A 139,892-nucleotide genomic window follows, 5' to 3' on the forward strand; every position below is an offset into this window, starting at 1 on the left:
AGATATAAACACATAGTTCTTAGGAGACTGTCAGGTCTTAGCCAGATAATATATTTATAAGCTCTTTCCAAAGTACACAGTGCTATAAACAATGTCCTCACATGTTTGGGAAGGTCTTGAACTACTTAGTCCAACCCCAAATCCAACATGACCCAAAACCTATATAACCCAACCCCAAGAGTGAAGAGGAAGGCAGAGCTAAAGAGTCAAAGACAGTGAAATCCCAAGCAGTAAGACTGGAATCTCAGACTAGGGGCTGGGAAAAACAGGTTTAGCCCCCAGTTTCTTCATGCTGTGACCCGAAGTCTCAACTCTTTAATTACACAATTTAGAGTGAGAAGAAGTCTTGAAGTTTATTTATTCCTGCCACCTCAGTTTTTGTTTTGTTATGTGTGGGTTAATATTTTATTTCTTCCTTGTTGCTGGTTATGTTGTTGTACTGCCTCATTTTATAGAGCTAGAAATTAAGCCCCAGAAGGTCTAGCAACCTCTCCCAGTTCTCAGTCCAGTGTTCACACTACACACACCTTTTTATAAAATGAGCCTTCAGTTCTCAGCATCTGTGATCTGCTAAAATTGTGGTTCAAAGAAACTAAGTGAATTTCCCAGAGTTACAGATCTTGGTAGCTGTAGACTAGAAAGAGAAGTCTGATCTCATACTGCTTGATCCAGAGGCAGTGCTCTTGTTCCCACTGGGATACGAATGGGAAATTGAAATTCTAGTCCCCACATCCCAGTAGAGCCCCTGCCTACAGGATGTTTACACTTTACAGGGACTCTTTGGCTAAAAGCCGTGCCTTTTGAGTAAGTCGTTTCTGTTGGGAGAATCCACTTGCATATAATGCCTTAATTTCCATTTCCCTTTCAGCCCTTCCTTAGCCCCATTACCTAGCAAACAACGCAGAGGCAAAGCTTACGTGGTAGTGCTTTCTTGAGAGGGACAAGCTCAGGGCAGCAATTTAGGAGACGCAAGAGACGTGAGTTTGATCCCGGGATTGGGAAGATCCCCTGGAGTAAAAAAGTGGCAACCCACTCCAGTATACTTGTCTGGAAAATTCCATGGTCAAAGGAACCTGGCAGGCTACAGGCCATGAGGTTGCAAAAGGTAGGACACTTTGCAAGGGACTGAGCACAAACACACACAGAGATGTATATACCAATATATACACACAAATATGTACTTAGTTGTATAACAAATCACCCCCAAACTTAGCAGCTTGAAACAACAACAGAAATTTGTTATCTCTCACAGTTTCCATGGGTCAGGAGTTCAGTGGCATTTTATGTGGGTGGTTCTGGCTCAGGTGAAAGTCTCAGGGGGTTAAAGTCAAGATGCTGGCCTGAAAGCCTGACTGAGGCTGGAGGATCCATTTCCCTCTAGGTTATCACCACTGATGTGACGTGGCTTTAGGGACTCCCAGTCCATGTATGTCTCTGTTTCACATTCCAAATTCTACCAGGAGGTAAAATACAAGCTGGACCAGGTCTCCTACTCTGGGCTAATCACCTACCTTGGGGAAGACTTCGAGAACACAGATCTGGTTGCCGGGTCACAGGGTTACGATTAGGGGGCTAGCTCTCAGACAAGGAGCAATTGTGGGTTCAGTACCACCTGCAGCACTCTTTACCATGCACAGCACCCATCATAAGCCATATGCACTAGCACTCCGTCTCAGCAGAGCTCTGGCTTGCAGAAAGCCAACCCAAACCCTTGCCCGTGCTTATGATCCTCCTTATGTCACCCTGTTCTTATGTCCTGCAATGTCTTGACCAGAAAGAAAACAATCTTTTCTGTAGCCAGATATGATGACATCAAAAACCCAGAGAAGGATGATAAACATCCTTCTCTTACTTTTTACTTAATACAGCCCTTGGGAATTCCCTGGAGGTCCAGTGGCTAGGACTCTGCACTCTCACTGCCAAGGGCCCAGGTTTGATCCCTGGTTGGGGAACTAAGATCCCATAAGCCAAAAAGGAAAACAAACAAAAAATACTGCCCTTCAGTGCAGACTGAATAAGCCTTAGGTTGAAGTCCCAAGTCCCTCCTTTCCCTGACTCCCTCCCTCTTCTTTTTCTACTTCTCTGCTCCCACCTACCCCACCCCACTCCCATCCTCACCCATGGGCTTCAGGCTTAGATTCTACTCTGACAGAGTCCCTTGTGGTCAATGTCTTAGAAACTGCATTTTCTTGGTGGCAGATGGAACTTCCTTATAATACTTCAAGTCTAGATAACTTTAGGTCTTACAGATTCTCCAGTGTAAAATGTCTACAAGACAAACAGGGCTTTATCCTGCTAATTCAAATCAACTCCCAGAATGCATTTTTTATTGAGGTATAGTTGACTGACAATAATATATTAGTTTCAGGTGACAGCATAGGGATTCACAATTTTCAGAGGTTATACTCCATTTACAGTTACAAAATATTGGCTGTATTCCCTGTGCTATGCAATATATCCTTGTAGCTTGTTCATTTTAAATATAATAGTTTGTACCTCTGAATCCTCTGCACCCATCTTGCCCTTCTTTCCTTTCCTCTCCCCATTGCTAACCACTAGTTTGTTTTCTGTATCCAAGAATTCACTTTTATTCTGAGACCCTCTCCCCAAGAAAGGATCTACAACATGTATCGTTCTTTTTATCCCCTCTTCAAGCCTGGCTGTGAAACATGATACAGACTCAGTGCTGGGAAGAGTGACTAATGGCCATATTTGTCACTCCATGCAGCAGCCTCTAAATTCTAAGTATGAGCCTAGATGGATACTGTCACTCATGTGCCCTGGCGGAGGCTGAGTGAGAAACACTAACCAGTACTGGAGAGGAGGCGGGCAGGGAGTGTGGGGTGGGGATCTCTTAGTCAGCGACCCTGGTCCTATCCTAGAAGGAAGAATTTCTAGAATATGACAAAAGAAGTTATACCCAAATTAGTGGGTGATAACTTCAAGATGAATAATATCTCAGCTATATTTGAACTCCTGTTAAACATAGAAAATTATGCTACAAGAAGTAGCATTTATTCTGAGCTTTTTTCTCTGCCAAGTGAGGCCATTTAAGGATATTTTAAAATGTTAAGACTGCCAAAGTAGAATTGCCCTATTGGTGGCAAGGAGAACAGATGAGAAAGTGACATACCAAGGCAGGTCCCTGACTCCAGCCTGATTTGAGTGTAGCACAGAAAGTCACCTTGAGTGAGGGAAGGTGAAGGCATGGGCCGGGGGACCACACAGTCAGATGTGGGTACTGTCCCGGGCCAAGTTTTGAGTGGGGAGTTTATGGGTGCTTGTTACATTATGAAAATTAACTAAATAAAAACAACTTTTAAAGGAGGATGAGGGATGGGGCGGAAGAGTCACTAAGCCTTTAGCAACTCATGTTCCGTGTTTTTTTTTTAAGTTCAGAAAATATTAGATTGATAAAAGAGTAAACATCTCTATAATCCTATTGTGTGGTTGGTGTGAAAATTATAAACATTTCTCCCATCACACCTCCAAATTCTGAAGGGGACCTCAGAGGGGTTGGGGCATATACATTTTCTGACTTAGAAAATGGCAATATAATAGATCTTCCACTTCATCACCTCCCTCAATCCACTTGGTAAAAATATCCCTTTAAATAGCTTCAAAAGTGTTTCCTCACAAATAACTGCCATGATGTGAGTCTCAGTGATGAGCCAAGGGAGGTGAATGGACCCAGATCCTGGAACTCTCACCACCTTGCTATTTAGGAATGACTAGGGAAGACTGGAACCCCAGTTATTAAATGAATACATGAATGTAAAGCAGGGTGCTTTCACTCCACTCAAGCAAAAAGTGATGGGCATTTGATGAGTGATGAGGAAACTGTGGGGCCAAGCATCACCTGCAGCCCTCTGGCAAGTCACCTGGTCAAACACGCATTGCGTCTCAGGTGTGCCAGGCCCAGGCTGGGTGCTGACAGGGCTGCAAACGTGCATAAGGGGCAGTGCCTGCCCTCAAGGAGTTTGGACTTTCATCCGGGAGGTAGGTGTCTACACAGATAGCTGTTTTATACAAAACCACAGAATCTGACCAGCAATTAAAAAAACAGCAGAGGGGGGTGGGGGGAGAATGATAAGTGCACAGTGAGAAGGGGAAGGTCTAGTTTGGAAATTCGAGTCACCTTGTGCTGAAGCTTAGAGGAAAGGCAGGAGAGCCTCACTGAAGAAGTCCATGAGTGAAGGGCTTGGAGAAAGGAGATAGGGATGCCACATCCATGAGGGCTTAGGAAGGGTGGGTGAGAAGCAGCCAGGACAAGAAGCATGGGGAAAGGCAGTCTCTGAATCTGAGTCACACTCCTGGGCTTTCCAGAAGGCCCGAGGGCCCCTGAGAAGGAGACTCTCTCTCTCTTCAGTTGCTAAGTCGTGTCCGACTCTTGCGACCCCATCGACTGTAACCTGCCAGGCTCCTCTGTCCATGGGATTCTCCAGGCAAAAATACTGAACTGGGTTGCCATTTCCATCTCCAGGTGATCTTCCCGACTCAGGAATCGAACCCAGGTCTCCTGCATTGCAGGAAGATTCTTTACCGACTGAGGTACGAGGGAAGCCCTAAGAGTGAGACTCAGTTCAGTACAGTTCAGTTGCTCAGTTGTGTCAGACTCTTTGTGAACCCATGGACTGCAGCATGCCAGGACGCCCTGTCCATTGCCAATTCCCGGAGTTTATGCAAACTCATGTCCATTGAGTCAGTGATGCCATCCAACCATCTCATCCTCTGTCGTCCCCTTCTCCTCCTTCCTTTGATCTTTCCCAACATCAGGGTCTTTTCAAATGAATCAGTTCTTCACATCAGGTGGCCAAGTATTAGAGTTTCAGCTTCAGCATCTGTCCTTCCAATGAATATTCAGGATTGATTTCCTTTAGGATGGACTGGTTGGATCTTCTTGCAGTCCAAGGGACTCTTTAGAGTCTTCTTCAACACCATAGTTCAAAAGCATCAATTCTTTATAGTCCAACTCTCACATTCATGTATGACTACTGGAAAAACCATAGCTTTGACCAGAAAGACCTTTGGTGGCAAAGTAATGTCTCTGTTTTTTAATATGCTGTCTAGGTTGGTCATAACTTTTCTTCCAAGGAGTAAGCGTCTTTTAATTTCATGGCTGCAGTCACCATCTGCAGTGATTTTGGAGCCCAAGGAAATAAAGTCTCTCACTGTTTCCACTGTTTCCCCATCTATTTGCTATGAAGTGATGGGACCAGATGCCATGATCTTAGTTTTCTGAATGTTGAGTTTTAAGCCAACTTGTTCACTCTCCTATTTCAATTTCATCAAGAGGCTCTTTAGCTCTTCGCTTTCTGCCATAAGGGTGGTATCATCTGCATATCTGAAGTTATTGATATTCTCCCAGCAATCTTGATTCTAGCTTGTGCTTCAAGCCCAGCATTTCACATGATGTACTCTGCATATAAGTTAAATAAGCACGGTGACAGTATACAGCCTTGACGTACTCCTTTCCCTATTTGGAACTAGTCTGTTGTTCCATGTCCAGTTCTAACTGTTGCTTCCTGACCTGCATACAGATTTCTCAAGAGGCAGGTCAAGTGGTCTGGTATTCCCATCTCTTGAAGAATTTTCCAGAGTTTGTTGTGGTCCACACAATCAAACGCTTTGGCATAGTCAGTAAAGCAGAAGTAGATATTTTTCTGGACTAGAGTGAGACTAACAAGGCCAAACTGAACGACAGTTCGGGCATAGATCCTGGGAAAGATGAAGGGCTATATCTCCCCTGAGGCCCCCCACCTGGGAGGGGGCAGCTGTGTTGACTCTGAGAAATGAGTTGACAAGTACTAGCATATAGTTGGGCTTCCCAGGTGGTGCTAGTGGTAAAGAACTCGCCTGCCAATGCAGGGGACTTAAGAGATGAGGGTTTGATCTCTGGGTTGAGAAGATCCTCTGGAGGAGGGCATGGCAACCCACTGCAGTATTCTTGGAGAATACCTTAGACAGAGGAGGTTGCACAGAATTGGACATGACTGAAGCGACTGAGTATGCACGCACACACAGCATATAGTTAGCCCTCACCAGTGTTGGCTAGGATAAGTCTCTAGGCATTCAGCCTCAGTGCCCCTAACCTGGCCACCATCTCTCATCCTCACTGATTTTTTAAAAAATCCATTCCATTTAATCCAGGGCCAATTCATTCAATTGGTCAAAACCTGTAGTGAGCCCCACAGGTTGGGACCCTGTCTCCCTACCAGTCCACTACCGCTTCTTGGTTCTTCACCTGAGATGAGGCACGAAAGCACACCTCCGGCACAGACCCCACCCTGGTGGGGGGCGGGCAGCCGTTGGAAAGCCGGTGCCCTCGGTCACGGGGGGCCCTGTAGGAAAGCAGATGCAGGCAGGAGCCTCGTCTCCCCGTTTAACCCCACCACCCGACCCACCGTTCTTTAATTTTCTAAAATAAGGAGACAAACTAAGTATTTTCAATCACATTGTCAATATTTCCTTCTTCCCACCCGCCTTCCTACCTCCTCCAGCCCCTTCTACAAAGCCAACACCCAAATGAAGAGAGATGATACTCCTGCTGCTCGGGAGAAAGGTGAGCTTCTCATAACACAGGAGAAAGGGCGCTCTGGAAGGCAACGGAACTACAGGCAGCTGGTGAGGTTGGAGGCAGAGGTGCCGGCAGCAGGCAGCCCGCAGCTCATCCAGGGAGCTGCCAGGGAAGTGTGTCCAGGGTAGGCTGACCCAGCCTCTCGGGAAAGGAGCACCTCAAAACTCAGCAGCGTAACTGAAGCCTGCCATGCTCCTCCCACCCCTCCACCTCACCCAGCTCCTGCTCTCCTTGGCCCTGCTTTGGAGGCTTCGCTTCTGGCACCCAACCGCTGGGCGAATGCTGCTCACATGTGTTGGCTAAACAGCCCTGGGGGAAACATGGGTCCTACACAGTGACGGGGGCTTGGGGTTCAACAACAGGAATCCATTGTGGTGGAAATGATAGCAACCCAGTGGAGGGAAGGACGAAAGAGTCGAAGGAGATGGCACAGAAGCGCTGCCCAGGAATCGAATCAACTCAGACTCTCCCATTGGGAAATGACAGTGTGTGCTTCTGACAATGACTGAATCTTCTTTTAATCACCACCATTAAAACCAAACAACTGTAAGGGCAATAGCAGATTAAATACAAGAAAGTAAGGAATCCACGTACTGGCAGCATGCTTCTATGAGGCTACACTGGCCTCCTGGGTTCTCACGACAACTTCAGCCTGAGTCCAGGGTCTCTTTCTACCTTCACGTGCATGGGGGAAACAGCCTCCACAAGAAGCGGCTCAGGAGGACCCTGTTGTCTCCTTACCAGGAGGATGGCCCAGTGGTGATGGCCACAAAGACACGGAAAGGCCTGGACAAGGCAGCAAAGTCCAAGGAAATTTGCCTTGACAGAAGTCTGAAATTAGCACGGAGAAGAAATGAGAGAGACAGCGAGAGATTAGCCAAAAAGATGAGACCCTCAAAGCCATGTGGCAGCTTTACTAGCAGCAGCCGTGAGGCTCACAGGGCCTTTGAAGAGGGATTCCTTCCATCTAGGGCCAGAACCCACCCTAAACTGGCCTTTAGTTACTTTTTTTCTTATTTTAACAGAGATATATTTGGTTTAATGCTTTTAGTCGCAGTGCTTTTGAACATGTTTTGTTGTCTTAACGTGGACCATTTTAATTGTTCTTTTTCTATTCTTATTCTTATTTTATCGCTTCTTTTTATGAGTCTTCTAGTTCTACCTTCTCTCTGTTATTTTCCTCTACCTTCACACCTTAGGTATTAAACTTTATTCTCTAGAAAAATATTTGCTTCTATATTTAGCCTTTCTATTTAAAAAGTAATCTTGTAAAAATCTCCCCTTTTCTTGTATATTTATTTAAATGTTACTTGTTTAGTTATTTACAGACAATACTTTCTGTAGAATTTAATTTTAGCCCAACTTTTTATTCTTAAGGTTTAAATAGAAAAGCAACCTTGTTATTAACTGTATCAATTATGTTTCAGAACAGGAATGCGGCAGATTGTACTTCCTAAAAATGGCCACAATATTTCCATCCCACACCTCTTCTAGAACTTTGCCACTCTTCCATCAAGAGGTGGTGTCTAAGTTCCCTCCCCTTGACCCTGAGTAGGTTGAACCCGAGTGGGACTTTGTGACTGTCTCAACTACTAGAGTAAGGCAGAAGTGACGCTCCAGGACTTCTGAAGGTAAGTGATAAAGATGATCACACACACACACACACAAACACACACTCATTCTTGAAGCCCAACCACTATGCTGTGAGTAGAGATCCGTGGGGATCAGAAGAAGCCACTTGGCTGCCAGCCAGGACCAATTTGTTCTCTATAGAAGTGAGCCCTCCTCAGCAGAAGGGCTTCGGAACCCAATCTAGCATTCCTGCCTGGAGAATCCCATCCATGGACAGAGCAGCTTGGCGGGCTACAGTCCATAGGGTCCCACAGAGTCAGACACAACTGAAGTGACTTAGTGCTTAAAAAATGGATAGTCAGCCTTCGGTAGAGCCACTCGAGAGAGCTTTCCTTGCCAAATCCTGCCCAAATCACATTGCAAAGTAACCAACTGTTGCTGTTTTAAAAACACTAAGTTTTGAGTGGTTTGTCAGGTAGCATCAAGATAACTGAAACAAGGAAATAGAAATTACTTCATGTATTTTATTTATTTATTTTTACTTCAGGTATTTTAAAGAGGAAGAGGTTTATTAGAGGATATTGGGGACTTAAAAATCTTTGAAAGGACTGAAACGACTCTCAGAATGTAACATTATTGAGCTCAAAAACACACTACAGTAGATGTAATCCAAAGAATAGAAGTCCCTCCTGGCCAACACAGTCACCTTTCCACATCGAAGCAGCCAGGGAGTGGAGCACTCTGGTTTGGCAGCAGAAAAAAAAAAAAAAAATCAGAAGAGGCAGAAAGATGACTTCTGTCACACATCTTCCAGATCTCACACAACGCAGCTACCTGGTATTACTTAATTTTCTTTCAAAATTCCAGCTGAAAAGGAGTCTGAGGACTGTGATGTTCAACTTCCCTGCCTCCACAATACAAGGAGGTCCTTAGAATCTAGGTGACATAGGGATGCAGCAAATCAACCAGAAGCAGTCACATCTGCCTTCTGCCCAGTTGATAACATCAACTTTTATCTTTTCAAACTGCTTTCATTTCATTTTCTTTTCCTTCTCTTCTCCATCTATTCTACCTCGTTTTTCATGATCTGTTCTGTCTATGGAATGAATGGATGTAATAACGATCGCACTGAGGAGACAGCACATTAGAAGCAGGGGAGGTCAAAACTTTCTGCACCCAGCTGCACCCACAGCACCCAGCTGGCCTCTCCTAAGAGACATCCAGCTCTGCCTGTCTTATGCCCTCCCCTCAGTTCCACTCTCCAAACGTTAGTGCTGTTAACAGTCTGAGGTATATTCACCCATTTTAAAAACTCACAAAAATGTAATGAACTCAAAATATATACCGTTTCGCAATTAGTTACAAGGCACCGGATTGTGACGATGTACCGAAACACCTTTCTAACAGCGCATATCTCATCTTTAATAGTTTCCAGGTTTTTAATGGTGTGAACCACTGTCATCGTTTAGTCAGTCTTCTCTGAATGGATGTGCAGCTTGTTTCCAATGTTTTTCTATCACAGTCAATGCTGGAAGGAATCTTCATGCATTTATATGTTATGGGAAGTTTTGTCTGGAATAGATTTCTGTAAGTGTAGCTGTTGAGTCAAAGGGAATTCTTATTGTTTTTATTTTTAAAGCTATTTTACATGTTTAAAAATTCACACAAAGAGTTATATAAAGTAAAATGCAGAAATCCCTCCACAACACTTGCCCAGAGTTAAACACTCTCAATAGGTTGACATGTGCCCTTTAAGGTCTTCTTGTAGGAATATGCAGACACACACCAGAAACACATACACATAAACTGTTCTTCAAAAATGAGATCATTTTATGTATATATTGACCTATGTTGCTTTTAAATGTAACAATATTGTAAAAACTTAAATGTATAATAATGGGGCTTCCCTGGTGGCTCAGCGGTAAAAGAATGTATAAGAATAAGCATTATCATAAATAATTTTGTTTTATACACCTCATTCTTTTTTTAATGCCAAAGCTGAATATTATTAACTTTTTAATCTTTTGCCTATCTGAAGGGTAAAAGCCTTCCTTTCTTACATCTCGTTGTTTAATTTGCGGTTATCTTATTAATGATGAGGTTGAACATCTTTTTTCTCTTTATCATTTATACTGTTCCTTCTTCAGGTTGCCTGTCATATCCTCTGGCTAGTTTTCTACTGGATTGTCTTTTTAAATTTATCTATAAGTATTAAGCCATGGCTATTAAATAGACTTTTTTTTTCTTCAAGACTGTCATTTGTTTTAAATTTTATAAGGCTATTGTCAAGCAACATTTAAAATTTTCACATAGACAAACTTGCCAATTTTTTCTAATATGGCTTCCGAGTTTTATTTCATGCTTGCAAAGACCTTCCTCATGCCAAGTTTATAAAAATATTCTTTCACACAGTTTTCTTTTGTTAATGTATAGTTTTAGGTTTGTTATATTTTTTAATACATCTGTAGTTTACTTTTTAAAATCTTATAAAGTATGTGTTCTATTGTTTCCTCTATAGGTCCACCCTGTTCTCTCAATGCCATTTACCCAATAATCTAATTTTTGCCTTTACACTGACATTTTTCTAGTTTTACTTATTCGTTTCTGCTTGTGCTGCCTCTCCACGGCCGCGTGTGGGCTTTCTCCAGTTGCCTTGAACAGTGACTGCTCTTCGCTGTGGCGCTCTGGCTTCTCTCAGGGAGCACAGACTCTAGGCACACAGGCTTCAGGAGCCGCAGCAGCCAGGCTCAGTAGTTGCTCCCCCTTCCCCGCACGTGGGATCTTCTGGGACCAGGGATTCAACCTGTGTCCCCTGCACTGGCAGGCGGATTCTTATCCGCTGTGCCACAAGGGAAGTCCAGTTTCTTGATTATTCCACTGATTTATCTGGGTATCCCTTGCTCAAACACTACATTATCTTAATATGTTTTGATACTTAATAGAGTTTTAGTCATAATTCAATAAAAAACTCTCTTGATTATTTTCTCATATTCTTCCAAACATACTTCAGAATTAATTTGTTAAATTGCACCCCAATTCCTAAAATATTCCACACCTTATTGACATTATTTTTTTAATTCAGGGATACATTTCTCTACTACTTACAATAATTCAATAATTCTATACTATTTACTCTAGATTTATACTTTGTTCTGATATTTAGCAGCATTATCTACCCATCCTTATTCTTGCAAAATGCATCTTAAGTTCTCTTAGTTCTTTGCATTTTCATAAATGCCTCATAATCATAATCATTTGCCAATAGTAGTTTAATAATATTAATATGTAGTTTGCTTCCACTATCAATGAATTTGGGGAAGTCCGTTACCTTAACATTGCTTCATTTTCAATAAATGATAGACTGCCCTACTTAATTTAAACTTTGTAATATCTTTCAGTAAAATGTTATCAATTTCTTTATATTTTACTTTTTTGTCATATTTATACTATGGTACTTCATATTTTTGTCTTTGGAAAATGATAGAATTTTTAAAATTCTTTTTTGTTTTCTTATCCTGTTGTATTTCATTTCTTAACTCATTTTTGATGTATAGAAAAATAGATTTTTATATGTTGACTTTGTATCAAGAAACTTTTGTAAAGTCTCATTTCTCATAATTCATCTGTTTATTGCCTTGGATTTTTCTGTACACAATCATGTCATCTTTGCATTTTTTATTGGAATTGCATTAAATTTACAGATTAATTTGGGGAGAAGTGACTGTGGCAGCTATAAAGGTGTCCCCCTCAAGTTTTGCTTCAAGATCGGACTTGCTGACTAATGTTTTGACATGTTCCCAGGTTAAGTGAATTTCCCCACTCATTATTTACAGGGGCAAGGCACAATCACATACTTAAATGTATTTGCTTATGCTCAAATAAGAAAAGTCAAATTTTCATATTCTGAATAGAGTATAATAGACAATTCTAAGTTCTTGATTATAATTTTCATCTTTTAGCACCACATTTATGATGAGATCAGAATAGTCTTACTGAAAGAACTCGTTTTAAGTCTCAAAAGATCTTATTTTTAAAATTTGAGGGATGCTTACATGGTATAAAATGTGAGATTCTGCTTATTGAGTTCACTGAAAATAAAAGGAAATAATTAATTGTTTAAAAAATAAAAGAACAAACTTGCTGTTCGGTACAGATATAATGGAGCCCCCAGACATTAAGATTCACCTCAGCTTCCAAGCCAAGGCCATGCTTTTCCAAGGAAGGCTCCCCCCAATGACAGCACAGAGCGGGTATCAGGGAACTGGCCACACCTTCCCAGAGCAAGATTCTCACAGTGGGTGTTCTTCGCTCTGGAACTCATCACCAAGTTGACTGAAACCCTGTCAGGTATGCATTGCAAACTGAGGCTCTCGGCTTCTCTTTTCTGTCTCACTTATGTTACTTCCCAGTGAACCCCATGGACTCCTGACTATCTCCACGTCTGCTTCATAGAGAACCCACTGACACTGACAGTTTGACACATTTATAATATTTTGTCTTTCCATCTGAGAAAACATATGCCCCCACTTATCCTATTTTTTAATGTCCTTCAGGGAAATTTTATAGTTTTCCTCATATTCATCTTACACATGCTTGAGTTTATTACTAGATTTTTACAAAATTTCTTTTTTTGCTGAAGTAAATGAGATCTTTTATTCATAGCTTTTATTTGTATATTTTAATGCTATATAGTAGAGCATAAGAGTTTATAACTGTTACATCTTTCCACTGTCATTCATTTCTAAATCATTTAACTTTTGGATTCCTCAAAACAAACAAACATAAAAGAAAACAACAACCAAAAAAACCTTTTTCTATCAGTAGGAGAATGGATAAACAAACTGTGGTATGTGGTATGTTCAAACAAAGGCATACTAGTCAGTAATTAACAAAAAAAAAATGAATAAACTATTGATACATGCAAAACATGTAGTAGATAACTCTGACATTGTGTTGAGCAAAAGAAGTCAGACACAAAACAGTATGCACTGAATTATTCCATATATATGAAGTTCAAGAACAGGCAAAAACTGATCTATAGGGATAGAATTGAAGAAGTAGTTACCCCGACTGGAGAGGAGCACAGGGAATTTTCTGGGGGATATAAATGTTCTGTGTCTTGATTTGGGCATCAAGTCATCAAACTATACACTTAAGAGTTGCTCTTTTTTTTTTTCCATTTATTTTTATTAGTTGGAGGCTAATTACTTTACATCATTACAGTAGTTTTTGTCATACATTGAAATGAATTAGCCATGGATTTACATGTATTCCCCATCCCAGTCCCCCCTCCCACCTCCCTCTCCACCCGATCTCTCTGGGTCTTCCCAGTGCACCAGGCCCGAGCACTTGTCTCATGCACCCAACCTGGGCTGGTGATCTGTTTCACCCTAGATAATATACATGTTTCAATGCTGTTCTCTTGAAACATCCCACCCTCGCCTTCTCCCAGAGTCCACAAGTCTGTTCTGCTCTTTTACGGTACATAAATTGGGACTTGTAAATTATAGCTCCACAAATAAAATATGGTTTGTTTGGTTGGAGGACCCTGATTTTCTTGTTGATTTTCCACCTAAATAAATGACTACCTCACCATCAGATCCAGCACCCAAAAGTCAACCCTAATTCCTTCCTCTCCCTTCTGCCCCATGTGTAACTAAGCACTCACATATGTCCATAATAGACTAGCTCCTAAACGACTGCTGACTCTGAAAGTTTCTCCTTTCCTATTGCCACCAGAGTTCAGGTCTCATGTACTTCTCTCACCTGAATTACTGCAGCAATCTCCTTCCTAACTGACCTCCCCTCCAGATCACCTTCCATACAGGAGGCAGATTGATTTTTCTAAAATAAAACCTGCATCTCCTACACAGATTAACCCTCTCCAAAGGCATCTATGGCCCTGAGGATAGAATCCAGATGCTAAACATGCTTTAAAAGGTCCTCTATGATCCCGAGGCTGCCCATCCCTCCAGACTAACCCCTCTTCCCCATTTCCCAGTCTCTGTTACACCCTACCATCCAGCCATCGTGGCCTTCCTTCAGTTCCCTGACACCTTCTCTCTCCACTTCTCTTTCTCAACTCAGGCCTTTTCACATGCTATCCTTTTGCCTAGAATGTTCTCCCCACTCAACCTTTCCTTTTTTCTTTGATAACTTTTTACTGAAATTTCTGGTTTCAATTAGAATGTCACTCCCTTGAGGAGTCCTCCCCCAAAATTTCTTGGCTAGATAACTATCTCCTGCCTCATTCTATGATACCAAATCACCCTCTTCTTCCCCCAGTTTCACATGCTTCACACATTTCTAATAATTTGTTGAAGTGTTGATAAGCTAAGTCCTCAATAAATATTTAGATGAAGGAATAAGTGAGTGAAGGAGAGCAAGGATTGGAAGAAAATAGATAGTCATAAAATTCAGGTTATGGTTTTCAGAGTGTACTACAAAGCTACAGTCATCAAAACAGTTATGATAATGGCACAAAAACAGACACATTGATCAATAAAATAGGATAGCAAGTCCAGAAATAAACTCATGCGCTTATGTGAGACAAGTGCTTGGGCCTGGTGCACTGGGAAGACCCAGAGGGATCGGGTGGAGAGGGAGGTGGGAGGGGGGATCAGGATGGGGAATACATGTAAATCCATGGCTGATTCATGTCAATGTATGACAAAAACCACTACAATATTGTAAAGTAATTAGCCTCCAACTAATAAATGGAAAAAAAATAAACTCATGCACTTATAGTCAATTAATCTATGACAAAGGAGGAAAGACTATACAACAGAGAAAAGACAGTGTCTTCAATAAGTGGTGTGCCGGGAAAACTGGACAGCTACATGTAAAGTAATAAAGTTAGAACAATCTCTAACAACATACACAAAAGTAAACTCAAGATGGATCACAGACCTAAATGTAAAATCAGATATTATAAAACTTCTATAGAAACCCACAGGCAGAACACTTTTTGATGTAATTCACAGCAATTTGGGGAGGGGCGGAATCTGTCTCCTATGGTAATGGAAATAAAAATAAATAAACAAAAAAATAGGACCCAATTAAACTTAAAAGCTTTTACACAGCAAAGGAAATCATAAACAAAACAAAAAGATAACTTATGGATTGGGAGAAAATATTAAGATATTTGCAAACAATGCGACGGCCAAGGGATAAAGTTCCAAAATACACAAACAGCTCATATAGCTTAATATCAAAAGAACAAACAAAACAATCAAAAAATGCACAGAAAAGGGACTTCTGTGGCTGTCCAGTGGTTAAGACTCTGTGCTTCCACTGTAGGGGGCACAGGTTCAATCCCATGTGTCACACAGCATGGCCAAAAAAACAAAAAGAAATGGGCAGAAGACCTAAACAGACATTTCTCCAAAGAAGACATACAGATGGCCAATAGGCATCTGTATGAAAAGATTCTCAATATCATCAATTATTAGAGAAATGCAAATTAAAACTACAATGAAGCATCACCTCACATCGATCAGAATAGCCATCATTTAAAAGTCCACAAATAATAAATGCTGGAAAGAGTGTGGAGGAAAGGGAGCCTTCCTACACTGTTGATGGGAATGTAAATTGATGCAGCTACCTATGGAGAACAGTATAGAGGTTCTTTAAACACTAAAAATAGTTACCATCTGATCCACCAATCCCACTCCTGGGCATGTATGGAGAAAAATCTAATTTGAAAAGATACACACACCCCAATGTTTATAGCAGCACTATTTACAACAGCCAAGACTGGAAGCAACCTACATGTCCACTGACAGATGAATTGATAAAGAATATGTGGTACACACATACCATGGAATATTATTCAGCCATAAAAATGAATGAAATTATGCTGTTTGTAGCAACATGGATGAACCGACAGATTTTCATACTCTAGTGAAGTGAGTCAGACAGAAAAAGATAAATATCATATGATATCACTTACATGTGGAATCTAAAAGTGATACAAATGAACTTATTTACAAAACAGAAACAGACTCACAGACATAAAAACAAACTAATAGTAACCAAGGGGACTGTAAGGGAGATAAATTCAGAGTTTGGGATTAACATATATATATACTATAATACATAAAACACATAAGAAACAAGGACCCACTTACAGCAAAGGGAATTATATTCAATATCTTATAATAACCTCTAGTGTAAAAGAATCTGAAAAAGAATATATGTGTGTATGTGAATCACTTTGCTGTATGCCTAAAACTATTCATAATACAATATTGTAAGTTAACTATACTTCAACTTTTTAAATTTTTTTCAAAATAAAAAGCCATGTGGAGCAGAAAAATAGGTTAGCTATGCAAGCCCTATTCAAATTCCTTACCCACAAGAATAATGTGATATAATAAAATAGATGATGTTTTATACTGAAAATAAAATTTAGGTCATGGTGACTAGTCTCACCCCCATATAAAGAGGTGCCCAGAAAACTGGGAGCACATTTAGGGGTGGCAGGGGTTATCCACTGTTTCTTAAGTGGATATACTGCTTCTCACATCATCTCTCATTGCTACAGTACTTGTGTTTCAGCTGCCTAATTTGTTCAAATTAGGCAGCTCTCAGTCCTCAGACTGTAGGTAGAGCAAATAACATGCTACCATTTCACAGGTGAGGAAATGCAAGCACAGGAAGACTGGGAATTTGTTCAGGGTCACAGAACAAGCTAACGGCAGAGCTGGGTTGGAATCAGTTCCCCTGATTCCGGGCTGGAGGTCACTACTCCATTATGGGATTCCCTATGAGCCTGCAGGCCGTGTGGGCCTAGTCTGGCCTTTATGGGGAGTGGTATTTAGAAGTTCTGTTGGTGTTCCTTCCGTTCCCTAACTCCCTGTTTGAGAAGCCCACAGTACACGATTGATAAAGCCGGTTCTGTTCTCAGCCCCTGCTTGCTGCTACCTGGGCAGGGGCCCCCAGGGCACCCCCCGTCATGCCCTGACTGAGGAAGGGTCCCTGCTGGAGTCTTCACATGGTACACTACCTGCATCTGTGGGACTCACTGGTTGCCAAGCCAAGTATGGCTCCAGATTATTCTAGGAAACAAATACACTGGTTTTCTGGATTTCAAGAATTACTAATTAGGGATTTTTATTTTGGGCAGCACTCCTTGGAGCTGGCAGACAGATGGAATCGGTGACTTGCTCCAGGAGCACTGGAGAACCTGCAGAGCCCACTGCTTCCCAGCTTCTGCCCTCGATGCCTGGGGTGGAGGCCTCTTGGAGGTTCTTGGCTCCCACTGGCTTCCCTTCTCCGGGACTGGCTCTTAAGACCCAAGTGCAAGCCTCGAGTGGTCTCATCAGATGTACTACCCTGATCCTTAGCCGGTTCATTATCTTAGGTAGGACAGCAGAAGTCTTTCCTAGGGTTTCCTACTGGGAATTGAGAATGAGAACCCATTAATCACAGAAGGTGGGCATGGAGAATACAGAATCTGCTAGTTGCCAAGTTTTCAGTCATAAGTGAGAGAAAAGAGGAGGAGCTGAAACTATCTGAAAAACTCTTTGCCACTGGTTCTACCAGCTCGTAACATCAGCTGTGTCTCTACTCCCTTGTAGGGTCATTGTTGGACACTCCCTTGGATTCTATGAATTGACAAATTCCTTTTTTGGTCTAAACTAATTCAGGTTGCATTTCTATCACTTGCAAGCAGAAACCCAGCTTAGTGGTGGACAGGGTTTAGGGACACAGAGGACTCCGGCCCAGTTGTAGATAAACTGCCTGAGTACTTTGGATTTCAGTGCATTGACCAGTCTACTTCAAACCAGTTTAAGGGACAATATTACAGGATGGAGGAGTAGAGGTGATCCAAAAAAAAAAAAAAGAAAGAAAAAAATGAGATGAGCACAGGTATGAGGAAGCAGGAGGAGGCCAGGGAGACGAGAGGTATGCTGGGGAGGTTTACCAGGTTTCTTTCTGATTCCATTTCTGTTCCAGAGTTCTAGGCCTCCCACTCTACTCTTGGCCTCTTTTTCACCTTCTCAGTTCATGACTTGAAAACCCATGCTCTAAACACCATTACCTAATCAAATAAAAGCACATATCAAGATCCAAGTCCACTATTGCTCACAAATGGAGAAACAGGCTTAGAGACAATTGATTCCAAATTGCAGGGTGGGTAGCAGCATTGAGATGTCATTCTGTCCATCCCCCTGACTCTGACCCTCCTAGAACTCACCCTAGTCATACCTCCTCTGTGATCAGCTCTGTACAATGCTGATTTTGCCCAAGGAGGAGTGTAGAATGGAAGATAAGAGAAAGAATAACCCCCCTTTCTCCTGTGAGAGAAGTTTAGAAGCTGCTTCAGGAGAATCTAAGAAGCTTGTCCTGAGTGGTTTCCAGCCACCTTGTTCTCTTCTCTACCTCCACCACGACTCAAACTAGAAAAAAAAAATAAGGAGAATGCAAAATCCCCTAGACCCCACACCAGTTCATGCAAGAACAAAATCCCCTAGGCCCCACACCAGTTCATGCAAGAACAAAATCCCCTAGGCCCCACACCAGTTCATGCAAGAACAAAATCCCCTAGACCCCACACCAGTTCATGCAAGAACAAAATCCCCTAGACCCCACACCAGTTCATGCAAGAACAAAATCCCCTAGACCCCACACCAGTTCATGCAAGAACAAAATCCCCTAGGCCCCACACCAGTTCATGCAAGAACAAAATCCCCTAGACCCCACACCAGTTCATGCAAGAACAAAATCCTCTAGACCCCACAGCAGTTCATGCAAGAACAGCCTCCTCTCCAGTGCCCACTGCAGGAATGTAAGGAGCACAAGAAAGGCTCCCACTCAGAAGTCTCTGGATGAGGCATTAGGTCCCTAGATCACAGAAGAGGAAATAATAAGGTCCTATGATAAGTTTCTTGTCCTTACTAATAATTTTACAATGTAAATTAAAGTATCATGGGAATACTTTTTCCAGAAATGCATACTGGTTGGCTCTCATACGCTGCTCTCTGGCCCCAAATTGGAACACTCATTTTAGAGGAAGGTTTGACAACATACACTGTAATTTTAAATATTCTACCTTTGACCTAGGGATTCTACTTTTTGGAATCTATTCTATGATTACACTGTAGGTTAGTCTTAACCTTGTAAACTTGAGTACGTTTCTTAACCTCCTCATGCTGTGATTTCCCCATTTATGAAGCAGAGATAGTTAATAGTACTTAACAACTCATCATGAGGATTTACATGTATTTGTGAGTACATGTAAAGCTCTCAATACCCAGTTAATAGTGCCCATAGTAAGTGGTACGCAAATGTTGCCTAGCATATTATAATGTTATTACCCACCAGTACACCAAGTACATATAAAGGGCTGTGCATTGCCAGATTCTTTATAAGAGTGAAAAAAGAAAACTACCAAGCTAAAAAATTAGATGTATTGACATGATGGAATACTCTGGAGCAATTATTAATTGCTATAGGTTATAAGGTTATATAAATATAAGGATATATTTATATACATATACACATATATATGGTTATAACCTACAAGACTTTAAGTTAGTCTGTACCATGATTAGGGAAAAGAAAAACTGTTCAATGTACAATGTCATACAAGAGTATGTATAGTACGATACCATTGGTATAAATAATGACAAGTATAACAATGCTACAGCTGAATAGATGGAAGATAAGTGACTATGCACGGAGAAAACCTAAAGGAATCAACCTGAAACTTTTTAATTTTATATATTTGGGTATAGAATTGTATGTATCATTTTTCACGTTATAAATTTTAATGTTTGTCTTTTTCCAATGAGCTTATGTTATTTTTGTGGTCATAAAAGAAAAAAAAAAAAAACCAGTAATATTGAGAATCCAAACCATAAACCAACAACTGAACATGGTCCGGGAAGAGGAGGGGTACAAAGAAGGACCCTGCTGGTGGGTCACTTGCCTCAGGGACAGATACTGGGCTCCTTCTGGCCTAGTGGCCAGTGAAGCATAGGCGCACTGCAGGGTCTTGGGGAGGGGCGCTATGCACTGCAGAAATCGCAGTTGGAAACAAACTTCATCTCTACTGCAGCCGCAATGGCCTTACTCTGTGTTAGTCGGGTATCTGGATCTTGCCTCTGCCCCTGCTTTTAAATAAACCCTCTAGGGAGAATAATGAGAGGCAGTGGAAGGGGAGATAGGAGAGAAGAAGAAAGGAAAGGGAGAGGGGCTAGAGGAGAGAAGAGAAGAGAAACGCTGTGTGCCTGCATCTCCATGGCTCAGGAAGTGGGACGTGGAGCTGCTCCTCGGCATTCTGTGCCAGGAGTCGCCATGGAGACTGAGCGCTGGCCTCTTCATGATTAATACTCTGAGGCAGCTGTCTTCTTGGAGTCTTTTAAAATATACACTATTATTTAAACACAATGATATTTAGAGCAGAAAGATCAAGGTGGGGAGTGGGGGAGGAGAGTGTAGCATTACCAGAATGATGGCAGGGTCTGGGCCCTTCCCAGAAGAGAGAAAAGGGAGGCTTACTTCTCTCGATCCCTCTCCCTCCACCCTCCCTCGATCCAGAGCTTCCAATCTCACCCCTGAAACATCAGCATCCGCATCTGAAGGGCCCGTGCAGCGCCTGGCATAGGGCTGTATTCAATGAACATTTGATGAATGGATTTGTTCATTCATTAATTCGTTCAGTAATTGTCTATTCAATGCTTGTCTAGAAAGCAAACTCTCCTTCCATCACCTTTTCCCACAAAAGCCAGAAATCTCCTCTCGCTTTGCCTACAGTCACAGATAATCAACACCACCGCCACCTTTCACACTGGCTCCCAAGAGCCTTGCATGCTGTGCTCCTCAGCATGTATCTGAGATGACCCACCGTGTTCCTAATGGCAGTCACTCCAGAGAATTCTTGCACGGATGGATACCAGCCAAATGGAGTTTGTACATTTGAAAAGCTAGAGGAGGATTCTCCACATACAGCCATTTTAATCTTTGTAAAATGAATTATCTTTTCCTAAATTATCTGACAGAGTAGGCTAGTCTGGGCTTGACTGTCAGTCCCACCACGGAATAGAAGTGTGGCCTTGAGGGAGTTGTTTAACAGTTTTAAGTGTGTTTCCTCATCTGAAGTGGGTCTTCAATTCATTATTCCATGGAGCTTTTATTCAGGGACTGAACCCCAGCCAAAAGTGAAAGTGCCAAATGCTAACCACTAGGCCACCAGGGAATTCCTTATGATCTATTTTCAAGCTCTTAATATTTGGGAGTAAGATGGGCTGAGCTGTGAAGGGCTACAGAATGCTCATTCCTCCTTTATATTCCCTCCTCCTCCTCAAAGAGCCAAATGTAGATGCAACTGCCCTCCAGAGGTCCCATGTGTGAGAGTATGGGGATGTGCATGCACCGAACGTGAGGATGCAGGGGTGGGAATGTGGGCCAGCCCACACCCAGAACACAAGCTGTGTCCCCTGTCTCCTCTCCTAATCACTCTGCCTTCCCAGCTCTGCCTCCAGGCCTGGCCTCTAACACAAGGAAGTTGGCCCTTTGTCTTAACACAGACTTAGCCCAACGGCCCTTGGCAAAGAGCAGCAATGGCCTGGGAACTTGCCAAAGGAGTAGGGGAATTATCCATGACTAAGAGGGAGGAGGAATGCTGTGGCAGAGGGAAGAACAGCAGAGGGACGGAGAACCTGGGGCTGGCCAATCTGGCCCGACGGGGCCACCTGGGGAGCCTTGGCCACCGGCCTAGTCAAACTTGCCCACTCCTCCTCCCTCCCAGGCAGCAAGGTGCCAGCAAGGACTGGAGACGTGTGCCCTGTGAGTCTGCTACGGGCTCACCTGGCTTTGGCAATGCGTTTGGATTAGGATTCAAATCAGGGTCTGAAACAGAGTATAAAAGAAATGGTGGCCTGTGTGCCTAATCCTTACAGACAAGCGCTGAGTTTCTGCATTTCCTACATGGAAACACATGTGCTGCTAACACGGACCTATGTCTATGGCATTTGTTAGGTCATTCTGGACGTACGTGAATTCCAGGCACAAGAAAATGAATGCAAGCGTGTCAGCATGTGTTTTTTGGGTGATTATATGATGCCATATTCTGTGAACACACTTTAGCACTGTTGTGGAATGGGGATGGAGATACATCTCACAGTCCTTGTAGAATAAAAACCAAAATCTATCTTCTGATCCATGGTAGGCACTTAAGGAATGAATACTGAATGAACAAACATTGAGAAGTTAAATGAATGAATGTTTGCATAATGAACATAGGGTAAACACATGAGCATTTGGTGGGTTTTGGGCATTCCTGGCAGTCTCCCTTGAAAAAGGAGGCTGGGCAAGGGGGGCTTGGAGATACACTGCCAGTCATGCTATAGCCCATCACCCTAAATGACTTCGTTTCCATTCCGAAGGAAGACGGGATCCCAACCTGCCCTCTGTACCATCTGGCACCCAGAGTCTCAAGAATTGATGCTCTTTGTAATGAAAAACATACTTAATTTACTTACTTTCCTAATTTGGTCCAGAAAGGAGTTAAGTGAACTATAACACAAAATAAAATGAAAAATTTTGAAAGATGAGAAAATAAAACAAAGTGAGAACTATAGAAGAAGAGAGATGGGATCAGGAGGGCAGGCAGGCTTCTTTGCTGGAGCTGACTAGACTTCTGTAGCCAAGAGCCACAGCCTCCTTAATACTAGGAAATATATTTTTTAAGTTTTGTAGAAGAAGCCCAATTATTCCAGGAACTGATTCCAGGCATGTATAGCCTATAAATTCTCTGTGTGCTCCTGGGAACAACATCCTTAGAGTAACAGTCATTTATACCAAGGCAGAAAAAAAAAAGACTACTATAAAGGCATCTCAAACCTTGTGGGTGAGGGAAGAGGGAGCAGGAATTGGCCCTACTTCTCTGGAGGACAACTGCCAGTTGTATCAGAATTTTACGTACTCTTATTAGCAGATGGTGATTGCAACCATGAAATTAAAAGACACTTACTCCTTGGGAGGAAAGTTATGACCAACCTGGATAGCATATTTAAAAGCAGAGACATTTCTTTGCCAACAAAGGTCCATCTAGTCAAGGCTATGGTTTTTCCAGTAGTCATGTATGGATGTGAGAGTTGGACTATAAAGAAAGCTAAGCGCCGAAGACTTCATGCTTTTGAACTGTGGTGTTGGAGAAGACTCTTGAGAGTCCCTTGGACTGCAAGAAGATCCAACCAGTCCATCCTAAAGGAGATCAGTCCTGGGTGTTCATTGGAAGGACTAATGTTGATGCTGAAACTCCAACACTTTGGCCACCTCATGTGAAGAGTTGACTCATCGGAAAAGACCCTACTGCTGGGAAGGATTGGGGGCAGGAGGAGAAGGGGACGACGGAGGATGAGATGGCTGGATGGCATCACTGACTCGATGGACATGGGTTTGTGTAGACTCCGGGAGTTGGTGATGGACAGGGAGGCCTGGCGTGCTGTGATTCATGCGTTCACAAAGAGTCAGACATGACTGAGCGACTGAACTGAACTAGATCTAGAATTATACTCATTGCAATTTATCTCACAGCTATATTCACATTTATACACTCAAGGACTACAACAACAATGGCAAGCAAAGGACTGGAAACTTTCGATATGTTAATGGATAAGGGACAAATTGATGTCCCTTGCTGTGGAGTACTATACAGCCTTACAAAAGAAGGATCAAGCTCTTTATGTTTGGACATGAGTCAATCTCTCAGCTGTTATAAGTTGGGGAAAATTCTACTGCAAGACAGTGTGTATGCTTGCATATGCATAATATTTTCTGAAAAAAAAAAGTGGGTAAAGAGAGACCTTTACCTTTCAATCTTGAATATACAATTTTGTGCTAATTGACGTTTTCTCTCAAGACATAGCTCTTTTAAATTTAAATGTTATTTTTCTTAGCACAAACTAACCAAAAACAACAAAACTATTAAGAAAATGAAAAACACATAGACGTGAGCAAATACTGAATTACGGCAATAATCTCTACGGTTTATTGAGTGTCCCTGCGCCTAGAATTTCATATGCTCTAATCCAATGACTCTTCATAGCAAATTTATGAAGTGTATATGTGTATCTCCATTTCACAGCTGAGGAAACTGACGTTTGGGGAGATGTAACGACACAGCTAGTAGTTGACAGAGGATTCGAACCCAAATTATGGAATCCCTAAGTCCACGCGGTGTTTTTTAGCCGTCTTTCCGCATCTGCCTCCAGAAGAGAAGAGCACTTTCTAGACGTCCGGAGCCACGCGGCGCAGCGCCCCAGCCAGGGGCACCCGCGGTCCCGGCGCGCACGGGGCTCCACGTTTGGGGAGTGCGCGCGCACGCAGCGGCGCGGGCCCGGCGACGGCTGAGGCAACCACGTCACAGCCCGAGTTTTCCTTTTCGGGAGTCCCCGGCACACATCCTGTGTCCATGTTTGGGCATTTACGTCACGGCGGCAGGGCCGGGGCCTCCCGAAATGGCAGTGGCCCGGGGAGTCGGAAGCCCTGAGCCAGCGCCGCCGCTGCTATATAAGTGGGGGGGCCGCGGGTTGGGGGAGCCCGGTTGCGCTTTGGAGAGCCGAGGAACTGCCACCTCCCAGCGCGAGGGCGCCTCAGCCACCCCTTCCCAACCCTTTCCCAGAGGTGAGAGCCAGGAGTCCGAGCTTCTAGGTCTGTCAGCTGCCGGCGCCCTGACTGTCGGCTCCCCGCCATCCGCGCGCCCCCAAGCCCAGCGGGCGAGGCCCCGGGAGCCCCGCCGCCGCCGCAGCCGAGCCATGCTCCACCTTAGCGAGTTTTCCGGCCCCGACGCGCTCCTAGTAAAGTCTACCGAGGGCTGCTGCTCTGAACCCAGTACCGACCTGACCCGGCTGCCTGCCAGGGACCCATCCGCAGCCGCCGGCTATCCGGGAGGTAAGGAGCGAGGCCAGGGGTGCTCAGACGGCGGCGCACCGCTGGGACGCAAGGTGCCTGAGAACAGGCAGGGATGGGGACGCTCGAGCGGTAGGGGTAGGGGCGGAAGGAGATTCGGGGTCTTGTGGTGCGCACCCCCAGTCCCACCCACACCGGGCCTCCAGCGCCTCCGCAGGAACCTGTGCGTGTATCCAGGCGTCCTTTTGCTTTTGCACGTGTGTTTTGTGTGTGCATGTTTGTATGTATGTCTTGGGGCGTATGCCGGCTCCTGCTGAATCGGAATGTGCAAAAGGCACTTTGCGTGTGTCAGCGAGCACCCAGGGCTTCTTGGGTAGGGGCTGCGGGCTGTCCGAGGCTCCGGCTTTGATGTGCGCGGAGCTGATTCCTGCTCCCTCCTCAGCAGGTGATTTCTTGAGCTGGGCCTTGAGCAGCTGTGGCGCCGGGGAGTACTTAACCGACTCCTGCCTCCTGGAGGGGCCTGCGCCCACGCCTCCCCCTGGCCTCGGCTACAGTGGTAGCTTCTTCATCCAGGCAGTACCCGAACACCCGCACGATCCAGAAGCACTCTTCAACCTCATGTCGGGCATCCTAGGCCTGACACCTTTCTCCGGCTCTGAGGCGGCAGCATCCCGGTCTCCTCTGGACGCCTCTTTTTCCGCAGGCTCCGACGCCTTGCTGCCAGGTCCGCCAGACCTTTTCTCCCCCGATCTGGGCGCTGCCGCTTTCCCAGAGGCGTTCTGGGAGGCCTCGCCCTCGGCGGGCGCCCCCTCACAGTGCCTGTATGAGCCTCATCTCTCCCCACCCGACGTCAAGCCAAGCCTCCGGGCTCCTCCGGCTTCCCCTGCGCTGGACACTGCCTCGACCTTCAAAGGTCCGTACTCTCCATGGGAGCTGCTCTCAGCTGGGGCTCCAGGGAGCTGTGGGTCACAGGGAGGCTACCAGGCCGCCCCAGAGGCCCGTTTCCCCTCGATGGGGGCCAAGATTGAAGACCTGCTGTCCATCAGCTGCCCCGCGGAGCTGCCGAGTGGCCCTGCCAGCAGACTCTACACCATGGGAACCTACGATGCTTTCCCACTCGCCCCGGGTGACTTAGGAGAAGGAGCCGAGAGTCTCCCGGGGCTCCTGACCCCTCCTAGCGGGGAGGGAGGTAGTAGCGGCGAAGGCGGAGAGTTTCTAGATGGTACGCAGCCTGAGCTTTCCCCGCTGAGCCTTCGCAGCGCCGCGGCGGACTTCCCGAAACCTCTGGTGGCGGACATCCCCGCGAGCAGCGCGGTGCCTGAACCTCCTGGACCGCCGCCGGCCCCATTCCCCCCAGCCAAGGCGCGGCGCAAGGGCCGCCGGGGCGGCAAGTGCAGCGCACGCTGCTTCTGCCCTCGGCCGCATGCAAAGGCATTTGCTTGCCCGGTGGAGAGCTGTGTGCGCAGTTTCGCGCGCTCCGACGAGCTCAACCGCCACCTGCGCATCCACACTGGCCACAAGCCCTTCCAGTGCCGCATCTGCCTCCGCAACTTCAGCCGCAGCGACCACCTTACCACACACGTGCGCACGCACACGGGAGAGAAGCCCTTTGCCTGCGACGTGTGCGGCCGCCGCTTCGCGCGCAGCGATGAGAAGAAACGGCACAGCAAGGTGCACCTCAAGCAGAAGGCGCGCGCCGAGGAGCGGCTCAAGGGCCTTGGCTTTTATTCGTTGGGCCTCTCCTTCGCAGCCCTGTGAGGGTGAAATGGGTTTGTAGATTGGGGCGCCGCAATCTGGCACGCAAGAGAAAACCTGCCCCCACCCTCCGCCCTCCTCCCCACTCCTCTGCCCACTTTTTTTCGGCACGCCCTAGGGCGGGCCTCTGGTCCGGCTTCTAGTTCCCTTGAAGCGCCCGCCGCACACACCCTGTTCAGCACCAGCTCCACGGACAGCTCCCGTGGTCTGGCCGCTGTCTTTTGAGTCGGCCGCGCTTTGGAGGGAAGTTCTCTTGGGCCACCCCACTGAGTAGGCGCTTACTTGGAACTTAAAACACTCTTTGTAACTGGCGCACGCCCCACGCCCCCTCGAAGACCCCCCAGAGACAGGCTGGGGTAGCGCCGAGCTGGTCTCGCGCAGGATTTTGTACAGCAATGTCCTTTTCAGCGGCCATTTGTTGTAACGTTTTGCTTTGGGGTTATTTCCTTTTTGTTGTTAATTTTTGTAAAGCAGACGCTACTCTCAAGCAGTTGACAGAACTGTTTATTTTTGCAATTAAAATTATTGTGCTAAAAGCTTACTGAATCTGCCATCCAAGCTCCTGACCACCGCCCCCACCCCCCCCACCCTCCCGCCCCATAAGGATGTGTGCCAGAAAAGAAAGGAGATGTCATGCTCATGGAGTCATTACACACCTACTATCAGGCACTATGGCATGTGATAGGCGTTCAATAAATATGTACTGCATTAACGAATGAATTTAATCACAGCCGACCTAACGGTTCAAGGTGTTTCTGGAACTTGAGAGTCGTTGAGAGGCTTAGGCTTTAAACATTGTGCGTATATTATCCTCCTTAGTCCTTGCAATCTTGAGTGCAGCATAAGGAAGCAAAGAATGTAACTTGCTGGGTAACCCAGACAGGGTCAAACTCAGATCTGTCTGGTTCCAAAGCCAATGCTTTTTTCCCAGCTCCAGCATGGCGGCACCTCAGCTTAAAATCACTGTTTGGAAAGGCATCTTAGCAAGAGGTGAAATAGATTTGGCAACTAGAGGGAGCTCCAGGCAGTAGCTACAGCAGCAAAAGACTGCAGTATTTCAGTGCTGTTTGTGAACGCCCAGAGTATTGGTTATCACAGCCAGTACGTTTGCATCTGTATAAGAATGACATGCTGTCAGGGCCAGAAGGGACTCAGCATTCAGCTAGACCGTTGATGCGAAGAGCCAAGCCCAGTAAGGAGAGGATGTTTGTCAGAGGCTCACAGTCACATTAGTTGCTTTTCCCATAGCAGTCCATTTACCACCTAGTCATGCAATGACCACAGCCCCTTCTCCGCAACTCTCCTTCCTGGTGAACATCTATGGCTTTGGGGGAAAGAGGCGGCAGAAGCGGGGAGTGGAGCTAGGAGGATGGTGAGGAAAGTATGATGCTGTGATGGGGAAGGTGGGTAATGGGTGAATCTTGGCCCTCCCTTTACTCCCTAAGTTCCCAACTCAAAAGCTTTTACTTTTCCTGGCCATCTTGGGTAGATGCTGGAGTATTAAAAGCCTGCTGTGCACCATCTCTCCTCCCCGATAGCTCCTCTCTGCTAAGGAAAGGATAGAGCCTGTCTTGAGCACTTCATTCTTTTCTCAGCTGAGCTATTCCTGAATCTCAGTCCTACAGCCCTGAGATGCCAGATCAACCCAGCTTTTGATCCTTTGGCCACTTCATTCCTTCACAGATGTGCTCACCCTCCACCCCCACGCCCCCCACTCTGGTTGACAAGAGACAAAATTATCAAGTCAGTGAATTCTACCCATTTTTCTCCCAAAGTGCTAAGTACTTTCATGGGGTTGAGTACCTTGTATCTAATAAACCAGTCTGTGGTAAAGGATTCACTGCTCCCTCCTCTAGGAGGGGTTTCCCTGGCTTGGACAGTAAAGAATCTACCTGCAATACAGGAGACCCAAGGTTCAGTCCCTGGGTCAGGAAGATCCCCTGGAGGAGGGAATGGCTACCCACTCCAGTATTCTTGCCTGGAGAAGTCTATGGACAGAGAAGCCTGGCAGGTTCAACAGAGTTGGACACGACTGAGCAACTAACAGTTCTAGGAGAGTCAGCACTTTCATAGAGCAGCGTATACAGAGCAATGTTTAACCCTTAGTGAGCCTCAAATGGTGGAGCATCAGGCACTGTAATAGGGAAGTGGTAGATCCATGGAGACATAAGATGATGATGACTCTCATTATCTTACTATTTAAGTGACCACACCTTTCACTTTATAGGCATAGACCACCTGACTATACTTCCCATGCAGAGTAGGGTAAGAAAGCATAAAGACCCAGATTTCAAGCAACTGGTTTCAAACTACACAACCTGAACAAGTAAGAAGAGCAGAAGGTGAGTGGTGTCTAACCACCCCACCCCCGCCCCCTTCAGCAGCATTCCATCAAGTACTGTCAGCTCTATTGTGTACCACCTTGTCCTCACACCCACCTAGGCTTAAAATCACTGATAAGAAAAATGCACCCCAAAGAAGTGGCTTAGTAGTGGTGCTCGTACCAGGGCCCAGCCTGGGTTCTAGAACTCCCAGCTAAGAAGGCCCTGCTATTTATTCCCAAGAGAAATTGCTCCGTTTACTGGAACTTCCCGTAGGGATTTTTGAGGGAAAAGAATGTTAGGCCAGAGATGGAAAGAATTAAGTGAAACACTCAGAAAATTGTCCCAAACCAGGACCCAAACATAATCGGGGACAAATAGCTCATTTTCCTTATTCGCTCCTATTTTTAATTTAGTCCTCAAAAACATGGGTGTTTTCCCAAACTTAGTTCTGAGACCCTCATTCCCCATTCCAACACTCTCCTTGGAGAGCACATTAATTCCTAGGCTTTCAGCTATCACCGCTACACAGATGACTTCTAAGCCAGCCAGCCCTCATCTCTACTCCAGCTGAAGCCCATGACTCTGAATAATGAACATCTCCATTTGGGGATGTTATATGGGGATGCTCCCCACCATTTCAAACACAGTCTGTCTAAAACCAAATCATCCTTTTGTATACCCAGTTTATGCTAATGGAGACCACCATTTGTATGGTTCTCAAAATCACCTAAATAACTACAATTCTGTGGGATTCATTTTTTACCCCTCTCTCCCCCACATCCAGGCTGTCAACTCAGACTTCCTGGATCTTACTGAAGTTCAAAAGGTCTTACACACTCTTAATTCATGGTACATTGCTTGCTTTTATGTACTGTAATTTTTAGCTTGTGAGATCATCTTAAGTGGGGATTTACCTGGTCAGTAATGTTTGGTAGCCTGGGTTGAGAGTATGTTTCTCCTGAGCAGTTTTGTGCTTGCTTCTGCCAGGCATTCCAGGACTATCAACTGATGAAGGCCAATCGTTGTGTTAATTTCTTGGCTTAGGATTCTTATACTGTGCAGGTGTTGTGAGTTCAAACTCTAACTCAAGTACAGCTTCTCAGAGGCAACTTCCCTTCTCCACCCAGGGCTCAGGTCGGGACAGACAAGCAATATGGGAAGGTCTTCCTTCTCCATACCTCCACAGCACATCTTGTGCTCTCATCTGTTTCTCTCAGCTCCCTTTTTTTGGTCCAAGTAGATTTTCTTCCCTTTCTTGCAAGGTCAGTTGAGCATTTCAGATGTCTGTTATGTTTTGTGAATCAGTCCATGCATACTTTAGCAGGAGGGACTTTGGTTTACTCCACAATAGTGCTGAAAACTAAAGCCAGAAGATACAGATTCCTCTATTATAATATTTCCCCCATTTATCCTCTTTGTGCCTATTGCCAACACCTGAGTCCATGCCACCCCCTCCACGTATACAAACACCTTGGCTATGACAATCACATAATAATTGGAAGGATCTAACAAAAACATCCTGACTGACCCCTCATTGTACAGAGTAGGAAATTGAGGTCGAGAAGTTTGGGGATTTTCTTAAGAGCACACAGACAATAAGAGACTGAAGTGGACCTTGCATCTGGGCTTTCCAGGTCTAAGACCAGTGCGTTTCCATGTATCCATTTGTTTCACAAGTATTACTGAGTGCCTACCGTGTGTTGGGCCTGTGGTTACCAATTTTTTTCCTTTCCAGTGCACCTGAAGAATTTGACACATATACACATCAGTAACAAAGCCTCACTCAAATCCTGGCTCTCATCTTGGAAAGACAGGGAAGAGTAGTAAGCATCTTGATGATGTGGGACATGGGAGAGAGTTTGACAAAGCAACTGAGAGTGCTGTTTCCTCCCTCTTCACCCCAGCCTCTGGCCTTGTTTAAAACAAGCTTGTACTATACCAAACCACTTCTGTGGTCCCTCTGTCCCCATTTTCTCTCCTTCCATTTCACAATGCACAGCACTGTAATTTCCCTAAACTGTTTTTCATAGTGTTTTATTTCAAACTGCCCACAGCTTGCACCTTCCTACAAAAAATACACTGCAGTTAAAGCCCTCCATATCTGATCCAAACTTATTGTCCACCCTCTTCCGTCATCTCCCCTCCACCCACGTGAATCCTCCCACCAAATCCTCCAACTGCTAAGCTTCGTCAAGGGCAGAGACCTTGTCTGATCCACACGTGTGGCCACTATATCGCTAGGCCTTCTGCCCAGTACACCTTGGGTGCCTGATTATTGTGCTGATTGACTGGCCAAAAACAAAAAGGCCTAAAGGCCTAAAAGGAGAAGGGGAAAAGAGAAGGGGCCGAGGAAGGAAGGAAGGTGGTTGGAGAGCATGAAACTGGGAAGGATCAGGAGGGGGATGGGAAGAAGCAAGACTGAGGCCCTGAGCCAAGCCCAGGGGCCCCATGAGTAGGACATACTTCTGGCTGGTTTGTGCCTGTCCAGTTCTTCCGAGCCCATGATTCTCTGCCTCAGCTTTGGGTCCCCAGATGTGTCTGTTGTTATTCAGCTCTCTCTCTCCCTTTTGGTTTTCCTGGCCCACATGGAGTGGGATTCAGTTTAACATTTTTAGAACTGTGGTTCCCATAACAACCAAGCAGGAACTGTTGTCCATAAAATGTAGCCTGGGCACACATGCACATATACATGTGCACATGTGTGTACATGCACACCTGAATACACACTTATACAAGTACATGTATGCCTACTTACATCCACATGTGCATTTACTCATATACACATTCATATGTACAAACACCCCCCAATGTACACACGCATACATTCACATATTCATGCACTCACTAACACACATGCATACATGTGCATATGCACAGATATACACTTGTATGCATATGCATGTATATACACATTCACAAAAACACATGCACATACACATGCATGCCCTAAATTGGTTTTAAAGATTCAGAAGAAGCACAGGGTGAGAACAAACATCACTAGAACAAAAAAATACAGGAATATTTTTGGCAGTCTACAAAAGCAGGTGAATTTAGAGAATCTTCATTTTGGCAGCAGGAGGTTCAATGGGCTTAATACAGCCAAGGGGTGTCAGGGGGGCACTATATTCAAGCACAGACCTTAGAACTTAGTGACTTGAGTTCAGATCTTGACTATTCCCTCTTTTGAGCTCTGAACTCTAGCTTCCCAATCTGTAAAGTGGGTACAAGAATAATACCTACTCAATAGGTCTGACATTTGAGTAATATATACAAAAATGATGTGTAATGCCCAGCATTTGGGTGGGCTTCCCTGGTAGCTCAGTAGTAAAGAACCCACCTGCAAAGCAGAAAATGCAGGAGACTCACATTCATTATTGCGTTGGGAAGATCCCCTGGAGGAGGACATGGCAACCCACTCTAGTATTCTTGCTTGGAGAATCCCATGGACAGAAGCGCCTGGCAGGCCACAGTCCTTAGGGTCACAAAGAGTCAGACACGACTGAAGTGATCGAGCATGCAGCATTTGGTTAATAGCTGTTATAACAAGTCTTAAGAGAAGTGATTTCTTATTTGCTCAATCTAAGAAGACTTTCTCAAGGAGGAAAGAAATTCAGGAGCTAGGGGAAGGAAAAGAAGATGTGGGGGAGGAGGGGAGTTTGAACTGACTGGTCTGGGTCCTTGTTAAATTTGCCTTTCTTGAGAAGCTACCCGACAGCTCTACAAATTACCCTGTTGCTGTTTAGTTGGTTCTTTGGTGTCCAGCTCTTTGTGACCCCATGGACTATAGCCTGCCAGGCTCCTCTGTCCATGGGATTTCCCAGAACATTGGAAATCTGAATGGGTTTCCTGTATTACAGTATATAAAAATACTGGAATGGGTTGTCACTTCCTTCTCCAGGGGACCTTCCTCACCCAGGGACTGAACCTGCATCTACTGCATTGCCGACAGATTCTTTGCCACTGGGCCATCAGGAAAGCCCACAAACTATCCTTCCAGATACTAAATACCCAATGACCCTGCCTTAGCAGGAATAGGATGGGGTGAAGGAGAGTCCCCATCAGCATCATTTACTGGAGAATCCTGGGGCTATGCTGGATTTCTGTTCTGCTGCTGCCAGATAACCCCTCATGGTCTTGGCCTTCAACTTTGCCCAAGCCAGTTTCTTTGCCTGTGTGCAAGCACTACCCCTAGTCTGAAATGCCTTTTTCTTTTTCTCATCCAAAGCTCAGTTCATCTCATCCCTGGGCTTAGTAGCCCAAACACCCTATCCGATTTTACCCACTGCATTCCTATAAACTTCTTCCAAGCTTGGACAGTCAGATTGTTCCTGCTTCATCAGCTGGATGGGCCTCAAGTCAAGGGTGGGCCCTCTAGGTGCTCAAGTTCCATAGAGCCAGACTTCTCCCTAACCAAGTTTGAGATGGGAGTGAGTGGGAAGGAACCAGCGGTCTCCTGTCCCTTTCTTCCTCCTCCAGGTCCCGACTAGGATTTGTGACGGGGGACATGTGATCCTAGACGGCACCCTCAAGGGCAAGATTGGGTCCCGGGACCTGGTGGAGTCTGGCCGAAGAACTCCTAGTTCCTCTGGGTCGCTGGGGATGCCCAGAGGGGATGGGCCAGGCAGTCTCCTCGAAGGCTGTGACCCGAAGTCGCTGAGTGCACACCCCAGGCGCGCATCCCTGGCGGCTGCGTAGGGCCGGTGGCGCAGATCTCAGTAGCGCAGCGCGCCGGCCCTCTTCCAGACCCACAGAATTCCGCACCCCAGGGTTTGCCCCGGGTGGGAGCAGGCCCAAACCGGACTGGTAGGGTTAGGGCGGAGAGGTTCGAATTAAAGGTGGGCAGCAGAAGTCACAACCGGAGGTGCCTGGGGCAGGGGGAGTGCACTGGGCGGTGCCGCGCGCGACCAGGGAAGACAGGGACCCAAGAGGAGCTCGGCCGGAGAGGCCCCAACACCCCCAGGGCGGCGCCGCGGACCCCTCCCCCACCGAAGCCACCTTCAGCGGAAAACGTGGGGTCCCGGCGCAGCCGCTTCTGGCGGCATCTGCCGCTCCCCAGCTCGCAGGAGAGCCCGCCCCGGAGGAGGGGCCGGCTCTGCCCCACCTCCTCGCCGCCTCCCTACCCCTTCCTTTCCTTTCCTCCGGCCGCGCGCCCCCTCCTCCCTCCTCCATCCTTCCCCCACCCTGTTTGTGTGCCCCTCCCGCTGCGACTGGCTGGGAGGCTTGGCCGCCCCCGCCCCGATAGGGAGGCGGGGGCGCCAGCCGCGGCGTCCACCCGAGGCTGCGGAGGGGAGCTAGATCCGAGGCCCCGAGGCGGCCCTGCATCTGGCCCGGGCACGCGGGGGCTGCCTGTGCACCCCCAGCCGAGGGCCGCGGGGCCTGGCCTCGTCGCGGGGTGGAGGAGGTAAGGGCGAGTCGCGGGCGCGCTGCGGGACCGCTCCTAGAGAGAAGGCAGGGAGGACCCCAGTCGCTGCCTCCTCCCCTTGCTTCTCCCCCACAGCCCTCTGGAGGCCCCGGAGGCTCCCGGACCGCGGGGGATTGGAGCAGGCCAGAGGCAAAGAAGGGGTTAATATAAGGACTTAAAATCAGAACGATTCGAGACCAGGCTTCCCATCCCCCCTCTCGCCATTCGTTCCTCGAGCCAGGTTGGGGGGCGGGGCGGGCTCCAAACCCCACTGGGACTCTGGACCTTGGAGAGCGGGGACCCGAGGGAGGGAGGAGAAAGAGCGCCCTCAAACCCCAGCCCTTTCCACCTGCTTCTGCAAAGGGGTGGGGGAGGGGGTTGGTGTTGAGGCCTGGCTGGGCACCTGTGCGGGTGTCTGAGGGTGGGAGGGTTTGTGTGCACGTGTGATGGTCTAGAGGTGTGCATGCGTGTGCACGCATGTTTCCTCACATCCTAGTGCTTCTGCTGGTGACTGTGCCCACAGTGATCTGGATATGTGTGCCCCACTGCATTGCTTGCATGTCAGTGTGTGCCACTGTGCCTGTAAGCGCTTGCCACCCTCTGCCTGTGACCAGGAGTGGGGCCTGCTCTCTCCTTAGTTGAGTCTGCAGTGAGGGACCCAGGTGGTTTTCTGGGTATGGGATCCGGTGCTGGAGCCATGTGTGTGTGACCTTGGGAGGTGTGCATGCTTGCAGGAGCCTGAGAGTGAGGGGGAGCTTAGAACGGAAAAGGCAGTGTCAGAGCTACCGAGAAGCAGAGGACTGGATGCAGTGACCCCCGTGGGTCTTTTCCAGGTGACAGTGACTACTGTGAGAGGGACAGATGTTGGGCCACAGCCCCAGGTGGAGACAGCCAGAGCCCCTGTGTTCTTGGGGGATTCAGGGGGCAGTCCTTTATTCTCCAGCCACAGGGACACCTCCAGTTGCCTCCCCCTCCTCCACCTGCTGGCAGATGGCTCCTGGAAGCACTGAGCTTGGGGTATCATGTCTTTGGCCTGTAATGCCATCTACTAATATCCAAGTCTTCCTTCCTCATTTCTGTAATTTCCACCTTCTCTGCTTTCCTGCATGTGGATTTTATATGGGAAGAGGGAGAAAGAGCTTTTGGGTCTAGAAAGCAACATAGGAGGAAGAAAAGATGCCAGGGGCTTGGTGGAGAGTTGGGGGCAAAGGGGGATGACCATCAAAACCAAACTCTTTGAAATTCTCAATTTTACCTGATTTGAATTTAACAGAGAAAGAGACAGACAGAGGGAGTTTGGCGACATCCACATACTTCTAGATTTAGGGGACATTTGTTCTTGGAATAATTGTAGTGGGAACGGGGATCATGGCTGTGGAAAGGTAACTGCCATCTTGCCTTTGAATTCTGTGGACTTTCCTATCTCTCTGGTGGCCCACCACACCCTTTTTCATTCATTCGACATAAACATATTGAGTGCTATTATGGGCCAACCTATAAATATTATAGTGTTGGTATGACATGCCACTCCCAACCAGAGGGAACACAGTATTGAAACTAAGAGCGTGGTTTTGAAGTCAGTCAAACAGTGTTGGGTTCAATTCCTAGCTTGTCACTGTTTCAGTTATTCTCTGGTGTGTAACAAACCTCCCTGGTATACAGGGGCTTAAAATAATACTGATTTATGATTTATTATGGTCTGTGGGCTGGCTGTGACTATGGGTTCACCTGGCTCTTCTCAGGTGCATACAGTTGAGAGACTGGCTGGAAAGGTGGCCTTGCATCCTACAGTGCCTCTCTACACACAGCATCTAATCACCCAGTAGTCAAGCCCAAGTTTTCTACATGACAGCTGGGTCCCCAGGGGAAGTTATTCCAAGAGGATAAACTCTAAGCAACTGCTTATCAAACCTTGCTTGCATCAGGCTTGATTAACGTCCCACCAGCCAAAGTCACATAGCCTAGCTCTGAGTCAGTGTGGGAGAGGACCACGTAAGGGCAAGGATGCTGGGAGGCATGGCTCATTGGGGGCCACCTAAGCAGCAGTTTGTAACAGTCACTTACTAGTCTTGGACACGTGGTCTGGATGTTCTGAGCCTCAATTTCCTCATCTTAAAATGATGATGCTGTGTTCTTGGCAGGACCATCTTGAGCACTAAATGAGGACCATGTTATCTCACCAGAATAATTAGTAGGTAAATGTTCACTGTTTTGATTGTTAGACTGCAAGCACTTTGACAGCGTTACTGTCTCAGTCATCTTGCCTTGAGTCCTCAGTGCCTGGCATGGGCCTTCTACTTGACATCTTTTTGTTGGGTGGATAAAATAGAATGAAGCAGACAATCCTAAACCTTGGAGCTCTGCTAGAGCCACGGTGTCGAGAAGACACATCAAGGTCTGACCTCCCAGCGGTGACTTGCAGAGCCAGGGAAGAATATGTTACACAAGCGGATTCCTGGGTTGATTTAAATTGTAACCAGATTCACCCATTCCATGACGAAGAGTGGTGGAAATCACTTTGGTTATGTAAATCAATCTGTTCATCCTCCATTATTCATTGTGATTCCTCCAGGAATATACTCATGTCTGCTCTGTTTGTGGAAGGTGTGAGGATGAGTCAGTTGTCTTACCCCTGCCCTCCAATGTATGTGAAGAATAGGATCAGCTGTGTGAACAAGTCCATGACCATCCAGTAAGTGATGTTACCAGGTGTTCACACCTGTTACCATGTGTAAAGAGCTATGGTAAGCAGCGACTCATGTTATGATGTGACTTGAACTGGAGGAGTGGGTGGAAGGCTTCATGGAAAGAGTAGCATCTGAGCTGAGCCTTCAGAATTCACCAGTTTGTGGAGGGGGTCCCGGAAAGAGGGACCAGCAGGAGCCAAGACACAAGCATATAACATCACATGGTGCTTCTCAGTGAAGCTCAGCCCCACAGGGCTCACCGAGCATCAGCTGGGGCTGGCAAGCTGAGTGGTGGTCAGATTCCAGCCTGCTCTGAGGGCCGGCAAGGCAGGGTAGGCTTTACCTCTCAGAAGATGGCCTGCCTTCAGAGATGTCTTTATTAGAAGAAGAATGACATGACTGCATCTCTTCTTGAGAAACCATGAGAATTCAAAGCTGGAGGAGTTAGAGACTCCAGTTAGAAACGGTATCAGCATCCAGACAGAGGGGGATAGGAGATCTGGGGCCTTGGCTAAAGGAAGAGCAACAGATAGAGGCAAATATTTAGAAGATAGTTTTGACAAAGGTCAGCAACTGACGAGATCTGAGGGGGACTCTTGAGAATTCAAGGAGGCATTGGGGTTGCACACAGGGTGCTGAGTAGACAATGAGCATGTTGGTCAAGATGGGAAAGAGGAGGAAGAAGCAGGTTTCAGGGTGAGTACTGTGGTATGAGTTCACTATTAGCCATATTAAGCACTCAGCTGCCTACACTAAAATATCATCCATTTCATCCTCTCTGCTTTCTGCTGCTTCTTAGAAGCAGTTTGAAAAAAATAAAAAAAAGAATTGCTATAAATTACAGGTCTGAGGCATGGATAACTCCAGGCTAGCGGAAGTGATGGTATAGATTAAAATTAGGTTATCTCTAAGGAGCATTTAAATGTGTTCAGGTGTTTTTGTCTTTAGTACAGTCTGTCATTCTCCCATGCAGCCTCCTCCCCTTCACAGCCGGGCTTTCTGCATCCACTGTCTACTCACATCCTCACCTCGCCCCCTCCTCAACCCACAGCAGCCAGGCTCACCCAAGTGGCCCTCTCTGAAGTCACCAGTGGACCTTTCCCACCTCTGCTCTGACCTGACTGGTCAACTCCTGTTGTTTCCAGTTTTCTGTACTCCTTCCGTCCATGACATCCTCTCCTCGCTAAGGTTCCCTGCCAGAATTCCCACTTCTGCTGTTGGTTCTTAGGAACTTCTTGGCTCTTCTCCGTCCTCTGCCTCTCTGAGGATCCACCTTTTCCTCTCTGCTCTCCTCTCTCTGTACCCTCTCCCTGGTCCTGTTCATCCACTTTTGTTTTTAAGCTTCAATTGCCAAAACTATATTTTCAGCTCTATATTGAAAACTATGTATCAGATATTTCTAAGGCCCACTGGAACCGCAAACTCATGAAATCTATAACCAAACTCACTCTCTGCCCCGCAAACCTGCCCTCACTCATTTTCCCTCTTTACTGAACCTCATCCCCATCGACGTAGATCCTCAAACCCCAAACCTGAGCCTGACCCTGGACTCCCGCCTTTCATACCCACCACAGCCATTCTGTCATCAAGCCTTCTAAACTGCTCCCAATCGACAATTGGGAGGGACAACTGAGAAGGCTGATCCAGCCTTCTCCCAATCGACACCGCTGCTGCCTTGGCTAACGGTTTCCATGTTGTGTTCCTACGGCCTTCTTCCTGACCCTGGCCCCCTGTAGGCCATTCTCGCAACTGCATCTAATTAAGTCTTGGCCTTCCCGTGGGCTTCCCAGCTGGCCCAGCGGTAAAGAATCTGCCTGCCGGTAGAAGAGATGCTGGAGACACAGCTTCAATCCCTGGGTCGGGGGGGATCCCCTGGAGGAGGAAATGGCAACCCACTCCAGTATTCTTGCCTGGAAAATCCCACAGACAGAAGAGAGAGTAGGAGGCTACAGTCCGTGGGATCGCAGAGTTGGACGCAACTGAGCGTGCACGCATGCCTTCCCTTTATTCCATAAACATTTCTGGAGCGCTAGTGGGCACTGTTGTTGGGAAAATAGCAGTGATCGAGAAAGATAATGTCTCTACTCTTATGGAGCTTACATTTTCCTCCCAGGGGTTCCCCAACCCCCAAGTTCCTCAAGCTTAGTGTAGAGGGTCTTCTACTTCTTCTGTGCCGGTCTCCTACATAGCCTTTATCTCATGACTGCACCGTCCAATGCTTTAGTCTGTCCCCGATCACAGGCTGCTTGAAGGCAAGGATTGGACCTTGTAGGTTTGTGTGTCCTCAACATCCCCAGAGTAGCACTTGGTATGGTTCATAGTAGGTACTCAGTAAATGGATGTTGAATAAATTCATGTTGGAATGGTGTTTAGGAGAGAATTCTAGGTTAGAAATACAGATTTATATGAGTATTAAGACTTTTGATTGCAAGTGACAGAAATCTAACCCAACCCAAATTATTTTAAGCAAAAAAGGATATGTACTAATGCATATAACTGGAAAAAAGAGGGGTGAGTGGGTCTTGGGCATAACTGTACACAGGTTCTCAAAAATGGGTGAGGACTCTAACTCTTGACTCGACTTCCCTCTGAGTGTTGCCACATTTTTCTCCCCACCATACATGAGTTTTCTCCTTGTGATGGGTGGAAGTTGCACAAGGCCACAGACAGCTTCATCATCCTTAGCATGTGATCCCAGAAAGACTTTAGTCTTTCATATAAGACTAAAGGAGGTCTCTTTAGTCTCTCATATAAATTCCCAGAGAAGGGTTCAGTGGGCTCAGCCTGAGGAATCATTATGAACAAGATCAGGTACTATGATTGGTCAGGCCTGGGACCACCTTACTAGGGTTGGCAGCCCTGTCAGAACCCCAACATGGAGTAGGAAGGGGAAACTCATCGAAAAGAAGATGAGATGTTGCTATTAACAGAAGATGAAGAAGACTTGCTAAGCAGATAAAAATAATAATGTTCACTGCAGGAACTCTCAGTGACCACGTGGTAGTGGAAGCCATGAAAATGCAAGATTATCAGTGTTTCTGGCAGAGTCAACATGTGAAAATGTGACAGTAGACAAGAGCCAAAGAAGACACACATTTTGAGATGGTTGGTCTTATTTGAGGAGATGAAACTCACACACTGGAAAGCCATTTTTAAAATTTAAAAAAAGCTAATACCTCTGATTGAGACTTCTACCCAAAGAGAACCTTGGGCTGGTCTTAAAAGTAGACTTGAAATAGACATTTGAGATGGGGGAAGGAGATAACAGGTCCTGAGAATGGTGAAGAGACAGGGCCAGGCTGAAAAAGGAGGCAAGTCTTAGGTCTGCCGGGGTTGCTGGTTTGGGGAGACAAAAAGTGAAGTGACTTAGTCGTGTCCCACTCTTCGCGACCCCATGGATGGTAGCCTACCAGGCTCCTCCGTCCATGGGATTCTCCAGGCAAGAATACTGGAGTGGGTTACCATTTCCTTCTCCAGGGGATCTTCCCGACCCAGGGATCGAACCCGGCTCTCCCGCATTGGAGGCAGACGCTTTAACCTCTGAGCCACCAGGGAAGGCCAAAGTGAAGTGAAGTGAAGTCACTCAGTCGTGTCTGGCTCTTCGCGACCCCGTGAACTGTAGCCTACCAGGCTCCTCCGTCCCTGGGATTCTCCAGGCGAGAATACTAAGGAAAATCTCTAATGGTTCTGTCCAGGTGATCACAGTATTGATTGTGATGGAATTTGAATGGACCACATTTCTGTTTTGCTCTTTTCTCCCCTCCTCTCTCCATCATCTTAATTGTATTCAGGCAAAGCTTCATGCTTATGATGAGGAGGTAGGTAAATCTAGGCAGAAATATTCCTAAGAATGATTTTTAGTCATTTCTCAGCTCTAGGAGACGGAGGGAAACTGTGGGGTGGGCGGGCCTCAGGTGAAGACCATGGCTTCCAGAGACCCCATTCTTCCTCTAGCTTGCATCTCCACACTCAGACCTGTGCCCCCAGGATTACACTTTCCCCTGATCTTCAAGAAGCCTAGCTAGCAAGGTGCTGTGTAGGCGAGATTTCCCCCACAGGAAGGACCAGCTCTTAGCTGGGACAGACAGGCAAACACGGGTGCTCAGACACTGGACTGAATGTGCATGAAGAATAACCCTGTTCCTGAGCAGCTGTGTGTGTGTGTGAACCACATTCTCCTTATAATATATCCCTCATCACTTTGCCAACTTCTGCAGTTTTACCTATAACCATTAGTCTAGTCAGGTTTTTTAAATTTCTTCCCGAGTCAATTTTGATCATTTATATTTTCCTAGAAAAGCAGTTAATGCAGATTTTCATAAATTTGGGCCAGGAGTTGTACCTGGTAGCATTTCAGTAATTTAAAAAAATCTTCTCTGTATCAGTGGTTATATTCTTCTTTTTGCCATAGCACTTATTTCCTTTTGCTTTCTCTGTGAATAGATTTGCCAGAGGAATGTTTACCTTCTTGGTTTTTTTCAGAGAACCATCTTTTGGATTACCTCTCAAGGCTACTTTTTTGAGTTTTAATAGACATAAAAAGACGGTAATATTGTGATAATAAGTGACTAATACTTAGTTTTTAAAAGAAATGTTAAGTTGTCTTATACATATTAAGGTACTTTTAGATGAAATAATACAATAACTTGGATTTGCTCAAAAGTATCCAGTGGTGGAGGTGGAGGAGGTGTGAAGTCAGAGAACAGTGTACAGATGAACAAAACTGGCCATGAGCTGATAATTTCTGAAGCTAGATGATGAGTACATAAGAGTTATCATCATATTCTCTTTATTTTGGGATATGTGTGAAAATGTCCATAACAAAAAGTTTTTTAGTCCCTGTCTCACTATGCATATCAAAAATTTCTAGATGGATGAAAACGCCTTTGTATGAAAGGAAACCACAGATCCTGAAGTATTTGCATGTACCAGTCATTGTGTTTATAGTATTATGGTTGTTTGTTTAAAGCCCTTAATTTTAAAAATGTTCTGGACTTAAAAAAAAGACCAGGGGCTTCCCTGGTGGCTTAGATGGTAAAGAATCTGCCTGCAATGCAGGAGACCCGGCTTTGATTCCTGGGTCAGGAAGATCCCCTGGAGAAGGGAATGGCTATCCACAAAAGATTCTTGCCTGGAGAATTCCATGGACAGAGGAGCGTGGCAGGCTACAGTCCATGGGGTTGCAACGAGTCGGACATGACTGAGTGACTGAAAAAAAAAAGGGAGACCACAAATTACTAAAAGAAAAACATAATATAACTTTTTATATAATCCCTAGGTAAGGATGGACTTCCTAAGAATGACAACAAAATGAGAAATCCTAAAGATTTTACTGATGCAAACTTTAAAGCTTTAGCATGTCAATAAAGATTATAAACAAAAGTAAAAGCCAATCAACACAAGAAAAAATATTTGCAGTATATAAATGACAAAAGATCAATATTATAAAAAGCCTTTACAAATCAATAAGCAAAGATGAACCTTTAGTACAAAAATGAGCAAAGTAATACTTAGTCAAGTCACCAAAGAGATATAAATGACTGATAAATTGTGGGAAAAATGTCCAGCCATTAGTAACCCAAAAAATGCAAGTGAGATAGCCAGGTCATTTTTCAAATTGGCAAGACTACATCGAAGCCAAAGCATGAAGCTGTGGAATTTGGCTGCAGTTGACAGACGACGGGCACCATTGAAAGATCATGAATAGGAGTTATCTCATATCGGAGTTATCTCATATCAGAGGCATCTGGTGGTACCTTATATAGGATGCTAGAGAGCTGTGAGACCAAAGACTGGACCTCAGGCACTTCCAGAGGTGGGGGGAGCATGAAGCAGAAGAGAACAGTTGTGTTGAAAGCATTCAAAGGAAAAATCAGCCAGTCCTGATGGTTAGCAGGGAGCAGAATTGAGATGGCCAGGGCTGCGGGTGGCACTGTTGAGGGAAAGAAACAAGGATGCTGGGGAGTGTGTCAGGGGAAGTCCAAGGTTAGTCTTTTGACACTGTAGGTCATTGTGTTATTCTAGAGCCTCATTCCTGGCAACCAATTCAGATTATTTGATCTACAAAAAAATTTTTGCTGCCTCACGCAATTGACAAGTCCTGGGTTAAAGTTTTCAGCACATCTGGCTCTATAGCTCAGGGGAGTCATAAGGAGTCTTTTTCTTCACCTTGCCCAAAGAGAGGGCAGAAAGGGCCACTGGCAGCTCCAGCCTCACATCCTGCCAGTTTTGCACAGATCCTGGAGGGCTGTATTGGCCTGCCCTAAGAAACGTACCCAGGACCAAGTGACAGCTGTGACTGATGGAAAGGCCAAGGTCATATGAGCTCCCCTGGAAAAGCTCATGGAGCCGGGCGGTGAGGTCAGCCAAACAACATTGACTCAGAGGGGGAGTAGTTCTCCAAGGGAAAACTGCGGTGTGTATCTACCAAGGGGGGACTGGAGTTGAGCAGGAACACCAACAAAATGTCCATTCCCTTCCACCTCTGTCCAAGATCTAAACAGATCCCCCTTCTCATATAATTTAAAATTTTCCTGTTTTATTGTAATGCAGTTAGCCCTCACAAAACTTAAAACACACTTGTCCCATCTCTGGAAGGAGACGCTCCAAGTTCTCCCCCACTTACTATGTCCAGCCCCAATGCAAGTCTTGTCTCTTATGGTTTTGAGCTACCCCTCCTGGTCTTTCCATTTATGGCCAAACTACAACAATGGAGGAAAAGTCAGATAGCTGAAAGAGCAAAACCCTTCCTGTTGAAGCAGGGAGGTGAGGGAGAACACTGCAGGATCATAGGTCCATAGCCTGGACCACAAGCTTGACCAGCCATTGTGGACAAGGTGCCCTGGCCCACCTAGCAGCCGCTCTGGTTCTGCTGTCTTGAGAGCCTCCATTATCCTTCATGCTTTGTGGCCACGTGCACAAGGGGCTTTGAGGGGTCACCTCCCATTGGTACAAATTTGGGGGCGGGAAAACTTCAGGGTTGAGTAATCCCTGGCCTTTGTTTTCCAGGTTTGTGGGGCTTTCCTGGCAATACAATCCCTTTAATCATTAGAAAGCTCTCCGTCAGTCTGCATTCAGCCATCCCCAGAGCTATTAACCAAACCAGAGACCTCATTGAAAGTTATAATTCTTGAATCAAGTCCCTGGTGATGGTGTTGGGGGAGGAGGAGGAGTTGTCTCTTAGCAACAGATCTTGGTGCTCTGCCTGTCCCAGGAGCCCATGGTTCTGTGGCTCTAGCAGGGCTCTGCCGCAGGGCAGTGAAACTCGTAGTCGGTGGTGAGAGGCAGAGCTGTCTGCCCCTTCTCCCTCAAGCTGCAGCCCCCTGAAAGCCTGCTTGTAATGGAAGCCATGGTGGCCTCTGTTGAGCTGGGAGGAGTTCAAGAGGGCCTGAGGAGCCAAGAGCCTGTCAGGCTCCAGGTTTGTCTCCCTCTGTGTTTCCAGCCTGTCTGTCTTTGCTTGAGCTGACTTTAGCTAGCAGCAAGAACTGGCTCTTAATTATCTGACTCTCAGCCCTATTGAATTACTGGCCTCAGGCAGAAAGGGCCTCTCTGGGCATAGCAGCATTTTCTTCCTTTCTGCTTTCAGATGAGCCCCTTTCAGCCAAAGTATCTCTTTCTTGTTGGACATTTTTCTACAGGTCCCCTAAAGTTGTAGCTCACTTCTAGAGGCAGTGGGAGAGTTTAGTCGGCTGCTTTGCTGCTGTGCAGCAGACAGGCGAAGTGGTACTATCCTGTTTAGTTCAGCTAATTCCTTCTTTCAAAAAAATTTGATTTCTGAATCTAATTTCTGAGTTTGGACTTTTTCCTGGTACAGGTAACACAGACTGGCTAAAGCAGAAAAGGAAATTGACTGGCTCACCTAACTGAACACACCAGGACCTCAAACTGTGTGAGGAATCGCTCTTTCTCCGGCTCAGTCCTACCTCTCTGTATTGGCTTCATTGCCAGGTTCCTCCCAAAGGAGACAAAGGTGGCCCTCACAGCTTGGCCCGCCCCTGCGCTTAGAAAGCTGAGCCCAAAGAGGATGCTTTCCCCAGTAATGCCAGAGAAGTCCTGGAGAAATGACTCACTGACTCAAGTTAGGTGATCTGTGCCCATCTCAGGACTCTGATTGGCCAGGCCTATATCACATTCTGACCCCTGGGGGAACCACTGGCTCCCACTCAGACCACATGGACTGAGAAAGTGGGGAAGAAAGGATGGTTCCCCAATGTCCAGGCAGGGCACTGTTGCCAGGAGGAGGACTGGGTGCTGGGCTGGCATAGAGAACAGGCATCCATCCATACACCCAGGTGTAAAGCCAGAAGGCAAATGGAACTTAAGAGTAGGTCAGGATGGTGAGGTGGAGCTGACAGTAAAGGCTTAAAGATATGAGTGAACCAGATAGAGGCAAAGGGGGCATACCTCCCATCAGAAGACAGACGATTAGGAAGACAGCTAGAAGAAAAGGTTAGAGAACCCAAACAGGACAGCTTCACGGCAGCCTGCCCACATGGAGGTGTCAGTGGTATCATCCAAGGGACCAAGTAGGTGAAGACCTTTGATGACAACTACATTGTCTGATTAGCAGATGGCCTGTGACTTGAAATGGCACAGTGACAGCCGAGGTGACTGAAGGCCAGTTACAGGGTGGAGAGCCCACGAGGCAGGGGAAGGGTGATTGGAAGCCAGAGACGAGGCAGGATGGACAGCAGGAGCTGAGGGTGCCCAGGAGTGGGATGCCAGGAAGGGTGGTGACTTGTGCCAGAAGGAACCTGAAGACAAATATCATGGCCCTTGGAGGAAAGGGCAGAACAGGGATGAGAGACAGTGGGACAGAAGCAGTGACATATACACATTGATATCATCGATATCAAGTGAGGTGATATCTTGGTCACTGCAGCTGGTTTGATGAGTGTGGTTGCAAGACATGGAAATAAGCATTTTGTTTTTGAGATACAACATACATACAGCTGGTACCTATAGTACACTAAACTTAAGTGTACGTATGTATAAACTGTGTAAGTTTATGTATGTACTTGTAGAGCCACCGCTTATAACAAGATAAAGAACATTTTCAGCATCACATAAAGTTACCTCCTGCCCCTTTCTAGTCCAGATGGGCCCCAGAGGTAACCTCTATTCTGACTTCTGTCCTGATCCGTTTAGTCTGTTCTCCATGTGTATGGAATCCAACAGTATGCACTCTAGTCTGGCTTCTGTCATGCAGCATGATATTAAATGGATTCATCCATGTTCCATGTACCAACAGTTCCTTCTTATTGCTGGGTAACATCCCATTATGATGGAGAAGGAAATGGCAACCCACTCCAGTATTCTTGCCTGGAGAATCCCATGGATGGAGGAGACTGGTAGGCTACAGTCCATGGGGTCGCAGAGAGTCGGACACGACTGAGCGACTCCACTTTCACTTTCTTTTATCCCATTATGAATATAACACGATTGATCCATTCTACTAGTGATGGGCACTTCGGTTATGTCCAGGTTGTTACCATTATAAATAAAACTACTGCCTTCCCCCGCTCCCCTCTTAGAGAATTCTCATTCTTTCTCACTCTCACACATGCACAGTCCTCACGCAGATACTGGTGCAGGCCAGTCTCCTCTGGGAGGTCTGGCCATTGGTCTCCCCTTGCCCTCTCTTGTGGGCACGTGTTTTCTGGGGAAGTCAGTTTCGTCAAGGGTGGGGGATACGGGTTGGAGGTGGATAGGGCTACCACCCTCCTAAGGCTTGCTCCCCTCTCTTCTAGCCTCCTTGCCCCTGGCTGCCAGCGCCCTGAGCCTGCCTGACCCCTCAGGGGGGCTCGGCCGCGTCCCCCCATGAGCGCGCCCGGCTGACCTCCAGGGCGGCCGCGGTGGAGCCCGGGCGCCACGGGGGCAGCGGGGCCATGGCCTCGCTGGACCTGCCCTACCGCTGCCCGCGCTGCGGGGAGCACAAGCGCTTCCGGAGCCTGTCGTCGCTGCGCGCGCACCTGGAGTATAGTCACACGTATGAGACGCTCTACATTCTCTCCAAGACCAACAGCATCTGCGACGGCGCCGCGGCGGCCTTCCCGCTGGCGCCCGAGCCCGCCGCCCTGCTGGCCGTGCCGGGCGCCCGGCGCGAGGTCTTCGAGAGCACGTCCTTTCAGGGCAAGGAGCAGGCGGTCGGGCCGTCGCCCGCGGCGCCACACCTGCTGCACCACCATCACCACCACGCGCCCCTCGCCCACTTTCCCGGCGACCTGGTGCCGGCCGGCCTGCCTTGCGAGGAGCTGGCGGAGCCGGGCCTCGTGCCCGCTGCTCGCTACGCGCTCCGCGAGATCGAGATCCCGCTGGGGGAGCTGTTCGCCCGCAAGTCCGTGGCCTCCTCGGCGTGCTCGACACCGCCGCCCGGGCCCGGCCCCGGCCCCTGCCCCGGGCCTGCGTCCGCCTCGCCCGCGTCTCCCTCGCCCGCCGACGTGGCTTACGAAGAGGGCCTGGCGCGCCTCAAGATCCGGGCGCTGGAGAAGCTGGAGGTGGACCGACGGCTGGAGCGGCTGAGCGAGGAGGTGGAGCAGAAGATCGCGGGCCAGGTGGGCCGGCTGCAGGCCGAGCTGGAGCGGAAGGCGGCGGAGCTGGAGACGGCGCGGCAGGAGAGCGCGCGGCTGGGGCGGGAGAAGGAGGAGCTGGAGGAGCGCGCCTCCGAGCTCTCGCGCCAGGTGGACGTGAGTGTGGAGCTGCTGGCCTCGCTCAAGCAGGACCTGGTGCACAAAGAGCAGGAGCTGAGCCGCAAGCAGCAGTGAGTGGCCCAGGGGGCCCCGGGTGGGTGTGTCCGCGAAGGTACCAGAGTCGGTGATGGCATCGCTGTGTTCCCGCCACCATCGTGAGCGTGGCTGTGTGTGCGGCCGAGTTACACGGGCCCAGTGGCCCCTGGCATGTAATGGTGGTGCGCGTGGGGTCAAGAGTGGAGTGAAGGTGTGTGTTTAGGACTCTGAGACCATGACAGTGTGGCCGCGTTCGTGTGTGTGCGTCTGTCTTTTCCTTCTCTTTCCTCCTTCACAAGGCTGTTTCCTGATTGTGACACCAGACTCTTCTGCCGACCTAAAGACAAGGTTCAATTCTCTATTTTCCCTTTGCTCTTCTCAGGTTTTTTCCTATCTACTGTATCATTCTTTTCTCTCCTCAGAGAAAAACTTGAAAATATTGTTTCTACTTGTCTTTCGATTTCTTTCCCCACTTGAACCCAATCTGATCAGGTGTCCACCTCCATCATTATCCTCCGTGCCATCAATGACCTTCATGTTACGAAGGCCAAGTCATCATCTTACTTGGCCCCTTGGCAGCCATTTGACACAGCTGATCCTTGAAACATATCTTTTAACTTGGCTTCTAAGCCAAGGTGTGCTTAGAGTGTGCTCCTGGAATTTCCATCTTTCTATTGGCTTCCTCTCAGCCTTTGCTGGGCTTCTCATTCCTCTGGTCTTCAAATGTAGACTTATGAAGTACATAGATGTCATCTGTCCCCATCGTGATAAGCCCCATGGGGGCAGGGAGTTTTTCTGCTTTGTTCACTGCTGTAGCCCCAACACCTAGAATGGTGCCTGGTGCCTAGAAGGTGCCCATACATGTTGAATGGTGCATGAATGACTATGAACATGTGAGAGTAAATACTCACATGACTCTTTGAAGTATGCTGTGTGTCTGTGCAACTCCTGGAGGTTGGTGCAACTATAAGTGTGCTTTTCTGCATCTGAGAACATTTCTGAAAATGTGTATGTGTGTGTGTTTGAATGTGTTGGTAGGACCGTGCCTCAGCCTGTGTGTGCCTGTGGATGAACATTATATGAATTTGTGTACATGAGTGTGTGGGGCTGGCTACTGGGCTGTGTGGACTGTGTGTGCCCCTGATTGGGCTTCTGGAGGGAGGAGGTGGCTGTGTGTGACTGAACATGCCTGTGAGCACTTCTCTGGGGAGCAGGGGTGTCTGCTTATGTGCGTGGGTCTGGGTTGGTGGGGTGTGAACGTATGCATTTCTCTACGCGCTGTTGTGTGGGCAGTGTTCCTGGGTGTGTTCCGCATGTACCCATGTGACCATGAGCAGACACTGCGGCCAGCTGTGCCCTTGTCTCTTCCCACTCTTCAGGGTCTCCTGCAGTGGGTGGGTGGGCAGCCAGGCCAGGGCACTGGGGTAAGAGACTGCTCTGGGCCTAGGGAGGTGGTGCAGATCGACCAGTTCCTGAAGGAGACGGCGGCACGGGAGGCCAGCGCCAAGCTGCGGTTGCAGCAGTTCATCGAGGAGCTCCTCGAGCGGGCCGACCGGGCCGAGCGGCAGCTGCAGGTCATCAGCAGCAGCTGTGGCAGCACGCCCAGTGCCAGCCTGGGCCGCGGAGGTGGGGGAGCTGGTGCTGGGCCCAGCACTCGGGCCCCAGGCAGGACGGTGAGTGCCCACCTGCCTTCCCTCTTTTGCCTGCACACCTGACCCCTACCACCTTGCCTCATACATGCCTGAATCCCCCTCTGATACTCCGTGCTTCCTTCTTTGGCTCTTCCCCATGAGCAGACTGCAGGCCTGAAGTAGGGGTCCGGGAATAGGGGAACCCCTCCCTGAGGCTGCAATGAGATACCACCCAGCAACCCCAGGCCTCAGGCAGGGGCTCACCTCTGCCCATTTCTGCAAATGAGAGCCCAGGAGCCACAATCCAGGGTCTGGGGTGCGTGGTGGGCACCGGGAGGGGGCTGGTGAACCAGCTTCTCTAGGCTGTCTGTCTATCTGCTTGTCCATCTCTCCCAACTGTTTTTCTTTTTCTCTCTCTTCTCCCCATCTCTGATCTCCATCTTGTACCCTGTTTCTCCCACTCCTTCTCATCCTCTGACCCCCTCTGCCTCCTGCCTTTCCTTCCCTCTCTGGGGGCCCACAGCGAGAACACCACGCAGGCCCGGCCATGCCTAGCACGTATGCAGTGTCCCGGCATGGCTCCTCTCCCAGCACAGGGTAAGCCACGGGCCTGGCCCGTCCCCACACAGCCCACCCTCGCCTAGAAAGATCCACTGGTCTGCTGGCCCTTCTGGGGCTTGGCTTCTCCTCCTCCCCTCATCCTCCTTGGGTCACCTCTGTCTGCCTTTCCACACTCAGAGAGGACTCTTGGACAGTAGGGTGGGTGGATTGCCCTTGGCCAGTGGTAGGTGGCCCGGAGCGTTTGGGCAGGCCTAGGACCCCTTGCTCCTCACCGTCTGGTCCACCCCCCACCCCAGGGCCTCCAGTCGCATCCCAGCTGCATCTCAGAGCTCAGGTTGCTATGACAGTGACAGTCTGGAGCTGCCCCGGCCAGAAGAGGGGGCCCCCGAAGACAGCGGCCCTGGGGGCTTGGGCACGCGGGTCCAGGCTGCCAACGGCGGCTCAGAGCGGGCCCAGCCCCCTCGCAGCTCTGGACTGCGGCGCCAGGCCATCCAGAACTGGCAACGCAGACCCCGTCGACACAGCACGGAAGGGGAGGAAGGTGACGTCTCCGACGTGGGCTCCCGAACCACCGAGTCAGAGGCTGAGGGCCCCTCGGATGTCCCCCGCCCTGGGCCTGCCATGGCTGGGCCGGTGAGCAGCTGCCGGCTCTCCGGTGAGTCCTGAGGGGGTGGGTTCTGAGAGGCCGGGTTTTCCGTGGTGCTGACTGCTCTCAGGGGACACAGGGCTGAGGCAGTAAATCTCCTGGGCTCCTGCACCGCCTCTCCCCTTGCTCCAGACTTCCCACATGTACAGGGTTCTGCAGGCTTAGGGCAGGAGCTGCTGGGACACGGGGATCCATTCCCGTGACTTTCGTAGGAGAGGAGTTGAGAGTTCAAAGTGAAGCCGAGGGCCAGTGGGGCAAGCCCTCTCCCATATCCATACAAGGCCACATGCGTATGTGGGTGGGTCCGGGGCCGAAAGTTCAGGTCAGGGTGCATGGCTGTGCCTGGTGACTGCTCTGGGCAACCTCTCACTTGCATTCTGGTCACAGATGCACTGGTTCTATCCAAACCCTTTCCTTCCTCCAGTCTTGACTCAGTTGCCTCCTCTAGGGGATGACTTCGGACTGTGTGATGATATACGACCTTAAAAAGAAAGTTCACTTGAGGAAGGGCCACCTTTTTCTAATTTGCAAAATTAGGGAGGGGGATAATGCAGAGGAGGGGGATGCAGAGACCCTTTGTCCCTCCTTCCCAGTTTCTGGTCCCCCAGCATGATTCTGTCATGCCCATTCCTCCTGCAGTTCCTGCCCTACCCCAGCTCCCCGCCTATATAACCCCCCCACTGACCTCTGACCCTGTGGTATTGTGCAGCCCGCCCCGAGGGAGGCAGTGGGCGGGGTCGGCGAGCTGAGAGGGGCAGCCCCTCCCGCTCCAATGAGGTCATCAGCCCGGAGATCCTCAAGATGCGAGCAGCCCTGTTCTGCATCTTCACCTATCTGGACACACGCACTCTGCTACACGCCGCCGAGGTCTGCCGGGACTGGCGCTTCGTGGCCCGCCACCCCGCTGTCTGGACCCGGGTGCTGCTCGAGAATGCCCGCGTCTGTTCCAAGGTGCCTGTCCCTCTCTGCCATCCTGCTCCCCCAGTCACCCTTGCTGTGACCCTATCTTTTCCCTGGCAAAGTCTAGCCCTGCAAGGTCTGGTCCTTGTAACCCTTACCACACCCCAGCTTCAACCTGGCTCCCCAAAATGTTCTCCTGAGGCCTCCCATCCCGGGGCTGGTCTATCTCCCGCCAACCAGACTCACATCCCATTATGCCCAGATATCTCCTCTCTCCCTGCAGTTCCTGGCAATGCTGGCTCAGTGGTGCACCCAGGCCCACTCGCTGACACTGCAGAACCTGAAGCCCCGGCAGCGGGGCAAGAAGGAGAGCAAAGAGGAGTATGCCCGGAGTACCCGGTGAGGCCATGGGGTGGGGCTGGGGGGACCACTCCTGGACTGCGGACCCAGAGTGATGTCAGGGTGCTTCCTGGAGGAGGACCTGGCTGCAGACAATGCCCTGACTTCTTGGCCATCCCCAGGGGCTGCTTGGAGGCAGGCCTGGAGTCTCTACTGAAGGCAGCGGGGGGAAATCTGTTGATCCTGCGCATCTCCCACTGCCCCAACATCCTCACTGACCGTTCGCTGTGGCTGGCTAGCTGCTACTGCCGTGCCCTGCAGGCTGTCACCTACAGGTGGGTCCCCACTGCTGGAAGCGAGGCCTTGGCCCGAGGGATCCCTGGGCTCTGCAGACGCATACCTTTTTCCCCTCCCCCTGGGGCTCTGGGGCAAAGGGACCCAAGAGCTCTGCGGCCCAAAGGAAAGGAGCAGAGGCCTCCAAAGTGGGTGGCCCTAGCTTTTGTCTTTTCAACAGAAGCGCCACAGACCCAGTGGGCCATGAGGTTATCTGGGCCCTGGGCGCAGGCTGCAGAGAGATCGTCTCCCTCCAGGTGGCGCCACTTCACCCCTGGTGAGCAGAGGCCTTGGTAGGGCTGGGCAGGGCGGTGAGTGGGGCTGAGGACCCAGCAGACTTGGGCCCATTCCATGTGCTGTTTGGGGTGACAGATTCACATTCATCAGTCTGTCTTTAGGCTTCAGAATCGGACGTGGGATCATGGCCTGGCTTGCGGGCAGTGTGACTTTGGGCTACCCAGTCGTGCCTTAGTTTCTCAACTGCAGAGTGAAAGTGGTATCAAGCATCTGGATCTCGTTAAGCCCGTAGCTGGCTCAGATGAGATGTGCGCCTAAAGGCTGCAGAGCCCACAGCGAGTGTTCAGAAGCGCTGGCCTGAAATAGCCAGCTTTGTTTGACACGAGAAAGACAGTTAGGGAGGTCAGTGTATAATCCACAAGAGAGCTGGTCTTCAGAGAGTCCAGGGTGTGAGATCGTTCATGGCTCTACTTGGAATTCTCAAGCTGCCTGGCTTTTCACTCCCTGCACGTGCCCTGCAAGACCCTCTCTTCATGACACCGCCTCCGGGGTCCCCAGTATCCCATCACTAACACTCAGAATTTGTCACTGCTCCCCCATCTCCATTCCTCTTGCACCTTGTCCTAGCCCCTATCTAGTCAATTTTACAGTAATTTCTCTACGTGTCAGTCTACACCAGACTCATGTTTCTTGGGGCAGAGGGTGTGAATGTCCATTTCCGTGTCCCTGGTACCGAGCAGGTGGCAGCCGCTGGGGATTGTTAAGTGATGAAGTGTTCAGGGAAGTAGCAGGTTTGCTGTGAGTGGTGGGCAAGGCGCATCGAGCACTGAGTGTGGAAAGGAAGGCTGGGCCAAGGTCAGGTCTTGCCTAAGAGATTTAGATTTGTGCATTTATCTAGAAAGCACTGGGAAGCCATTGGGGGATTATAGATCTTAACAAATGGGATTGCATCAGACTGGTAGCATCCTGTGTCTTCCCCTACACTGCGTACCTCTTGGAGGTAGGGTCCACGTCTATATGTCACCACTGTGTCCCCAGTGAGTGAGTGAAGGGCACTCAGTCATGTCCGACTCTTTGCGACCCCATGGACTAACTGTACAGTCCGTGGAATTGTCCAGGCCAGAATACTGGAGTGGGTAGCCGTTCCCTTCTCCAGGGGAATCTCCCTAACCCAGGGATCGGACCCAGGTCTCCCGCACTGCAGGTGAATTCTGGCCCAGCTGTTGTTCTTGGTCATGGCAGGACGTGAGAAGCATTTTGTTGAATGACCGAGTGAGAGAATGTGGGAGTAAGTGCAGCCACTGGGTGAACTGGCAGGGAGACTAGCTGCATAATCAGCTGAATGCTGATTGTGGTCTGAGTGTGGGTTGGAGAGTTGTTGAGGAATCAGGATCTGCAGGTCTTGGCAGGAAGTGAAGGAGATGGAGTCAGGGAAGATCCCAGGTTTCTGTCTTGAACAGTTGGGTGGTTGGTGGGGCCCTCGCCCTGTGGGGCGGGTCCTGACTGAGGAGCGGGCTTAGGATAGCATGCATCCAGGGGCTCCCTGACGACCCTCCCTCCGCCCCATTCTCCAGCCAGCAGCCCATGAGATTCAGTAACCGCTGCCTACAGATGATCGGTCGCTGTTGGCCCCACCTCCGGGCTCTGGGGGTCGGGGGTGCCGGCTGTGGGGTGCAGGGCCTGGCATCGCTCGGTGAGTCTCTCCGCAGGACTGGCATAGGGGGTGATGGGAAGCAGGCATGGGTGCAGCAGTGAAATCGTAGCGGGGCTCGGCCTATGGTGTGGGTGGTGGCAGGAAGTGACCTGGGTGTTTGTCAGCAGGCCCTCCCCTCTCCTTCCCTCTTCCTAGCAAGAAACTGCATGCGGCTGCAGGTGCTGGAGTTGGACCATGTGTCGGAGATCACCCAGGAGGTGGCCGCTGAGGTCTGCCGGGAAGGCCTGAAGGGCCTGGAGATGCTGGTGCTCACAGCCACCCCCGTAACCCCCAAGGCCCTGCTGCATTTCAACAGTGAGTGATGGGGAACATAGGTGGGGTACCACTGTTGCCTCTTACCATGTCTTGTCAGCAAGTAGCATAGCCAACTCCCTCTTGCTCCTGGTCAGCAAACACCAACACTGGGGTCAGGTTGACCGGGGTTCTAGCCCTGGCTTTGCCACCGGTGCCTTCTGAGGCCAGGGTGGCATTGAAGGCCTGCCAGCATCTGACCCGAATGGTTCAGTTCAGCCAAATGGGCATGTGTTGCCCTGTGCTCGGAGATATGGGCTGTTCAGCGTCATCCACCATCTGCCCCCACGTGAACCTCCAGCCGAGGGCCAGGGCTGAACAGATGGGTTCTAGAACTTACTGACCTACGCGTCCATTCTGTCTTTACCGCTATTAGCTGTGTGACTTTGGGCAAGTTACTGTACTTCTCTTGAGTCTGTATCCCCATCTTTAAAGCTGAATGCTAAGCTGAATGGGCGGGAAGATTAATGAGATAATGTGTGTGAGCCCCCCTAGGACAATTCTCAGGGTGAAGCCTTCAGCACGCCTCTGCTGGCCCGTACGTCCCTCTAGCCCCCACTCCCTCCCTGTGATTCCTCCACCTTTATTAAGGATGCAGGTGCCCAGCTTGAGCTGGACACACCCAAGTGAGTCCCTCATGGGGGACCATTTGACCCCTGGCAGGACCCCATATCCTGAGCACTGCAGGTTCCTTGACTTTCTTATCATCGCCAGGAACCTCTTCTTCCCTCCCCTTCAATCTCATGGCCCTGCCCTGGGCTGACCGTCAGAACTAACTGCTTGGCCTCCAAAATCTTAACCTCTAGAATCCTCTCAGCCTCCTGACCTTCTTGCTCCTCCTCCCCTGACTTCATGGCAACATCCAATCCCTTAAGCCCTCGGCTCCCTGCCTCTGCTCCTCCAGTGCTCTGGCTGGCCAAGACCCAGCAGCTGTGCCTTAGCTACTCTTTTTCTGTAATTCATCTCCACATGCCCAGACCATAGCACAACGGTCCCCTCTGCCAGCGAAGTTGCTGGAACCCCTGCACAGCTGGCTATCATCCACTCGTCCTCCCAGAGTCCACCACAACCTGTGCTCTGGGACCTCACCCTCTTTCTCTCCTTGCCCAGGGGAGCACAGGGCAGCGTGGATCTGCTCCCAGTGCCTAGCACACGGTTGTCTCTCAGAGTGTTCTGATTTCATTAATTGGTAAGAAGAGAGAAGACAGGCCTCTTGCCCAGGTCAGACGTGGGCCCCACCTTACTCACCTTTTCCTAGGCATCTGCCGGAACCTCAAGTCCATTGTGGTTCAGATTGGGATCGCTGATTATTTCAAAGAGCCCAGCAGTCCCGAGGCCCAGAAGCTGTTTGAGGACATGGTAACAAAGCTCCAGGTGAGCAGCTGGCTCTGATCAAGACCCCCTAGGGCACCGCAAGGCTGGGACTGGTGACCTGGGTGTTTGAAGGGAGGGCTCCGCCTACCTGCCCCAAAGGGAACTTACTCAGGTTTGGTCCGCAGGCCCTACGGCGGAGGCCCGGCTTCTCTAAGATCCTGCACATCAAGGTGGAAGGCTGCTAACCCGGGTTGGGGGCGGCAGAGTCCCTGCCAGCCCCACACCAGCCACGCTCTTTGGACCTCCAGAAGGACCCTGATCTGGACTAGACTTTTGGAGGCTTGATGTTATCCTTGGTTTCTGGGAGAGGGGTTGTCAGTCTCCTGTCCTCCTGCTGGGACGGTGGAACGCAAGCCTGACCCTGAGCGCTGCCTCTCCAGCGCTTAGACGGCTGTCCCCCGACTCCCACCCCACCCCATCTGGAGCAGCCCTCTAGGCACGGCCAGCGAAGAGCTGAGTCTCCACCAGCGCTTGGTGTCACCGCCCTGAGGATCTGCAATAACCACCAGTGGCTCCTTGGCTGCTCAGGCTGTTGGGGCAGGCCTCCCCTTTGTGAGGCCCAGCCTCCTTGTCGGGAGCCTCTGTCAGGCCCCAGACCAGAGGGGTTGCTCCAACAGACAGCTCAGACTTGGCCAAGAGGCCCTTCTCTTCCCCCTGCCCAGTCCCAGCTCTGCGGGGCATCCCCTTCAGGCAGCCTGCCAGGGCTCTGGGTCCATATTCTCCAGGGATAACCCTGGGGGTCTTGGGGATGTGGTCAGCTGTAAGTGGGAAGTAGGGGGTTCAGTGAGGTTGTGGCGTGGGCTTGGAAGGGCAAGACATCTATCCAGAACTTCTCCCCAAGACATCCAGGCCACGCCTCCCAAGGGTGGATATTGCCAGGGCAAGAACACTTCGAGTTTTTACTGCTGTAGAGAAGACAAGACTCCTCCCAGCCACCACATATCCCGTGACACCAGAACTAAATTCTGAGCTACAAGGTACCTGTTTCTGTACCTTCCACCAACCCCGAGCCTCTGGAGGGGCCAGGTCCCAGCTCTGGGAAATGCTGTCAGCAGTGGGAAGTGGTGCCCGTCCTCAAGGAGTATACTTCTAATCTGGGTGCTTGGACAGGAATCTGATGGCCTTTGGGTCCCCAAGGTCATGTGAGAGGGAATCACTTGGCTGCCGTGTGCTGGGGCCTGGAGGAGGTCGTAATGGGGGTAGTTTAGTTTGCTTCCTTGTCCGGTTACCTTGCTGGAAGATGTGGCCTTGGTGGGGAGCCACACCTTTGGGGCCCAGAAGGAGGAGCCCCAACATTGGACTTGTCCCCCCTCTTCAGTCTCCACTGGCCCATGGGCTGAGGGCTGTGTTGGGGGGTCTTCTGCCTGGGGCAGTGCTGGGACCTGAACCAGGATCACTGGCTTAGAGTGCAGATGGGGGCTCTCCCTGACCCTTGCACAGTTTCCAAAGGGTCAGGTCCTGGCACTGTGGCTCTAAAGACTCAGGTCTCCCGAGCTCCTCCTCTTAGCCCTCCCACAGTGGCGCAAAGGCCATGGGTCCTGCCAACCTCCATTTGGAAAGTTCTTTCAAACAGTAATCTGGATCCATCTTAGGGTTTCCTTCTCTCTTGCTATAAGATAGGCTTTCAGCCCTAAACATTAGGGCACTGGTTCTGGCTGGGGCTGGGCTCCTCTAGTTTCCCAGTCCTTTCTGGGAACCCAACTTTTCTGCCGCAACCTGGCATCAGGACATCAAGACCCACTCTGGGTTTCCCTGCAACAAGGCCTCCAGAGCTGGGACCCTCACAGGCTCAGAAGCGTATCCAGCTCTCCTGGCTCCCCACACAGCTGTGTCTTGCTCTTTTTGTTGTTGATTTTCTTCCCGTGACTTGTTCTGGCCCTACACCTTGAAGACTCCAAATACCAAGGGTGGCATGTCGGTATCTCCATCTAGTCCTGCACGAAGCCTTGGCTGTGTGGCATCCCCACCCCAGAGCAACTGGTTCTGTTGGCTCTAACCTCCCAGTTCTGTCCCCAGGAGTCATGAAGGAGAAGCACAACTTTCCTCTGTTCTGGGGCCGGAAGGGAGGTGGAGGTCCCCTTGGCCTGGCTGCCCTGGGTGTGTCTGTTCTGCTTTACCAGCGGCACACTCCATAGCCCCTGCTGCCTGTGACCCCAGGACCAAAGGCACTGCCCTCCCTCTGTCTCCTGGACAAAGCACAAAGGGATGCCTTGCTTGGCCTGAGCCTGTCCTACTGAGGGACTTTTTCTGCCCCAGGAAGCCTCCATCCCTGAATACAAGGCTTTGGGCAACCTCCCTGGGAAGATGCCCAGTGGAATGGCTGCCATTAGTCCTGGGCAAGGTGAGGGTGCACGGGCAGCGAGCTCGAGTGAGAAAGATGGTGCTGAAAGGCCTGGTGATTGTTACGTTCCTTCTGATCAGCCACGCTGAGCGCCACCAGCACTGGGGGCTGCAGGGTGAACAGGACCCCCTCACCTGTTGGTGGGAAGTTTTTCCTCTCCACGAGCTGGGCTGTTTCCAGAAACCCACCGAGTCCCCCGTCCTTTGTTTTCCAGCCGAGTGTGGGTGGATGCACAGTGCATAGGTCCCAGCCCCTGCCCAGATGGGTCACAGCGTGTCCCACTGCACACCCAGGACTAATAGGCTTGTGTGCCCTAGCCTGGATGTCTGCCCTGAGAACTGCTGGGTGTGTGGGCTTCTACCGGTCCTTACCAGCTTGGTGGTAGTTTTGCCTCTCCTCAGGGGGATGAGCCCTGAGTGGGGGGCACCTCATCTTTCACTTACCCAAAGGGGAGCCCTCTTCCATATCTCACAGCTGATGAGATGCAAAACAGGAATATCTGGGAGACCAAACCAAGGCAGGCCCTGCTCCAGTGGACCCATCCGGTATAGAGGCCCCATGGGTGATGGCCACTCGGTGTCCTTACCACCTCCATGCCAGCCCAGCACCTGGGAGACTTGCGGTGTTTGTCTTGAGTACATCATGCTTTATTCAGGCTGCCTCCCCACAGCACTGGCAGAGAACAAAGGAGATGATGTATCTGGATCCCTGAGGGAGAGAAAGCAGGCCGCCCAGAACCATGGCTTTCACTGGCCAGACCACCTCGGGACCAAGGCAGAGTGGAGTTGAGCCAGTCCTTCAGTTGCTGGGGTGGGGCCGGGGAGGGAAGGCAGCCTCCTTCCCAAGTCCTGCTGCTGCGAGGCTTGACTCCATGCTTTTGTCTGGGTTCTGCATGTCCCCCTGCTCCTGGTCTCTAGTCCTCTGGGCTGTGGAGGGGAGCTGCCCATGCCTAGTCCCTCTTGGGCGCTAAGCCGATCTTTCCAGAGTGACTATTGGTGCCAAAGACCCAATCCCTGGTGGGCTTGGGGTGAAAACAAGCTGGGGATTGGGTATAGGGCCCAAGCACCCGGAGGAGTTAACTCATGCTTTAGGATCTGTCCCAGCCCATCAGTCCCTGAGGAGTGGAACTGCCCTCCCCCAGGGGCCTGGCACTTCTCCCTACTCCTGGTGGCTCTGCTCTCTCACCCAGCCTTTTCCCAGGCCCCATTTCTGTATATACTGCTGTGTAACGTGTGTATGTGTGTGTATTTATTCCTGGACAAGTGTGTTCATCTGCAGCCTTGCCTGAGGATAAGGTTTAGTTAGGATTGGATGAAGATCAGAATAGCAGGGCCAACTAAGGCAACCAGCTCCTAGTCTGACCCCAACCCCTTGGGACCCTGGCCAGTCCCAAGACTGCCCTGACAATCAGGCAGGCTTCCCCGCTGCGAGTCCAAGTCTCGCCTGCCGCTGCTGGCCCAGACCTCAGCTCTGCCCTGGCCAGGGCCTAGCGCTCAGGGTCAGGCTCGCCCTGTGGCTGGCGCCAGTAGGCCTGGCTCGCGTAACCCTGCTGGCGGGGACCTCCACAGCTGGCCCCCATGCCATGGCCCCCTGAACAGCCAGGTGCAGTTGGCCTGAGCTGAGAGGGGAGCTTTCCTCACCCCAAACACATCAGGCAGAGGGGTGCACAGCAACTTTGGGTTTTGTTTCTGAAGTGGTGCCTGTACCTCCAGCCCCCAGGGGGCCTCCCCTGGCCCCACTTTTCTGCCCCACCCAGGCACCACCATCCTAGCACTTTGCTCCACATCGCCCATAGATGCCCTTTGCCGAATGTACCCGAGCGTATGTATTTAAAAGGACTCCAATGGGCATCTGAATCTGTGGCTTTGTATCCAATAAAAGATGGTGAAACTGGAATAATATCCGCCTCAGGAAAGTAAATGGTAGGTGGCCACATTTGCCAGTCTGTCACCAAACCCTCCTGTAGCTGAAAGGCACTGAGTTAGCAAGGAGGTGGATGATCTGAATGGCATCAGTGAGGTGAACTGAAGTATTATGAAGACCTGTCTCAAGACAGCAGACATCGCTGGAGGAAGGCCATGTGGATTACTGCCCCTGCCAGAGCTTTCAGCATCTGCAGGTAAAGAGCCTTGAGGTCATTTCTGACCCTCAGCCAGAGAAGCCATCTTTAAGGGCAAGCCCAGCAGGAACAGCACGCACCTGCCCATCCCCTCATTGGCTTGGTCACCAGAGGGCTCCGGCCAGCCAATCCAATTTGGCCTGATGGAGACCAAGTTTGCCATCATGGTCTGGCTCAACATTCCATTTTACAAAACGGGGTTGCCCCCACTGATTTGATTCCTCAGGTCTTAAAATGAAAATCAGAAAAAAGAACAGGTGCTTAGGCTTAAAACTGTGTGGCCCTAACATCAAACAAGTAGCTGAACACATCCCCACAACTCTGAGTCAGCTATTATCATTATCATACAGGTAGAACAACTAGAAAAAATTTACTTGAAGACCATCAAGTTAGAAGGGATGCCAAACTCCAATGTGTGGACCTGCCACCACCTCATTCTACTTTTGAGTTCATCAAACTCCAAGTGGTTGAAACTCAGATTCAGGGAGCAGAAGCTTCCCATTAATTAGTTAACTGCAAGCCAACTCTCAGGACTAGCATAAATAAGGCAGTTAGAATGCTGATTTTATCTGTGCCGGCCATTTTCAACTTTCACTGGTGAGAAGAAAGCAGAAGGGACCCCCGAGGACCATTAGTGGCTGAACTCAGACCAGCTGGCTCCTTCAGTCACCTCCTCAATGGATGCCCTTCTAAGAAGTCACAAGAGTTTAGAAACATTCCTTTAAGAGTCCTTAACCTCAAGATCTTATATAAGAGAGATTAAGGGACTGAGCCAAAAGAATACGGAAGTAAAAGAGGTAGACAAGATAATGTAATGCATTTAACAGAAACCCAGAGAAACCCTAGGAGCAGTGCTGGGCAAGGCCAGGGCTAAGTAAGATGACATCAGAAAAAAAAAGGAAAAAGGAAGGAAGCAACTCCATATCTTCCAGCTGCTTCTAAGACTGAGAAAGCAACTAAAGCAAAACTTCCAGACAGGAGCCACTCAAGTGGAGCGCCTCCCCTGGCCGAGTTCTCTTTTCTACCTGCTGGGTGAGTACATGTAAAGCTACAATTCTGAGACATTTGAGTAAAATTCCTGCACCCAAATAATGTGCAAATGGATTCTAAGTCTTTGAAGTTTTATTAAATAACCTCCAGTGAGAACAGAGTGGGCCAAATACTACCCCTTTCTTGTAATATCTGACCAAGACAGAGTAAGCACAGCCTGCCGGCCACTCGTGTGAGGGCTGGGGAACCTCTCAGTGAAGGCGGCCACGACCTCGGCCCCGGCCAGCAGCTGGGGAAGCATCCACTGTCGAGCGAGGGTTCTTGATGGTTTCATCTACAGACACGATAAGGCACGCAGCCTCGGAGGCCGCAGTCAGGGCATTGATCCGCACCATTGCTGGCTCCCACACAAAGGCCTCAAAATTGTCAGCAATGTCTTCATTGTTGATGTCCACCCCGTACCACATGCCCCCCTGAAAAAGTAGAAAAAGAGGGAAAATGATATGAACTGCTCTCAAATTTCTTCCTGCACATCCTCTCAATGACTTAGATTGTGAGGCATCCTCAGGCTCTCTTGAACCCACTGGCATCTCCCTAAGGAAAATGGCATTCCAACAGGAGCCTGGAAGCCTCTTCCCATCCCTGCCCTCCACCACCCCTCCAGACCTGAGAAGTGCTGACCAGGGCATCTCCCAGGCAAGCTGCTGGGTTTTAGAAAGGCCCTATTCTCACCCTCAGGTCATCTGAGGACTGTATGTCAAACCATGCGTTTCAAGAGGATGACTTTCAGCCCCCATTTTATAGATAAGAAAACTGACACAGAGGAGAAAGTGACTTGCTTAAGGTTCTAACAAGTCAGAAGCAAGGTCACTCACTGGGTGCTGCTGCCACCATACTGAGCATTTAGCAAACATCTCTAAATGAGTACCTGCTGAACAGCAGAGGAACAAATTAAATTCTCAAGAGATGCATGCTCTACATGGAGGCAGGACAGCCATGGCTGGACTCCTGTCAGCAGGGCCCTGAAGTGCTGGAGGAACACACGAAGAACCCACTACACACGGTAGGTAGTGCATGCCTCCAGGGAGGAGGCTACCGTGTCTCTTCGTTCCCTCAGTGCACCAAAAGGAGTGATCAGACTCTTGCAAGAGGCACTGAAGACACCCTGGAACAACTACTCCTGACACCATGTCTTTCCTTTTGCCCTCAGAGGAGGCAGGCAGTTGGTGCTGGGTTTGGTTTCAGCACCATCCGCTGGGCTGACCACACAGAGCCTGAGGAAGCACAGCACATGCTAAGAATCCAGCCCCATCCACCCAGTCCCTGGACTCAAAGGAAAGGAACAACCCACCTGGGCGTGCCGAGCCCGTAGCTTGTTGAGGATGTTTGTGGCATCAAAGCCAGCATTGTCACAGAGCTGGCGTGGGATAATTTCCAAGGCCTTGGCATAGGCCCCAATCAGTAGCTGCTGCTTTCCTGGAATGGTTCTTGAGTAATCTCGTAGGTACTTGGAGAGCTCCATCTCAATGGCACCACCACCGGCCACCACTGAATCATTCTGCAAAGACCAGACTCACCTCTAAATTCAAGGAGCCCTCTGTCTAAGCTCCAGCCATGGCCAAATTGGGCCACTCAGTCAACAGGCCCTCTAGCCTAGAAACAGGGTTGGATCCTTGTTCCCGCCCCCAGTCCAAGCCCCAGGAAGCCTGGACATGGACCACGTCTAGCACATCCCAACTTCAATCTGGTGAACCATGTGGTTTCTGACCATCTTCAAGGTCACCTACACCTTGAGGGCACTGGCATAATCCCTGTGATGGCTGACTCCATCAGCTCCACGGTTGCTCACAAGAACAAGTCTTAGCTCTTATGGTAGCATGACTTATTTTGAGACTGAGGATGTTTATGATCCATGAGACAATCAGGGCCCACATGCCCCACATGGAAGGACAGGATATACAGGAAAGGGATCACCACACAAACCCAGGGTCGCATCAGCTCAAGAGGCAGAGTGGGCTGTGCAGGCTGGAAGCCCCCAGTCCAGTACCTTGATGGCCCTCCTGACAATCATGATGGCGTCGTGCAGGGACCGCTCTGTCTCCTCCATAAACTGCTCTGCACCACCACGGAGGATGATAGTACATGTCTTGGCCTTGGGGCAGCCAGTGAAGAAATTGTACCTATACGCAGGATCAAATTGTATTTGTGAACTCCTTTCTGCTGCCAACCCACAGTGTTCGGACCTCACCAAGTCCTCCCAACACTCAACAGATGCTCTTCTGTCCCTCACTGAAGTTCTCCAAGCCCACCCTTAAAGGCGTGTTCTTGGGAAGGTCTAGGGCTGTGCCACAGGGGCATAAAAGACTGTGGAGGCAGACTGCAGACCCGATTTGACCTTCTTCCTGGAACACTTTATATAAGCACTGATATATGAGCACTGATACACCCCAAGAGATTAAGACCTCAGAAGAGAGTAGCACATGTTACTGTAGCCCGCCAGGCTCCTCTGTCCATGGACTTCTCCACGTAAGAATACTGGAGTGGGCTGCCATTTCCTCCTCCAGGGCATCCTCCCCACCCAAGGACCGAACTCGCTTTTCTTCATTTCCTGCAATGGCAGGTAGGCTCTTTACCTCTAGCGCCACCTGGGAGACCTGTTATATATATACACCACAAACCAAAGATGGCAGAAGGCCATCTGGCAAGTATCGTGAGCTAAGCGAACAGGGAACCCAGGCCCACCACTCACCTCTCGCCTCCAATCTGAGTTTCTTCAAAGACCTGGCAGTGGCCCAGAACATCTGATGACAGCGCATTCACACTGGTCTGGATGGAGCCTCCACAAGCCTGAGGAATGCAAGACAAGATCATCTAGCAGTGACAGATCACATGAGGTGGGAAGCAAGCATCCTGCTACCTAGTTTTAAAGCCAATTCCCATGTTAGACTGCCACGATGCCCCAGATACACTGGATGACCCACTCTCACCCTTGACCTCAAGGCTCCCTCTGGAAGAGGAGAAAACAAAACAGAATGAAGAAACATGAAGGGCAAACAAGCCCAGTTAAAAAGAGATGCTTTACCCAATACACTCTTCCCTAAACTAGGGTGCTTTGAGCCCAGTGACTGAAGTCATGATCAGTGCTTTAAAATTTAAAGCACCTTGGCAAGACACTTAAGAAGAAAGGGAGGATGGACTTCCCTAGCAGTCCAGTGGTTAAGACTCCAGGCTTCCAGTGCAGGGGTGCAGGTTCCATCCCTGGTCGGGGAACTAAGATTCCACAGGTGCAAGGTGCGGCAAAAAAAGAGAGGAAACCTGGCCTGCAGCATCAAGACTAGAGCTTAGCCAGCTAGTCATAGCACTACTGCTAGGTTCCCTCACAAATCCGCTTTCCTGACTTATTTGGTTAGATTAACTCTTATATAGCAAGTATGCACACACTGAAACTGAAGTGTTCACGGCAAAAAGAGTTAAGAAGACAAGTCCAGATTCATATACCACTCCAGTACACTAGGGGTAAGTGAAAACCCCTCTGGGGCCAGAAAGACCTAAAAGCAGCCTGTGACAGTGTGGTTACCATCATTGTCCTCTTCAGGTCCTCCTCTGGCACGCGACCAGCACAGAACATGTCCCTGTCAGCAAAGTACTGGGTGGCCACATCCCCGATGGGGAGTTTGGACAAGACGACTTTGGCTCCGGAATGATGGATCTTCTCTAACTTGTCGTAAAGAATGTTCCACTCAGCATCAACAATTGCCTGATAATCCTGAAGAGACCCAGAAAATATTGATTTATTAGGGAATTAACAGAGGGTAAACAGAAGAGACTCCCCTCCATTCAAATAAACAAGGACCCTATCAGGTAACTTAGGAACCATCTAAAACTTTCAAACACAAAAGCAGAAAGTAATCTGAGCACTGGGAGCTACTCCAGAGCTGCTATTTGCTAAGGTGTGAGGCAGTTTGGCCAGCTAAGTTCTAGCTCCTCTGAGGCACTGCACCAACAGAGTTCCCAATGACAAGACCTTTCCTTCAAAGGCCATTCTGTGTTGGGGATGCATTTTCCAATAGTTGCTTACAGCTGGGTGACAAAGCTACCTCCAGAGAGACAGACTTGGTGATACCAGTGTTGGGAGCAGAATGGTCCCAGCAGCATGGGACACAGTCTAGAAGGGCAGAGCTCACATCTGCCCAAATAAGAGGAATCAAAATACAGAGCTCATTTTATAGCTGAAAGGCTCCTGCAAGCCCCTTCCCCAGGGCCAAAGGATAGTATTTCAGCAGGTTTGCCCTATCCAAACCTCCTCAGGGCCAGGTCAGAGAGGGCAGAGTGAGAAGAGCAGGCCCAGTATTTACACACCAACACTCAGGGGTGCAGGAGGAGAAAGGAGCCCGTAAGGTGCCTGAGAGACAGAGATACCCAAGATGACCACGAAGGCCCATGGCTTTGGCCCAGAATGCTGCCTGTTTTCATGCCGCTGCCAGCTGGGAGGACCTACCTCAACTGTGTGGACTCTGATTTCCGCGTTATCTTTCTCAGCTTTCAGTTCGAGCTCAACATTTAAAAGGGCAATCATTGGATTATGGTACTTTTTGGGTTGCATTTCAAACCCAGCATAAGAGAAAGTCTTCTTGAATGCGACACCAGCAACAAGCTGGGATTCCTGTTTAAAAAAATCAGACAGTTCAACAGTTCAGTACTGATATGAAATAAAATCAAGTTAGTGGTGTGCTGGACTAATGCATGTCCATTTCTGTGAACGTGAAAGAGTTAATTATGGTTTTAATTCCACTACTGTGACAAAGTTTTTCCATCATCCTAAATGCTAGGAAAAATATGAATACATATTTTGGTTGTCCCTTCAGGATAAGGAAAACCACTTAGCTTGCAGAGACTAAGCATGGGAAAGGCCTGTCTGGGCTCTCCTTTAAGACTGACCTCCAAAGCACATGTGCCAAGGGATGCACTGTCGGAGGTTCCAACTCTTCACCTCCCAGTCTTCGCTGCACACACGTACACATATCCCTCCTACCTGTACTGCACGTGAGCGCACACATACCTGTGTGCTGTAGCCTAGATGCTTCTCCTCTTTAGGAGATGAAAACAAGAGGTCATAACAGTCAGAAATTTCCTGCAGTTCTCAAGTGATCATTGTGGCTTCTCCCATCTCGATCCCTCAAAAAAATACTACACCACTCATTCCAAAATAGAGCTTGCTGTGTGGTAGATTTAACATAAGGGCATAATAGAAAGCACATGGCACTTGGGAGTGACTTTAACACTATGAGAAGGCAGGCTCAATCTAAGATCTCTTATTAAATGACCTAGTCATTTCCTCCCACTCCATAAAGAAGGGTATATTCAGGAAGTGAAGTCAGAAAGAAAAAGACAAATAGCATATGATACAATTTACATGTAGAATCTAAAATACAACACAAATGAACCTATCTGTGAAACAGAAACACTTACAAAGTGAACAGACTTGCGGCTGCCATGAGAGTGGGGGGCTGGAGGAGAAATGGGTGAGGAGTCTGGGGCACCATGCAAACTATCACACAGAACGAGTGAACCAGGTCCTACTACACAGCACAGGCAGCTGTGTTCACTACCCAGTGATAAATCATAATTGCAAGGAGGATGAAAAAGAATTAGGTATGCATGACAATCACTTTGCTGAACAGGAGAAATTAACACAACATTGTAAATCAACTATATGTCGACAAAATAACAATTTTAAAAACTGTATTCTGTTTGATGATCTATGTGTTTTCTGATAGTACTAATCTACAATTTTAGTCTATAATACATAGTACTGTAGCCTATCAGGGAACAGATTCCTACATCATTCAAAACCATAGCCTCCTAAAGGGGGTGATGCCTGAGCTGAATCAAGATGGATGCACTGAAATCAGTCAAACAGAAAACGAAAGAGATGTTCCCAACAGGCAGAGGCAGTATGGTGCAATCAGGGGATGAAAAGCCATTAGTGGAATACAATGGTGGAATACAAAATAAGAGGGTAGGGGAGAAAAAAGAGAAGGCAGGGACAAGTTTAGGAGAATCTTAAAGGCTCCGCTAAGGCCTGACTCTTATCTTACGGGCAGTGTAGATCCCCAAGCGGCTTTATACACAGAGTGTATATTGAGGAACCTCACCCTGCAGCAAAAAATAGAATGAATTTAGGGGATGCAAGATTGGAGGAAGGGTGCATTACCAGGACAAAGGACTAGTAAAAGAGACAGACTGAACGTATGTGTAGCTTGGAGCCCCTGGCTTTCTCACCAGTTAAAATTACAGTTCTGATCCCTAGTTTAGTGAATGCCAATTTAATCTCAAGGGTTTCTGGAACAGAAGATGGAACACTGAGATCAAAGCAGTGTGTAAAGACAATGTCAGCAAGCCATGTCATAGAGAATGGGCTGAAACACGATCATTTGGGGGCCGGAGGCATGGGAATGGCTCAGATGACTTTCAGATTCTTTACAGCTTTATTACATAAAGGGAATCTCATCCCACTCATGTGCCATGACAGGAAGAAGAGGAGGGAGATGAACAGAATGAAAATGCAATTGTGTTGTGCAAATACAGTAGACACTAGTCACTATTTTAATTTAAATAAGTGAAAAAAATATGTTGTTAAATAAACAAAAGCCAGTTGCAGGACACTATGTATTACTAGCGAGCATTCGTTTCAGAAAACAATATTTATATTTATACTTATAGACACACAGTCTGGAAGTACACACACACAGTTAATAGTGGTTTCTGGGGCAGGAGTGGTGTAGGAGACATTTCTTTTCTCCTTTAGGACTTTCTATAGTTTGACTCCTGTATTATCTGTTCAAGATAAATGAATAAAAGAAGGGAGAGCATGCCTGTACCACTTGGAGAAGAATGGACTGAAAAGTACTTATATTTATTGAGCGGGTTTTAGACAATTTATCAGAGCTAGCCCTGTCCCCTCCGACATTAACACTGAGATTCTGAAAATCAGCCAGTTCATCCTTCCATTCTGCTGACAAGTAATACAAGTCTGTGACGGTTACAAAATGCACCTACAGGAGACAGCTTATAGCCACAGTATGAGGAACACAGCTTCAATCATACTTGCTTCCAGCCCAAGTGCATTCTCTCTATTCCTCTAATACGTGCTGTCCTCCTACACCAAGCTGACTAAAGGGTCAATGTGAAAGCAAGAGCCTCCTATGGAGGCCTCAGCAGGCTTACCTCTAGGGCTCCACCTTGCACCTTCTTGATTCCAATCATTTTAAGCTGCAGCAAATCATCAAGCATCATCACTGCATCCACCACCATCTTAGCGAAGAAGGCTTTCTGCTGGGAGATCAGCTTGGAGCTCAGAGCAGTCATGGCACATTTCTCAAGCAGCTTCCTCTGCTCCCTGGGACACAAGAGTGGGACTTGCATCAGGCCTTGAAAGCCCCTCTTATTGGACTGTACTGCAATGTGGAGATGGTTTCTACCCTAGCCTCTAAATTCAGCCCTCAACACTTGGTCTTCTGAATCTTTAGGGCAGATTACCAGTGACAGATGGTGATCGCAGTCATAGACCTCATGAGTGACAGCTTTTAAACTACAGTCTACAGCCTCTGTTGTACTACACGGATTGGGGCACAGCAAGGGGTTTAGCAAGAGCCAAACAGGCCCACTCCATGCAAGGTATTCCAGCACACTTCTGCATCCAATCTGGCCATGGGAAGTCAAGGTTCTGACAAAGTTCACTGCAAACTTACACTTTATCTTCCTTCTTCACAGTCACTGCAATCTCTTTGATCTTGTTAACTGCCTGCCAAGAACAGAAACTGGGTGAGTCTCTCACGTTAAAAACAAGCTGGAAAAGTGGATCCCAATCTCTCTTGCTAGTCCCTAATCTGTTTACTCCCAAATCTTAAGTATTTTGACTCAACAGCTGAAATAACATTTCTGAGTCTTATAGCTGCCCAGAAAAATATAAATCTCTAGTTTAGAAAAAGGCCCAAAATTAGAAATGTACAGCAGGCATACAACAGCACCAGTGATAGAGAGAAGGCATAGAATAGCACTCGTGACTTTTAGTACTTTATATATGAACTATGTTATGTAATATATGATACACATTTGTATGTTAAAACATTGTATCTTTTTCAAAAGATATCCTTTCATACTTACCTTTGACATATAATTTCATTTTAATGTCACCACCCCGAAACAGAGACAGTAAAGAAAGGGGAAGAGGAACTGACTTACCCCAAGTTAAAGAATGAAAGTCAAAGGTCAATAAAAGCAATGTCTCAAGATGTGCTATGAAATACTTGATAAAAACAAAACAGCTTTCACTTACTGAGAGCCTGTGATTTGTCTACATCATAGTCTGTCAGGAAACTTGAAGCTTAAAGAGACTAAGTAATACACCTAGTCAATAGCTCCTGAATGGTAGAACTGAGATTTCTATGGAGTAGAATTCAGAAAATATTCAAGGAATATTCAAGACCCTCTACAACCCAATATAGACTGTACCCTAAGAGAAACAAAAAGGTGCACAAACGGCCCAGGTTCACCAGCACTCCCATACCAGCTGTGTGGCGGTGCGGAAAGCTCGGATGATGATCTGCGGGTGCAAACCTTCCTCCACGTAGGGTTTCACCTGTTTCAGAAATTCTGCAGCCAGCAGGGTCACTGAGGTGGTGCCATCACCGACCTGGAACATGATGATAGGAAACTCATATCCACTCATGTTCAGGAATAAAACTCCCAAACTCCATTTTCTAGGCAATCTATCCAGTTAAACTGGGGTGTTCTGGGTATTCATCCCATCAAATGGTCCTGGGCCACAAAACTAATTCCCCAGCCAGGCCCATTCTCCAAAGAGGGTTGATCTGGACAAATTTCCCCAGAATATGAAATCATATACACAAATTAACCAAGAATTTATTTACTATGGACAAGGTACTATGATCAGTAACACAGTATATACATGCTTATAATATTATAATGTTAATATGTCACAAATAACAAATAATGGTAGCAAAAGGTATGAGATAAATGGGAACAAATTCTACAGGAGTTCACAAAACAAACCTCTAAGGATCAAAGTCTTTTGTATTTTAAACACTATTTGGAATAAGCAGACTATGAGCCTGTTTTTCTTAATGGCAATTTTCTATAATGGAATCTAAACTTTATTTTTAATAAAGGAGAAAAAGAATAAGAGCTTTTTTTCCCCTCTGCTTCCCCTTTTCTTTGAGAAAAGAGTTTTTTTAGAAAACTGGTTAACCTCTGATATAGATGAAATTCACTTTTAACTCATTTATGTTTCTCTGGAATGTAAGAGATTTTAAGGAGAAAAAAAGTTACTGTGGCAAAGGGTTTAAGCTGTCAAATTCCTAGACAGAAAGGTTTGTTGAAAATTGCCACACTGTTTTCCAGGTTACAGGGTCCTAATAGACCTTTTAATAGAACTTTGGGAGTTATCTGTAACACTCTGAAATGCAAGCTTGTCTCTCTCAATAATTATTATCAAGACTCCAGTGTTAGAAATTATTTTTAAAAAGGCAAAGACAAGTTAATGTCACTGACAGGAACATAAAACGGCAAATTTTATGCTATGTGTGTTTTACTACTATAATTTTTTTTTTTTTTTAAGAAAAAAGTGAACAAGAAACAATCTCCAACTCCATCTTATACGGCAACCAACAGATGAGAGGTTAAATTATTTACTGAGCAACTCATATGAATGACAGCACACAGGCCTGGTCCTGAGATCTGAGCCACACACAGTAGAACAGAAGGAATTCCATCTACATAGTTTTACAAACCTGTATTTGTGAAATTATGGTTTTAGATATAAAATCAAAATGCTTAAAGAAAGAAGAGCAAAGGAACAAATAGGCATATGTTTCAATCTCCACTGAAACACATGGACTTGATTTTCCTACCTCAGCATCTTGGGATTTTGCAATGTCCACTAAAGTCTTCGCTGCAGGATGGACAACATCAAGGAGTTTCAGAATTGTGGCCCCATCATTAGAAATTGTTGCTTTGCCTTTAAAGGGACAAACACAAAGTAAAAATGTAAAGATCTTTTCTTAAATTCTGACTTCGAGCTGGACTTGGAACCCATATACACTTTATTGGGACAGGACAGAGGGTCTCGTGGTAGGAATGAACTGATCTTCTTATAGATTTAGCTCTGGGCAAAAAGGGCCACCTAAAATCACATATTTCCAAAAACCATGAACTCTTTATTTTCCTTGAATAGTATACCTCTACTGGATGTAGAAAACATTAAAAAAAATAAGAATGAATAATCATTTAGATATTCTTAACAGTTGATACCCTCGTATTTCACTTGTAAATACACTAAAACAAAATGCGGAATTTGTCTCAGCAACATGATACAATAGGAGTGACCACAGGCAACTTAGGAAGGTTCTATTTCATGTTTCTAGGCCAAATCTCTCTATAAGGCAAGATTCCTGAACCTGGCTTCTCCTATATATTCCCAAAAGGCTCAGCATTCAGGACAATGTAGGAAAAGAAGCAGCTTCATAGTAAGCAATCCTTTAGAGATCTTAAAAGCAGAGGAATTTCTGTTGCCAATCTCTGCTGGCCCCAAACACTTTAGAGGACCCTCCTCTTCTGCACACTGGTCTGAGAAACTCTGCACTTACCTCGGCCATCCACAATGAGCTTGTCCATACCACGGGGGCCCAGGGTAGTTCTGACAGCCTCAGCAATCACCTGGCAGGCACTGATGTTACTTACAAGCTGGGGGATGCCTTGGGAGCTATCAGTCCCCTCTTTCAACAGGATAACTGGTGTGGGCTAGAGAAGAAAGAGCAATTCACTTAAAAAAAAAACAAAACAAAACTGGAGGCCCCTTTAAACCACATTCCCCCAGTGTCCATCCACTACATCTATTCCTTTAACAGCCTTACCCCCAGAAATGGCATACTCTGCAGGTGTACCAGAAAATGGTTTGAGAAGCACTGATTTAGTCAAAAAGAACAAATCAAATAATGTATTCTTCAGTGCCCAGTTGAAAAAGCATAGCCCTTTCAACTTCTGACCCTATTTCCTGGGTTGAGGAATCAGGCCACGGCACAGGAGGAAGCAGGCCATACTCAGCGCTCACCCTCCAGAAAACATCCAATTAACTGCATGAGAGCTTGATCGCAGAGAAGTGGAAGGGGCACTGATGCAAAAAGAGATGCCAAGAGCTTCAGATGTCCCAGAGACGCCAAGGCAGGCAGCTTTACCAATGATGCTAGCTGGAGCGCAGGGAAATGGCCAGGCAGATAAACACACGGTACGTCTGTCCCACAAAGTGACAACTCTCATTGTACCACAGTCTTTCCATCTCTCCTGCTGCTTCCATGAAGCTTTCTTGTGACTAATCTCCAACCAGATACCCTAAACAAGTTCTTCTCTATTTTGCATTGGTCTCCACAACAGTCACTGTTCTCTTATGACTGATTTTATGTATGTAAAACAGATAAGTGTAAACACTGTTTCAAAACTTTTATGTTAGTTACCTGTGTGCAATTAGCCTATGTTGTTATTTAGTCCCAAAGTTGGGTCTGACCCTCTGCAACCTTATGCTTTGAAATTTATTTCTTACTGTGGATTGCAATATAAAGTTTGACAGTCACTGCCCATGTCCACCCCTGGGGATATTTCAGGTGTTCGAGCAGGGTAGACACAGAAAAGCATTAGGCTGTCTCAGTCCAACAAAAAGAGCCAGGAATTCACAAACTAGAAAGTCAAACAACTCATGAGGCTGACTCCACATTAACTGAACAATTTCTTTAAAAATTTGACTTCTTTGGCCACTGTAGCTAGAGGGTAGTGAGTAAGCAAAAGACTGGAATGAAGTTGAAGAAGCAGACAGGAATCAAATCACTACTCATTTGCAGACTATGGTAAGGAGTTTATAGATTTTATTCCTACAAAGACGGGAAGCCCTGGAAAAGCTTTTAGCAGAGTAATGACATAGTCCAATTTACACTGGGGAAAAAAAACAAAAGATGCACAACAAACTCGAATAAGTAAGAAAGTGGTAGTAAAGAAAGTTTTGAAACATGGATATTTTGTTTTGTTTCGACTTTTCCTAACAAACATATCATACATTACTTAGTGGCTTCTCTGTACTCTCAGAATTCCTTCGGGTCCCTTGCAAGGAAAAATGGGTCCCCCAAAGGGACCCCCTTCTCCCAGTCCTGCTAAATCATTCCTCAGGGCAGCCTCAAGTTATCTCTGGTCTAACCCTGCCCCAACAGAGATTTACACTATCAATCAAAAATCAACTTGAGTCTTAATCCCTTCCTAGTTCATTCAACAGTCTTTCACCCCCACCAATCTAACTTATCCAATGTTTTTATAAACTTTTTCTCACTTCTAACTCCAAATTATACCCCACCTATAAGAGCCACACTGCCACATTCTACCAAAACCACTGTCTTACCACTAGGCCAGCAATTCCTCAGAGCTGCCATTCTTCTCAACAGGAGTTAACGTGGGCTCTGGCAACAGGGGATCCCATAACTCTCTCTGCTCTTTCTCAAGCATAATGTTTATATTACCATCCATCTTAAAGTACAAGCTTCAAAAAGGTAAGGACTACACTAATTTCAAAGTGTAGAGTGCCTAGATTTGGCCACATATAAAGCAATATACAGAAGCTTTTGGTGCTGAAAATTCCAATTACATTATCAGTTGAACCTTGAACAGCATGGTTTGAACTGTGTGAGTCCACTTATGCCTGAATTTTTTTCAGCAGTAAATACTATAATACTACACCGTCTGAGGTTGGTTGAATCCTCAGATACAGAGAAATCCAGTTATGGAGGGCTGACTATATCATATGCAAACTTTTGACTTAGCAGAGTGTGGTCCCCTAACTCCCGGAGTTATTCAGGGCCAAATACACTTGAAAGTGCTTTATACACATCATGAAGTAAGGTGGCAATCTGTTCTTATTTTCGGAAAAGCATCAGCAGCATGGTGACACTAAATTCACTGAGACTTCCTAAGTACAAGCAAGAAGGGCTTGGAAGCAGCTGACCACGCTGTCCCAAGTTCCTGTGCTTTATGGGCCCTACAGAAACGGCAGGCTGGGCACGGAGATCCCATGGGGAGGGAAAGGTGGCAGGGCTGGACTGAGCCAGGCTAGGTCAACCAGGATGGTGCCTCTTCTGTCAGTTCTCCGAGGGCAAGCCCAGCTCGTGTCCTTAAGTTACTTTCCAAACGCATTTTCACTCAAGTGAAGAAACAACAGCAGAATCCAACAATCTGCCAAGGGTATCTATCATGAAAGGCTTGCTAATTTCAGCTTAATGGTCTTCATTCTACTTAAAAACTTTTAATAAGCATTATTTAGCTTGATGCTCTATGAAACAACAGGTATTCATACGCTAAGGCATGCAGTGCTGAACACAAAAGCAAGAATGTATCAATACCTTCTGTGTGGTTGTACCAAAGTCATAGGACTGAGCTTTTTGAGGAACCCTCTTACCTCTTTTTCAATCACAGAAGACAAAAGCTGAGGTGGTGGTCTGGGGCATCTTGGTGAAGGGTTTTATCACCAGTCAGAAGAATTTTAGGGGCCGGAAATACAATATCACACCCAAAGTCACACATCTATTAAGCTATCAAACACAGGCATTCAGGGTGGCTCCAGAGCCCTTCCTTTCAAGTGTTCTACTATGCTGCCACTGCATGAGGCGAAGATGACTTCAGGGGATAGGTAACACTGAAGCCAGACTGAAAAAGGCAGTACTGGGTGCATGAAAGGCAGAAAGGGTATCCAGATTAACACCAGGTTCCTACTCTCTCAGGTACAAGCAGGATTCTCAGGGCATCTGGTAGCATGAACATCTGATAGCTGTCAGTTTGACATATGACTAGGTGAGGCAGAAGCTGAGGAAGCAGGAAAAGAACAGAGAACTGAGTTGGACGGAGAAAAATGAACAAGTGAACTGCCAAGTGCCCAGGGAGCACAGGTCAGGGTTTCACCTCAAACACTTAAAAGCTGGCCCTATTCAACATCAGCTCAGGGGACACCACCGTGGTCGTTTGGGACCCATGGAAGGTACCTGTAGCTCCGAGTTGGAGAAAGGGATGCCACAGAAGGTAAGAGGGGAGAAGGGCTACAGACAGCCTCCAGGATTCACCTGCTTCTCTAAGGAAAAGGAGACAGAGAATTAGGTGGCCAACTAGAAAAGCCATCTAATGTCACATCTAGAAGAGAAGATAGGGTCAGAGGCTGGGTCTTCTCACCTCTGATGCATCATCCCCAGTGCCCTGCCCATTCTCCTGGTTGAGAGTTGCACCTCAGAAGCTGTACTAGGGGCCTAGTACATTCAGTAGGTACTAAAAGTTCAAACTACCACCCAGTAGTGCTCATTTCACATGCTAGCAAGGTAATAATACTCAAAATCCTTCAAGCTAGGCTTCAACAGTACATGAACCAAGAATTTCCAAACGTACAAGTTGGATTTTGAAAAGGCAGAGGAACCAGAGATCAAATTGCCAACATCTGCTGGATCACAGAACAAGCAAGGGAATTCCAGAAAAAACATCTATTTCTGATCCATTGACTATGCTAATGCCTTTGACTGTGTGGATCACAACAAACTGTGGAAAAATGTTAAAGAGATGAGTATACTAGACCACCTTAACTGCCTCCTGAGAAACCTGTATGAGGTCAAGAAGCAACAGTTAAGAATCAGACATGGAACAACTGACTAATTCAAACTGGGAAAGGAGTATGTCACAGCTGTATACTGTCACCTTGCTTATTTAACTTATATGCAGAGTACATCATGCAAAATGCCTGGCTGAAGCTCAAGTTGGAATCATGATTATTGGGAGAAATAGCAATAATCTCAGATATGCAGATGACACCACCCTAATGGCAGAAAGCAACTAAAAAGGCTCTTGATGAAAGTGCAAGAGGGACAGTGAAAAAGCTGGCTTAAAACTTAACATTCAAAAAACGAAGATCATGGCATCCAGTCCCATCACTTAATGGCAAATAGATGGGGAAAAAATGGAAACAGTGACAGATTTTATTCTCTTGGGCTCCAAAATCACTGCGGATGGTGGCTGCAGCCATGAAATTAAAAGACCCTTGTTCCTTCGAAGAAAAGCTATGACAAATCTAGACAGCATATTAAAAAGCACAGACATTACTTTGCCGACAAAGGTCTGTATAGTCAAAGCTATGGTTTCTCCAGTAGTCATGTACAGATCTGAGAGCTGGACCATAAAGGCGGCAGAGTGCTGGAGAATTGGTGTTTTCGAACTGTGGTGCTGGTGAAGACTCTTCAGTGTCCCTTGGACTGCAAAGAGATCAAACCACTCAATCCTAAAGGAAATGAGCCCTGAATATTCATTGGAAGGACTGATGCTGGAGCTGAAGCTCCAATATTTTGGCCACCTGATGCAATGAACTGCCTCATTGGATAAGACTGTGATGCTGGGAAAGATTGAGGGCAGGAGAAGGGGACGACAGAGGATGAGATGGTTGGATGGCATCATCGACTCGGTGGACATGAGTTTGAGCAAGTCCGGGAGTTGGTGATGGACAGGGAAGCCTGGCGTGCTGCAGTCCATGGGGTCGCAAAGAGTCAGACAGGACTGAACGACTGAACAACAAAATGCGTTTACTTAATGAATGAAGGGATGACGAGCGGAGTACGAGCAGAAGGATCTGTCTTCAATTACTCAGCAGCAAGGGGGCAGGGAGCCGGGCAATGAGAGATCAGAGCTGAGACCTTGGGCTCCGTCCCCATGCTGCCTCTGCCGGTTCTAGGAAGCACCCTCCTTCACACCCGCATTTTTCAAGACAGCCAAAGCTTCCAAGTCTGGCCCTGGACCACGTACGCACGCTCAACCCGCAGTCATTTGCCCCAAGTCATGATTATGGGGGGCTCCGAAAACCGTGTGACCGACGCAGGTTCGAGGCCCCGAAGCACCCTGGGATTTGTAGTCCCCAGCCGGCCCGACCGGAGCCTCCTCTTGAGCCCCACAAAACCGTCGCTGAGAGCAGCTGCTCCGGGCCGGGCCCAACAAGCGGTAGCGGGCCGGGGTCCCTCACAGACAGAGGGTCGGGGCGAGAACCGATTCAATAAGCAGGAGAGGGTTCCACAAGACTGGCCTAGGCCAGGCAGCACCAGCTACCGACCAGATGGCAGCGGATGGGGCCGGATGACCGAGATGCGACTCACCATCATCTTGTAAGCGTATCCAGTATCCGGCTACTCCTCTCCTCCGCGCCCGGGACGCCCAGCAACCCCACAATGCTCCGCGCCAGAGAAACCCCCAGAAGCTTCACAAAGCCGTTGGACCGGGAGAGGAAGGGGTGGGCCACTTCCGCCACTCTATGGTTCGCTACCACAGAGTCGGCGTGGCTAGAAGGGTCAGAGGCTGGGCCTCGGCAAGAGCTAAGAGAATCGTTGGTAAGGGAAGGTTCGCCGGTTTTCCATGGTGCCATTATTTTTGAGCATGCAGAATCCTTGCTTGGCCGCGTCAGCCACTAACTCTAATTCCATTCCCCCTATCTCCCAAGACCAAGGGATGCAATAAACGCATATATTTATTGACTGCTTACTGAGAGGCTTTAACTAAGCATTTGACGTGAGTGAGCTCGTTGTTAAAACACTATCGTTTTGGTAGTACCACGATCACGCCCACTTTACAGATGAGGGAACTGAGGCTGAGAGGTTAGGTATCCAAAATCACACGTGGGCACCTGGCCCGAATGCTCGTTTTCTGGTTTGGCAATGTCAGAGCTTCCTCGAGGGTCGGGTACATCAGGCCACATCCCCAGAGCCTACTGACTACCAGCGCACAAACGCCAGTGGAACTAGGCAGAGGATGAGCAGAGCAGGGGTCGCCCGACACCACCTGGGCGTTAGGGGAATGCCTTCCCAAGGAGAGGATGGGAAAAAGGAAGACACAGCTAGAAGATAAATCGTTGCCTTGTGATGCGGCCGCGGTGAGGATTCGGCCGAGAACGCACGAGCTGACTAGCCAAGACTTTTCGGGGCTGAGGCGAGTCCTGCGGGTCTTCCATTCTCAGTTCCCGCGGCCTCCCCGGCCCGCCCTCTGCCAGAGAGGTCCTGCAGAGTCTAACCCAAAATGAGAAATGCTGGGGCGGGGGCCGACAGTTAAGAGTTTAGACCAATCAGCCCTCGGCCTCACTTCTCTCGACCAATAGGAAGTGGGCTACGGCGTAGGGGCGGAAAATGTGGCTACATAAGCAGGCCTCAGAGCCAATAAGTGCTAGGCCTCATTCCGGTCAGCCAACCGACGGCGTGAGCGGGTCCGGGGGCGGGAGGCCAGAGCAGCTGTCAGGCCGAAGTCCGGCTAGGTACGCGCGGCGGGGTGGCTGGAAGAAGCGCGGCGCCCGGCCGGGCCCTGGAGATGGTCCCCGGCGCCGCGGGCTGGTGGTGTCTCGTGCTCTGGCTCCCCGCGTGCGTCGCGGCCCACGGTGAGCAGCAACGGGCGGGGCTACGCTTCAGGGCGGGGCTGGCGGACCAGCTTGAGCGCGTCCTGGGCCGGGGGCCCCGGGTCACCTTGGGGACCCCGCGAGTTCGGAGCAAGGCAGGTCCAGACACTGGCACCTGGAGTGGGTGGGTAGTGGTCCCCAGGGAGATTAACTGGGGGCGGCCTGAGGCTGGGCTGTGAGTCCCCAGCTACCCACGTCGAAGGAAGGCTCCCCCTACCCCCACTAGCGCCGACTTAGGTGGCTGAGGGGGGCGAAGAACAAGGAACACCTAGGGGTACTACAAGCTGGAAATATGTGAGCACTCACATACATAAATGGGACCCTGGAGAATGGAAAGGCTACACACTCCAGTATTCTGGCCTGGAGAATTCCATGGACTGTATAATCCATGGGGTCGCAAAGAGTCGGACACGACTGAGCGACTTGCACACTCACAGGAATACTACGAGCTGGAAATATGTGAGCACTCACATACATAAATGGGACCACACATTGCTATATGTGGGCTTGACACGCACTTAGCACATACGTACACACCAAACCTGTTTGCACCTACACGAGAATATAAACATACACCCATATACATACGTGAGCACATGTGTTTATCTACACTTAATTTACCAGATCAGAGGCTAGACAAAGATGTGTAGGGAAGAGGGGAATTTTAGTGCTAATCCAGGAAGGCCTCCTGGGAGTGTATTTCTATTTGACGGGAAGCCTCCACTCCCAGGACAAAAGGCTGTATGTGTACCCCAGTAGCAAACCAGTGGACCTCTACCTGGTGGCTGATTAGGACGTAGAAAAAGACAGCTAAAGCCACAGTCGATCCCAGCCCTGACACACAGTAGTGACTTGTGGCAGAAGCTTCCACCCTTTCACATTACTCAATCTCTCTGGGCTAAGGAAACCAGCGACTTCAGTTCAGGTATAACATTATACTTTGGTACTAAAGAGATCCACATCCCAGAAAAATCTAGTTGTTCTGGCAATTCCCTGCTGGAAATAGTTGTTCATTCACTCAACAACCTTTTAGAGCACCAATTATAGTCTAGCCACTATGTTAGATAATGTGGATACAGTATTGAATGAAATTACAAACTTAAGTCCTTGTTCTAGTGCAGGAGACAGACAACAATAATTCCAAATTATGTTAAAAGTGTCATTGGAGACAAAGTACATTTTTGAAGGGGCATAAAGGGAGGGCAGTCACAGGGCAGGTTTCTCTGAGAAAGTGATCTGATGGATGAATAGGAGTGAGCCCTATAAAAAGGCAGAGGTGCGGTATGGTGAGGGAACTTGCGAGACTTGGAGATGTGAAGAAACTGGAGGCCAGTGTAGTTAGAACATAGGAAGGGAAGAGACGAGGTTGAGGTAGCCAACGGCCAGATCAAGCAGGGCCTTGCAGACTAGAGTTTAGGCTTTAAGTGCAAAAGAAAGTTCTTGAAGGGTATTGAAGCTCTGGCAGTGGTGACATGATCATATCTGCTTTAAGACATTTTAAGGAAATTCCTGGCAGTTGTAAGGGGAATGGACCTTAGGGAGCAAGAATGGAGGCTAAGATAGACCAGTTAAAAAGCTGCATCAAAAAAAAAAAAAAAAAGCTGCATCAGCTAGGACAAGAAATGGTAGCGACTGGACGAGGGGGAAATGGCAGTGGAACCAGATTCTTTTTTTTTACAACAGCTACCACATCTACCACCTTGAAAACTCTCAAGTCGGCCTCAGAGCAAAGATGAGTTAACCCTCAGAGAAGTAACACTGGAACTCTGTCTCCCTGGCTCACCTGTGTAAGCAGCAACAGCTGTAAATCTCTGGGGTCACTAACTCTGTCTGCATCAGTTCTATCCTCCCCAGGGCGGAGACCATCTATCCTACCTACTTCAAGGACACAGTTGGCAGAAGCTGGGTCTTTGGGCCCAGATCATTAGCCAGCCTAGTTGAAGGCATAGGGTCCATGATCTGAACCTGAACCAGCTTTTCCCCTGGAGGCTTCTCACCTGTACCTTTTACCTTTCAGGCTTACGCATCCATGATTATTTGTACTTTCAAGTGCTGAGTCCTGGGGATATTCGATACATCTTCACAGCCACGCCTGCCAAGGACTTTGGTGGTATCTTTGTAAGTTCAGGGAGGCCCCCTCATCTCTGATGCTGTCTCCACATTTCCCCCTACTAAGTTGAGGTGACCTTCATCAATTCAATCAATACCTGAGTGCTGGGACAGAATCCAGCTCTGTCTTCCAGGGGCTAGAGCCAAGAAGGAAGGGCTTCTGGCTGTTCCTCTGGGTATAATACAGACCTGGGCATCACAGAGGGAAAAACTGTCTTCTTAGGGACATGAAGTAGTTTAAAAAAAAAAAAAAAGCCAAAGGCTCTGCTAGCTCCACCACTGAACTATTAATGTGTGACTCTGGGTCCATAGCAACTTCCCTGTGTCTGTGACAGGGAGGGTGGAAAACATAAATAAATAAAATAAGGATTTGATTTAAAAAAAAAAAAAAGACAAAAAGGGAGGGTGGGATAGGACAACCAGACAAATTGTGAGAATTGAGTCAAAGTGCTCTAGCGTTCAGCACACAGAAATCACACATTTCCTTCAAATTTTTGAGGAGCTGATACGATGGAATGATCAGCCCGGTCCTAACCCCTCCCCACACTTTCACCTATTTAAATCTTTCAGCACACAAGGTATGAGCAGATTCATCTTGTCCCTGCGGAACCTTCAGAGGCCTGCGGGGAACTCAGCAACGGTTTCTTCATCCAGGACCAGATCGCGCTGGTGGAGAGGGGGTAAGGCGCGGACAGGCACAGGGGGGAGGGTCTGAGATCAGTGTTGGTGGTGATACTTTGAAATAACTGTTTTATAATTCACCTTTTTAAGAGTCTTTAAGAAATGTCTTAAAATTATCCAAGCCTTTGGCCATTTACTTGTGAGCCTCTATAAAAAAAACAGTCCTCCACGGTCAGTCCTTCTTTCACCGTCCTAGGTTGGTGGTCTGGGGCGGGGGATAGCTAGGACCCTGCCTTTTCTTTGGTCTCATCATCACCTCTTCCAGGGGCTGCTCCTTCCTCTCCAAGACCCGGGTGGTGCAGGAGCACGGCGGGCGGGCAGTGATCATCTCTGACAACGCGGTTGACAATGACAGCTTCTACGTGGAGATGATCCAGGACAGTACCCAGCGCACAGCTGACATCCCCGCCCTCTTCCTGCTCGGCCGAGATGGGTGAGGGGTCCTTGTCTCTGGCTGTATTAGCACCAAGCTGGGTGCCTCAACTCGGGGAGGTCAAGGGCAATTACTAGTCCCTACCCACAAGCCTCATCTGGGGGTGCCCTGGTTGGAGGGCCAAAAAAGTCCTCAGGCTCTGGAACTCCCAAAGTAATGGGGACAGTGGGGCATGATGGGGTGCCAAGAAAGTAACCATCACCACCTCTCTTCATGCCCTCCCAGCTACATGATCCGCCGCTCCCTGGAACAGCATGGGCTGCCTTGGGCCATCATTTCCATCCCAGTCAATGTCACCAGCATCCCCACCTTTGAGCTGCTGCAACCGCCCTGGACCTTCTGGTAGAAGAGTTGGTCCCACATTCCAGCCATAAGCAACTCTGGGCTGGGAAGGGAAAATCCAGGAATTCTGCTGTTCAGGATTTGGGGATAGCATTTGGGAACTGGTGGAGTCAGGTAGAGGAAAAGGGCTTGGGCCTTGGCTCAGCTAAAGGAAGCCACACCACTGGCCTTTCCTCCCTTGGGCTCCTAAGGTATCTCATGCTATGGGAAGAGGCAAGAGCCAGGCCCCGGGGCTGGTGGGCTAGGGTCTGAAACTAAAGGGACCAACAGCGGGTGGTTTGAGAGCCATCTGAGACCTGTCACACCCCACCTGGCTCCAGCCTCCCCACCCAGTCTTTCACGGCAGTTGCTGGAATGGTATAAGGAGCTGGTGTTGAGGACTTAATAAACCCTCAGTGACTTTTTAGCAATAAAGCCTCTCATCAGGGTTGCAACTGTGTCCTAGAGTAAAGCTCACTGGGGTGGGGGCACTTGGTCCCAAGGCTCTTGTTCTGAAGGGAGGAAACTAAGGCCCAGAGAGGGTACAAGGCTTGCCCAGGGTCCTTCAGGACCAGTGCTCAGACTGCTAATCCTGGATCCCGACAGCCTCCTGCTCAAGAACTCAGGAAGTGGTGGTTCAGCCCCCGAGGAAAAGCCGCCTCATTCTGTAGCCTGGTCCTGGGGATCCACACTGGACCTCAGAGGAGCCCTGCTCTTAGACCTGAGAAACATTTGCACAGCAGATACAGACGAGATGAGGGATGAATCCAAACTAGGGAGCTGGAGCTCCCGTCTCCTGTCGTCACCTGCTTATTCTGTGCACGTTGGCACCATCCACATGACTGTTGCCTGCTTGAGGCAGCTTGTCAAGCGATCCTCCACAAAGCATTCCTGTAAAGGCCTGTCACCACTCATGTTTTATTGAGAACACTGGGCAGGTGGGGAGGAGGGGGTGCTGGCTGCTCTGAAGGATTAAGAACCCAATAGGCTAGTCAGACAGATTCCACCTGCTCATGATCCAGGAAAGGGCCCGTGGGGCGGCACCTGGCCTCCCTGGGATCCCTCAGCAGGGGCATGCGGCAGGCCCCTCAGGGAAGGTGGGCAGAAAAGAATTGCAGGTGACAGGTTACAATTTCCACAGCTTCCAACCCAAGAGCAAGGGGTAGTGCTAATCTGGGGAGGAGGAGGACAGTCAGGGCTAATCTTGAATATCCAGCCCAGCTCTTCTAGGTTTCTGGAAGACTTGTGTTCCTCTGTGGAGATCCTAAAGATGGAGATTGAGGCCAGGAGAGCCCCTCACTGATGAAAGTTCTAGAAGACTCTAGAACATCCCCAGTTAGGGAGCAGAGGCCTTCCCCCCCCAGGTCTCAGCCATGCTGCTAGAGTCCTAAATGGAGGAGGGGTGGTGATCCCCCATACCCCTCGCAAGGGAGGCAGAGACCTCTTCCATACCCTGTGAGGCTAGCCACTGTACCAGGGCCTAGAGGCAAGGCACAGGCACAGAGATTCTGGGGGAGGGGTAATCTCTACTTCCCTGATGTCTAAGAGTGGGCTGGGGAGGTGGGGGGTGGGGGGGAATCCCCGTGGTTCACTGCTCCCCACAGAGAGCCTAAGAGAAGGTGCAGTGGGCGCCACTCGGCCTTCCCAGCTGTGCCAGTGGTCAGGCTACAACAGAGGGAGGCAGGGAAGACGGTAAGGGCATCTTGGCCCCTCTCTTCTTCAATGCAGCCAGGCTGTTCTCGGGTTGCCACTGTTACTGTCCCCCTCCCCCCATACTGAGTTGAGAGGGCTGAAGCCTCAAGCAGATGAATAAGTGGGCCATGGGGAAGAAACCCTGTTGGGCCCTGACCTTGGTTCCAGCCACTTCCATCCGAACCTCGGGGGAAGCCAGCTCTGAGAGGCTCTGACAGCGCAGAGCCGGAGCGACTCAGCAGCAGTGTCCAGGGCGTGAGGTCCGGCAGCGGGGAGAGGGCCTAGGGTCCAGCCTGGCTTACCCTCTGGCGGAAAGAGTGCTGAAATGGGGGGAAGCAGGCAACAGGAGTGGGGTGTTCCTTCCAAGCCTCTGCTCTGGGGCAAGGCCGCCTCTTCTGCAGGGTCTGGGGTAGGAGTGCTTCCGAGCGGGGTGACATCACACATCAGTCATCTCATCCCCCAGCTCGGCGTCTTCCGGCTCGCCTTCCTCCTCCTCCTCCTCCTCCTCCTCCTCCTCAGAGGTCATGTTGGGCTCATCGGCCTCTGCCAGACATTTGGGGCAGGAACAGACGAACAGATAGTTCTCCCTGCAGAGGGCGAGGGGGGGTGATGGTGAGGGCACAGTCAGGCAGCCACCGGAATGGAGGACCCCAGAGCCCCGCTGCCCACCGCAGCCCCGCTGGCACCTGAGGATCTTGTGGCGGCTGTGGCGGCTGCGCTCCCGCTGACAGCAGTCTAAGTAGCTGATGCAGATTTCCTAAGGGGCACAAGAGAGGTGGGCTGATGGTCTTCCTAACAGGTGGGGTTCGGGCCTCCCCAACCCCTGCCCTGTGTCCGACCATCGCCTCGTCCTCAGGAGCCTGAGCTGCCGTTCAGCGAGAGGGCAGGCTGCCCCAATCCACCCCCTCGCGCTCAGGGCAGGGAGGGTACTATGAGGCTTTAACAGTCTGAACTGGGGGCTGTGGCCGGGCCTCAGGCCATGGCCAAGGTCTGTCTGTGGCTGGGGCAGAGGTTATCTTGCTGTGAAGCTACTTGCCCTGAAAGAAGTTTCAAGCAGACTCTGTGTACTGCTCTAAGAGCCAGGACCCCAAATCACACTAGCAACCCACAGTCCGAGCCACAAAGGGCCATTTCCTGCTTCCTTAGAAGCTGCAGATTCCTTGATCAAAAAGTAGCTGGAGACAAGAACTCAGGCACACAGTGCTCTCTTAAACACTGCTGAGGCTTTCTGGAGTTATTTTTTGAAGTGAGGTGGGGTCAGAGCACACTCACAGGCAAGCCTAAGGTCCTGCAGCATGTGGGGATTCAAACCAACAGCCTGAACCTGGGGCTGGAGCCACTGCTGCTCCTGATTCCTGGGGAGAACTTGCCAGGCCTCCTGCCCACCCACCCCCACAGCTACTTGCCCCCTCACCTCTCCTGGCTTAATATCCTCCAGGGCGGTGACATGCAAAAGGAAGTTGTTTTCTGGGAAGGAGGTCTCTGCATTGGGGACACAGCTGTGGTTGCCTGGGTCATGAGAGGCAGATAATGAGGATTTGTTGACTAAGAAAAATAACAGCCTTAACTGTGCAGGCCCTGTCTTTCCTTGTTCTCTGATCCCTGCTAGGGCTGTGCAGGTCCTGGAGCCCTGGTGTCCTGTCTCCCTGTCCAGCACTCTTTCCTGAAGACCACAGGCCCAGATACACTCCCACATCACTGCCCTGCGCCACCTGCCATGCCTGGCCCTGCTCGTCTCCTCACTGGTCCCCCTGATCCTCGGCTGTTCCCAGTGTCTCACAAAGGGAGGGACAGGGCTGTGAAAGGGATGCCCGTGCCTGAAACTTAACTAAGGCCTATCTGTTACTGGTAACAGCTGGAAGCCTAGTTTGGGAAAGGTAGTGTCCCTAGAGCCTGGGAGGAAAGGTCTGCGGTGAGGAGAGCAGGGGGTGGGAGGCCAGGATCTGGAAGACAACAGTCCGAATTGGCTCTGTCCCTCCATCAGGTGCTGATGAGACTGCCTTCCAGCCTGAGCTCCTCCTGGGTTCTTAGGACACTCAGGACTCACAGGGCTGTGGTGGGGCAAGACCCAGGGTTCCCTCTGGAAGAATCAGAGCTCTGTGCCCTGCCTGAGCACCGGGCCTAGCGCATTGGAAAGCAGGAGCAGTCCAATAAATGAATGAAAAAGTGATATGGAAGACAAAGGGGAAACCCTCAAGCTCAGCCCTAACCCCACTCCCAGACTCAACTCTACCAGCCCAGAAGGGATCAAGGTGAACTGCAGCGTGAGGCTGCGCCTTCTCAATGCCGGGACTCACAGCAGCTCTGCAGCATAAAGAGGCCAGATCCTTCACAGTTAAGAAACTCGCCGGTTGCTGTAAGACAGTAGTGTGCAGATGGTATTACATCCATTTCATAGGTAGGAAAGGGAAACTAGGCTTCTAAGGACAGGCATGGCTCCACTGTCTTGCCACCCAGTCACTGCCATTTACCTGACAATGCTTCTCTGAGGCACAAGCTTGCTTTTCCATACGTGATACCAACTTACGATCCGGCCCTCCCCACCCCTGCGTGAGGCCTCTGCATGGACTGCAGGGCCATTTCTCAGGTATGCCCTGCAGACAGGCATGAAGCTTCACACAGGGATTACCTTCCCCAACCGTGAACCCAGAGCTCCCTGGGGGAAGACTGTGTCCATCGACCGACTGATGGGGGCTTCCAAAGTCGGGTGAGGCCAAGGCTCCATCTCACCAACCTGCCTCGATGTCCTTGTACAGCTGGTCAATGAAGGCATCCAGCTGCTCACGGTCCTGAGGCTTCAGCTCCAGAGCATCACAGGCATGGACCCACTGGCTCAGGGAGCTGGGGGTCCCAGGCAGCCGTGGTTGGAGAGGAGAAAGACCCAGGTCACAGGGCTCTCCACCAAGCAAGTTAAGTCCATTTCCTTCTCCCGAGAAGGGGTGGGAGTGGGGGTGGGGGTCGGGGTGGGTAGGTGTGTCCTTTCCCAACAGACTAAGTGTTCCCAAGAAAGACGGTCTGTCTGACCCTGCCCCTGAGTTTAGTCCAGCATTCTGACCAGAGTCACACCCTGCCCCGCCCTAGTCTTGAAAGGAGCTTGGCTCCTTTTTTCAATCGCCCATCCCAGCCCTGAGGGACAAGTCCAAGAGCTCTGGAACATTCTCTCCTAACCTGGTCCCAATTCCTTGGCCATTGGTCCCAACAAGAGCAAAAAGAGACCGGAATCCATCTGGAGTGAACCACTGTGGGGAGAAAGGAGAAGGGCACTCAGTGGGCAGCCATTTGCTCTTCTTCCTGATACAACTCTCTGTTGAGGAGGTTTGCTGCGAGTCAGTCCCATCCCAACTCCGCAAGACCAGGTCTGCTCTCGCTTAGCTGTCCCAGGCGGAGACGCTGCCCTGGTTGCTCCCGGAGAGCTGGAGTGACTGGGAGGCCACTGCTCCCGCCTTCCCGCACTCACCTGGCTGAGTGCTTCTTCATAAAGCGCCTCTGTGAAGAGTCTCCGCAGTAGCTCCAGCTGACCCTGGTTTAGGGAAGGCAGGGAGAGACTTGCAGCCCTGGGGTTTCCCCTTAGCACCCAGGCAGGGCCCAGAAGACCATGTCAGGGAAGGAAAAGGGTGAGCTCTAAAAACTGAGCTTTCTCTGGGGACAAAGGGAAGCCATGGAGTCCTGATCTCCAAAGAGCCTTGTCAGTCTGCTGGCCTCTTCCAACCCAGGATAGCAAACCCCAAATTCCTATTTTCTAGCACTTATACCAGCACCACCCTCCAGAGCAGCTTGACGCTCCCCTCCTTTCCCCAGATTCAGTGCAGGAAGGCCTGCCCCAAAAGCCCTTTTACACACCTGCCGCCACCTTCAGGCAGCTCCTGCACAGAAGTCTACTCTCCTCAGGGAGAATGTGTAACTCTGTGATCTGGAGCGAGTGCTCAGTACATGGGCAATAGAAGTCTGTTCCACCCCACTTCCTAACCTGCAGACCGCCCCCCCCCCCCAACCCTCCATTTTTCATTACACTTGATTTGCCCATTGCTATCCGATCATGGGGTCCTGCCTCCCATATCAGGGCACCCAGCCCCTCCATCCTTGGTCATCACCCCACTTTCCAATTTTAAGTCCACATTAGGCTATGAAATTAAACAGCAGCAGAAATACAAGTCTCTGAATAGAGTTTTGGACCCAGGTGTGAACTTCTTCCTGTGACTGGGAAGGGAGCAAGAGTGAAGCTTCCTCCAGGTAGCCATAGACAGCCCAGGCTATTGGCAGGGGTGGGAGGGTCATGGGGGGAGACCAACCTTGAATTTGTCCCCTAGGAGTTTATGGACAATTTCCTCCTCCTCATTAGCAGTTTTATTACAGAACTGGGAGAAGAGCCTGATCCAGCGATCCTTATCCTTAGCCTGTAGTGAACAAATAGACTTCAAAGTCAGGTTCATAATGCCCATGCATACAGGTACACAGATGGACTCATGGACACACTCTTCTTTACTGTCACTCCAGCCCTTGTGGGAAGAGTAGGCTGTCATTCCAAAGCCCCGGCCCTCAGAGAAACACCATCACACATTAGCTTCTAGGTAGACTTTTCCTCCCAACCCTGCCCACACCCAACCATCTCCCCACCTGCTGCCAAGCTAGCCAATTCATGACACTTGGGAAAATAGAAGAGGCTGAGGAGCGACAATATTAAAAAAGGGGTCAGAGTAGCTTCTCTTGCTTTGCCTGAAAGAGATAAAATCCTGAAAAGGTGATGCTTATAAATCTAATGCATGAACTGCTGCTGCACAGGAAGTCATCTCATAGATCAAAGACCACAGGCAAGATAAGCCCCCCTCCCCCAGCCAGATTTATGGTTAGCTACTCCTAAGGTTTACACAACAAGCAGCTCTTCTTTGAGAGGCCCAGAAGGAACTCTGTATCCAAGCCAGAGTCTTAAAGTGAGAAGGAAACTGAGGCCAAAGGTTGAATGAGGCCAGAGTCGGCTTCCTCTGGAAGATCAGGTGGGCTCACCTGTTTCACTGTGGCCACCATCCGGGCCATCAACATGATGCTTGCAGTCTCAGGGGGGTAGTGAACACTCCTAGGGAGAAAGAAAAAGGTTTGGCCTAGAAATTCCCTTCCCAGTAGCTGAATTCAGGGAAGCCTGGTCTGACTGCTACAGGGAATCGTTCCTACCAATCCCATTCATAACTGAAGAGGGAAAGCTATTGGCAAGGACATGGGCAGGACTTTACATCTCTATGGGCTTAATGGGGCTCTTTCTGGGAGTGTGTAAAATGCTGAGGATGGTGGGACTGGCAGCTCAGATTTAAGGCAGAGGTGAAATGACCTCTGTTTAGCCCTAAGAATGGAGGAAAAATCCAGAGAGTGGTAACTTAAGAAAGATGGCTACATCTGCTGAGCGCGGGGAAGACAGGCAAGGAGGGAAGGATAAAGGAGAGAAGAGAGGAAATGCTACCGACCTCCAGGCCTCCTGCAGCTTATTGAGAGGATGCGCGGGGTCATCCTGGGAGGGGCCCGGGCACAGGATCTGATGGTATTGCTCAGCCGCGGCCAGTCGACATTCTGCACTGCAGTACGTCACCTGGCGGGGAGGTGGAGGTCAGCACCCGAGGATCCGGCCTGGGGTGAGGCACAGGCACCTGCATGGCCTCACCTCCTCTAACTTCAGTCCTCCCACAAACGGCCCCCGAGCAGCAGTCAGCGGTATTACGGTATCATGAGACGAGCAGGCACTCAGTGCTCTCGGGCATGTGAGGGGGCACCTGCCCCAGGCTTTAAAACCTGGGAAGAGACTGCTTCTCAGGGACAGGGAGGGGCCCTGCCAGGCTCAGAGGAAGAGGGCAAGCTCCCAACAAGCCTACTTTCTGGACAGTGGGACTGGAACAGGGTGGACGAAACTGGAATAGTAACGCAGTCTTTTCAATGTCTTTCCCGCCCCTGGGGCTCTGAAGGGCCTGTCTCCCCAGAGGGGACTTCAGCTCCGCCCAGGGCTGCTTACCCGGCAGTGGGGGCAGTTCTGGTGCAGGTCTTTGCGCACGGTGCACAGCTCGGGGTGCGGCAGAACCTGGCCTGGCTTCCCAGTCAGTCTCTGCGCGTTTTCCTCTGCCTTCTCCAGTGCCCGAAGACAGTGGTCACAGGCTGGGGGAGAGAGCCAGACATGTGTGTCTCAGAGCAGGGGCTGCATTTGTCCTTTCACAGCGATAGCCACAGGGCTAGGACAGCACCTGGCTCACAGCAGATGTTTTAAGGGGTGAGTAATGAATGACCATGTTAAAGAATGGAATGAATGAATCAATTTCAGATGCATTCAGATATAGATGACACCTTCTTCCCGCTCTGGAGTCTCCACCCCTCCTAGCAGACTCTCCCTGCTTCTCCATGGGACTTAGTCTATGGGGCTCTCCACCCCTTCCTCCAGACGGCTTTCCCCACATTCTGGAGCTGACTGACTCTCCTTTCACAGATTTTTCTCTAGCCCAAGGAAAGGGTGAAAAAAGCAAGTGGCTGGCAAAGCTAAGAACATCCTGTTTGTTTCTGACCCCTAATGCAGCCTTTTTTGAACAGGGGGCATGTGGTGTCTTCTTGGTAGGGGGCTCCACTTTGGCACAGAGCCCTTCATGATGATGCGGAGTTCCACCTGAGTGACAGGCCTCCTCCAGGGTACCCTTTGGAAGAGCTTCTTTGCTACAGGCTCACAGCCCCAGACAGCCTGAGACTAGACAGAGGCCTGGTTCTCAGGCACAGTTCTCCAAGAGAAGATGTGCTTTCCCTCCTGACACCGGGAGTCCCAGAGACTGTCAGGGATACACGCGCTCTCCTCCAGGCCCCAAGGCTGCTGGGCCCAGCAGCCCTCAGAGTGGGCGAGATGAGCTCACCTCGGTAGCGATAAAGTGCATTCCAGAGAAACTGCGCAGCTACCAGGGGCCGTTCTACGAATATGGTCTCCCCCTTCCGGATCAGCTGTGTGGCAAACAGCCCCTTTCCCTAAAAGGGTAGAGAAGGAATAGGATGGCCGTAAGAGACAGAGGACAGAGCTTCAAGGGCTCCTCACTTCCATGTGCTTCCCTCTAGGCAGAGGCCTCTGCCTCAGGAGGGTCAGTCATGGAGCAACGTCAGCCCACTTCATAATCACCTCCGGAAATGCAGTTCTGCCCTACATTCAGTAGCACTTCTTCCAGCCTGTCCAGGGTAGAGGGCCTGGGATGGGAAGACAGCCACCATGTCAACCATGTTGGACTACACAGAGGAGCATTTTTAGCACAGCCAGAGGTTCACAGCAGGCTGGAGCTTCCATTACTAGGAAGTGGTACAGGGCCGCCTTGAGTCACCCACATGCCCCTCCAGGATTCTGATCGTGATGCTGCTCCTCCGGGTTGCAGAGAAATCCTACACTGTGGGAGGGGGAGGCCTAGTTTGCAGGAGAATGTGTCCTACTTCCCTGGTCAGCTCGGTACTCACAGTACCTCGCACAGTACCTGGTGCCCAACAAGTTCTCAGGCGTTACACTGAAAGGAATGACTAATCCTAGCACTAGTCCTAAGCCTAGCTTGCTGTGAAACGTTGAGTCAACTGCCTTTTTCCATCTGTTTACCATGTGAAAAGCGAGTATTATAATAATACCTACCAGGTAGTTTCCAGGATGTAATGATATAGCACAGGTGAAGGAACCCCATGCACGCCATACTACTCAAAATGAGGTGATGGACTGGCAGCATGGGGATCGCCTGGGAGATGTTAGAAACACACAATCTCAGGCCCCACTCCAGATCTGCCACATCAGAACCTGCATTTTAACAAGATGCCCAGGTGATTCACATGCACGTTAATGAGAAGTCCTGGTCTAAAGCACTGCAAACACCACGTATGGGATGAAAGATGAGAAAACAACTGTTGAATTGTCATCTCTCAAATGTGCTTCCCCGGTGGCTCAGACGGTAAAGCGTCTGCTTACAATGTGGGAGACCCGGGTTTGATCCTTGGGTTGGGAAGATCCTCTGGAGAAGGAAATGGCAACCCACTCCAGTACTCTTGCCTGGAAAATACCACGGACAGAGGAGCATGGTAGGCCACAGTCCATGGAGTCGCAAAGAGTTGGACACGACTGCGTGACTTGACTTCACTTCAAATGTGCAAAGGGACTCAGGAGACAGTTTTAGAACCCTGGCAGTTATTGGCCCAGCTGGGCATTTTTGCCCACTCTACACTTAGAGGACTGGTGCCCCTGCCAACTGCCCCAGTAGTGCCAGTGAACTGTCACAAAAAGGCAGAGAAAGAAAATAACTGAGCCAGCAGTGACATGTCCTGTCACGTGGCCTCCTGGGTAGCTCCCCGTTTCCTTCGAACACTGGTGCTTTGGCTAGGCAGGGGCACCTCCCCAAATCAGAGCAGCAGGATGTGTAGACCTGGACAGGCCCATGAGCCACAAACCTCAACCCTGTGAATAACTCGGAGCTCTAACTGGGACAGCTGGAACAAAACCGTTGACAAAGCCATGGATGCAGCTTGGCTGTCTTTCTAGAAGCCCACCTCCATGCTGAGTAACCCCCGGGACCCCAACCTAGTAAAATGAAAACATGGCCTTCCTCTGTGGGACGCAAAGATATTATGAACAGGGACCCACATTACTTCTGACAGTCATCAGTCTTGATATTGGATAAGCACTGATCTCTTTCTCCCTCTTTCTGGAGGACCAAACGGAAGAAATATTTAGTAATCAATGCAAAGGGAAGAATCAGAGCTGTTCCTCTATGAAACTACTCATCCCCAAAACATATGAAGTGTTTCAAGAAAAAAATAGCTCTAATTCATGTTACCAAGAAGTCTGGAGAGAAATGAACCTGAACCTGAATGTAAAGGGTACAAACTATGCAAAGTTATTTGCAATTTGAAAAGTAAGCTTTTTTTAAAAAAAAGATTGTACAATAAAAATTTAAGACTCTAGTAAATAAATTCTTTATTATTTTCTAGGAAAATATCAATTGCCAAAAGTGAATTCAACAGGAAGGAAGCCAAGACAGACTAACAAGCAACACCAGCACCTTCCTGATGTGCACCAGTACAGCATCTCAGTTGACATTTATCATATTTGATTAGGTTTCTGTTCTGACCGGTCATAACCTGGCATAGCAACTGAAAATCATTCTTGCCAATATCCACAGAGGCAACACAGAAAGTGGTCAAAAACTAACCCCACATGAGGCCCCCAGTCTATATGGTTTCATAAATCAGCTCTCTTGAACCAAGTAAGTAATTCTTATGCTATTTAAACTATTCAGTAACAGAGGGGGAAAAATGGGAAGTTTCTCTATTTTACAAAACAAAAAGCCAAGTATAACTCTGATGTGGTAACCTGAGGAAGATACCATAAAGGAAAAAGAAAAATCACAAACCAATCCCACTTGATGAATACCAGATGCAAAAAGGATAAGCCATCTTGTCACCAAGTCTGGGTACCTGATTCTTCTGCAGCAGCACATAAGCTGCGGGCATAGAGAGGGAAGCCAGCTCCTTCTTCCAGAGCTGGGGTTTGGATGGAAGGCTGGAACTGGACAACTGGGCAAGGAGAGTGGCTGAAGTGATGTAAGAGGGAAGAACTTAAAAAAAGAAAAAAAAAAAGGAGGGGTTCAGAGACGTGAGCAAAGTGAAAGTAAAGGTGAATATCTCTGCTTGCTAGGAGTGATGGAACTGAAACACCATCGAACTGTGAGCCAATGAGAGCACTGTAGGCCTTGAGGTGGAGATGGAGTTGTGGGCAGTGAGGAGCCCAAGGACTGATTTACCACCTTAAGAGAGGAATGCTCCAGATGCCTCTGGAGTGGAAAGAGGACAATGGAAGATTAGGTTGGGGAACTGTGTGAATATCATGATGCTGAGAGCAGGAGCCAGATGACTAGAAGGCTGACATACAGGGCAAGGAGCAAGGATACACACTACTACTACAAATGATAAATTATTCAACCTCATTAGTAAAGAAATACAAATGAGAACAAAGCAGTATCATTTTGCACATATCAACTAATAAAGATAACCAAGAAAGAAAATAGTGCTGGTGAGAATAAAAGGATGTGTGCACAGACACTGAGCTTCACCATCTTTGACCTCCGGGGTGGAAAACAAGATACAATGTAAGGATCCATAAATGAACGGTTGTTGAGTGAACAGTGGTCCTCCCATGAAAGACTATTACTCAACTCTTAAAAATTAATACCTAAAAGTAGGATTACTGATACTGAAATATATACTGCTGCATCAGAAAGCAGCCTAAAAATGTAACTTTAATATGCACATATTTGCACAAATACAAGACTATGAGTGTTTTACTTTTCCTTTCCTTACATGCACTTTCGAATTTTTTCTACACTGAACTTTAAAACACGACAGTAAAACACAAAATGTCATCCTTTTGATTTAAACCCTTCAATGTTACCACGGGCTTCGGTCCAAATTCCTTAGCACTCCAAGACCCTTTGTGAAGTGTCCTGGCCTCTCTCCTCAACCCCCCCACCCAAATCTCACTCAGAAAGTTTCTTGATGGCCCACGCTTTTTAGTACCGCAGCTCCCTCTGCCTTGCACGTCCCGCCCAACAGCTCCCAGGATCCAGCAGCAATATCCCCCGGCCTGGCGCTCCCCAGCCCAGCTGGCAGAAAGGCCGGGTTCCACGGGAGGAGGGGGCGCGCACGAAGACTCCGTGGGCCCCAGCCCACCGCGTGATCGCCCTGAAAGCCTGCACGCGGGGACCGACACGGAGACCCCGGGCCGCGCGAGCCGGGGCCGGACATCAGTGTCCCAGCGGCAGAGGAGCCTCTAAGCTGCAGGCATGGGGTCCCGCGGGGCTGTCTCCAAGGCCGGGCTGGGTGGGGGACCTCGGCACAGTTCGCCGCGGCCTCACCTTGGCGCTGCTCACGAAGCGGACTTCCACTGCGACCCGGGCCGGACCCGCCACGCCCACGCAGAAGGAGAACACGTCGCACATGGAGGCCGCCATCTTGGGCGTACCTCCGCCTTCTGACCCTTGACCCAGCCTCGACCCGGGAGGCCCCGCCCCCCGGAGGCCCCGCCCCCAGCGTGCGTGTCCGTGAGGCCAAGCGGGTTTGCGCACGAGCTTTTGAGCGATGTGTGTGTGTAGGTCGAATGGTTAGTTGACTGGGTGTGGCTGGGCCTGCCTAGTGCTTTTCCATCTGTGCAGTTTTGCCTCTATTTTTGTGGCCAGTACCAGAGTGTGCGTGTGTCGTTTTGATGTGTGTATCAGTGTCTGAACTCGAGTTTGTGTCTGTTGTGTCTGCCTCCCAGTGGCCTGTCTTATCAGGTGCTCTTTGGACTCAGCCTACAGGGAAGAGCTAGCTGACCACTCTTAGCCATCCTACAAAGTCCAGCGCAAGATTTCCTATTTCCCCAGGCACTCTGGCATGGGGCAGACAGTCCTATGAAAGATCAAGCTGGAAGTGTGTCTTCCTCAGGCGCTTCAGGGGCATAGGGATCTTGTCGCCTGGAGGGTCTCAGGACCATGAAGCTGTGTACAGAAGTGAGTCTGCATATGCAGATTGTCCTGACTATGGGAGAGGGATCTAGTCTCTTGCTCAGGACTGACCCCTGTCTCTCATTTTGTTCCCTCCTCTTCCAGTGGATCCTGTGCTACTTGACATAAGACCTGTGTCTACATCTGCTGTGGTCTCATGGTGACATTTAACAATTGGATAGAGCTGGGTATCTGCTGAATAGGTATCTGCTGACTGGTGATTTTTTAAAAACGGGAGCCAGCGTTTCCTGGAAGAAGCACATGCAGCTCTGTTCCTTTAATGGAGTTGACTGGATCCAGCATTAGGAAGGATTTCCTGGAAGACAGGAACAGAAGATTCTTGAAGCTGGACCCTGGCCCCCACCCCCTCCAGCTGCAGCCTGGTATCCTCAAAACGATGGTCCACTGCCTCAGGGACAGATAGTTTCCTGAGGACGCCTGCTCCTTAACTTTCCTCCCTCCCTCAAGAACTCTGAAGAGCAGCGTGGACCGTGCCCCCTCTCACCACCAGGTGTCAGGGCACACCTCCTTCCACCAGCTCATCTTGACACCCAGAAGTCACCCTATATTCTAAGGGGATACCATCAACAGAGGCCAGCCAGGAAATGTGAAGTGCTAGCGAAATTAACTTTGGAAATGTTGATGGCAGACTTCACAAGGGGAGGCTACAACATACACTTATTGGAGAGAAACTGAATGGTTCCCGGGAAGGAATGGAAGCCATGAGAACTGGCTGTGAAGGGTTTGGGGAAGTAATATAGCAGAGTTTATGACAAAATGCCAGTTTTGGCAAAGGCACAGTGAAATCTCTCTACTCAATATAAAGATGGCTAGAGGGTCAAGCCGAGTAGCTAGAGGGGAAAAGATGGGTGTTCAGGGTAGCATGTCTGCTCCAAGGAGGCAGCTGGGCCTGAGTTCCTTCTATGAGTGGTTAACAGTTCAGACAAAACTAAAAAACTTCAGGAAATTTTGTGAGAGTAAGTGGGCTAAATGGTCTACCTGTTCTTCTTTGCTCGCAGTTCCACCATTTCCAATGGGGAAGAGTCTTCAATGCCCAGATACTGATTCAAGGAGGCCCTCTCCTCTACAGCGAGGTCAGGCAAAGATTAATCTCTGGAGAGGCCGGGGCTGAGGTATTACTCCCACAGGTGAAGGGGACCCATAAGCCTTAGTAGTTACTGCACTCTTAGTGCCGAGCCTGGCACACTCTTAAGTGTTTTACAGACATCATCTCAGCCCTGGGAGGTCAAAGTTATCTACATAACCCATTCTACAGGTGGGGGAAAAATCCTCAGAAATTCAGTAACTTGGCCAAGGACATAGCTGAAGGCCAAAGTCTGTACCTGTGACCATTTGCATTATTACAACCCCCACAGGTCGATACAGAAAAAGAGGGCTCCTGCTTTACAGTTCAGATTTTCCTGGTGCCCTTTGACCTGACAGGCTCTTCATTAAGAAATGAAACAACGAGGTCCAATGGGTGCTTCCAGGAAGAACTAGCCCAGCCTGGACTGAGCCTTTGTTGCAGTCCTCAGCTGTCCATTCCTGACTCGGCGTCTTCTCTCTGGATGCTGGTGTCGGAGCTGCTGGAGGGCTCATCTGGGGAGGCAGCCATGGCAGATGTAGCTGGCATTTTCAGCCTTTGCTGCTTCTGATATTTGACCCTTCGGTTTTGGAACCAGACTCTCACCTATAATTGAGGCAGTGAGAAGAGATCAGAATGTGACTAACAGTTCCCACTGCATCCCCCATTCCCACAGTGCCCACTCCTCTCTGAAAATTTACTTTTTATTCTAAGGGAAGCACACCCTTCCCTCTAATTCCAGTACCATTCATTCACCCAAGTATTTACTGAGCTCCTGATCTGAACTCTGGAGAAGGAAATGGCAACCCACTCCGGTATTCTTGCCCCAAAAAATCCCATGAACAGAAGAGCCTGGCAGGCTACAGTCCATGGGATTGCAACGAGTCGGACACGATTGAGCACTTGTGTACTGGCTTCACTTTAAACATCCACGTCTGAGGCAGTGCTGGCCCTTCCCAGGTGATGGTGATTATGGTGAAGTACGAGCTCTGCCCTCATGGAGCTCACAGTCTAGTGGAGGGAGACTAAAAACAAACATGGAAACAAATATATAAACACAAATGAGGGTACAAATAGGAGTTTGAGCCTCCCTGAAGAACCTGCACTTAAGCTGAGGCTCAGAGGATGAGAGGCTTGCCTGCTGGTGACAGAGAAAAGCAAGCCAGGGCAGGGGAATCAAGCTTGGAGTGTCTGAGGATCAGAAAGGAGGAAAGCATGGCAGACACATCTGAGAAAGGGGAAAGCAAAGGAGGAAGTGGAAGAGGTCAGTGGGGACCAGATCACCCAAAACTGTGAAGGCCATGGATTAGAAGTGTCACTTTCAAGTTTTTTAGTGGGATGTGACATAGTCCTATTTACATCAAGTACACTGCACAAGCACATCTGGCAGCAGGTGAAGAATGGATATAAGCAGATTTGAGGAGATAGCTGGGGAGACTACTGCAGTGATCCAGCAATAGCTGGGGCTGCATACTCCCTTCCCTGTATCATGAGAAGAACAGTCCCATTTGGTTTTTTTTTTTTTCCATTTATTTTTATTAGTTGGAGGCTAATTACTTTACATCATTACAGTAGTTTTTGTCATACATTGAAATGAATTAGCCATGGATTTACATGTATTCCCCATCCCGGTCCCCTCTCCCACCTCCCTCTCCACCCAATCCCTCTGGGTCTTCCCAGTGCACCAGGCCCGAGAACTTGTGAACAGTCCCATTTGAAACTGGGGGCAGTGGAGAAAAATGAAGTGATTCCAGTTGTATTTCGGAGGTAGAGGTGAAAAGCCTGGCTGATGGATTGGAATTGGGAGAGAAAAAGGAATCTAAGATGACTGAGTATTTGAGCAGCTGGGAGGACAATGATGCCATGTGTGGGGAAAGGGAAAGATTTTGGGAGGGGGGGGATGGAATCGAGAATTGAGGTTTTGACTTGTTAAGTTTGAAATGGCTACCTGCAAGACACCCAAGTGGAGGCCCCAGGAATGTGGTTAGTTGCACAAGTCAGAAAAGAGGGGTGGGCTGAAGATACAAATCAGGGAGACACTGGCTTAAAAAGGGTATTTAAAACCCATGGGGATAGATTAAATTATCTAGGGAGGAAAATTTGAGGCCACAAAGAGAAGAGTTCCCTACAAAGGGAACCGAGAAGGGACTAGAGAGCTGGGAGAAAAACCAAGAGAATGTGGTGTCTGGAAGCCAAGAGAACTGTGGGTTTCAAAACAGGAGTGGTTGATTGTACTGAATGATGGGGTAAGATGAGGGAAGAAAGAATATGGTGACTTTGGCATCATGGAGGTCATTAGAGACCTTGATGAGAAGTTTCAGTGAAATGGCAGAATGAAAGAATTCACACTGCAGTGAATTAAGGAGTAGATGGGAGGTGAGGACATGGAGAGAACATAGCCAGTTCTTGAGAAATTTGCCTGTGCAAAGAGCAGAGATGATGCAGTAGCCAGAGGGGAACATAGAGTCAAGAGAATGTTTATTATTTTTAATATTTAGTCTCTTTAATACCAACTTAATTTCACTGTCAGCTCCTTATTTAGCATGGAAACATTATATTATAAAGTTCTAGATTAACACCAAGTGTTGTTTCCATAACATGAGTTCAAATAGGACTATTTTCCTCATCATATAGAGAAGGGAGTGTGCCAGTGGTTAGGGCCTGTATGCCCCATTAGCCTGGCACAGAGAAAGAGGCCCGTAAATTCCTCCCAGCCCCGACCCAGGGTTTTCTGAGAGAGTAGTAACTGTCCCTGGGTGGAGCCCGAGCCCCACAGGAGTCCCTGCGCTCACCTGGTTCTCTGTGAGGTTGAGCTGGGCTGCCAGCTGGGCTCTCTTCTTCCCCACTATATTGTGCTGTTTTGCAAACACTTTCTCCAATTCTTCCAGCTGCTCCAAGTTAAACACGGTTCGAATCCTCTTTGGGGATCTCTCAGTGTCCTGAAGGTCCTGAGCGTGGGCCCAGTCTTGGGGATCCCAGAGGCCTAGGCAGTGAACTAGCTCCAAGCCTGCAGAGCAATTAGCAGGAGGAAAGGTTAGCTGTAACCCCCTACCGTCTCATCTCTCATCAGGAGAGAGAACAAACTCACAGCTTCACTGCCCTGTCTTACCCTTGGCCAGGTAACAACACAGCAAGAAGGCAGGGTGGGAGGAGACTGCGCAGAAATAAAACAAATGAAAAAGAAGGCCATGGAACTCTGCTGAATGTTATGTGGCAGCCTGGATGGGAGGGGAGTTTGGGGGAGAATGGATATACATGTTTATGTACGGCTGAATCCCTTCACTGTTCACCTGAAACTATCACAACATTGTTAACTGGCTATACCCCAATACAAAATTAAAAAAAAAAATTTTTTTTTAAGATGGGACAGTGTTGTGAGATCACTTTGGCCTCCATTATTCAAGTTAGGGGCATATTCTCTGGCCTTAAGAGGAGATGCCAAACCTCCATCTCTCCTTTCCTTGGCTACTTCAGGAAAACCCTATGAGATGAGCAGAGAAGGGACCCCCTTTTGAACGAAGAGTGAAGGTTCATCTTTTTTGTTCATTCAACTTTTTGAATGTGTACTATGATTCAGGAATGGTTCCAGGACAAAACAGAGAATCCCTAACAGCAAAAAAAAGAAAAGAAAAGAAGGCAAATAAGTAAAATATTGAGTATGTCAGAAAGTGATTAGCGCTAGTAAGAAGAATAAAGCAGGGAGGGACAGGGTAAGTGTGTGTGTGGGGGGGGGTAGGTGGAAGAGTTTGTATTAATATCTTTAGAAAGGTTAGCCACCTCACTAAGGTGACACTTGAATAGGGTCTCTATGTACAGCTTGTATCCTGCACACAGGTACCCAGCTGAGAGGGTAAGTGGAGTCTGGAATTCTGTCTGCTCTTTGCAAGCCTGTTCTCCCTCCCTGACAAGGTGTTGTGTTTGCATGAAGTTAGGAGGTGCCCTTTTCTAACGCACATAAGGGTGCTATTCAGCTCATAGAGCTGTGGGCCAGCGGACATGCAGATTGGTCTACCAGGGGCAGTACCTGACTCATAACTCCAGAGGAGTGAGGAAGTAAGCCACTGGGCTAGCTTGGAGGGAAGTGTTCCAGACAGAGTTCTGGCAATGCAGTGCTAAGACTCCTCAGCTCCCACTTACCTTGGGGAGGGGCTCCAGGGCTAGCAGACAAAACTGCCCCAGTGAAGGGAGTGAGGTCTGGCTGCCTAAGACCCCTGCCACTGGGCCCAACTGGCTTACATAAGCATTAATAGCAAAATATAAGAAATCATCAATGGAGCCAGATTTAAAATATGGTATATTCTTGCAATGGACCATTCTGTGGCCTACAGAAGCTCTGTGTGGACTTATAAGGAAAAATCTCTGATACATGGTCAAGTAAAAAGAGTAAGGTGCAGAGCAGTGTGTCTAGTATGGGGGCGGGGGTTAGAAGAATGCATGTGTGTGTGTGTGTGTGTATATATATATATATATATATATATGCATATATTTTCACAACTACACATGTGTGTGAGCCCAGACAGTAAAGAATCTGCCTGCAATGCAGAGACTCAGGTTCAATCCCTGGGTAGGGAAGATCCCCTGGAGGAGGGCATGACAACCCACTCCAGTATTCTTGCCTGGAGAATTCCATGGACAGAGGAATTCCATGGCAGGCTACAGTTCATGGGGTCACAAAAAGTCAGACATGACTAAGTGTCTAACATACACACACACACACACACACACACACACACGTGTCCAAGTATTAAACAGTATAAAATACACTGGAAGAATAAAGAAACTGGTATCTGGCTGCCTGTGGGGTGAGGAGAACCAGGTGGCTAGGGGAAAGGAATGGTAAATTCTTCTCCATACTATAACTTTGTAGTTAACATTTTGAAGTTTGATCTGTGTAGATGTAATACCCATGCAAAAACCAGCGAGGTACTTCCCTGGTGGTCCAGTAGCTAAGACTTGGTGTTCCCAGTGCAAGGGGCCTGGGTTCAATCTCTGGTCAAGGAACTAGATTCCATGCTGAAACTAAAATATCCCACATGCCTCAACTAAGACCCAGCACAGCCAAATATATATATACATATATATATAAACTAACTTGAAAATGAGACAACAGTAATACAGAGTAGAAAGTTACAATTCAGACTTCAGGTGTGTGGGGACGTTAGAAAAAGGTGGCTTGGAGTGAGGGCTATGGCTCTCATGAAAGTGAAAGTGTTAATCGCTCAGTCATGTCCAGCTTTTTGCAACCCTATGGTCTGTAACCCACCAGGCTCCTCTGTCCATGGAATTCTCCAGGCAAGAATACTGCAGTGTGTTGCCATGCCCTTCTCCAGGGGATTTTCCCAATTCAGGGATCAAACTGGCATTTCACAATCAGATTCTTTGCCATCTGAGCCACCAGAGGTGGCTCTCATTATGTGGCAAGAATTTGGATAGTGCTTGGCAGACCAGGGTTTCTCTCCCACATTGGTGGGAGGAATGTCCAGCTGAAGGGAGGCGAGGAGACACAGGGTGGGGGGAACCCAAGAAAGACTGTTTTACCAGGATCTTGGTTTGGGTTGATAAGGTTTGCACTAAATTTGCTCCTGTTTTCCCTCATGGGAGCCATGGCGATGCATGAACCAGATAGCCAAAAATGGCAAAAACCTCATGTAGGTGGATGTTAATGCTAGAGGTGAAAATTACCCCAATGGTTAAAGTCTCCTGGGGATTTAAGTGACTGCACTCCAGGGCCCAGAGCCCCAAGGAGCCATTCTAAGAGCTGAAGGAACCTGGCTCAGAGCAGTAAAGTGCGGAAGCTAAGCTCACACAGAGGTGAGCAGTGGAGGCTGTAACCTGGTCGGCTAACATCCAACAGCTCCTCGCTCTGGCTGAAGGGTACCAGTAGCAGCTGCTTCTCCAGCTGAGTTGGCCGCGCTGGGGAAATGCCTGCTCCATCAAGCGCTGTGCAAAGCAGGCGCGGCCGGGAGCAAGGGCCTCCCCCACTCCCTAGTCCAGGGAGGGCCGGGCTGCCTGCAGCCCTGCGCTGATCCTGGTTGTCCGAGCCCCTCTCGGGCCTGCCCTCACCTTCCTCTCTGCACATGTAACCCCTCCCCACACACACACCTTCTCCCACCTCAGCGGCAGGCCAGATGGTCTCCCACCCGGTCTGGGTCCCTCTCTCCGCCCGGTATCACCTGCAGAGGCGAGGGTCATACACTTGACATCCACTCCAACCACGGGTGGCTCTCAAACTCGGGGACTTCTCCTCTATCCTGTGCCCACCGTGGCGGCCGTCCACTCCCTCGTACCTGTGATGCTGAGACCCTGGAGGCCGCAGAAGTGGGAGGCGAGGGGCCGCAGCGCAGGGGGCTGGGGGCACCGCTGGTGCAGCCCCGCGCTCAGGCGGGCGGGCAGCCACGTCGGCGGGCACGCGCCGGGCAGAGCCTGGGCAGGAGGCCTGGCGGGCACGTTCCAGAGGTCCCCGTGGGCGCCAGCGGAGACTGGCAGCGGGGAGGCGGTGGGCGCGCAGGGGTCAGGTCTGGCCAGGATGGCCTCAACGGAAAAGGAGGACTCGAGGCGTCCGGGCGCGCGGGGTGGGCTTGGATTTGCAGAGCCGCGCGGCAGCGCGGGAGTCGCGGGCCCGGGAGAGCGGCTGGAGCGCGGGGGCTGGACCCCGGCGCCCGAAAGAGGGAGCGGCCGGCAGCCCCGCGGCCCGGGGCTGGGCATGGCGCGGCCCTTGCTTGGAAGGGCCCAAGGAGGGGAGCTGGGGCCTTTGGGCTGTGTGGGCAGCGCGGGAGGACACCTGCTTTAAATAAGGGAGCGGGCCTTGTCGGCCAGGAACGGTCACAGCTGTCTCCCGCCGCTCTTAAATTGGACAGGGCGGGGCCGGACTGGCCGGACCTTTCCTTCCCATCGCCCCGGTGGGCGCCGCCTCCCGCGGGCAGGACCCCCCGACGTTCCAAAGCGCCGGGCACCTCAGCGCCTTTCCTCCTTCCTCCTAAAAAATATCCCCATCCTGTGCAGTCGGGAAAAGGACCCTGAACTCCCTGTAGCTTGCTGGTGATCCCAGGCGAGCCACCCTGCAGTGCCGCGACTTTAGGTTTTGGCTTATCCGCTCACTCTCTTCGAAAGCCCTGGCCACATTCACCTATGACTTTGCAAGCCCTTAAATAAAAAATTTTAAAAAATTAAAAATGGAAATATCTTGTTTAAACACTGAAAAATAAATTTCCCACCTTTTCTTGCCTGGAGACACCGCTGTAGTTATCAATTTCTTTTGTGTCTCTCCAGGGACTTTCTGTACTCACGCATTACTTAAACTCCACTGGAAAAATCTTTCCGGTATCCAAAAAAAAAAAAAAAACCGGAAGGGTAATAAATACAAATTTATTGCAAATGCATGGGAGTTGGTGTCCTACAAAACCTGCCTTATATAAGGTGTAAGGCAGGCATTTGCATCTCCCTTTTAGAGTTGGATAATCGGTATTTACTGATGTCCTTGGGCAAGTTGCAAGTTACTGTTTCAATGTCTTCGTCTGTAAAATAGATAGTAATAGTAGGTATCTCGTAGTCACATAAGAGTTAATGCACATAACCCATTTAGGATTGGCCAGTGAGCAATATGCAGTGATTGCGGCACTGGAAGAAATTCCTGCCTTCCAGGTTCCTGTAGTATTACGCCTCCTCAAATCAATGCCTAACATTGAAACCACTCTAGCAGGCCGAGGCGCAGTTCAGTGGCATTGTCCATAGGCGTCAGCTCTTTGGAACACCAAAATGCCATCTGCTCTGATAAAATAGGGCTGGAGGAAACCTTGCTGGGCTCCTGTCCCTCCCCACTTCCCACTTCAGCAAATACTGGCCCTGCCTTCTGAACAACACCCCCAGCCCACCCCCACCCCAGGCAGTCTGCAACATGAGATTGTGGGAAAAACGAAGAACAGGTGTCCCATCTGACCCCAGGTCTAGGTCTACTGTGTTGTGGCCAGAGAAGGCAGGGTCAGAATGAGGATACAGCAATCAGAGCCCCAGGGAAGGGGCCTGGGTGGGAAGGACTCTCTCTTCCGGTGAGGTCAGATCCACTGGGAGTGGGAAAGTTCTGGACCCCATAACTTTCAAATCTTACACATACTATTTCATTTCTCAGCATGTTTCTTTCTTTTTCAAAAAAAAAAAAAAAATTGACTGCACTGGGTCTAGTTGACAAGGGATGGAACTCCTGTTTCCGGCATTCGAGCTCCAGTCTGAGCCACTGGACCATCAGGGAAGTTCCCCTCAATGTGTTTCTTTTTGAGGAGCTTTTCCTCCAAGAGGTAGAGTCTGAGTTGACAATGTCTACCCCCAGGACCACCCAGACTGCAGTGCTAAAGTACCAAAAGTGGGCCTTATGAGGAGGGATACAGACACTGCTTTTTTTGGGCCTACAAGGATAGCGACTTAGGTGGCTGGGGAACAGTGGAGCAAGATGATGGAAAATGTGGATTTTGGAGTTGGACAAACCTGGCCTCAAATCCCAACTTCGTCACCGAACTGTAACTTCAGATAAGTGGTCTATTCACTCTAAGCCTCATTTTCTTATAAAATGGGAATGATCTCTTAAGTGAGAAAATAATACTTACCTAATGAGCTTCTTATAAGAGTTGAATGAGTTTGAGTTTTTAGCTACATGATAGCTATTGTGGGGAGGAGAGAAGCTATTTACAAAAACAGCATGCACCCTGGAATCAGGGGGAGTTGACAAAGAACAAGAAAAAGCTTGTAAAATAGAAGATGTATGAAATCTTTGTTAAGTCTGTATTGATTTTTAGGTAAAAAGTGTGGTCACTGTGTCTCTAGGTCTGGGTTTTCCATACAAAATTCACTGTATTTCAGCACATTGTTATCTGTTTTCTATTGTTTGACTTATTTCTCTTCAAACTGTAAGTTCATGAGTATATAGATATTAATATCCCTAGTTTACATATGAGTAAATAGAGCAAGAGAGGTTAACAGACTGCCTAGGTTCAAATCCCCTATCTATGTGACCTTTAGAAAAATGTATTTTAATTTACATTTATTTCCCTGAAAACTCTTTAGGCTGAGCTTTTGGATATCAGCCATTTGGATATCCCCTTTTGTGTGAAACCCCTGTCCCAGTGGTTTCCTTATGTTTCCACTGGGCTACTGTCTTTTTCTTATTAATTTGTAAGAGTAGTTAGAGATAGATGTTTTGAGATAAAGACTTTTATTACAATATATATAGATGCAAATTTTAATATCTTCTTCCACTCTGTGGCCTGCCTTCTCATTCTTTTAATACTTTCTTTCGATGAACAAGATAACTAATTGTAATAAAGCTTAACAATCTGCTTTTGTGTCCTTCAAGAGAAACCTTTTTGCCTATTTGAAGCCATGAAGATATTCTTTTGTGATTATTGATAGGTATGCCCTTATTGCCATTTTAATTGTTTCCTGGTTGTTTTGTAGTTTTTTTTTTGTTGTTGTTCCTTTTTCTTTTGCTCTCATCCCTTTTGATTTGATGACTATCTTTAGTGTTATATTTGAATTTTTTTCCTTTTGTGTGAGTCATAAGTGAGTTCCCTTGTATGTAACTAATGATTTTCTCTTGCTGCCTTTAAATACCTTTATATTTATAGCTAATTATATTTATGTCTAAATTATATTTATGTCTAAATATAATTAAGTATCCTTCATTTTTGCTATTTTAACTGCAGCATGTCTTGGTGTGGACTTCTTCAGGTTCATCTTATTTGGAACTCTGTGATTTTGGGGCCTGCATGTGTTTCTTTTCCCAGGTTAGAGAAGTTTTCACTTATCAATTCTTTGAGTAAGTTCTTTGCCCCTGTTTTCTCTCTCTTCTCTTTCTGGGCATCTGGAATGTGAATGTTAGCATGTTTGATATTGTTCCAGAAGTCTCTTAAACTGTCCTCATTAAAAAAATTGTTTTCTGTTCAACTTGGGTGATTTCCATTACTCTGTCTTCTAATTCAGTGTTTCTCTGTATCATCTAATCTACTGTCGATTCCTTCTTCTTCTTTTTTTTTTTTTTTTGGTATAAAGCAGCACAGATTTATTATATTATAGTTCTAGTGGTCAGAGTAAAAACTGGATCTCTTAGGACTAATTCAAGATGTTGACAGGGTTGTCTCCTCTCTGGAATCTCCAAGGGAAGAATCTATTTCCTTGCTAGTCATTTCTTATTTAATCTGTTCTCTTGCTTTTCTCAAGCTTCTAGAGGCTGCTAGTATGTCTTTGTTCTTAGCTAGCCTCTTTCTCCTTCAAGTGCAAGAGCATAACATCTTTACATCTTCCTCCCTTTTTCTGACATTCTTGCTTGCTTTCTCTTTTTGGCTGTGCTGGGTCTTCGTTGCTGTGCAGGCTTTTCTCTAGTTGTGGAGAGTGGTGGTTACCCTCCGGTTGCGGTGCACAGACTCCTCATCGCAGTGGCTTCACTCATTGCAGATTATGGGCGCTAGGGCACGCAGCCTCAGTGGTTGTGGCTTGTGGGCTCTAGAGCACAGGCTCATTAGTTGTGGCATGTGGTCTTAGTTGCCCCACTGCATGTAGGACCTTCCTGGACCAGGGATGGAACCTGTGACTCCTGCATTGGCAGGTGGATTCTTTACTAGGGAAGCCCTTGCTTTCCTCTTAAAAGGACCCTTGTGATTACACTGGATCCATCCAAATAATCCAGAATTATCCCCTGCAACTCAAAATTCTTAGCTTGATGACCAATGACAATTTCACTTCAGTAATTATCTTCAAATCTCTTTCATCCTTCTTTATAAATTTCTGATGCCTTATTAAACTTCCCATGGTTCATCTACTCTTTTTCCTCAGTTTTTTGAGCATCTTTTATGATCAGTACCTTGAACTCTTTATTGGGTAGATTGCTTATCTGGAGATACGTAGACTTCACTTAGTTCTTCTTCTGGAGTTTTGTGTGGCTTCTTTGTTTGCATCATACTCTTCTACCTCCTCATTTTACTACTTCTCCATGTTTATTTCATGTGTTAGGTAGGTTGGTTACATTTCCTGATCTTGGAGAAATGATCTTATGCAGGTGACATCCTATGGGGCCCAGTATTACACTGCCCTCTGTCAGGGTGCCTCCTAAGCAGGCTTCATGGCCTTTTCTGTTGTGGTGAGGCTGACTACTATGGGCATGCTTGTAAGCGGGGTTGGCCCCCAGACCGACTGGCTGCCAGGTCCTACCTTGTGTGGTGGTTGCTGCTTGCCCACTGGTAGGTGGAACCAGGTCCTGGGGTGCCTGGCTGTGGGGGCTGGGAAGGCTGGTGCTGAGCCATTTGTCAGGCAGGGCTGGGTCCCCGCATGTCTGGCTGCTCAGCCCTGGGGGTCTTGGGACTGGTTCTGACCTGCTGGTGGGTGAATAAGCTCCTAGCGTTATAAACTAGAGGGGGATTCCAAAACTGTACTTTGTAGCCCAGTGTCCTGGTAGAATGAACTCCCCAAATGGCTGCCTCTAAGGGACTACCAGTTGCTTCCTGCTTCTCTGGGAGGTTTTCCCAGGACCAGAAAGCAGGTCTGACCCAAGCTCATACAAATTACCGCCACTGTGTTGGAGCTCAGACTACGTAATATTTTGGTGTGCCCTCTAAGAGCAGAGTCTCTGTTCCTGGCTCTCTCATATGCAAGCCTTCAAAGCCAGATGTTCTGGGGCTCATCTTCTTGTACAGAACCCCCAGCCTGGGGGCCTCAATATTGGGCTCAGACCCCTCACTTCTTGGGAAGAACCTCTACAATTGTGATTATCCTTCTGGTCTGACATTTCCTATCCAGGGATGGGGGTCTCTGCCCCTCCTACCCGTCTTGTGGGTCCTCCTTTATATCTTTGGTAGTGGTGGTTTAGTCGCTAAGTCATGTCTGACTCTTGCGGCCCCATGGACTGTAGCCTGCCAGGCTCCTCTGTCCATGGGATTCTCCAGGCAAGAATACTGGAATAGGCTACCATTTCCTTCTCCAGGTTTTATATCTTTAGTTGTAGAAAAGTCTTTTCTGCTGGTCTTCAGGTTGTCCTCATAGAGAGTTGCTCTGTAAGTAGTTGTAAATTTTGTGTGCTGGTGACAGGAAGTGAGCTCAGGGTCTTCCCACTCCACCATTGTGGCCATATCTCTTCAGTGAAAGGAAATTCGGCAGTATGGATGAAATTTGAGGACATCCTGCTAAGTGAAGTAAGCCTATCACAATAAAACAGATACTGTATGATTCCACTTACATAAAGTAGAGTAGTCAAAATCATAAAGACTGAAAATACAATGGTGGTTGCTAGGGACTAGGTGGAGGGGACTACGGGAAATTATTATTTAGTGGGTATAGAGTTTCAGATACAAGATGAAATGAATTATGGGGATGGATGGTTGTGATGGTTATAGAACAATGTAAATGTGCTTAATACTACTAACTGCACACTTCCAGTTGGTTAAGATGGTAATTCTTAGCACATTTTATCATAATTTTTTAAGAAATAGGAAAAAAACAATGAGGTAGTCTCTTTAAAGTACTGAAAGATGTTAACTGTCTACATAAAATTTATATCCATTGAAACTATCATTCAAGAGAGAGGCAAAAATGAAAACATTTCAGACACACAGAGGCCAAGAAAGTTTGCAAGCCAAAGGCCATTCCTTATGAAACCTATTAAAAGAGTAGTTTAGCAATGAAAAAAACCCAAGAGGTACAGGTATAAGAAAAATATAGAAGTTGATTAATTAGCAACTGTTTATTGTTAAAAAGAATCTTTTTTAATTAAAAAAGCTAAAGCTTCACACAGCAAAATAAAATTAAATGCATTATGCAATGGGCCTCTTAATGTCATTGACATGTTCAGGAGAAAAATGTAAGATACTGACTAATTTTACATATTAGCAGACAAAAATAATAGTTAAGAATGTATATTAACTACTTAAGGGAAAAGACTCAGAATAGAAATGCAATGCATATCTTCCAAACCAGTAAAGGGTTTTTAAAAGGGGGCAGGATGTATATGGAAAATTTTATCAGTTCTCTAGAAAGTAGGAAAGGTGTCAAACAGAAATTTTAAAGAGAATGATAAACAGAAAATACAAAAAAAAAAAAGATAGCAGAAAAAAGTCCAAATAGAGAAGCAGTGACATTGCAACATAAAAGACAGAACCCTTAGCCTATGTTTAAGTGAGATGAGTGTTTATTCCAGAACAGGAGAAAAGGCCAGTATAGCTTTCCTAACTTCTTAAGATGTCTTTGTGAAGAGCTAAAAAGAGAAAGAGAGAGAATATTGTTCCCAGAATCTGTCTGAGGAATTTACTAGAAAAAAAAATTTTTTTAGACAACTGAAGTGGTGGGACAGAAATTAGCATTAATCATAATGGCAAGAATCATCAGTGGCCTCTAACATCACAATCAGAAAAACAACTAGAAATTATGTGCCTACTGGTGAAGGTATGCAACTTTATGTATGAAGTTTTCTTGTCAAAAAAATGTCAAACATGAATCTGATCAAGTCTTTAGATCTAAATGCCAATTCACAGAACATATAGTGACCAGATAGAGTAGGCAATGACACCCCACTCCAGTACTCTTGCCTGGAAAATCCCATGGATGGAGGAGCCTGGTAGGCTGCAGTCCATGGGGTCTCTAAGAGTCGGACACGACTGAGCAACTTCACTTTTACTTTTCACTTTCATGCACTGGAGAAGGAAATGGCAACCCACTCCAGTGTTCTTGCCTGGAGAATCCCAGGGACGGGGGAGCCTGGTAGGCTGCCGTCTATGGGGTCGCACAGAGTCGGACTTAGCAGCAGCAGCATATAAAACAATGGTACAGTTGAGAAAACCAATAAAATCCAAAAGGGTTCTTTGAAAAAGAAAATAGAATAAACAAAACACTATCAAAATTGATCAAGAGTAAAAAGAGAAAAGAAAAAATAAGAATTATTGGAAATGATGGCAGAACAAAGCTAGAAATAGAGATCATCTTATTGTTAGGGATTATCATGAATTGTCAATATATTTGAAACCTTCTATAAAACAGATCATTTTCCAGAAATATATAAATTGTTAAAATTGACTTTGGAAAAAATAGAAAACAACATGCCACTAACTGTTCAATTGGTAATCAAAATTTTACAAATCATTTTTCCTTTCAACCTCCCAAATCCAGTTCCAATAGTTTAAGAAATCCTGGTCTTACACTGTTTCACAGTTGAAAAAAGGGCAAGCTACCCAAATCATTTTTGAGGCTAGCATAACCTTGATGTCCAAACCAGAAAATAATATACTGTGAGACAAAAAATTTTAAACCAATTATTCTTATGATCCTAAGCTGCTGAATTGTTAAATAAAATGTTGGCAAATCAAATTTGGCAGTTTATATAAAATAATAATCATGATCAAGTAAGATTTGTCCTGGGAGTGTAAGAAAACATCATAAAGTCTATTAAGGTGTACACCATATTTATAAAATAAAGAAAAAACATGTGATACTTTAAATAGATGCAGAAGAATATTTAATAACATTCTACAATCATTTAAAAAATGACATTTTTAGTAAACTTCAGGGTGAAAAGGTAGATATCAAAGTAGTATTCTACAAAACTAGATTGAAGAAAAATATAATGATCTTAATAGACACAGAAAAAGTTTTATAAAATTCAACACTCATTCATTTAAAAATTATACACTTTACTGAACTAAAGGCAAAGGATGGTCATTAAAAACCTACAGCAAGAATTATATTTAAAAATGAGACTTCAAAAGCAGCCCTAATTAAAGTCAAGAATAAGACATGTATATCCAATGTTGTAGTGTCTATTTATCATTTTTGTTGTTGTTCAGTTGCTCAGTCATGTCTTACTCCTTGCAACCCCATGGATGGCAGCATGCTAGGTTTCTCTGTCCTTCAACATCTCCCAGAGCTTGCTCAAACTCACGTCTGTTGAGTCGGTGATGCCATCCAACCATCTCATCCTCTGTCGTCCCCTTCTCCTCATGCCTTCAATCTTTCCCAGCATCAGGGTCTTTTCTAATGAGTCAGTTTTTTGCATCAGGTGGCCAAAGTATTGGAGCTTCAGCTTCAACATCAGTCCTTCCAATGAACACCCAGGACTGATCTCCTTTAGGATCGACTGGTTTGATCTCTGTGCAGTCCAAGGGACTCTCAAGAGTCTTCTCCAACACCACAGTTCAAAAGCATCTATTCTTCGGTGCTCAGCCTTCTTTATAGTCCAACTCTCACATCCATACATGACTACTGGAAAAACCATAGCTTTGATAATATGGACCTTTGTTATGGAAAAAGAAAAAGGGAGATTTCTTTTTTTAAAAAGGCATAGTTTTATGACCTCAGGATAAGGAGTAATTCCTTAAATACAAGAAACACAATAAATTTTTAAAACATTCAAACATAGAACTCTGTACAATAAAAGACATCATAAACAAAGATAAAAAGACAAATTACAAAATGAGAGAAGATATTTACAACCCACAGAGCTAACCGGATTTGATTAGAAAATCTAATCCGCTAAGGGTGATGTGGAATAAAGCATTTATTATGAAAATTTGATCTTATATAACTATAGGAACTAGTTAAACAGTTCATGGATGGATATTGCTTCTGCATCTAGTACTGAGACTTCAATAGGGTAGGCAGTGAGGAATGAAAAGTGGACATCAAGTGGAGAGGAATGGAATAACTGGAACCTTTGAGGAAGATCTGAAACTCACTTCTTTCACTACCTCGAAGCCTCCAACTTCCGTGATGTAAGAGATTGATAGCTGAATCTGGTGTCTTTCATCTCAGAGCTAAAATTGTACTTAGCCCAGGAGTTGAAGAAGCTGAAGAAGGCGATCCAGTGAGACCTAAAAGCTTCAGGCTCAGCGCCTGCCTTACACCAGTAAAGTGAACCAACAGGTCCACAGCACTATACTTGAGCTGTAATAACACCTGACCGTACAGCTACCTTCCAAGTATAAACTTAGCTACTTCACTTTTACCTTTCTTGGAAATTTCTCCTGTGGCCAATCCTAGCTTAGAACCATAGAGGAAAGGAAATTCTAGGAAGTATGATTCCAGCTTAGCTAAGGTGACAAAGTACAAAGCCATCATTGTCCAGCCTTTGTCAACTTGGCATCCATAAATACTTGTTTTCACCAGACTTAACTTTCAAATAAAGGTTGAAAGCAAATGACAGCAAAACTGTGTTTCTGCTTAACTTAATATACCTATTTCTGTACAATGAAAATATGTCATATCAATTGGGTATCCATATGGAAAAGGTTCATTTCTAACTCTCCCCTGCCAAAAGAGGATATAAAGTCTACAGATTCACTTCTCTTCTAGCTAGGTCACACTACCCATTACATCCTGTAACAATAAATGTTAAAAATTTATTTATACAGTAGAGGAATTGGAAGGGAAGGAAAATTTTGGTTAAAACACAAAAACATTTACATTGAAATAAGAAGAAAAATTTTGTCCTTATTCCTGCAACAGGTTGTGTTGTTTTAGCTGGTATTTATAAATACTCTTCCACTCCCCATTTAATATTCCCTGCCTGATGGGGTGACCTTTGTTTCCGGTATGTGCCAATAGCACTCCTTCTTGTGTTAGTTTGTAGTAGTTTTGCTATGGGTTTTAAGTTTTGCTATGGATTTTAAGATGCTCCCCATCCCCCACCCTTAATTGTCAGGATCAACCACCCCAGGCAATACAATAACCTTCTTTGCCTGTTGATTCACTGGCAAGAGAAGCCCAAAGTAGCCAGGGCCAGTCTCAATTTACAGTTCAGTGGAACCACTTCTGTGTCTCCTGAGAAAATATTTCTCTTTGGGGAACTAATACTCTAAATAGCAGAGCCCAAAGTTTCAGAGACAGAAAGCAATAATTCTACTAGAGAAATTCTGTGTGTTATCTCATCTCTATGTTCAGCTTCCTGACCCATGAATCCTTGCTTTTGGAGAAAGAACACCATATGTCAGTTGCTCATTTAGCGCATACCCTGCATCCTGAAGGGCATTACCCAAGCCCTCAAGGTGTTGCCACCCAGTTGGCACCATAACTGAGTCTTCAAAAAACTATTCTACTGTACTCTCAGACCAAGTCACTTTAGACTGATGGGGAACATGACAAGACTGGTGGATTCCATGAGCCTGAGCCCATTGCTGGTCTTCATTTGCTATAAAAGAAATTCTTTGGCCAGAAGTAATATTATGTGGAATGCCATGACATATGGGTAAGGCATCCTTTATGTTCATAGATGGTGGTTTTGGCAGAAGCATTGTGGGCAGGAAAGGGAATATCCATGTCACAGTTACTGAATATTCCAGTGAGAACAAAACCCTGTTCCTTCCTATGTAAACAACCAGCCACCAGGTGGCTGAGTGATTTCCAAACTGGGAACTCAGTGTTGGCTTCTGCTCTTGGCAGGTTGGGCACGCAACAGTGGCTGTAGCCAGACTGGTGTTGGTGAATGAGAATCCATTACTAAGCCCATACATGACCTCCATCTCTCCCACTATGGCCACATTTTTTCATGAGTCCATTACAGTAACTATACCTACTTTGTCTTCGGTAATTAAGTACCATCACTTGGTCCCTGATAATGTGAGATTCCATCATCTCTACTGAATTTGGGGAGCCAGATCAATGTTATTAATTCCTCCATCATTTTTGGCCAACAGAGAATAGCCACCATAGAGCTCTTCAAGGATATCAGAGCTCTCCTACGAATGTGTTTTTCACAGATTTGATGAAAGGAGTGTTTTCTGGACTTTCTGGAGCACGTTTTTAGGTGGTAGGTAAATAGGTCTTATATGATAAATCTACTGTAGCATTCCAATCTTCCTTAACCTTTGAATATTTTCTTCTACTGTATACCAAAGAAGTTTTGACCTTCTAACTTCCATATTTCAATCAACCAACTGAGCAAATGTTTGGAAACACTCAAGCTCTCATGTTGAATCAGAAATCTCTACATTAGTAAATAAATATAGCCTAATCTGACTTTATATTCCTTCTATCCTGATTCTGCACTTTAAGGATCCATATCTATACATTTCCCTAGGTTTCTGTTGATGTAAATTGGCAAAGTCAAGCAATTATTTTGGTGTTTATCACACCTTCCCATGGATCATGCTTTGCATTTCACCCTTTAAAGTCTGTTTGGAATTGAGCCTGTTAAGCAGTGGAGGTAGATCCTGAGAAAAATCAAGACCACTACTCCAGGGAAGGCCATTACAGGCCCCACAGGAAGGAAGATTCCTTACTGGGGTGGAAGGGTCATTGCCACTGAAAAAGAGGTTCAGCAGAACTTAGGCACTCAAGGTCCCCAGGTTCACTGGAATCTGTCAATACATGTCTCCATCCTAACTTTCATGGTCCCACTCCTTCACAATCAACTTCCTAATTTTAACAGAAGAGGCTTATGAGGCTTATACAAGCCTCTTAGCCTCCTCCATCAGAAGGTAGGCAGAAGAAGCAAAAAAAAACCCCAAGTCCTATAGTGACTAAAACAAAAACCACATTACAGAAAGTTAATCAGCATGAAAAAGCACAAAGTTATGTCCCAGATGAAGGGACAAGATAAAACCCCAGAAAAACAACTAAATGAAGTGGAGATAGGCAACCTTCCAGAAAAATGATTCAGGATAATGATAGTGAAGATAATTCAGGGTCTCATAAAAAGAATGGAGGCAAAGATTGAGAAGAAGCAAGAAATGTTTACCAAAGACATACAAGAACTAAAGGACAAACAAGCAGAGATGAATAATACACTAGAAGGAATCAATAGCAGGATAACTAGGGCAGAAGAACAGATAAGTGACCTGGAGGACAGAATGGTGGGAATCACTGTTGCAGAGCAGAATACAGGAAAAAAGAATGAAAAGAAATGAAGACAGCCGAAGAAACCTCTAGGACAACATTAAATGCACAAACATTTGCATTGTAGGGGTCATAAAAGGAGAAGAGAGAGAGAAAGGACCTGAGAGAATATTTGAAGAGGTAATAGCTGAAAACTCCCCTAACGTGGAAAAGATATAGTCAACCATGTCCAGGAAGTGCAGAGTCCCAAGCAGGATAAACCCAAGGAGGAACACACCAAGACACATAGTAATCGAACTGATGAAAATTAAAGACAAAGATAAAATATTAAAAACAACAAGGAGACTAGTAGCAAATAAAAATATCTGCTCACTTTAAAAAATAAAAACAAGGAAAAAAATGACAAATAATATACAAGGGAATTCCTATAAGGTTATCAGTTTATTTCTCAACAGAAACTCTACAAGCCAGAAGGGAATGGCATGATATGTTTAAAGTGAATAAAGGGAAGAACTTAATTGTGAATACTCTACACAGCAAGACTCTCATTCACATTTGACAGAGAAATCAAAGGTTTTCCAGACAAGCAAAAGTTAAGAGAATTCCTCACCACCAAATCAGCTTTACAACAAATGCTAAAGGAACTTCTCTAGGCAGGAAACAAGAGAAGGAAAAGACCTACACAAAATAAACCCAAAACAATTAAATGATAATAGGATCATACATATTGATAATTACCTTAAATGTAAATGGATTAAATGCACCAACCAAAAGACATAAACTGGCTAGGTGGATGAAAACATGTGCATGTATGCACTTCCACTTACCATATCACTCTACTTAACCCCCTAGATTGTATGTTATTATTTTATATTGTTAGGCTAATCATGTTTCCATTATGGCTTGCAATTGTAATTATCTTTTTTTGGTTGTTCTTTTTGTTTTTTGTTTGTTTGTTTGTTTTTTGTGTGGTTTTTTTTTGTAATTATCTTTTATTTTTTGTCTGGTGTTAATTGTGAAACTGATAAACGTCTTCTACTATTGTGATTATGTAACTATTATTCACTTAATACCATTCTATCTTGATTGGTCAATAGAAAATAATAGAATTCTATATCACTAAAACTAACAATAGAAGAACCAATAATCACTTTTTAAAATTCAGATACATATCAGAATTATCTAAGAATTTTTTTTTTTTTTTTTTGAAACATACAAATGTCCAGATATTGCTTTCTTTTTCCAAAGCTGCAGATGTGTTTTTAATGAGCAACCATGTTTAAAAATAAGTGGACTATAAGACGGTCTTCTACTTTTATCTAGCTTGTTTCACTTTTCCTATTTCATATTTAGTGCTCCTATTTCACTTAGTTTATGTTTTCCAATTTCTTTATCTCTTTTTTGTTGTTGTTCTTTCTCAAGCCTTTATCAAGCATAATAGAAAAACTTTTGTATACATATATATAAAAATAGTGTGCATAATATCAGATCAGTTCAGTCGCTCAGTCATGTCCAACTCTTTGCGATTCCATGGACTGCAGCACGCCAGGTTTCCCTGTCCACCAGCAACTCCTGGAGCTTATTAAAACTCATGTCCATCGAGTCCATAATGCCATCCAACCATCTCATCCTCTGTCGTCCCCTTCTCCTCTTGCCTTTAATCTTTCCCAGCATCAAGGTCTTAACCAAGGAGTCAGTTTTTCGCATCAGGTGGCCAAAGTATTGGAGCTTCAGCTTCAGCATCAGTCCTTCCAATGAATATTCAGGACTTATTTCCTTTAGGATGGACTGGTTGGATCTCCTTGCAGTCCAAGGAACTCTCAAGAGTCTTCTCCAATACCACAGTTCAAAAGTATCAATACTCAGCTTTCTTTAAGGCACAATGCTTGCATCCATACATGACTATTGGAAAAAACATGGTTTTGAGTAGACAGACTTTTGCTGGCAAAGTAGTCTCTGCTTTTTAATATACTGTCTGGGTTTGTCATAACTTTTCTTCCAAGGAGCAACTGTCTTTTAATTTCATGGCTGCAGTCACCACCTGAAGTGATTTTGGAGCCCAAGAAAATAAGGTCTGTCACTGTTTCCAATGTTTCCCCATCTATTTGGCATGAAGTGATGGGACTGGATGCCATGATCTTAGTTTTTTGAGTGTTGAATTTTCAGTTCAGTTCAGTTCAGTCACTCAGTTGTGTCTGACTCTTTGTGGCCCCATAGACCGCAGCACGCCAGGACTCCCTGTCCATCACCAACTCCCGGAGTTTACCCAAACTCATGTCCATTGAGTCGGTGATGCCATCCAACCATCTCATCCTCTGTCATCTCTTCTCCTCTTGCCTTCAATCTTTCCCAGCATCAGGGTCTTTTCAAATGAGTCAGCTCTTCACATCAGGTGGCCAAAGTATTGGAGTTTCAGCTTCAACATCAGTCCTTCCGATGAACACTCAGGACTGATCTCCTTTAGGATGGACTGGTTGGATCTCCTTGGAGTCCAAGGGACTCTCAAGAGTCTTCAACACCACAGTTCAAAAGCATCAATTCTTCAGCACTCAGCTTTCTTTATAGTCCAACTCTCACATCCATACATGACTACTGAAAAACCATAGCCTTGATTAGGTGGACCTTTGTTGACAAAGTAATGTCTCTGCTTTTTAATATGCTGTCTAGGTTGGTCATAATTTTCCTTCCAAGGAGTAAGCATTTTTAAATTTCATGGCTGCAGTCACCATCTGCAGTGATTTGGGACCCCCCCCCCAAAATAAAGTCAGCCACTGTTTCCACTGTTTCCTCATCTATTTCCCATGAAGTGATGGGACTGGATGCCACGATCTTAGTTTTCTGAATGTTGAGCTTTAAGCCAACTTTTTCACTCTCCTCTTTCACTTTCATCAAGAGGCTCTAGTTATTCTTCACTTTCTGCCATAAGGGTGGTATTATGTGCATATCTGAGGTTATTGATATTTCTCCTGGCAATCTTGATTCCAGCCTGTGCTTCATCCAGCCCAGCATTTCTCATGATGTACTCTGCATATAAATTAAATAAACAGGGTGACAATATACAACCTTGATGTACTCCTTTCCTAATTTGGAGACAGTCTATTGTTTCACATCTGGTTCTAACTGTTGCTTCTTGACCTGCATACAGATTTCTCAAGAGGCAGGTCAGGTGGTCTGGTATTCCCATCTTTTGAAGAATTTTCCACAATTTGTTGTGATCCACACAGTCAAAGGCTTTGGCATAGTCAGTAAAGCAGAAGTAGATGTTTTTCTGGAACTCTCTTGCTTTTTTGATGATCCGATGGATGTTGGCAATTTGATCTCTGGTTCCTCTGCCTTTTCTAAATCCAACTTGAACATCTGGAAGTCCTTGGTTCACGTATTGTTGAAAACTCGCTTGGAGGATTTGGGGCATTACTTTGCTAGCACGTGAGATGAGTGCAATTGTGTGGTAGTTTGAACATTCTTTGGCTTTGCCTTTCTTTGGGATTGGAATGAAAACTGACCTTTTCCAGTCCTGTGGCCTCTGCTGAGTTTTCCAAATTTGCTGGCATACTGAGTGCAGTACTTTAACAACATTATCTTTTAGGACTTGAAATAGCTCAGCTGGAATTCTATCACCTCCACTAATTTTGTTCATAGTGATGCTGTCGTAAGGCCCACTTGACTTCACATTCCAGGATGTTTGGCTTTAGGTGAGTGATCACATCATTGTGGTTATCTGTGTCATGAAGATCTTTTTTGTATAGTTCTTCTGTGTATTCTTGACGCCTTTTCTTAATATCTTCTGCTTCTGTTAGGTCCATACCATTTCTGTCCTTTATTGTGCCCATCTTTGCATGAAATGTTCCCTTGGTGTCTCTAATTTTCTTGAAGAGATCTCTAGTCTTTCTCACTCTATTGTTTTCCTCTATTTTTTTGCACTGATCTCTCCTTGCAATTTTTGGAACTTTGCATTCAAATGGGTATATCTTTCTTTTTCTCTTTTGCCTTTAGCTTCTGTTATTTTCTCAGCTATTTCTAAATCCTCCTCAGACAACCATTTTGCCTTTTTACATTTCTTTTCTTGGGAATGGTCTTGATCACTGCCTCCTGTATAATATAATATATATACATTTTAGAAAACATGTATAATATATATAATTATATATTATAACATAATATATATTTTAGAAAACATTAATTTTTGCCTAGCTAAAAAATGTACATTTTGATTCCACTTGTTTGACTTAGAATGAATAGAATGCTAGATTTCTAATTTATAGTCACTCAAAACTTAAATACAATTGCATGTATTTTGGCATCTAGTATTATTGCTAAAATCTAAAAATTTTATCTTAATTATTTAAAAACTTTTTTTGAATGAAGCTTGAAACTTCTAATCCAATTCTAAGAATATAAAGAAATACTATGCTGTAAAAGAAACAGCAAATGAACATGTGACACAATATTATTAACTAAAGTACAGAGTTCATTCAAATTTAACAAAATGTTATGCTAGTGTCCATTATTTGGCAAAAACCTGTCTGCTGATGTAGGAGATGTGAGATTCAGGTTCAACACCTGGGTTGGGAAGATCCCCCTGGAGGAGGGCATGGCAACCCATTCTAGTATTCTTGCCTGGAGAATCCCATGGACAGAGGAGCCTGGTGGGCTACAGTCCACAGGGTTGCAGAGAGTTGAACATGACTGAAGTGACTAACAGCAACAGCAGCAGAACACACCACCGCAGTAGAGAACTAGCTTCTTTCTCTGGATTGAGATAGAAAACCAGCAGTGCACACCAATATTCTGAGCCCTAGTCAGGACCCCAGGGCCCTGGGGACTGAGGAAGTTGGAAAAGGTATGTTGGGAGGCCCCTTAGCTGCCCTTTCCTCCAGCACCCTTGAGAATGTTTGTCCCTTTTCTCTTTTTCCACCTTCCCTATTGCAGATTCTTTCTCCATCTCTTTTTCTCTTTCATCTTTTCAAATGGGGACTTTTTCACCCAGAAGAAGGGAGATAACTGGGGAATATGAAGGTCATTGCAGCTGACATGCAGGGCCCACACATATCAGGGCTCAAGTCCAGCCCAGCCTACAGGAAGAGAGGGTCTGAGGGCTACCTGGAGGGAAGCCCCACAGCTCCTGCCCAGCTGCCTCAGCTCCCTCCAACACCTGCTTCTCCCCTCCTCTGCCCCTCCTGCACCCCCTTGCATCTGACAGCCCAACAGCAAACAAGCTGTTTGTTCCTCTCTCCCAGGAATGCACAGCCACACAGAGGAGGCACACATTGCTAACACACATTGCACTTTGCAGTTACCCACTGTTTCCTAGCTTTTTCTTATGCATGCTGCTTTTAAGACTTTCTCTGAAATCCTATGCTCTTTAATTAGACCGAAGTCAACAAACATCTATTTGCTTGAGACCTATTTTATGTGCTGGGTTTATGAGGGCTACAAAGAAATGAGGACTACCCTTTGTTCCCACTGGGAACTCACAGTCTCATGGTAGGGGAGAGTCACAGCTAAGTAATGCAACTGTCAAACTAAAAGCACAGATTCTATGTGAGTATGAAGGACAGAGATTAGTTATAGCTTCAAAGATCTGGGAAGTCTCCTCGGAGGAGGCTTTCTTCTGTGGATACTTCCAAAGAGAGGAAAGCCTGCCAAGGCAAGAAGAGGGGGAGATTATGCAGAAAGAAAGTGCTTTGAGAGAAGAGAGAAGGACTAGCTAGTATGGACCCATGTGGACTCCCCAGGTTTAGGGATGGGCAAGGGAAGAGGGAAGAAGCAGTGATCAGAAAGGAAGTGTAAGTACCAGGGCAAACAGCCCTAATTCAGGGAACTGGTATATTTTCTACCCATGGAGCTGTTGAGATCTTCACAACCAGCTAGTCAAAGGCCTCTGTTGTACTGTAAGGAAGGACATTGAGTCCAGCCCGCTAACTGGGGAGAGATTTGCACAAAAGGCAAAACTTTGTCCAGAATTCAGTTTCCAGCTCACTGTACACCATGCCCTCATGACAACCCACACCTGGTCAGCAGCTTCTTTGTCATTTTACCCACCAGCCACGCCTACCACAGTCTGTACACATATATTTGCTGAATTGAATTCTATTTCTCCTTTATCCCTCCAGCTTCTAAAGAAAGAAATAAGGAAGAGGGATGGCCCTCTACCAAACCCCTATGTATACCAGAGGCCCTGTGTAAGGTGTGTATCCTATTCATCTCCATGGTTATTCTGTCATTTCCATTTTACAGATGGGGAAACTGGATCTTGAAGAGCTAAGATTTGTTTCAGTTAGTGAACTATAACAATTCAAACACAGGTCCACCTGACTCTAAATTCCACAATGAAGTGTCAACTTGAATGGCTGAAATTAATTTTTTTGAACTTTATTTATGGCTGTGCTAGATCTTTGTTGCTGTGTGCAGACTTTCTCTAGTTGCGATGAGCGGGGGCTAGTCTTCGTTGTGGTGGTTTCTCCTGTCGTGGAGCACAGGCTCTAGGCTCATGAGCTTCAGGAACTGCAGAGCGCGGGCTTAGTAGCTGTGGAGCACAGGCTTAGCTGCTCCACAGTATGTGGCATCTTCCCAGACCAGGGATCTAACCTGTGTCCCCTGCATGGGCAGGCAGATTCTTAACATCTGGACCACCAGAAAGTCCTGAAACTGAATTTAATTGAATTAATTTCTCCTCTCTGCTTCACAGTCCTTCAAAGGGGAAGGATTATTTTTTTCCCTTTGGGGGTGAGTGGGGGATGAAGTTATAGTAGCTGAGTGTGAGACAGAGAAAAGCCTTTAAAAGACCAGTTTGAAAAATAAATAAATAAAATAAAATAAAATAAAAGACCAGCTTGTTTCAACTGCCCATAACTGACTAAACTTTCAACACCACTAGAAGAGATGAACAAAGGGATTGGGGCTTTTAAAAAAGTCACTGGCAGTCAGGTTGAGCCTGTCTCTGCATCATCATGTTCAAACCTGGTCTAAGGGTCCAGAAACTTAGGGATGCTGTTGAAATGGAAAAACCCAAGAGGAGTTGGGTTATTATGTGTGTGACCTCTCCAAGTGTCTTGTAAGCAGATGGAGTTGGAGGTGGAGAAGATGAAAGAACCACATAGAAAGCAGTTTCTGTGTCCAGAAGAAAGGGAAACAGAGGTCATCATTTTGGCGGTGGTGGTGTGTGTGTGAGTCACAGGCAGACGTGAAGGGTATTGGGCAGGGAAAGGAGGGCAGACTTGTCACAGGCCCTCACACATGCCCAGACCTTCCCTTGTGCCCTGGTAACCTTTTTAAGACTCTTCCACCGTGGGCTTCTGGGGTTGTCCCCAAGCCTTTGCCATCACCTACTGAGGCCTGGGAGGCCGAGTCCAGGACTGGGGAGAGAACTGGGTGGGAAGGAGCACTGGCATCCCGGGAAACCTCACATCCAGGCCAGGAGCAGAGGCTGGGTCTTGCCACCAGCTGGGGGTCTAGGGGTCGGGGTGGGGGGGCTCTGGCTGCCTGTTTGTTCAGCACTGAACTGAGGTTCCTGTTAGGAAGTAACCTTATTTGTGTTCAGACTGACTTGTTTGCTGTTCACACTTGCAAGAGAGCTGCCCCTTGGGGTCCTGACTTCAAACGTAGGGGTAGGCGTGGGATGTGGGAGTACTTCCCCCAGGGGCCAGAGAGTGCTCTGGGAAAACCAGTGTCTACAAGCTCCCAATGAGGAGAGGGAGGGTTGGACCCCCCTGGAAACTGCCCTGGCTCCCAGCTTTCCCGAGGGGAGCCAAGCGGGGCTCGCCCAGTGAGGAGTCCTAAGCCAGGATGGGCGTGGAGCCTGGCTTCCTCGCTCAGCAGGGGAAGGGCCTAGTGAGGAACGAAGTATTCTAAGGCCAGGCTCCCACCTTGAGATGCTGACCTGGTTGGCCTGGGGTGTGCCCAGGACACTGACACTTGTAAAACTTTGCTGAGTGATTCCACTGTGGGGCCAAGGTGAGAAACTGTTCTAGAGTTTACCAGCTTCTCAAACTTTAGTGTGCAGACACATCACCCGGGAATCTAGTTAAATTGCAGATCCAGCTCAAAGTGAGTCTGGGCTGCGTTCTTAGATTCTGCATTTTTAATGCACTCCTACGTGGTGGGGCTAGTCTGGGGACCATTCCTTGAATGGCAAGGCTCTACACATGCTTTGAACTCCTCATTCCAATTGTCAAGGGAAGGGGGTAGGGCCATGTCCCCAGCTTACTCGGCCTGCCCTTTTCTCACCACCTTACTTGGTTATGTGATCAATGTACTTCACAGCCTCTCTAGCCAAGGCCAGTCCTCTAGTCATTCTCGAAGTTTAGGTGGACGAAATAGACCCCCTACCCTACTTGAGACAAACCAATTCAACGGGCTTCAGCCGGGAGCTTTGGCAGAGGTAGGGACAGGGCAGCAGGCACATCCTGCGGGCCGCAAACGTGGACTGGTAGGGTATGTGCTCAAAGATGGCTTCTTCCCCACATGCTCTGTTGCAAAGTGGCCTTGCCATTTCCTCATCCCTTCTTCCTGATCTGGGTTAGCCCTGTGACTTGCTTTAGTCAGCAGAATATGAAGAAAGCGACACTGTGTAACTTCTGAGGCAGGACTCTGAAGTTTCCCCTTTGCCATTTGGATGCCTGCTCTTGGGATCCAGCTTCCATGTGAGGAAGCCCAAACTAATCATGCAGAGAGAATGAGAGTCCCAGCCTCCCAGCCAAGATGCTAGATTTGTGAATAACGCTACCCTGAATGGTCCAGTCCCAGCTACTATCTGATGTCAAGCCAGACAAGCTACATAGTTTGCAGAGCCCAGGTAGCTTAGCGGTAAAGAATCTATCAACTCCATTGACTCCCCGAGTCACCCCAGGTTGAGGGCTGACAAGGTCTTCCACTCCTCTTATTTCTCTAGCCTCATCCGCTACTGTCCCCCATCTCACATTGCTCCAGACACACTGGCCTTCTGGCTTTCCCTTGACCAAATACACTCCTACCTCAGGGCCTTTGCACTTGCTATTCCCTCCTCCTGTTTGTCCTGCAGCCGTGTGCATGCCTCAATCCCACACCTTCTTTTGGTCCTTGCTGCAATGTTACCTTCTTAATGAGGCCTTCCCTGGCCTGCCCTTCTTGGCCTTGTCCTATGGTCCTTATTTCCCTGTACTGCTTAATTTTTCTCCATAGTGCTTATGTATGTGTATTTTCTCAGCCACTCATTTGTGTCTGACTCTGCAACCCCATGGACTGTAGCCCACCAGGCTCCTCTGTTCATGGAATTTTCCAGGCAAGAGTACTGGAGTGGGTTGCCATTTCCTACTCAACCTTCTCTTGCATCTCCTGCATTGGCACTTTACTACTGACCAACCTGGGAAACCATTAGTGCTTATTACTCTCCAATAAATATATATTTCCTTATTTATTTATTTTTGTTATGTCTGTCAACAATAATGTAAGCTTCCTAAAGAGCAGAGATTTTTCAAATTTGCTTTGCTTACTGATTTTTCCCTTGGTGCCTAGAACTGAGCCTGGTATAGAATGGTCAGCCCACAGATATTTGCTACATGAATAAATCCATGAATGAGTGTAACTGATGGTTTAGCTTCACCAAATACAGTCCATCCAGTTTGTTGGATTTAGTAAGATCTAAAACAAGTAATACAGAAACAGTTCCTGGGGTGGAGCAGAGGCTCATGCACACACACGTTGTGAGTACTGGGGAGTTGGAGGAGGGCATGGCAACCCACTCCAGTATTCTTGCCTGGAAAATCTCATGGACAGAGGAGCCTGGTGGGCTGTAGTCCAGGAGGCCACAAAAAGCCGGATACAACTGAGCACACACACACACACACAGCTCATTATTTAATCCATTGGCTGAATTTGGGAATGCTTTTCTTTTTTAATGCTTTTTTTGCATTTTGGACCTCAGGAGCAGAGGATTGAGGTAATGTTTCCTGCCTTTTCATGCCCATTTCCATCAGAGGTCTACACCAGACTACTCTTCTTTTCGTCTGTCTTTTCCTCTTTGTCCTCGTCCTCTTGCCAGTTCTCCTGCTCCCCTAATAAACTTTTCTCTTATATATTTGTTATCTGTTATTGACTATTTCCATACATACTCAACATTTATTGACTATAGTCAATTATAGTCAATATTTGTTGTGTAAAATATGCAGGGCTGTTTTGTATGTGTGTTTTTATTTTACATAAATGGTAAATTTTTTTCCCTTGTTCCTTTTTACTCAAAACTATTTTAGAGTTCTCTCTTTAGTGCCCTATGGATAGAAGTTTCGTGGCTTCTGACAGTTGTTTTCTAGTATTTCACATTGCAGATGAAAAGTCTGCTGTCAGGTTGACTTTTATTTGTAGAAAACCCTTCTGCTGTCAAAATGCTTGGAAGACCTTTTTATTTATCATCAGCATTCAAAAGTTTCCACAAGATATCTGAGTATCTATCTTCTTTCAACATGTCCTTTTGGGGGTACTTCTGGCTATATTGAGGGTTAGGGTCTGAGAAACATTGCTGTGGGGACATCTGACAAGAAGTTGGGTAAGAGAAGGTGTCTGGGCTAGAGTTGGGAGTCATCTGCATTTGGGTTCCAGTTTGACAAGAAAAACATGGCTGGATAAGATTAAAGATGGAGGAGAACTGGTCAAGTGGCAGTGAAAGCGGAGGGTTATCAAAGGGTTTCAAAAGGTTATCAAAGGTGAGCAATGTTATCTTCTGCTTTTTTTATTATAATAAAGTATTTCAAACACTAAGAAAGTTATAAATAAATATATGATAAATACCCAAGAACTCACCATTCAACTTTGTCAACTTTGGCTTTATTTATTTCAGTTTTTTTTTTTCTTTCTTTTTTAAAGTAAAAGTCATTGTGGGGCTTCCCTGGTGGTCCACTGGCTGAGTAAGAATCCACCTTGTAATGCAAGGGACATCAGTTTGATTCCTGGTTCGGGAAGATCCCACATGCTGTGGAGCAACCAACTACTGAGTCCATACCCTAAAGCCTGCTGGCCACAGGCTGCAACTACTGAAGCCCACGAGCCTATAGCCTGTGCTCCACAAGAGAAGCCACTGCAATGAGAAGCTTGAGCACCAAAATGAAGAGTAGCCCCTGCTTGCCGCAACTAGAGAAAGCCCGCATGCAGCAACAAAGACCCACCAGTCAAAAAAATAAAATAAATAATTAAATCTTTTTTAAAAAAGTGTCCCATGGACACATATGTTTATATTGCTCACCAGTTCCATTCACTGGAGTTAATTACTATTCTAACCTGGTGCTATCATTTCTATTCATGCTCTTACAATTCCTCCATAGTTACTTATCCATAAGCAGCATATAGAATGAAATGTTTTGCGTGCTTCTAAACTTTATAAAGGTGGTATCACATTATACTTGTCATTCTGCTTGCCTCTTTCACTCAGCACTATGTGAGCGTTACATATGAAGCTACAGTTTACTAATTTTCACAGATTTAGAGTATTCAGACTTCCCATGTGGCTCAGGCAGTAAAGAATCCGCCTGCAATGCAGGAGACCTGGGTTCGACCCCTGGGTTGGGAAGCTCCCTTGGAGAAGGAAACGGCTACCCACTCCAGTATTATGGCCTGGAGAATTCCAAGGAGCCTGGCAGGCTACAGTCTATGGGGTCGCAAAGACCTGGACACGACTGAGCAACTTTCACTTTCTTCAGAGTATTCAAAAACCGAATAGACCACAAGTTGTTTTTCCATTACACCGTTAGCGGACATTTACCGGTCATGTGCTGTGTGCCAGACATGGCAAAGTTGTAGCAGTGAATCCACTTCTCAACCTGTGATAAATGATGAATGCTATTTTACAGTAAAGGCACATAAGGCTCAGAAAGGGCAAGCCACTGATCCAGGCGTCACAGCCAGTACCTAGCAGAAGGACACCCTCTCTTCCCTTCAGGATCCTCTGGCCCTGACCTTGCACTGTCTCTTCTTCCCCAGGGATCTCACAGCTTCAGCCCCGGGGGAGGGTGCTTCTGGAGCTTTCCTGAGCTGGAGCTTTTCTGGTTGCTGGGAGCACACCTGGGGCTGGTACTGGGGAGGCCCCTGTCAATGCTCACCGCCTGGGTAGGTCCAGCCCAGGACAGAGCAGGCACACTCACGGAGCTGGCCCCTGGCCTGCGAGGGCAGCTGAGAGGACACAGAATCCGGCCTGCTCCTGCTCTGGGGCTCTAGGTTTTTGGGAGACAGGACCCCGTCTTCTCAGTCTCCGCAGAGCTCCTCATACAGTGCCCTGGAGAATTGACGCCCTCCATTCCCTCAGTGCTTCGTAGAGGTCTGGCCTTGCTGTCAGGAAACACAGGCTGTGGTTTGCTCCTACATCTTACCTGCGTGACTTGATTCAGAAAAGTCATTTAGGCCTTTTCCGAAGTGGGATTATAGCCTCGGGGGTGCTGTGCCCTTTCACGGAGGCACCATTTTGCTTTTTAAGTGCCTGGGCGCTGCCCTAACAAGGCCTGGGGAAGGCACCGCCACAGGAAAGCTTCAGGGAGAAGGGGTCCTGGTGCTTAGCTCTCCGACTGAAGGGCCAAAGAGCCAGGCCGATGGAGTGTCATTTCTCGCAGCGGACAGCAGGGGACGCGCGCAGACCGTGGGATGTGGGCACCGCCTCCGCTGGCTGCAGGCACCGCCTCCGCTGGCTGCAGGCTGCAATCGCATCCGCCGGGTCTAGGCAGCTCTGGCGAGAGCGCGCGAGGAGGCTGAGCAAGGAAGGAGCGGCCTTTTACCCGGGAGCTTAGTTAGGGGTTAGGATCAACTTGGTCTACAGACCCCTCAGAAGCTCCGGGAAATGACGCCCGAGCCGGGAGGTGGTACGCAGCGCTGTGCCCCGAGGCCACTACAGGGGCAAGGAGGGACGTTGTGTCCGGCGTCTAAGATCACGGCTTTCCGGCTGGTGAAGTCAACGCTTCCTAACGGCGGGGAAGAGACAAGCATGACCCGCTGGTACAACTGGCTGGAAGAAAACAGCCAATTGCAGGATATTCTCAAATGTCAAAACAAAAAAACCCTAAGATTTTCGTCTGGTTTCCCTTCCCAACCTTGGGGCGGAAGGGAAGGAAGGGACGGAGCGGGAGCTGGCGGGGAGGTTTCGAGGAAAGCCCCCTCCTCCTACGCAGTCACACTAGATGTCAGTGTGTGTGGCACCCGTCTTCCTGCTAGAGCATAACCCTTGCCAGCCTCAAATGTGCTTCCAGTCAAGACCCTTCTGTCCTGACAAGATGATCCATAGACTTATTTTTCTTTTCGAATTCCGAAGCTAATATATACATTTTGCATAAAAATTAAACAATACCAAAATTATTATTAAGAAAATGAAAGCTTCTCTATAATCTCCTAACAAAATAACCACCATTTTTTTCAGGTTTACTTCTGTTCCATACATATACTAACATTTATTAGAAAAATTTTTACCAAAAATCAATGAATCAAAGTATTTTAAACTATTTTAAACTTGCTTTATTCCTTGTTTAATATCTATTGGACACGTCGCTGTGTAGGTATATATACCTCCACCAATTTTTAACAAACGGTTGCCGAGCATGCAAACGGTTGAGCCAGCCACCACTGATGGGTTTTAAGATGGTTTTCTCTTTCCCCTCATGGCAAGCATCCTCCTAGGTGCTGTGCTCCCTGCAAGCACTTTTTAGGAGAGATTCTTGTGTAACTCCTGGGATGAGAGAGAGGCTTATTTTGAAATGGCTGATGTTGCTGCATTGCCTTCCACAGGCTGCACTGTCTGCACAGTATGTCCACCCATGCTGAGGGCAGCTTCCTGGTGGTTTTAGCCACAACCTCTCTTGAGATAAGGCTTAAGCTCCCAAATCTTGGAACTGGTAGTTGCCTGAACTTATCATTTCTGGAGGTTCCAGCAGCTCACTAAGGACTTCAGGAGAGGGTGAAAAGGAAGCTTGTCTAGTTCAGAGGTGTCAACAGCCAGAGAAGGGACTTCATAAGCTTTCCAAGAACAGGGGAGATTACAAAGTGGCCTTAACCTCCGAAGGGATCTCGGTGGGGTGGGGGAAGGAGCAGAGGAGCCAGTCAGAGGAGTGAGGAACTGGGTGGGGTTCCCTGGGAGAGAACCTGTGTCACTCCTAAGGGACAAGGGCCCTCGTGGGTACAAGCACCTCCCGCACCAGCCCACTGACTGTTTAAGCTCCAGCTGTCTGGAGGTGGGGGCGGGTGTGGGCAGATCGTATTCACGGCCAAATTGCTGAGTTCTAAGAGAACATACAGCCCGACTTTGAAAGAGAAGAGAGGTCAGGGCCCACCACAGAGGGGTCTTGGGATGGAATCAGATGCTAAATTGGAAGGGGCTCTGAGCTGGAGAAGCCCTAGAGGGCTTCCGGGAGGAAGAGACTGGATGCTTGCTGTGCCTTGGTGGGTGGTCAGGATTTGGATGGACCCTCCCAGAAACCTGAGCCAAAGCATGTTTATAGGAATGGCCAGTCTGCTCAGGGAACAGGAAGGAGCACGGCCCGAGAGCTGTGGAAGGGCAGGAGGAGCTGTAGCTGGGGCTGTGGCAGAAGCCAGTGTGGGGGTGAATTCTACAGCTCCCAGAACTTGTTCTGGGGTCCCAGACTGCCCTTCTGGCCTTTGGGTCCCTGGAAGCTCTGGGTTAAGAGTCTGAACATGTCCTCCGGCGCTCCTGGAGGCTTATCAAAGGCTCGCTTCCCAGAGCAGCGGAGAACTCAGACCGAGGGCGGCGGTCGGCGCCGGGCAGCGCGGGCCCCTGGACACAGGAGGCGCCGTCCTCTGCCGCAGGGCCCGGGGCTGCGGGCCTTTCCGCAGCGCAGCTCGCTCCCTGTGCTCGCCCGGCCAGGGGCCCACCGCTCCCCGGTCTTCACACCTCAACCTTTGCCTCTTTTTCCTTTCCCACCCCCGACCAGGAGCTCTTTGCCCTCACCCCGCCAGGCAGATGGGGAGGCAGGGGTGCGGGGAGAGAGGAGAGTCGGAGGGACTAGCGCCTGGCTCTCCTCCATTCGCCCTCCCTCTTCCCCTTGTCCTCCCGACTCCACCCAGGGCCTGCTCTGTCATCCATGCCCTCCTTCTTTTTCTCATTCTTCCACCATGATCTATGGTACCAACCCAATTCTTACGGGAGTTGGTCTTCCACGTGTAAGCTTATTAAGGAGCAAAACTGATAAATATTTGAAGGAAGAAAAAAAATCCATCGCTTCCCAGCCAGGCGCGGCTTGGCTCTGCCCCCCGCCCCCGCAGCTCGCGCGTGCAGGCGGAGCGTCCCCCGGGGGAGCGCGGAGACCGGGGCGGGGTAGGGGCCGCGGCCTCCGCAGCCCGCGTGGGCGCCTCCCAGAGTCCCGGCCCTGCGTCGCCGCGGGCGGAATAGAGGACGGCGGATTGAGGCGGCCGCCGCGTGTTTGTCCAGCGCCCGCCCCCGCCGCCGCGGGCCCTAATCTCCGATACTCTTGCGAGTTGGCTTCCTGCCCCGGAGCCCCGACTCCCCGAGCAAACAGGGCGGCGCGGCGCTGCATCCGAAATGCGGCATTTGAGCCCCGCAGTGGAGGAAAGCCGGAGCAGGCCCCTCGGCAGTAATTGCCCTTCTCCGCCCTAATCCTTCGGTCCGGCCCCGCCCGCCGGCTGCGGCCCATTGATCAGCGCGGCAGTCGAGGGCTCCGGGAGGGGGGCCCCACCTCCTCCCCGGGGCCTAGGAGGCAGTCGGGACCCACCTATCCGTCCCCCACCTCTTGTTCTTAGAGCTCCTGCAGAGGTCAATCCGGCCTTGAAGGCGGAGAACGTCCTTGGAAAGGGCATCGAGGTTGCCAGGGGGAAAAATGAGCGTGGGGGGAGGAAGAGAACACCCACACCCTTGGTAGGGCCCGCCAGGCTGAGACCCCATATCGCTCTGACCTTAGGTGAGGGATGGGGTCTGACTGAGCTTGACACTGTGAGAGTCAGCTATGGAGCTGGGGGGCGTTGAGAGGCTCCTGTGTGCCCCAAACCACCCTCCAGGCCCCAGAACTTCTGCAGTTTTTTGAAGGTCCCACTTCCTGAAGCCTGCCAGAGGGGCCTGGCCGTCACTGCACCCACATTCAGTCATTCTCCACTGAATGGGGAGCGCAGAGTGCCAAGTGCTCCAAACTGGGAAATAGACATGATCTCTTGTATTATACGGGATTCCCTGGCAGCTCAGATGGTAAAGGTCTGCCTGCAACGCGGAAGACCCAGGTTCGATCCCTGGGTAGGGAAGATCCCTTGGCGAAGGAAATGGCAACCCACTCCAGTACTCTTGCCTGGGAAATCCTATGGACGGAGGAGCCTGGTAGGCTACCATGCATGGGGTCACAAAGAGTCGGACACGACTGAGCGACTTCATTTTACTTGTATTATGCAGGTCCTTAACGAGAGAGATCAGATCAGGAAAAGAGAGAAAGAGCCTTGGGAGCCTTTGGGGGCAAACCCACTGAGGCCCAGATGATGGCTTCGCCGGGACCAGACTCTGTTCCTAGCTAGGGTGAGCTTTCTTTCTTCCCAGACTACCATTCAGGTCCCCAGAGTGCACCCCTCCCCCTCCCAGAAGAGCCACTGCAGGCGGGGGTGAGGGAAGCGGAGGATAAAACCGAGACAGACAGGAGAAATCAGGCTCGGAGGACTTGATGGCAGATTGGAGCCTCCTGCCTAGGCTCGTCCCCTTAGTGTTCTTGAACACAACTGGAATGAGGGTGAGGCAAGGGAGGCTCCCCTGAGGGCACAGATTTAAGGAGGCACCCCCCCCCCCCGGAGGTTTTGGGTGCGGGCGGGCTCCTGAGAGGGAGGGTCTCCTTGCATTGCCCTAGTCCCAGGCCTGCGCTCTCGCCCTAGCAGCCCTCCCCTGTCCTGGGGTAGGCCTGGGCACTGCCCGTTACCTCATAGCCTGACACCCCCGACATCACCCTCACTGTGCACTAGGTCAGTGCTGACTTCCTCCCAGCTGGGATAGAAGTGGCAGAGGCAGGGGTCTCCTTCCTCAGAGCACGAGGTAGGGTATAGATGCTGAGTAAATAGCTGATAAATGAATAAATGACTGTTTCTCCCCCCTTCCTCACTCCCAAGTCTGAATTCTTCCCTGTAGACATGGCCAGTTGCTGTGGCCACCTCGGGGTTGCTCGATTTACCTCGAACCCCATTTGATCCTCAGGCTCTCCACCTGAGAGTGAATTTGCACAATTGGTGTGTGTTCTTACATCCTCTGATACGAAGCCCTGCTTCTCTCTCCAGCTTGATGCTGACTCCTTGAGGCCAGAGACCAAGCTTGGCCTGGAATTCCTTACCTGCCCTGTAGTACCCAGGCCAGGGTAGCCCTCAGTATATGCTGTAGGGTCATTACCCAGGGCCCTAATGCCTGTCTGAAGACTTTGGACAGTCCTTCCTATTGCTTTATTTCTGGTTGTGGACCGGGTGATCCAAGTCACATGTCTACAGCGACAGAACGGAGCTAAAGCCTGAATCCTGCATCCCAGACGCAGCGGGATTTCCTCCTCCTGCTTAGTAGTTTCATCAGGCAAATTATGAAGGCACAGTGCTCTCCACCTCACGCATTTAGGTGCGGCCTGGTGGGGGCTTCTCAGCTTTCTCATACACCAGGCGTGTGTCCACCAACTCCATCGAATGTGAGAACACATGTGAGCAGGTGGGTATGTATATAGTATGTGTTGGGGGTGTGTGGGTGTGGTGTCTGCTGCATATGAATGTGTGGGTGCCTGGGGAAGTGTGAGGGTGTATGTGTATTCTATTAGCAGAGGGTATACGCGGCTCTTGTCGGTTATGAGCATAGGTTGGAGGGGGCAGCGCTCGCTGGGTGTGTGTGTCTGCTGGGTGTGGGTGTGTTTGCAGTACCTCTTGCCTTGTGTCTGTGTGTGTGCAGTGTTTGCCGAGGGTGAGGGAAGGTGGTGTCTGTGGGGAGGGATGTGTCGGTCGAGTGTCTGTAGTGTTGACTGGGATGTGTGTGCGTGATGTCTGCTCTGTGTGCATAATGGCTGGAGTGTCTATGGGTTGTTTGGTGATACTGCCTTCCGATGTCCCCAGCCAGTGACCCTGTGCGTGGCCAGAGGATGCTGTCCCTAGGCCTAGGCTGGCTCGGGACCCGTGCAAGGAGGGTCTGGGAAGTCCGGTGTCTCAGGAGGTCAGGAAACAGTAACTACTTACTGTGACCAGAGGCTTGGAGACCCAGGCAGGGACAGGGGCTGGCTGCAGTGAGTGGACAGAAGCCAGTGCCTGGGGACTTTGGCTCCTGATGAGTACAGATGGCAAGGCTCCAAGCTCCACACAGACCCAGGATGGGGGAGAGGAGTGGACACGTCAAGTCTGGGTCTCGACCCAGTCAACACATTCACGCTTAGGACAGTTCAGGAGAGGAGCCCTGGGAGAAGGATGAGCTCAGAGGGCTAGGGCAGGTGGGGCAGAGAGGTGAGTCAGCTCTGAGCACTGGTCTGCTTGGGACCCTTCTGGGCAGAGGCAGCTCCACACTCGGTGAAGGCAGCAGGGGCTGTATTTCAGCCCTTGCCCACCGGGCCAGTGCCTTTGTGCAGTGTACAACCTGCCCACGGGCACGCCGTGACTCTGGACACTGGGAACCTGCGGCTTCCGCTTGCTCTGGTGTAGAGAAGACAGCTTCCTTAGGCTCTGGAGGAGCAGGAAGGCCTGGCTGGCTGGGGGAGGATGGCTTTGGGGCAGGATAGCTGGTGGCCTGTTGGCTGGGTGTACAGTCTCCTAGGTCCTGGGCTGACCTTCACAGGAAGGCAAGGCAGAAGGCACCAGCAATCCAGAGGGCCAGAATGGCCACTCATTTCCTAGGGAAGAGCTATGACAGGAAAGAGATGATAAAAAGGTAGAAGGGGGGCTGACCAAAAAAGGCATTCAGAAAGGAGCTTGCTAGAGGAGAGGAGAGAAGCCTCCCAAACAGTAATATCACCAAGATGACCCACTAACGGGATTCACCACCTCCATCTACCAACTTCTGTCCTCATTTCTGTCGTTTAATTCTGGGAACTGAACTAAAACAACTTTAAGATTCATTTCCCTGTGACTTTGACCACAGACAGAACTGGCCTGGTGACAGCCTGACCCAGGGACTGCTCACACTAGCTCCTGCCCTCAGTCGCAGGGAGGCTCAGTGGAGTGGAAACCCAGCCCAGGGCCCACAGCCCACTGTCTGGAACACTGTTCTCACAAGTGAACAAAGGCTTGAAAGGATGGTTACAAACTTTTAGCTCCAGGGAGGGCTTTGTCTTTCTAATTCTAATCATAGAATCATATTTGGAGCTCAAGTCTCTGAGAAAGACTTCCAAGGCTGAGATTCTGGGGAAGCCCAGCCAAACTCCAGAGCTTTTATGAGTAACTTGCGACCATTTCTTTGGTCATTGGGGCCTTTAGGACAGCGTAGGGCAAGAGGCAGAGAATTCCAGACCTTTGGATGTCAGGAGAGCCGAGGAGGAGGGAGCCGGCTGCCTCAGCACTGAGGAGGGAGGGGGGGCAGTGGTGAGCAAGACTTTTCACCCCTTCAATAAAACAAAAAAAAATTATTTCTCCTATTTCCTTCGCTGAGATTAATGATAAACTGTCTATCCCCTAAAAGAAAATGATAAAGACTCTAATTTTACTTGGAGGCTTAGAAATGCCATTTCTACGCAAAACAGGGAACCCATAATCAGACTTGAGCGGGGCAGAGCTTTGATAGAAAATGTTTTCCTCTCTCCTATTTCTTCCCCTCCTTTCCCTGCGAACCGAGATGCCCGACAGCTAAGAACAATGCTCAATAAAGTGAAATAATATTTTAGTCAAAATAGGTTGAGACTGCTCCCAGCCAACTGTAAATTAGCATTTTGAGGGCAAATATGCAGACAATTTGAGATAATGAAGCCTGATTATTCAATCCAATGAATGTTAACTAGGGAGCAGAGGCTCCACTGCCTTATCTCACTCTCTTCGATTTATTTTTTTAATCGTTTCACATTTGAACTCTTTATTTGTTTCTGTTTTATGTGCCCCCTCCCTCTGTCTGTCTCACACACATGCACACACACGCACACACACACACACACACAGACACCCTTGGTCTCCCTCCCTTCTCTCCCCGCTCCACGCCTGCCCAGGCGGCAGAAGAGAACCGTTGGGGATAGTCCTCCTGGCCTGGCCTTCACGCTGGCTCAGCAAGCCCCATGGAGCACCCACTGTGTGCATGGCTCTTTGTGGAGCTGGCAGGGGTGGGAAGGCCCAAGTGCACTGAACAGTTGATACAGGCCCTGCTTCTCGGAGCTTAGAGCTGGGCTGGATACAGGATATGGGAGAGTCACGCACATTTACAAGAAATATACGGGGTGCATGTGAGGGGGAGGAAGCCAAAACAACAGGAGGAATGCCTTCCAAGGCCTTCAGCCACCCTCCCTGATGGGAGGAGCCCCCACCCCGATGCCCAGGAATCATGGAAAACCTTTCGTCAATTATTCATCATTCCAGGCAGCACTAGCTTCATGATTTGTGGGCCCAGTGCAAAGTGAAAGATGCAGTTCAGTTCAGTTGCTCAGTCATGTCTGACTCTTTGTGACCCCATGGACTGCAGCATGCCATGCTTCCCTGTCCATGACCAACTCCTAGAGCTTACTCAAACTCATGTCCATAGAGTCAGTGATGCCATCCAACCATCTCATCCTCTTCTCATCCCCTTCTCCTCCTGCCTTTAATTTTTCCCAGCATCAGGGACTTTTCTAGTGAGTCGGTTTTTTGCATCAGGTTTTTCAGCTTCAGCATCAGTCCTTCCAATGAATATTTAGGACTGATTTCCTTTAGGATAGACTGGCTGGATCTCCTTGGAGTCCAAGGGACTCTCAAGAGTCTTCTCCAACACCACAGTTCAAAAGCATCAATTCTGCGGCGCTCAGCTTTCTTTATAGTCCAACTCTCACATCCATACATGACTACTGAAAAACCATAGCTTTGACTAGATGGACCTTTGTTGGCAAAGCAATGTCTCTGCTTTTTAATATGCTATCTAGGTTGATCATAGCTTTTCTTCCAAGGAACAAGTGTCTTTTAATTTCATGGCTGCAGTCACCATGTGCAGTGATTTTGGAGCCCCCCAAAATTAAGTCTCTCACTGTTTCCATTGTTTTACCATCTATTTGTCATGAAGTGATGGGACCGGATTCCATAATCTCAGTTTTCTGAATATTGAGTTTCAAGCCAAATTTTCACTCTCCTCTTTCACTTTCATCAAGAGGCTCTTTAGTTCTTCTTTGCTTTCTGCCATGAGGGTGGTGTCATCTGCATATCTGAGGTTATTGATATTTCTCCCTGCAATCTTGATTCCAGCTTGTGCTTCATCCAACCCGGCATTTCTCATGATGTACTCTGCATATAAGTTAAATAAGCAGGATGACAATATGCAGCCTTGACATACTCCTTTCCTGACTTGGAACCAGTCTGTTGTTCCACGTACAGTTCTGACTGTTGCTTCTTGACCTGCGTACAGATTTCTCAGGAGGCAGATCAGGTGGCCTGGTATTCCCATCTCTTGAAGAATTTTCCACAGTTTGTTGTGATCCATATAGTCAAAGGCTTTGGTGTAGTCAATAAAGCAAAAAAAATGCAGAGTCCCTTGTTAAAATATTATTGAGAATTTCAAGATGGTGATGGTGAAGCACTAAGTCAAGCATGGAGCCTTCTTCTTCTGAGCATGGGGCTTGAGCAGTTGCACAGGCCACATGCCCATGGAGCTGGCCCTGGCTCCAGGAGCTCCTGGTGGAGGTAATGCAAGAAGGCTTTCTGGAGGAGGAATGGATGAGGCCATTGTTAAAGAGATGAGTGCTGTTCCTGAGACCCTGGGGAGGTCCCAGTTGGCCAGGACTACCCCTGGGTGGGCTGTGGAGGAGACAAGGTAGGAGCCCCCAGCCACTGAACAGCTGTCAGCGTGGCTCTGTTTCCCCTTGGCAGTGCCTGTTCTCCAGCCCAGAAAGAATGCTTACTCACACCTGGGCAAGGCCGCCTTAATGCTCCAGTGATCACTGAGCCTCAGCTTCCTCCTGTGAGCCTGGTCCTACTCTTTCCTCACCAGTGCCTGCCTCCCAGTTCCTGCCCCTTCTCCAAGCAGTGCTGAGCCTGAAGCTTCCCTTCCCTCTGCTCAGCGAGTGCCCCTCAAGGTCTGTGCAGCAGTCTCCCCCTGAGCCTGGACCCACCCCTTCTCCGCCCTTCCCCTCAGCATGCTCACTTCCTCCAAGACCTCCTGCTCACTGCTGCCCACATCCAGCACGCTCAGATCCTGCAGCGCCTCTGCTCATGTGGCTTCCTCACCTGGGGGATCTTCCTTCAGCACCCTCCATCCACCCCCCCATCTACTTTATTTCTGTCTCCCTCTTCACACCTAGCCAGAGCTTTGGTGTCAAGCAGCCCTAGTTCTATGCCCTATTCTGCCCTTTTCCTGTGTGCTCTTGGGCAGGCTGTTTAACCTCTCTGAGCTTCCATTTCCTGTGAGTAAATGGGGATGTATTAAGCCTTGTCTTATGAGGTAGGCAATGGCACCCACTCCAGTACTCTTGCCTGGAAAATCCCATGGAAGGAGGAGCCTGGTGGGCTGCAGTCCATGGGGTCGCTAGGAGTCGGACGCGACTAAGCAACTTCACTTTCACTTTTCACTTTCTTGCATTGGAGAAGGACATGGCAACCCACTCCAGTGTTTTTGCCTGGAGAATCCCAGGGACGGGGGAGCCTGGCCGGCTGCTGTCTATGGGTCGCACAGAGTCGGACACGACTGAAGCGACTTAGCAGCAGTATGAGGTAGGTGGGAGGATGGAACGAGCTGTGCAGGGGCTGGCCCTTGTGTATATGTGAATATACATATACCACTCTGGGAGGCTATAAGGCGAGCTGCCCTCTCAGAATGTCTGTATCATTTGGAGTCCCCATCACACCATGCAGCCTGCGGTCTTGCACTGTTTCCTCCATCTGAGTTTCCCACCCCAAGTGGGATGATGGGCAATGAGAACAGGCTTCCTCAGTGTCCCATGTCCCCTTCCTTTCTGATGAAGAGGCTGGAAAATGAAAACCTGCATTTCCCAGACTCCCTTGCAGCTAAAGTTCTCTAGAAATGAATAGGATTCCAGCAATCAGTTACATCCATGACATCTGGAAGGTGGATGTGAGGGGAAGGCTGTTTCCCATCTCTGGTTGTTTCTGGGTTTTTTGCTTGTTTTCTATGGCAGCTTCTCATGGTCTGTTTTTTAGCTTCCGGATTTCAAGAGGCAAAGACAGTGGTGACAATGTCAGTGGTGGCTTCATTCTGGTTTCTTGATCTCTGTATTGCACCTACAGTGGTTTTGAACGCATTCAAAAGATGAGCCCAAGAGATGGTCTCAGAGGCTGTAGTGCCACTTGGGTCAGTTTAGAATTCTCCTGGAAATCATTCCTGGGTGTTAAGTCTTGCATTACTATTCTGGCTCTTCCAACAATTTGGAACGCATCTAATTCTCTGCGCTAAATCTCTCCTTGAGATTCTGTTTCTATATAGAAGCTTGACAGGCACAGGCGCAAACCAGACCTTCTCTTTGTCCTTCACACCCACAGCGCACACTATGCAGGCCTCTGCCTCTCAAAGAAAACCTCCCCCTTCACACCTGCAGACCCAGCATTGCATGGGCTTCATGTGTTGGTCATTGTCTGTTTGCACTTCCGTTCACCTACTGTCCTTTCTCTGCTCTCCCCTGTATGCAGGGAGCTGACCCCTGCAAATTCTGTTTCCCAAGCTGCTCTGTCCACTGGTTTACTGCTGGGTTAAACTAACGCCATGCACTGGTGGGTGACTGGAGGGTGGGAGGAGGAAAAAGCACAGAGTCTTTCTTATCCTCTCTCTGCTCCCACTGGCTTCTATTCTGTGCCGTCAGCTTCCCCCAGCACCGTCCCCTGATGGCTGCAGCTCCCAGGTGTTGGCCCCTTGGAGTTGTAATTCTGCCCTGGCAGCTCCAGCTCAGGTTCCAGTCAACAGCACCTCCTCCCCTGACAGTCCAGCTCTGGGGTTCCAGCAGCTTCCCGCAACAGTTAATCTTTGATTTGCCTCACCTTCCCCTGTTTTTATCCCTTCTAGTGCTCCTGTAGCTGGATTCCCAAGTTAAATCTCCTCTGTAGTGAGCTACTTGGTGTGAATGGCTTTTCCTAACTCGACGTTATTCCCCATACATGTTGGTAGAGGGGCTGAGGGCTCCAAGCCACAGCTTCCCTCCTCAGGGACACAGTCTGCCTTTGAGACCTGCCCGATCAGCCTGCCCTGGTCCAGACTGCAGACACATCTGGGCAGAGTGCTGCAGGGTCCCTTTCCCCAGCTGGGAGTGGGGGCCAGGGGAGGAGCCAGGGTGAATGGCAGCTTTCGCCAACACCTCACTCTTCTCTTCTCGACATG

The 139,892-nt window shown here is 48.0% G+C and overlaps 6 protein-coding genes across 9 annotated transcripts; 3 read left to right on the forward strand and 3 right to left on the reverse strand.

Moving 5' to 3' along the window:
• The first annotated feature begins 24,633 nt into the window (after positions 1-24,633).
• EGR4 (early growth response 4) lies at positions 24,634-27,305 on the forward strand. 2 transcript variants are annotated; one of them, XM_070476248.1, is made up of 2 exons: positions 24,634-25,051; positions 25,455-27,305. In XM_070476248.1, exons 1-2 carry the CDS (start codon positions 24,916-24,918, stop codon positions 26,765-26,767), a joined length of 1,449 nt encoding a protein of 482 aa, XP_070332349.1. In that variant the 5' UTR covers positions 24,634-24,915; the 3' UTR covers positions 26,768-27,305. The 2 variants fall into 2 exon arrangements, with proteins under 2 accessions (XP_070332349.1, XP_020739007.2); XM_020883348.2 differs by having other exon boundaries at positions 24,829-25,051; positions 25,452-27,305.
• Positions 27,306-34,068: 6,763 nt separating this feature from the next.
• On the forward strand, positions 34,069-60,166 carry FBXO41 (F-box protein 41). Of its 2 annotated transcripts, XM_070476239.1 has the most exons (14): positions 34,069-34,489; positions 44,990-45,062; positions 46,926-47,935; positions 49,348-49,573; positions 50,055-50,128; positions 50,389-50,747; positions 51,448-51,689; positions 51,922-52,037; positions 52,160-52,312; positions 52,492-52,587; positions 54,122-54,240; positions 54,397-54,555; positions 55,811-55,926; positions 56,052-60,166. In XM_070476239.1, exons 3-14 carry the CDS (start codon positions 47,064-47,066, stop codon positions 56,109-56,111), a joined length of 2,592 nt encoding a protein of 863 aa, XP_070332340.1. In that variant the 5' UTR covers positions 34,069-34,489; positions 44,990-45,062; positions 46,926-47,063; the 3' UTR covers positions 56,112-60,166. The 2 variants fall into 2 exon arrangements, with proteins under 2 accessions (XP_070332340.1, XP_020739019.1); XM_020883360.2 differs by lacking the exon at positions 44,990-45,062.
• Positions 60,167-61,475: 1,309 nt separating this feature from the next.
• CCT7 (chaperonin containing TCP1 subunit 7) lies at positions 61,476-78,492 on the reverse strand. Of its 2 annotated transcripts, none has more exons than XM_070476266.1 (12): positions 78,356-78,492; positions 72,044-72,197; positions 71,309-71,415; positions 69,946-70,071; positions 69,128-69,180; positions 68,604-68,775; positions 65,875-66,039; positions 64,954-65,142; positions 64,126-64,223; positions 63,424-63,556; positions 62,728-62,934; positions 61,476-61,849 (listed from the first exon to the last, which is right to left on the reverse strand). In XM_070476266.1, the coding sequence occupies exons 2-12, from the start codon at positions 72,069-72,071 to the stop codon at positions 61,628-61,630; spliced, it is 1,500 nt and encodes a 499-aa protein (XP_070332367.1). In that variant the 5' UTR covers positions 72,072-72,197; positions 78,356-78,492; the 3' UTR covers positions 61,476-61,627. The 2 variants fall into 2 exon arrangements, with proteins under 2 accessions (XP_070332367.1, XP_020739020.1); XM_020883361.2 differs by lacking the exon at positions 78,356-78,492 and adding an exon at positions 77,603-77,742.
• Positions 78,493-78,696: 204 nt separating this feature from the next.
• PRADC1 (protease associated domain containing 1) lies at positions 78,697-82,884 on the forward strand. Its single transcript, XM_020883363.2, has 5 exons — positions 78,697-78,867; positions 80,903-81,003; positions 81,565-81,674; positions 81,941-82,108; positions 82,334-82,884. The coding sequence occupies exons 1-5, from the start codon at positions 78,801-78,803 to the stop codon at positions 82,452-82,454; spliced, it is 567 nt and encodes a 188-aa protein (XP_020739022.1). The 5' UTR covers positions 78,697-78,800; the 3' UTR covers positions 82,455-82,884.
• A 444-nt stretch (positions 82,885-83,328) lies between these two features.
• SMYD5 (SMYD family member 5) lies at positions 83,329-95,163 on the reverse strand. The gene is made up of 13 exons (XM_020883362.2): positions 95,005-95,163; positions 90,991-91,099; positions 90,114-90,253; positions 89,575-89,696; positions 89,123-89,192; positions 88,411-88,515; positions 87,579-87,641; positions 87,290-87,360; positions 86,856-86,962; positions 86,419-86,475; positions 85,536-85,630; positions 84,808-84,878; positions 83,329-84,708 (listed from the first exon to the last, which is right to left on the reverse strand). Exons 1-13 carry the CDS (start codon positions 95,098-95,100, stop codon positions 84,558-84,560), a joined length of 1,257 nt encoding a protein of 418 aa, XP_020739021.2. The 5' UTR covers positions 95,101-95,163; the 3' UTR covers positions 83,329-84,557.
• A 71-nt stretch (positions 95,164-95,234) lies between these two features.
• Positions 95,235-103,505, reverse strand: NOTO (notochord homeobox). The gene is made up of 3 exons (XM_070476274.1): positions 103,003-103,505; positions 99,508-99,722; positions 95,235-97,321 (listed from the first exon to the last, which is right to left on the reverse strand). The coding sequence occupies exons 1-3, from the start codon at positions 103,418-103,420 to the stop codon at positions 97,163-97,165; spliced, it is 792 nt and encodes a 263-aa protein (XP_070332375.1). The 5' UTR covers positions 103,421-103,505; the 3' UTR covers positions 95,235-97,162.
• Between the last annotated feature and the right edge of the window lie 36,387 nt (positions 103,506-139,892).

Source organism: Odocoileus virginianus, chromosome 2 (assembly GCF_023699985.2).
Source record: "Odocoileus virginianus isolate 20LAN1187 ecotype Illinois chromosome 2, Ovbor_1.2, whole genome shotgun sequence".
NCBI classification, from domain to species: Eukaryota; Metazoa; Chordata; class Mammalia; order Artiodactyla; family Cervidae; genus Odocoileus; species Odocoileus virginianus.

Bases quoted from the DNA above. Each gene is read 5' to 3' on its own strand.
- EGR4 (XM_020883348.2), top strand. From the start codon at position 24,916: ATGCTCCACCTTAGCGAGTTTTCCGGCCCCGACGCGCTCCTAGTAAAG. The intron at 25,052-25,451 runs GTAAGGAGCGAG...CTCCCTCCTCAG, and splicing joins AGCCGCCGGCTATCCGGGAG to CAGGTGATTTCTTGAGCTGG.
- FBXO41 (XM_070476239.1), top strand. From the start codon at position 47,064: ATGGCCTCGCTGGACCTGCCCTACCGCTGCCCGCGCTGCGGGGAGCAC. The intron at 49,574-50,054 runs GTGAGTGCCCAC...GGGGGCCCACAG, and splicing joins CTCGGGCCCCAGGCAGGACG to CGAGAACACCACGCAGGCCC. The intron at 51,690-51,921 runs GTGCCTGTCCCT...CTCTCCCTGCAG, and splicing joins ATGCCCGCGTCTGTTCCAAG to TTCCTGGCAATGCTGGCTCA.
- CCT7 (XM_020883361.2), bottom strand. The intron at 71,416-72,043 runs GTAAGTGCAGAG...GTCCCTTTAAAG, and splicing joins GCTCATTGTGGATGGCCGAG to GCAAAGCAACAATTTCTAAT. The intron at 70,072-71,308 runs GTAGGAAAATCA...ATCATGTTCCAG, and splicing joins CAAAATCCCAAGATGCTGAG to GTCGGTGATGGCACCACCTC.
- PRADC1 (XM_020883363.2), top strand. From the start codon at position 78,801: ATGGTCCCCGGCGCCGCGGGCTGGTGGTGTCTCGTGCTCTGGCTCCCC. The intron at 81,004-81,564 runs GTAAGTTCAGGG...TAAATCTTTCAG, and splicing joins AGGACTTTGGTGGTATCTTT to CACACAAGGTATGAGCAGAT. The intron at 81,675-81,940 runs GTAAGGCGCGGA...CACCTCTTCCAG, and splicing joins ATCGCGCTGGTGGAGAGGGG to GGGCTGCTCCTTCCTCTCCA.
- SMYD5 (XM_020883362.2), bottom strand. From the start codon at position 95,100: ATGGCGGCCTCCATGTGCGACGTGTTCTCCTTCTGCGTGGGCGTGGCG. The intron at 91,100-95,004 runs GTGAGGCCGCGG...CTACCCTTTTAG, and splicing joins GCTTCGTGAGCAGCGCCAAG to GGAAAGGGGCTGTTTGCCAC. The intron at 90,254-90,990 runs GTGAGCTCATCT...TCTCTCCCCCAG, and splicing joins TGCACTTTATCGCTACCGAG to CCTGTGACCACTGTCTTCGG.
- NOTO (XM_070476274.1), bottom strand. From the start codon at position 103,420: ATGCCCAGCCCCGGGCCGCGGGGCTGCCGGCCGCTCCCTCTTTCGGGC. The intron at 99,723-103,002 runs GTACGAGGGAGT...ATTGCTCTGCAG, and splicing joins CCAGGGTCTCAGCATCACAG to GCTTGGAGCTAGTTCACTGC. The intron at 97,322-99,507 runs GTGAGCGCAGGG...CCTCAATTATAG, and splicing joins TCAACCTCACAGAGAACCAG to GTGAGAGTCTGGTTCCAAAA.